This window comes from Haliotis rubra, unplaced genomic scaffold, assembly GCF_003918875.1.
Source record: "Haliotis rubra isolate DU_JTF1 unplaced genomic scaffold, ASM391887v1 Scf971, whole genome shotgun sequence".
Taxonomy (NCBI): Eukaryota; Metazoa; Mollusca; class Gastropoda; order Lepetellida; family Haliotidae; genus Haliotis; species Haliotis rubra.
The window spans coordinates 17,237-161,415 of record NW_025767714.1 but is presented as its reverse complement, the minus strand read 5'-3'; the positions used below and the strand labels follow the sequence as shown (position 1 = coordinate 161,415).

Genomic DNA, 144,179 nt, shown 5'->3' with positions numbered 1-144,179 from the left:
TGGACTGATGTCGGCGGTCAAATGCAGGAGCAACATAGTACAGTGAGGGTGAAAATTCGGTTGTACTGATATTGTACAGTGAGTGTGAACTGTCGGATTGACTGATGATGGTGGTCAATTGCAGGAACAACATTGTACAGTGAGGGTGAACAATCGGATGGACTGAGATTGTACAGTGAGGGTGAACAGTCGGATGGACTGATATTGTACAATGAGGGTGAACAGTCGGATGGACTGATGACGGTGGTCAATTGCAGGAACAAGATTGTACAGTGAGGGTGAACAATCGGATGGACTGAGATTGTACAGTGAGGGTGAACTGTCGGATAGACTGATATTGTACAGTGAGGGTGAACTGTCGGATGGACTGATATTATACAGTGAGGGTGAACAGTCGAATGGACTGATATTGTACAGTGAGGGTGAACCGTCAGATGGACTGATATTTTACAGTGAGGGTGAACTGTCGGATGGACAGATATTGTACAATGAGGGTGAACAGTCGGATGGACTGATGAGGTGGTCAATTGCAGAAACCACATTGTACAGTGAGGGTGAACAGTCAGATCAACTGATATTGTACAGTGAGGGTGAACAGTCAGAAAGACTGAAATTGTACAGTGAGGTTGAACTGTCGGATGGACTGATGACGGCGGTCAATTGCAGGAACAACATTGTACAGTGAGGGTGAACAGTCGGTTGGACTGATATTGTACAGTGAGGGTGAACAGTCGAATGGAATGATATTGTACAGTGGGGGTGAACTGTCGGATGAACTGATGACGGTGGTCAAATGCACGAATCACATTGTACAGTAAGGTTTAACAGTGGGTTTGACTGATATTGTACAATGAAGGTGAACTGTCAGATGGACTGATGACGGTGGTCAATTGCAGGAACCACATTGTATAGTGAGGGTGAACTGTCAGATGGACTGATATTGTACAGTGAGGGTGAACAGTCGGATGGACTGATATTGTACAGTGAGGTGAACTGTCGGATGGACTGATGATAGTGGTCAATTGCAGGATCCACATTGTACAGTGAGGGTCAACAGTCAGATGGACTGATATTGTACTGTGAGGGTGAACTGTCGGGTGAACTGTTATTTTACAGTGAGGGTGAACTGTCGGATGGACTGATATTGTACAGTGGGGGTGAACTGTCGGATGTACTGATGACAGTGGTCAATTGCAGGAACCACATTGTACAGTGAGGGTGAACTGTCGGATGGACTGATATTGTACAGTGAGGGTGAACAGTCAGATGGACTGATATTGTAGAGTGAAGGTGAACTGTCGGATGGACTCATGACGGTGGTCAATTGCAGGGACCACATTTTATAGTGAGGGTGAACAGTCTAATGGACTGATGACTGATGAACAGTGGTCAATTAGAGGAACCACATTGTACAGTGAGGGTGAACTGTCAAGGGGACTGATATTGTGCAATGAGGGTGAACAGTCTAATGGACTGATGACGGTGGTCAATTGCAGGAACAACATTGTACAGTGAGGGTGAACATTCGACTGCACTGATGTTGTACAGTAAGGGTGAGCTGGCGAGTGGACTGATGACTGTGGTCAATTGCAGGAACAACATTGCACAGTGAGGGTGAACTGTCAGATGGACTGATATTGTATAGTGAGGGTGAACTGTCGGGTGGACTGTTATTGTACAATGAGGTTGAACTGTCGGATGGACTGATGACAGTGATCAATTGCAGGAACCACATTTTATAGTGAGTGTGAACAGTCGACTGGACTGATGACGGTGGTCAATCGCAGGAACCACTTTGTACAGTGAGGGTGTACTGTCAGGATGGACTGATATTGTACAGTGAGGTGAACTGTCGGATGGACTGATGATAGTGGTCAATTGCAGGATCCACATTGTACAGTGAGGGTCAACAGTCAGATGGACTGATATTGTACTGTGAGGGTGAACTGTCGGTTGAACTGTTATTTTACAGTGAGGGTGAACTGTCGGATGGACTGATATTGTACAGTGGGGGTGAACTGTCGGATCTACTGATGACAGGGGTCAATTGCAGGAACCACATTGTACAGTGAGGGTGAACTGTCAGATGGACTGATATTGTACAGTGAGGGTGAACAGTCGGATGGACTGATATTGTACAGTGAGGTGAACTGTCGGATGGACTGATGATAGTGGTCAATTGCAGGATCCACATTGTACAGTGAGGGTCAACAGTCAGATGGACTGATGACGGTGGTCAATTGCAGGAACCACCTTGTACCGTGAGGTCGAACTGTCGGATGGACTCATATTGTACAGTGAGTGTGAACTGTTGGATGGACTGTTATTGTACAGTGATGGTGAACATTCGAATGGACTGGTATTGAACAGTGAGGTTGAACTGTCAGATGCACTGATGACAGTGGTCAAATGCAGAAACCACATTGTACAGTGAGGGTGAACAGTCAGATGGACTGATGACGGTGGTCAATTGCAGGAACCACATTGTACAGTGAGGGTGAACTATCAGCTGGACTGATATTGTACAGTGAGGGTGAACTGTCGGATGGACTGATATTGTACAGGTGGGTGAACTGTCGGATGGACTGATGACAGTGATCAATTGCAGGAACCACATTTTATAGTGAGGGTGAACAGTCGGATGGACTGATGACGGTGGTGAATTGCAGGAACCACATTGTACAGTGAGGTCGAACTGTCGGATGGACTGATATTGTACAGTGAGGGTGAACTATCGGCTGGACTGATATTGTACAGTGAGGGTGAACTGTCGGCTGGACTGATATTGTACAGGTGGGTGAACTGTCGGATGGACTGATGACAGTGATCAATTGCAGGAACAACATTTTATAGTGAGGGTGAACAGTCGGATGGACTGATGACAGTGATCAATTGCAGGAACCACATTTTATAGTGAGGGTGAACAGTCAGATGGACTGATGACGTTTTCAAGTGAAGGTGAACAGTCAGATGGACTGATGACGGTGGTCAATTGCAGGAACAACATTGTACAGTGAGGGTGAACATTCGATTGAACTGATATTGTACAGTGAGGGTGAACAGTCAGATAGACTGATATTGGACAGTGAGGGTGAACAGTCAGATAGACTGATATTGTACGTTGAGGGTGAACTGTCAGATGGACTGATGTCGACGGTCAATTACAGGAACAACATTGTACAGTGAGGGTGAACAGTCGGTTGGACTGAAATTGTACAGTGTAGGTGAAGTGTCGGTTGGACTGATATTGTACAATGAATTTGAACTGTCGGATGGACTGATGACGGTGGTCAATTGCAGGGACCACATTTTATGGTGAGGGTGAACAGTCGAATGGACTGATGACGGTGGTCAATTGGGAGCAACCACATTGTTCAGTGAGGGAGAGCTCTCGGATGGACTGATATTGTACAGTGAGGGTGAACAGTCAGATATAGTGATATTGTACAGTAGGGTGAACTGTCGGGTGGACTAATGACTGCGGTCAATTGCAGGAACAACATTGTACAGTGAGGGTGAACATTCGGCTGCGCTGATGTTGTACAGTAAGGGTGAACTGGCGAGTGGACTGATGACTGTGGTCAATTGCAGGAACAACATTGCACAGTGAGGGTGAACTGTCATGTGGACTGATATTGTACAGTGACGGTGAACTGTCGGGTGGACTGTTATTGTACAGTGAGGGTGAACATTCTGATGGACTAATATAGTACATTGAGGGTGATCTGTAGGATGGACTGATGACAGAGGTCAATTGCAGGAACCACATTTTATAGTGAGTGTGAACATTCGGATGGACTGATGACGGTGGTCAATTGCAGGAACCACATTGTACAGTGAGGGTGTACTGTTGGATGGACTGATATTGTAGAGTGAGTGTGAACTGTGGGATGGACTGATAGCGGGGGTCAAATGCAGGAACCACATTGTACAGTGAGGGTGAACTGTCAGATGAACTGATATTGTACAGAGAGGGTGAACTGTTGGGGGGACTGATATTGTGCAATGAGATTGAACAGTCTGATGGACTGATGACGGTGATTAATTGCAGGAACCACATTGTACAGTGAGAGTGAACTGTCGGATGGACTGATATTGTACAGTGAGGATGAACATTCAGATGGACTGATATTGTACAGTGAGGGTTAACTGTCGTATGGAATGATAACGGCGGTCAATTGCAGGAACAACATTGAACAGTGGGGTTGAACAGTCGGACCGACTGATATTGTACAGTGAGGGTGAACTGTCGGTTGGAATGATTTTGAACAATGACGGCGAACAGTCGGATGGACTGACGACGGTAGTCAATTTCAGGAACCATATTGTACAGTGCGGGTGAACATTCGGTTGGACTGATATTGCAGAGTAAGGGTGAACTGTCGAGTCGACTGATGACTGCGGTCAATTGCAGGAACAACATTGCACAGTGAGGGTGAACAGTCAGGTGAACTGATATTGTACAATGAGGGTGAACTGTCGGGTGGACCGATATTGTACAATGAGGGTGAACGGTCAGATGGACTAATGACGGTGGTGAATTGCAGGTACCACATTGTACAGTGAGGGTGAACTGTCGGATGGACTGATATAGTATAGTGAGGGTGAACAGTCAGATGGATTGATATTGTACAGTGAGGGTGAACTGTCGGATGGACTGATGATAGTATTCAACTGCAGGAACCACATATTACAGTGAGGGTGAACTGTCGGATGGACTGATATTGTACTGTGAGGGTGAACTGTCGGATGGACTGATATTGTACAGTGAGGGTGAACTGTCGGATGGACTGATATTGTACAGTGAGGGTGAACTGTCGAATGGACTGATGATAGTATTCAGTTGCAGGAACCACATATAACAGTGAGGGTGAACTGTCGGATGGACTGATATTGTACAGTGAGGGTGAACTGTCGGATGGACTGATGATAGTATTCAATTGCAGGAACCACATATTACAGTGATGGTGAACTGTCGGATGGACTGATATTGTACAGTGAGAGTGAACTGTCGGATGGACTGATATTGTACAGTGAGGGTGAACTGTCGGATGGACTGATGATAGTATTCAATTGCAGGAACCACATATTACAGTCAGGGCGAACTTTCGGATGGACTGATATTGTACAGTGAGGGTGAACTCTAGGATGGACTAATATTGTACAGTGAGACTGAACAGTCAGATCGACTGATATTGTAGAATGAGGGTGAACTGTCGGATGGACTAATGAGATTGGTCAATTGCGGGAACCACATATTGCAGTGAGGACGAACATTCGGATGGACTGCTGACGGTGGTCAATTTGAGGAACCACATTGTACAGTGAGGTTGAACTGTCGGATGGACTCATATTGTACAGAAAGGGTGAACAGTCAGATATTATACAATGAGGGTGAACAGTCGGTTGGACTGTTGACGATGGTCAATTGCAGGAACCACATTGTACAGTGAGGGTGAACAGTCAGATGGACTGATATTTTACAGTGAGGGTGAACTGTTGGATGGACTGATGACAGTGGTCAATTGCAGGAACCACATTGTACAGTGAGGGTTAACAGTCAGATGGACATATATTTTACAATGAGGGTGAACAGTCGGACGGACAGATGTCGCTGGTCAAGTGCAGGAACCACAGTGTACAGTGAGGGTGAACCCTCGAATGGACTGATATTGTACAGGGAGGGTGACCTGTCTGATGGACTGATATTGTACAGTGAGGGGGAACTCTCGGATGGACTGATGACAGTGCTCAATTGCAGGAACCACATTGTACAGTGAGGCTGAACAGTCGGATCGACTGATATTGTACAGTGAAGGTGAACTGTCGGATGGACTGATATTCTACAGTGAGGGAGAAGTGTCTGATGGACTGATATTGTGCAGTAATCGGAACTGTCGGATGGACTGATATTCTACAGTCAGGGTGAACAGTCGGATAGACTGATATTGTACAGTGACGGTGAACTGTCGGATGGACTGATGACAGTGGTCAATTGCAGGAACCACATTTTATAGTGAGGGTGAACTGTCTGATGGACGGATATTGTACAGTGAGGGTGAACTGTCGGATGGACTAATGACAGTGGTCAATTGCAGGAACCACATTGTACAGTGAGGGTGAACAGTCGGATTGACTTATATTGTACAGTGAGGGTGAACCGTCGGATGGACTGATGACAGTGGTCAATTGCAGGAAGCACATTGTACAGTGAGGGTGAACTCTCGGATGGACTGCTGACGGTGGTCAATTGCAGGAACCACATTGTACAGTGAGGGTGAACGGTCGGATGGACTAATATTGTACAGTGAGGGTGAACAGTCAGATGGACTAATATTGTACAATGAGGGTGAACAGTCGGATGGACTGATGACGGTGGTGAATTGCAGGAACCACATTGTACAGTGAGGGTGAACAGTCAGATGAATTGATATTGTACAATGAGTGTGAACTGTCCGATGGACTGATGACAGTGGTCATTTGCAGGAACCACATTTTACAGTGAGGTTGGGAAGTCGGATGGACTGACGACGGTGGTCAATTGCAGGAACCACATTTTACAGTGAGGGTGAACAGTCTGATGGACTGATGACGGTGGTCAATTGCAGGAACCACATTGTACAGTGAGGGTGAACAGTCGGATGGACTAAGATAACCGCGGTGGTCAATTAGATGCGGTGTGATTGAGATTGAGGGTCTATACATAGTGGTATCTATATAAATTGTTGTTGTTTTTGTAATCCTTGTTATGTTGTTGTTCTGGTTTGTGTAAGAATATGATGTAATGTTATGTAATAAGAATGTGATGTAATGTTTTGTAAAAAGAATTTAATGTCACATGTTATGTTGTGTGTGGCAGCTTGACTCCTGAGAGTTTCTATGACTTTTGTCCCGCCCCACAACGAAGCACATGTGATACATGCGGTCTCACCTTAAGCAAATGAGTTTGTTCAAAATTGCCAATGTTCACCCAGCAGAATACCGACTACCCGGTGGGATAAGCCATGTCACTATAACCTTCTGGCCCCTCACAAGGGGAATACTGTGTTAGCGCTTTGAACATGCACAAATGTGTGGAAAAAGACGTTTTATAAATGACCATTATTATCTATATATTCAAATAATAGGAATGTTATATTATGTTCTGTAATGTAATACGAATGTAATGTAGCTATGTAATAATGATAATGTAATGTTAAATAGTGTACTAAGAATGTCATGTAATGCCATGTTAAGAAATATAATGCCCTGTTATGTAATAAGATAGTAACATAATTGTATGTATTATAAGAATGTAATATTATATAATACAATAAGAATGCAATGTTATGTAATATAATTTGAATGTTATAATAATGCCATGCGAATGTAATATTAGCCAATGCGAATGTAATGAAATAGTAGGCAATGCGAATGTAATGTTATGTAATGTAATAAGAATATAATGTTATGTGATAAGAATGTAATGCTGTGTAAAAAGAATGTAATGTTATGTAATGCAATAAGTATGTAATGATATTTATTACCTACGAGGGCGAACATATCGGTGTTCATATTTTTCATACGATGCCCTAGGACAAAATATCACTTTGTCATGGTGACGTGATGTCATGAACAATTCTTTGACGTCACGTTTATTCTATGACATTGCGTTCTACATTGTGGTGACGGCGGGCAGCCTGCCTATGTTTGAAAGTAGATTTTGGTTTATTTTCCTCAGTTTGACGAGTTCAATAATAAACAGAATATTATATTTGTGCCCATATCATACTATGTTTACGCCACTTGTGCCTAAATACCGAACGGATTTAACCAATCATACAACGGTTACTTGTTAGAGTTTGGCGGGCCTTACAACATGTTTCTTTGTATTTTCTCTTTCCCGGTCGCCGACACTGATCTCTGAACAAAAATCCGCACAAAACACAGATATTTGGCCAGCAGTATATACGCTTATGGGTTTCTGACGACATTGTTATTATTAGCTTATATTTCCACAAGATGACATCGTTGAATATTAACAAAACGCTATTTTCAGCGACTGTTTACTTATTGTTGTGAATAAAAGCGTCCTCCATGTATCACTCGGAAGCCATCGTGCGGAACATAGCATTCGGATTCGTTCGAGTTTTTAGGTAAAGGTTCAAAAAGGTATGTGCAAATGTTAACTTTCGCTATATGGCAAGCTGTGTTCTGATTGGTCAATGAAAGTTAGGTGACACGACCTTCGACTAGGGTTTGTTAGACTCAGTATAGCAGTGTAACGAATAATACTGAGCCTTAGTTTAATTAGACTTTAATGTAATGTTATGTAATAAGAATGTAATATATTGTTCTGTTATGTGAAGAATGTATTGTTATGTCAAAAGAATGTAATGTTATGTGATGAGAATATACTGTTACGTAATCAGAATATTCTGTTATTTCTTAAGAATGCAATATTATGTGATAAGAATGTTCTGTCATGTCATAAGAATGTTTTGTTATGTAATACGAATTCTCTGCAATGGCATTGTATGCAGTGTAATGTTATGTAATAAGAATATTATGTTATGCAATGTAATGAGAATGTTATGTAATACGAATATATAGAAATATTACACAATGCGAATATAATGTTATGTAATTTAAAAAGAATGTAACTAAATGCTTACAAAATAATGTAATGTAATAAGGATGCTTTGTTATGCAAGGTTATAAGAATTTGAGGTTGTTGTAAAGAAATATGTTACGGAATGTAATATGAATGCAATGTAAGAAGAATGTAATATCATACAATATAAAGCAAAATGCAGTTGAAATGTTGTAAGAATATTATTTTCTGTAATAAGAACACTGTTATGTAATGTAATAAGAATGTGATGAAATATTTCGAAGAATGTATCGTTATAATGTAATAAGAATGAACTGTTGTGTAATAAGAATGTAAGGTTTGGTGCAGGTCACTTTGAAGGACAATCTCTAATGAAATGAACAGCAAATAGCTTCATCAGAAAGAAATACCTTGCATGACAATGCATCGTGTTCTTGTGTTTGTTAAAACGACGAAGTGTAATACATGTGATCTCCAGGGTGGACACTACATTCTCTCCATCTCCCTCTCTCTCTCTCCCTATGTATTATATAGGTGATATAACAGGATAATCGTGTTTCGCAAAACAACACTAAGTACGAATCTTTAGTGTGTAGCTTTACACATTGTATTTACTGTTTCCAACATAAAAGACCTACAAATTCCATAATCATTCATCTCACTGCAGAAATGTTTAGTTGTACACTACAATCATGATAAACTTAACATGATATTCCAAGACAAACTATACATAATATTCTAAATTACATTTCTTACCTTGGAGATCCGTCTCTGTGGGCGTATGCACAGCTGGTTACACATAAATTGAGATCGGGATCTTGCATTGTAATGTTATAAAGTTGTAAGGTGAGGCGAGGTGTTATGCAACCTCGTGAACAAAGGGCGTCCAAGGATTAGAAGGGACGTGTCGGTGAATACGCTGCAGGACTTAATGGAGACGGATTGGATTTCAGTAACTCAGTTACCTTACCTTGGTGTATTATGTCAGATTGACCTGCTGTAGTTTTAAGAATACTGTCCGTTATATCTGCTGCCAAACTAAATCTTCACATTACAGTTCCCACGAAGCTTCCTGGGACCTTCACGTCAGAGGTCACGTTGACTGGTGCTATTTCTATGTTACGAGTCATTATCTGTATACAACAAGAGCAGTAGCCAATTTCAATCATGCCATACGAGGGTTAACATTTGTGTATGTTGAGAGGCCGTTTATTGTGGTTATTACAACAGCAATAATGCCCTTACGAAAATTTTCATCATTAAAAAATTATTTTGTAATATTAAAGCGGTATGGTATGGCCATGTTACTGATTGTAGTGTGGATCGTTGTTCATGGTATAAACCACCGGATTGTCTGACAAAGGCTTTGTCATTTACAGAAACTAGAATATTGTGCATATGGAAGAAACTCATAAACTTTAGGACACGAACATCAGCTGTGTCCTGTATGCAGGAAAGAGAGATAGAATATACCCGGGTTAGGATTGGTCTCAGGCAACCCATTCTTGTCGTAAAATGCGACTGACGGGGTCGAGTGGTCGGACTTGCTGATTTTGTTGATACATGTCATCGTATCTCTATTGTATAGATCGATACTTGTGCTGTTGATCACTTGATGGTCTGGGGCTCCTTTCAAAAAGAAATCTTTACTAAGGTTAACCTTAACTCTCATTCTTTAACATTGCACTAAGGTTACCTGAGTGACTTACGATCACCTTAATGCTTCGTGAAAGGAAGCCCTGATCCAAACACGATTATTAACAGACCGTAAACAAACAAAAGAGATATATGTGTATAGGCAGGTCAAAAGAGATTCAGAAATGTCAGACTATCGTGGTTACTATGCTAGTAACTGACAACGTTTTGAGGTGCTGTGGAAGATCTTGAAAATGGTGGAAGCGAAAATTCAGAAAAACTACGAAACATATGTTATATTTTGGATAACAGTTTCTTAGTAAAATACAAATTCTAGTACTGTTGCTTGGTTGAGTCCCATCCGGGAGTCGAACCCACACCCTCAGAGTCAGGCACCTACTCGCCATCCCACAAACTGCTCAGCCACCGCGACTTCCAAATTATAACATTTGTTACATTTGACCACTTTCTAAATGTGATTGTGTAATCACAGAAAACTATTGTTATAACGAACATAAGGGGCAGCTTATTTTCATTCATTATAACCGCATTTCGTTATATGAATTTCAAGGAACATATGAAACATGTGGCTGGGACCCAAAATAGCTCGTTATATCCGTCAGTTCTTTATGATTATGTTCGTTAAAAACGTAGTTACATTCCTGTGATGACAGCATTTCATTTTATCATATTAGATGTATTTATTATCAACGTATAACTTTTATAGTCACGATATGGCAGTAATACTGCCAGTGAATCCAGCTTGTAACTCACTCTCTCCAAATAAAATATATGTACATAAATAAACTCATTTATTCCTCATCTCCACCTCGTTGAGCGTTGTACAAAGGCTCATAAAATATATGAAAACTGAAACTGATTGCTAGTCGTTGATGATGTGTGTAGCAGGGACACTTAACAACTTTAACTGTTATACAAACAATTGCCTTTTGAGAATGACAATCATTGTTAAGAAAATATCAAACAATATTGTAAAACAAAGATGACTGTGTCCTTTAATCTGATTGTTTTTATTCGATTCCCTGAAATTGTGATATGGACTTTCCAATTTACAATGTTGAAGACATTATCGGAGAACACGATGATGGTATTTTGGTAGAACTAATGCAGGGTGATTGTTTGTAAGTTATGAGAAACACAATAAAATAAGTGTTGAAAAGTACACTCACCCACCCACCCAGAAAACAAAAAAACAACAACAAAAAACAACAACATAAAAACAAAACAAACAACAATAAGACAACCCCTTAAAAAAAATCCAAACAAAATCCCACAACAACCAAAAACACAAAACGAAAAATAAAACAAACAAAAAAACCCAAGAACCAACAATCAAACCAACAAACAAACAAACCAAACATAAAAGCCCAAAAACATAATATACTAATAACGTATAATTATTTCGAAATTTACTTACCTAGTTGCCAAACAGATAAATACCAACACATAAATGATAATATTGAATGACTGATTTGATCAGTCATTGTCACATTTCTGCCATTCATTTGCTTCTATGTTACATCTGATCAATCTTTTGCCATAAGTTTATACTCCCCGGATTCAAATTGAGTCAATGTCATTTTCAGAAAAGCTGGAACTCCATGGATATGGGAAGGATTTTGAGTTTCTGGCAAGCTGAATGAGATACTGAGGCTGTTCTATGCCGAAGTTCGGAGACGTATTCCAAGTCGACATTTGTCCGCATCGGGGCTGCTATTCACATCGACATAAAGAACGTTTCCTTTTCAACGCAAAAGTAATATCCTCAAGGATAAAGAAAGAAAAAGGTTTACCTTAGTAAAGATTTCTTTTTGAAAGGAGCCCCAGACCATCAAGTGATCAACAGCACAAGGACCGATCTATACAATAGGGATACGATGACATGTATCAACAAAGTCAGCAAGTCCGACCACTCGACCCCGTCAGTCGCATTTTGTCCAGGATCAGAAAGCTAAAAATGACTAGACAACACGAAACACGCTGCAATCCCATCATGTGAACTTGATACAATCCGTGAATGTTCAACACAAATTGCCCTCATGGTTTAAATTCGGAAGGTTTGGTTTTATCTGGTTTCGCTAGTCGGGGTAAGTTGTCGCTTCATCTTCCAGAGTTGCCACGGATTGAAACCAGTACAAGTATTTTGAAATCACACATTCCGAGATCACAATCACCGTGGTGACCTGAAAGATGAAGTTGACCCTAAAAAGCGAAAATATGCCACAGACACACGGTCCTTTCCAGTGTCCTCATGTTTCACATGTGAAATACTTTCTTCCATCAGCCAAAACAATCAGTACCTCTGCCTGACACTACCTGGTATAACACCTGTCCGGTTGGCAAGAATTCTCGTGCACTGCTCATGAACGACATCAGTAAAAATGCCGGACTTGAAAACACACAAAAAGATACACAAACCACTACGTTCATGCAACCGCGTCACCTTTTTGTCACATGCGGGCGTTGAAAACCGTGAAACTGGTAAGATAACAGGTCATCGTATTGACGAATATTTGAAAACTACTCTGACTAATCGACCTCGGTTTATTAAAAACTTCTGCAAGGTAAGCGACGTGATCTGAGGGGTTCAATAGTACAGTAAAGTCAATTGTCACAGATGTATCGGTTTTTCTGAAACTGTTGCACGTGACCTTTTCCTCATGCCAAACTCAAACATCACGATCAACAACTACTTCTGGTTCAGTTTACAAGTTCATGTTGTGATAAGGTAATCAGCTTCCTTAGCATAAAGAAAATGTTCACTGTTAACAATTACTAAGGATGCCTATTGCCGCTTACTATACAGATGGATATTAAAAGAACCTTCTACCTTGAAAAAAGTTGTTTGTTGTCATTTTAATTGGCTTCTTTCAAACAAATGTGGCTAAAAGCCAATCAACTCCAATCTAACAGCTCACAATAGCCCCGCTCCCCACTTTGAGAAGTGGAAATGACTGATATTGATACATACAGAATGTGACAGGGATCAGCAGCTCTCAAGCTTTCTCCTTTAACTACCAAACTTTATTATGTTAGATAATAGTTTGCCATTTTCTGATTAAATTAACAATTCATGGAACTATTTTCTGTGTGTTTTCCATGGAAACCTGACATAACATTGAACTTGACTGCCTCATGATGCACACAATGAAGTGGACATTTATGAAGAATGCCTTATGCCCCTATGCCGATGTGACGTAAACCCCAACTCAATCAATCAATCTTATGTTAAAATGAAGTGGACATATTTTGCATTAAGTCATGTTTCCATGGAAAGAGCAAAAAGTGAAATTCTGGTACTCTTTAAAATAGCAAAAGGCACGCTGTGAGTCATGATTAACTTGTGTTTTAAGTTTGGGAAACCTCACATATGTACTTTCGGAGATACGGATACGCCCTGGACAAAATTTCCACCAAACACTTTTTGCACTATGTCATGGTTCCACAGAAGCAACAAAACAATACAATTCTGATAAATTCTAAAATAGCAAACGGCACATCTGTAGGTCATGATTAACTTATGTGTTAAGTATATGTGTGGAGAGTTTGGTAATCCTAGCTTGTAAACTTAAAGAAATATGGTCCCGACAAGTTGTTGGATGGAAACACGGAAGAACAGACTAAAAGCTATATAACCCCGTTACGCGGGGTTATAAGAAGTGAACAGCAATGCCTTGGAATGTGGAACGTTTCAGCTTAATTGACAGGAAGGGGTTTAGGTTGTTCAAACGGTTATATTGTGCTGCAAAGCCCATGAATTACGACTTGTTAATATTTTGATCTTATAGAGTACTCTTGTCATTTGATAACCTATATTTATTGCTATGATGGCAAAAAATAACCAGAGAAATTGAGAAATTCCCCCATTATACAAAAATGAGCACTTCTAGATGCTACCATGGGAACCAGTCGAAATGGTCAGTTGATGACGCTGCACCCGTATTCGATGTCCATGAGCGCAGACAGAAAACCACCTGTGGACCTTTAGGTTTACTTTTGTGTTTAAAATGTCGATCAACATCTTGTGTTGACCAGTTTCCGGGTGTTAATGAGTATTTGAAGCATGGGAATACTTTATTTGAAACCTCCGGCCAACCTCCTAACGCCGTCGGTTCCAAATGAACAAAACATTTCACACAGAAAGGTCCGAGAAGAAAACTGGGTGTTTCATTTGGAAAGGTTCTACAACTGAAAAATTGAACATGTATGGAAGGATCAGCAAAAAATGACAGGAGGGTAAATATTCAAACAAGTTATTATTCGCCCTTTAGAAAACATGGTTAACCATGATAGCTTATCTCTACCACCAAATCTGAAGTGTTCCCTATGTACTAACGTCATTCAACTTAATTTATAGAGCCACCAGACAAGTGTTTAACGAAATTCATGCCATGTCACTGAGAGGTGAGTGAGTGAGTGAGTGAGTTTAGTTTTACGCCGCACTCAGCAATATTCCAGCTATATGGCGGCGGTCTGTAAATAATCGAGTCTGGACCAGACAATCCAGTGATCAACAGCATGAGCATCGATCTGCGCAATTGGGAACCGATGACATGTGTCAACCAAGTTAGCGAAACTGACCACCCGATCCCGTTAGTCGCCTCTTACGACAAGATAGTCGCTTTTTATGGCAAGCACATGAGTTGCTGAAGACCTATTCTACCCCGGATCTTCACGGGTCCACTGAGAGGTGAGGTGAAATTGGGTTCATCGTCGTGCTTGAGAATATTTCGCTCATATGACGACGTGCATGCGTGTGTATGTGTATGTGCGGCTGCTTGTACTAGCCCAGACTGAAGCTGGTTTTATAGTGCTAGCTCACTGAGATACCATGCCACAGTGAAGCATGAATACCCCACTCAGACACATTATATTGACTCCGAGCCGACCAGTCCTTGTTGTACCCATTAATGCCGAGCGCCAGGCAGGGACCAACAAGTACCATATTTTAACGTCTTTGGTATGACGCGGTCGGGGATCGAACCCGTGACCTTCCGCTTTTCCGGGCGGACGCTCTATCCACTTTACCACGGAGGCAGTTCATGTCAATGTGAACAGAACCCAGTGACCACGGGTCGGATCCTAGCTGCAGATACAAAATGTATATCCAGGGCTGCTGAACTTGAATGCCTTGTAAACAGTATAGTGATTTCAGGGATTATCCTTACACCTGCACTTACTGGTCAGTGTGAATTCACAGATGTATAAACACCAACTGCTGGCTCACTCTTAATGACTCGCCTTCAAATGTAGGGGTCTGTGTTAAATGACAAGGTTGACAATTGACACAAACCTTGAAGCATTTCTGTGTATACATATATACCTATTGTCTGCTCACAGCTAAAAGTATGAAAGTCCATGTCTCTCAAAGTATTTTTTTTATCTACAGTTTGTAATCGTAGTATCTGTAGTGTTTAATTTATCACAAGATTGGTCCGACATTTGCTTAGGGCTGAGGGGAGGACGTAAATCCAGCTGGTGTCCACATGGTCTCTATTATTGTGATTTACTTGTTGTTGCCAATCCTTAAGGCCTGTTTTTATATTGTGTTGTACTCTATGGTTAAAATGTTTCAGATTATCATACTATACTGAGTCAAAAAAGAAACTTCACAAAATGTAATTTGAAAAATAATGAATAATTGTTCTCTGATGACACATCTATGTATTCGAAATGGGATCCCTATCTTTCGACTCTAGAAAAACGTTAGCAAAACCCACTCAAACCCATCCATTCGTCGTGCAAATGACGTTCGTGCTAAATCAGGTTTTGCACGTGCAGTCGATCACGTGATCTTCGCATCGAAGTTTTTTTCATATGCACGTGTTTGCATTGGCCTCAAGAATTGAAAAAACACTTTTAAACCACAGTTCTAACGGTACTTGAAATGCCACGATTGTCAAATGTGTAACGTGAACGTGCCGTTGGCATGTTGCAAGCGGGAAGATCAGTTATTGACGTCGCAAGAGCAATGGGATGCAGCCGTCGTACTGTGTATGACTTGCGAGGTCGTCTACAACAAACTGGCACCACTTCTGATCGCCCAAGGTCGGGTCGTCCACGTGTGACGTCACGAGCAGAAGACCGTCAAATTGTCCTACGTCACCGACGTGACAGATTTCTGCCGGCTACACGAACCAGGGCTGAGATGTTTAGAGGTCGACTGTCCTCATTTCCATTCTGCCAATCTCCATTCTCGACGTCCATATCGTGGGCCAATATTGACGCCGTTTCATCAACGTCAACGTCTGCTGTGGGCCCAACGTCACCTCTGATGGACCCAGAGAGACTGGAATTGAGTCGTCTTTAGCAATGAATCCAGGTTTACCCTCACATTCGCGGACGGCAGGCATAAAGTCTGGAGACGACCTCGTGAACGTTAGTCTGTCTCACAGTCCCTGAACAACATTATTTTCCCTACTGCCTAGCCCTCTCTGCAGTGCTAAAGCCCTAAATAAAGCAAGTCTAGATTTCCTCAGGTTCAGGGTCTGTTAACATCTGCAAGAAAACTAACTCACTTTGGGGGTCGGGTTACAAAGTAAACATATCTAACTATCATGGCTGGCCGGACCAACATCCTCACCAGTGGTCTGGAATCTTGCCTCACATTTTCATCTGTCAACTCTTAATTAACAAGCACATTGGGTGACATGAAGCTATAGTGGAGGCCTTGTGCACAGTTTCTGGTCTTGAAGAGACAAATCAAGCAAAATCTTGGGGAAAGGTTACTCCTGAATGTTATGTTGTAAAAAGTATTGTTTCATTGTCTAACTTGGGTCCACACATAGCAGCCCAATTGTAAATGCGGTTAAGGATTTAATTGTAATTAAAACAAGGGTTATTTTTCTTATTCCTGATATAAGATTATTGTGTGAAACTCTGGTGTGTTTTGAGTATCTCTTTTTATCTAATTGCTCAACAGTAAAACATATGGCAGGGACCTAGCACTCATGAAGAGTGAGTGAGTGAGTGAGTTTGGGTTTACACCGCATTCAGTAATATTCCATATATGGCGGCGGTCTGTAAATAAGTCGAATCTGGACCAGACAATCCAGTGGTCAACAGCATGAGCATCTACGCAATTGGGATACAATGACATGTGTCAACCAAGTCAGCAAGTCTGACCACCCGACCCTGTTAGTCGCCTTCTCGTGAAGAACCAAATTCAAAAGGCACAGCATCTCGGAATTAAATCTGTTTACCTTCGTGATGTGACGCATGCAAGGTGAAATCTAGTGAGGATGATCTAGTATCTAGAAATACCCAGAACATCTTCAAGCGTAAGACAGACGCTGGCCTTTTCACTTCCATTGAACAGTTTGTTTAAAAAAGGTGGTTATCTATATCCTCTTCGCATATTATACAAATGGAAACTTTTGAATTTGGAGATAAGTTCAAATTCATAAATAATTTTGTTGGTGTTCCACACAGATCTTGCACCTTGGTCATCTAGTGTCCAAGTGACATTGTGGGCTGCAAGTTTCCCAACAGTAAAATGTTAGGCAGTAGGGGCACTTGACCGGCCCACATGAGGTGATGACAGCATGGAGATAGGACAGGGCTTAACAGGAGGGCCAATAAATATGCCTTTCACTTATAGCGTTATCTGATGGTTGTATGATGTGACTTTTAATTGGTAATGACCCCAGCACGTGTAGCCCCAATGCAGATGTTCTTAGTCTCTGAATCTCTGGTCTCCCTAGGGCTCCTTTTCAATATAAATGGGCTTGTTTGTTACTATCCAAATTATATATATTCAGAGACTAAGCCTTAGTCTAGGTATCGAGTACATCACACAGATCTCAGCAATGACATAATAACAATTTAACCATCTTACCATCTCTTGTTCTTTTATAGTGCCCTGAAGAAAGAATGTGAAGTTTCTTTTTTGACTCAGTATAGTTTAAACTTTAAATCTGTGATATTCTATTTGTTTTTACTGTCCTTCGTCGACATGTTTTCTTTTTCTTATTTATCTTTTTATCATAATGAAATTATAACTTGTCTTTAGTCACGAAATGGCTGAAATATTGCCGATGTGCCTTAAAATCTAATTCACTTGTTGAAATGTTGCTGAAGACCATTGTATACAAACCAAGAAGAAATGTTGAGGCCATGACTCAGACCCTAATTGTATAATTGTTCATGACTACAGAAGTTAATGTGTTTCATCGACAGATGTTCAGACATCTGAGGACAAGGGCGGGGGCCACAACACAGTAAAGTGAAATTTCTCCAACACAATTTCATTTCACTCCCTCATCCACTGCTTTATCTGTATCGTTGTGTCATTTGATGTGAAACAATATCTGTGATCATTTGAAGAACCGTGTATGGACACAGGTGATTCAAAAACCAATTTACCATTTCTCTCATTTTTTTTCGATTGCTCAGTAAATGCAGCTAGGTATACACATTTTCATGCCCACCTCTCCATCGGACCACCATCATTCCAGTGTCTGTTTCATATTATCATATACTCTGTCCCCAGGCAGCTGTTAGTCTACCTGACCACTCACCTCTCCATCTGACCACCATGATCCCAGTGTCTGTGTCATGTTATCATACATCCTGATATACTCTATCTGTCCACGGACAGCAGTGAGTCTACCTGACCACCATGATCCCAGTGTCTGTGTCATGTTATCATACACTCTGATATACTCTATCTCTCCACAGGCAGCAGTGAGTTCATTTTAACAACATCATCCCAGTGTCTGTGTCATGTTATCATACATTCTGATATACTCTATCTGTCCACAGGGAGCAGTGAGTCTACCTGACCACCATCATCCCAGTGTCTGTGTCATGTTATCATACCCTCTGATATACTCTATCTGTCCACAGACAGCACTGGGTCTACCTCACAACCCACCTCTCCAACTGACCACCATCATCCCAGTGTCTGTGTCATGTTATCATACACTCTGATATATTCTATCTGTCCACAGGCAGCAGTGAGTCCATCTGAACAACATCATCCCAGTGCCTGTGTCATGTTATCATACATCCTGATATACTCTATCTGTCCACAGACAGCAGTGAGTCCACCTGACAACCCACCTCTCCAACTGACCACCATCATCCCAGTGTCTGTGTCATGTTATCATACGCTCTGATATACTCTATCTGTTCACAGGCAGCAGTGAGTCTACCTGACAACCCACCTCTCCATCTGACCACCATCATCCCAGTGTCTGTGTCACGTTATCATACGCTTTGATATACTCTATCTGTTCACAGGCAGCAGTGAGTCTACCTGACAACCCACCTCTCCATCTGACCACCATCATCCCAGTGTCTGTGTCACGTTATCATACGCTCTGATATACTCTATCTGTTCACAGGCAGCAGTGAGTCTACCTGACAACCCACCTCTCCAACTGACCACCATCATCCCACTGTCTGTGTCATGTTATCATACACTCTGTTATACTCTGTCTGTCCACAGACAGCAGTGATTCTACCTGACCACCATCATCCCAGTGTCTGTGTCATGTTATCATACACTCTGATATACTCTATCTGTTCACAGGCAGCAGTGAGTCTACCTGACAATCCACCTCTCCATCTGACCACAATGATTCCAGTGGTGTCTGCAATATTATGGATTCTTGGGATGGTGCTCAAAGTCCGCTACTTGAAGACGTCTCTCATTTTTCTGACTGCAGTCCTCTCTCACCACATTCGTGATGCCACCACTGAAGGGCTCTGGCTGGCTCCCTTCTCAAACACTCATGTGGAGTACTGGACGTATGTAGCAGTTACCATGGTGATCCCGGTGCTTGTCAGGAAAGTTTTCGTCCGTTTCTTGTCAGAGAAGAAAGTATTGTACAGCAGTGTAGAGACAGCTGCCATGATACCGACCATATTCACTGCTAAGTATTGATAGCCATGGTTACATTGATGTTGCCTGGGGGCATTCACAGATGAGACTGTTGCCATGGTTACTGTGATACTGTAATTCGTTATTGACAGATAAGCCTGTTGTCATGGTTACAGTAATACTGCAATTGTGTAATGACATATAAGCCTGTTCTCAGTGTAACAGTGATACTGTAATCCTTTTTTGAGAGATAAACCTGTCGTCATGGTCACAATAATACTGTAATTGTGTAATGACTGATGAGCCTATTGTCAGCATTACAGTGACACTGTACTCCTTTATTGACAGATAAGCCTGTTGTCATGGATACAGTATGACTGACTGTGTATTTATAGATGAGATTGTTGTCACGGTTACAGTGATTCTGTAATTACATGTTGACAAATGAGGCTGTTGTCATAGTTACAGTGATACTCTGTATGTGTAGATGTGCCACATGTCATGGCTGCATTTATTATTGCACCAAGGCTGAGTGGAGGGTAGTGAAAGAAGTGCATTAAATCATGGTTCTGTGTTATGCGGTAGGTGTTTATGTTTTTGTTCCCTTTACAACTGATTTTGTGCGAAGTTGAAGTGCAAACTTGTGGTCCTTTTACACAACACACTTCCAAGGCATATACAAATATACCTGTGAATACACTATGACATGAAACCTGGAGAGAGTTGTCTCCCTTCCAGTAGAAGGTTGTACAGTGTTATGCCTGATGTGATGTGCAGGTATGAGGGAGAGGTCAGTTTCATTGTACTATCTACAATACTTGAAGCCTGGGGTCGATCTGACTTAGTTACATATTTTCAAAGGGCGGTGGGGTAGCCCAGTGGTTAAAGCTTTCGCTCGTCACATTGAAGACCCGGGTTTGATTCCCCACATGGGTACAATGTGTGAGGCTCATCTCTGGTGTCCCCTCCCGTTATATTACTGGAATATTGCTACAAGCAGCGTAAGACCCAACTCACTCACTCACTACATATTTTTTCTTTAGTTATGTTCTTCAGAAAATGACTTTTTGTCAAGCTTTTGCTGGAATTTACACATGAATAAATTATTGATGATATCTGTACAGTTGGTTTTGCAGTTATTAGAGCTCGGACGATACATCATGATACATATAAGTTTGATAAAGCTATCGTATCATCAACTGGTGTATCGAGACAACATGATACACAACTTTTTTTCAAAACAGTATTATATCCTAAGTATGTTAAAGTACTTAGTTAGAGAAAAATACGCAAGTATGATAGAGTTACTTGTTTGTTTATTACAATAGTGTTACTGTTATGCAGAAATACCTTGAAATAAATCATTTTAAATCTTAATACTGTGTCATTCTTTCAAGGTGTATGTAAATTATATTGTAATGAAGAAGTATGCATTTAGTCTTTGTACTTAAAACGTGTGTGTGTGCGCGTGTGCAGGCTTGGTCTCGTCGCTGTATGGCTGAAGTCACGCACTCACTCACTCACTCACTGTTATTCCATGTTGTGATGTCAATCACTGGATTGCCTGATCCAGGACTGATTATTTACAGATCACTGTCAATTATCAGAATATTGTTGATTGGGGTGTTAAACAACAAACAAACAATAAACTATATTCAGTGATTATCTCCTTCTATTGTATAAATAGCATGTAAAATAAACTCTGGAATTTCTCCATTTGTCTAAACAAATTCACTGTGGGAGATGATTTACATTTGCAACAATCACAAATAGAAAGCAAATAATTTTTGTTTTGTGTGTTTGGTGTTTAATGCTGCACCCAGCAATATTCCAGCTATGTGGTGACAGTCTTTAAATAATCGAGCCTGGACCAGACAATCAAGTGATCAACATCATGAGCATCGACCTAGGCATTTAGATACGATGAGATGTGTCTACCAAGTCAGGGAGCCTGACCACCCGATCCCGTTAGTCGCCTCTTATGACAAGCATAGGTTGCTGATGACCAAATTCTGACCCACATCTTCACGGGTCCTATATTGTTTTCATTCATTTCCCAGTAGAGGTGACCGCCTCCGTGGTGTAGTGGTTACAGCGTCCGCCCGGAGAGCGGAAGGTCGTGGGTTCGATCCCCGACCGCGTCATACCAAAAGACGTTAAAATATGGTACTTGTTGGTACCTGCCTGGCGCTCGGCATTAATGGGTACAACAAGGACTGGTCGGCTAGGAGTCATTATAATGTGTCTGAGTGGGGTATTCATGCTTCACTGCGGCATGGTATCTCAGTGGCCTAGCACTATAAAACCAGCTTAAGTCTGGGCTAGTACAAGCAGCTGCACATACACATACACACGCATGCACGTCGTCATATGAGCGAAATATTCTCAAGTACGACGTAAAACCAAATTTCACCTCACCTCACCCAGTAGAGGTCCTTGACCAACTTGATACGCTGGTATTTAGACGTAGGGATGTGCTTTGGTGAATGATAAAGCAAAGCAATGTAAAGTAATATATCTTTATTCATAATACCTGTATATACATTGATATAAATAGAGAGTCTCACCCAAGTGTCTACTGATAACAATTATATCAACACGAGTTGATAAAGTTACAAATGTTCACTTTTATCAATGAGTGTTGATGTATTTGATATCAGAAGACACGGGGTGAGATTCAATCTATCATAAAAAATCACTCGTCGTTAGTATTAAATGAAAAAATGTACATTTCTGAACACGGTGCTGCCATTAGACTTTCAGTGCAGTGATGTCATAGCATTGTGACATCTTCAAGTTTATACTGTCATGGAACTGATACGTCAGTGCATTTTACAAAATCTACTGTCAAAACGATATCTCCCAGGGCGTTAAGAGTACTGGACAATCACGAGTAGGTAGGTGGGTGGGTGGATGGGCTTTGAGAGCACTTGACAGTGAGTTGAGTTGAGTTGAGTTGAGCTTTACGTCACATCGTCATTATTCCAGCCATATAGTGACGAGAACGAGTCTGCATTAATATACATTGTAAGTACAAAGTCAAAATTAGTTTTGTTTGACAGTGACGAGTAGGGTGCGTTAGGAGCACTGGACAGTGACGAATAGGGGGTTAAGAGGACTGGACAGTGACGAGTAGGGGGCGTTAAGAGCACAGGCCAGTGACGAGTAGGGAGGCATTAAGAGCACTTGACAGTAACGAGTAGGGAGGCGTTAAGAGCATGGGACGATGACGAGTAGGGGGTTAAGAGGACAGGACAGTCACTGTCTTGGCTGACAACCCAAGTAGATATGACCGACTCTTGATGTTAAATTGTGAATGTCACAGATGTGTGCCTGAGTGTCCCACCTCTGACACACTAGATTATAACATAACTCGGCTATATTCTAGCTATATGGCGGCGGTCTGTAAATAAGCGAGTCTGGACCAGACAATCCACTGATCAACATCATAAGCATCGACATACACAAATGGAATACAATGACATGTGTCCACCAAGTCAGCGAGCCTGACCACCTGATCTTGTTAGTCAACTCTTACAGCACAGCATGGGTTGCTGAAGGCCAAATCCAACCTAGATTTTCAAGGGTCAATGGTACGCACAACGATTCTCTGGATATATAGAACTTAATACACGAACTAAGAATATTCTCTTTATGTAATAGCAAACATACTCTTGGTGGTCTGGTTACGTCTTTTGAATATTTTTGTGGCGAGTTCCATCTTGCATCAGTAAGTTTTTTCTGTGCACATGTGCCCTCAGGTTACCTTGATGTTGCAGCCTTGGTTTGGCTATGATATCGATAAAGTTGAAATGTGCATGTTAACATGTTGCGGCTTGGTGACACCTGGGTAGGAAAAATAGAAACCAATTGGCTTATTTCTGTCCTCCATCAAGGTTCCGTGTATGAAAATGTCACACAGAAGGGAGATTTGCAACACAATCCACACATACGGACATACTCCTCGACCCTACTCCTCACCTTTGTTATCTTGGTGTTACGGAAGTTGACAGGACAGTCACTGTCTTGGCTGACAACCCAAGTAGATATGACCAACTCTTAAAAACTCGAGGAAATGGACATCCAGTTCGTAAATGTTAAACGATTCACCCTCACATACACCATATCTTGTCCAGAACTCATTTCACTGGTTATCAATTTAATTCTTAATTCTGCCTTTATCATGGCGTGTCTCAGCATTGGTTCTGTAATGAGAAGGTGTTGGATCATTCTGGTTGGCAATTTCTGAAATTTCTATATGCTGTCTGCTTTGCTGAGGGAAGGCTGTCTGCCGTGATGCCAAGGGAAACGTTGTTCTATATTTAGCAGTTGTTCACCTTCGAGTGTCGTATACTGATAGTCCGCAGGGTTTTTGTTTCGCTTTGAGAATGATTGATTTCTTTGTTGTGTGCCTTCTGAATCTGAACGACTGATCCTGTTTGGATAGGTTGGATCTCTCCTGCGTGTTGGTTGACCTTCTGTTATTTTCTTGGAGGTTGTTCTTAATCTTGACATATCCAGCCATTTCTGCAGGTGAGTTTGATCTTTGTCCCTTTTTCTTGCTCTCCAATCGCTTGTGTTTAAATTATGCATTGTTCCCTCTAAGTGACTAAACATTTGTTTATCAAGTCGAGCAGAAGATATGCACATTGCCTTGTCCCTCTGTGTGCTCTGTGAAGGTGCCATGTGATCGAAATGCCCAAGAGGATATTCTTTATTCTTTGCTTCTTCTATTTTCGCCATTTGCCCGTGATTACACGATTCTGATGTCTGAGAATCGGTATTTTGTGAATGAAGATCCTCTTGCACTGTGCCATCTTTGAAGCTGGAAGGCAAATATGATACTCAATATTTATTTGTAAGCCATATGACTGGAATATTGTGGTATACATCACACAAAATAACGTGTGAACAAATTACATTTTGCATATGTTGTTTTTTATAAGTATACGTACTGGAACAAATAAATCATGCATGTCAACTTATTTTACTTTAGTAGCACTTAATGTCCTGTTCATGCCACTCACAATCATGTTCTCCGTTTTGGGTATGATGTTACCGACGTCAGTGTATTCCATTCAAATACAATCTGGTGAAGTAACAAAGGTCATCGTACAATAAAACAACTATAGTCTGGCAGAAAATGTTTCGTTGCGGGTATTGGTCACTTTACTCAAAAACTACAAGTACTAATCAGAACAGCCACCTGGCCATTCACTGGTAGTGACACCATGCACATTTGGATGGCCAGATGGCAGTTCCGATACGTCGCCTAATGCCCTTGACAGGTATGATGTTATTGTGTCTTGACATAATGATACCTTATATAGACCACTTTTTGATTATTAAATCATAATTCATCAAATTCAAAATTCACAGTAGTAGAACAATTATAACGCATCTTACCCAATTAGAAAACAATTGTACTTTGAGTTTTTGAGTAAAATAACCAAACACCGTTACGAAAAGTTTTCTGCCAGATTATAGATGTGTGCATACAGGTTTAGCGTATGAATATCAAGTTGAGCTAGTTCCATGGTAATAGAAGTAGAGTAACTTGAATACCCACCCAAGAATCTCCGGTGTCAGTGACCTAGACACTGCATCAGCTGCAACAATGGGTTCAGTCAAAATGTTAAATGTGTAAAGAATGATGAGCCGCTGACAGTAAGTTCTCACAGAAAGCAAATTTTATTAATAACAAAACTTATGTTCTAACATACATGAATCCTTATTGCGGCAAATTAGAATGTTCACAGTTGCCACAGCAAAACTCGTCAAGTATCTTCACTAATAAAATGCTCATAACAAGCAGTAAGTATCTGGCTAAATATGTCACAATCTTTATTGGATTTAAATGAGGTATAGATTCAATTGAACATCCTCTCAAATCAAAAGTAGTGAACATATACTTACTCCCCACGGTATACATCTGCGTCTCTTCATCTCGTGAATATATACTGAATGATTCCATTTCTGCTATCTGGGATTTAGAGTCAGCACGGCGCAGTGTGTTCTCTAATTGTTCCTCCGCCCTTTTCATGTTCAAGCAAACCAGCTCCATCAATCTGTTGCGTTTTTCTTCATCCTGCACCTTTGCACTGCGGTTAACAACAGCTGACGCCAAGGTTCTTCGAGCAGCTGCAATCTCTGTTATCACCGTCATACCAGTAAGTTAAAGCACATATATGTTCTCAAATGTGAGAATAAGTTAAAATTTGACACCCAATAGTAATGTGACTAGGTTTACTCTTATACATTCCAGCATTTCAGTATTACTTAGTCATAAGATTCATGTTTGGTATTCATTTTGTATGAATATGAGCGCCGATTATTCTACTGTTGTGTTTCTTTCTTTTTTTCAGATTTTACTATTCTTTCTTTGTTAGACATTATCTGATTTTTAGAAAATGAACGAGAAGCTTACCTGCTCGAAATAGAATCCTACCCCCTTTCCACGACGACAAGAGCACATCGCCTTCTTCCAAGTTGTCATCAGCATGACTCCTGTCGTAATTGATCGATATGTACAGGTTTTGTGCTTTCCTGTAAACACAGCGGAAAGTTAGACAAATGCTTCCCAAGAATTGGTTCTTTTATTTAGCTTACATTTGGGTTCTCAGTGAACTACGAGGGGCGTTCAATATAATATGCACCATCAATATAACACCAAGTCGCATAAAGGTTTTTGCACTTTTATTTTTCAATATAGTGTTCATTCACCTCAATACACTTATTCAATTCGTCCTTCAAGCTTTTGATAACACTTTTGTAGAAATCCGCAAATTGGCCCTCTAACCACGCTTCTGTGGTAACCTTTATGTCCTCGTCATCCATGTAGGGCAGTTTCATTTGCCGGAACAGGAAATAGTCCACTGGGGGCTAGATCTGGGCTGTAGAGTGGGTGGTTTAACTGTCCACATTCACGTATGGCGGCCTGTGCAATTCTTGACTTGTAAACCGGAACGTTGTCATACAAAGGTAGAACACCATCTGTTCAATTCTCTCAGTATTTCTGGCAAATGGACATATCAAGATGGTCGTGAATAATGGTTTTGACAGTTCCAACTGATCTTTGTTATTCCTTAGAAAGTTGAGATACTTTCATTTTTTGGTCAGACAAAATTCTTCTTTCTATAGCGGCTATGGTTTCCAGTTGGGTGGCATCTGAAGGCCTATCTGACCTTGGGTCATCGTCTATGGACTCCCTACCCCTTTTAAACTGTAGAGACAAACAGCAAACTATGAAATAATCAGGAGCATCCTTGGCCATCACTTAAGATATACTTTGCATCCCTCCTGGGTAAGGAGCTCTATTACAGCATGTTGTTCATGTTTGAGAGGCTACAGAAGGAAGTTCTTGGTGGGTTCGGCTAGGCAGCGCTTCCTGGGAGATGTCGTAATAACTATCTTGGCTGCGTGTAGAGGGGGCAAGGTCCTGAGCTGATGATAATCAGGATCACCCGGAACCCTTTTTCCTGGATACTTTTTTTTGCTGCATACTATTTTTAATCTGTAGAACATATTAAATAATAGTGCATATTTATAATGCGCATGATCTTGTCGCTACATTAAAGTACATACATAATGTATACAGAGTGAGTGAGTGAGTTAATATTTAACGTCACATCGGCAATATTTCAGCCATATCGTGACGAGAACATGCGATATTAGAATGAAATATATGTATATTATAAAAACCTGCCGACGAAGGACAGTAAAAATACTAGACAATCACAGATATCAATATAAAACTAGCAAACAAAGCTAAAATATTCCAATTAAAGAAGTCAATACAATGTAAAAATCGGCTATAGATCGCCAACAACTGAAGTTAGATCACCATACTAGGAACCATGGGGACTTACATTACTTTTGCTACCTGCATGGACCCTAGTTGGATTTACACCATCCCTTCAGCCATTGGCGACAGAAGAGAAATCTAGCCATAAATTAAAAACACACTTATTCTACGATTAAAAACCTGGTACACTTAAATTGACATTGAAAGTTTTGGGACTTACGTACCCCCTCAGGAGGACAATAATTTTACGCTACGTCAACCCCCTTTGAGGGTACAGCCACTAACAATCTCAGTTACTAATATAAACTACCAATAATAAAATATTTAACTATTTACAAATCAGTCAACAAATCTATTTTTTTTTTAAAAATGCAAGAATTAAATGAGAACTGACATTATTAAAAAGATCCTTCAGTGTTTTGGATGTGAAATAGATATCCCTTGTGATGGAATATTCAATGCAGTCAAGCAAGACATGCTTGACCGTGATCCTTTCATCACAAGGGATACAAAACGGAGGATCTTCGCCTTTCAATAAATATTCATGAGTATATATCTGGTATGGCCAATGCGACATCGTCATATAATGACCTCCTCAAATCTGGACTGACAACCCAAGTAGGTGTAACCAATGTAGGGTTTTATTGCATGTAATTTATTAATACCTACTTGGGTGTCCCACTTCTTTTGCATTAGATCGCGGATGTATGTTCTAATGTTGGCTTTATAATCAGAGTATGGGATAAGAAGTGGTGTCACAGATTTGTTGAGTGCTGCCTTAGCAGCAATATCAGCCATCGTGTTCCCAGAAATGCCAACGTGGCTGGGTAACCAACAAAAGACGATGTCGCATTGGCCAGTAGCAAGTTCATTGTACAACTCAATAATTTCTAACAAAAGTGGATGTTTGCAAGAAAGATTTTTAATAGCCTGAAGACACGAAAGAGAATCGGAAAATATGATATATTGTTTATATTTACGGTGTTTATTAATATATTTAAGAGCTGTTAAGATGGCGTTTGCTTCTGCTGTAAATATAGAGCTGTTATCTGGTATTCTAGAAGATATTGTTCTGGATCCAACGACAGTGGCACATGCCACTGCGCCACCATCCTTGGACCCATCTGTAAATAAGGATTTGTATGTAGTATATTTATTTCTTAATTGACTAAATTCTTGTTTATACTGTAATTCATTTGTTTCTGATTTTTTAAATGTAGTTAATGTTAGGTCAACTTGTGGTCGAACCAATTGCCAAGGCGGAGAAGAAAGAAAACGGGAAGGAGCTATATGTTCTAGCTCAATGCCAGCAGCAGAAAGAAAAGGTTTCACTCTTATACCAAGAGGCGGAACAAGAGAAGGCTTCTTGTTATACAGATCTTCATATAGTGGATTAAAGACACAGTTATATGCAGGGTTTGACTCATTGGAATAAAGTTTTGTAATATACTGTAAAGTTAATTTGATACGGCGTTGTGTAAGAGATGGCTCATCAGCCTCGACGTAAAGGCTGTCAACAGGTGATGTTCTAAAGGAACCAAGACATAGTCTTAGACCTTGGTGGTGGACAGAATCTAAAAGTTTTAGATTACTGGTGCAGGCTCCACCATAAACGATGGAGCCATAATCAAGTTTAGAACGGATCAATGATCGATATAATTGTAGGAGGGTAGCTTGATCCCTCCCACTTAGAATTGGAAACGACTTTCAACAAGTCAAGTGCCTTCAAGCATTTAGTTTTTAGTGACTTGATATGGGGAAGAAAAGTTAGATGCGAGTCAAAATTAAACCCAAGAACTTGGCCTCCTTTACAACTTTGATGGGAGTGCCATTGAGAAACAGTTCCGGGTCTTTATGCGGTTTATATTTTCTACAAAAATGTATACAATTAGTTTTGGATTTAGAAAATTTAAAACCGTTTTCAAGACACCATTTATGTATTTTATTTAAACACAGCTGCATTTGCCGTTCAATAGTATGCATATTCTTACCGCGACAAGAAATATTAAAATCATCCACAAAAGTGATCCATCAATTGAATCGTTTAAAACCTTTGATAAACTGTTAATCTTGATGCTAAACAGTGTTACAGACAAAATACTGCCTTGCGGGACTCCTGATCCTGATTATAATGGTCAGACAGGGTTGAACCCACTCGGACTTGGAATTGCCTGTTATTTAAAAGTTGGATATAAAGTGAGGCAAACGGCCTCGTAATCCAAAGTCATGTAAATCTTTTAAAATCCCATGTTTCCATGTTGTGTCGTATGCTTTTCTAAATCGAAAAGATCGACACTGCATGTTGTTTATTAATTATGGCATTTTTCACAAAAGATTCTAAGCGCACCAAATGATCGATGGTACTACGGTTTTTACGGAAACCACATTGTATATTAGTTATAAGGTTATTGGTTTCCAAGTACCAAACAAGTCGATTATTTATCATGCGTTCCATGGTCTTGCAAACACAGCTAGTTAATGAAATTGGCCTATAATTGGAAGGATCAGTATGATCACGTCCAGGTTTAGGGATGGGCACAATTATAGCATCGCGCCACGACGAAGGAAATTGTCCAGATGTCCAAATGACATCAAAATAGATAAGAGCGTCTCTAAACATGATTCAGGTAAGTGTTTCAGGAGTTGATAATGTATACCATCGGCTCCTGAAGCAGTATCGTGAAACTTGGTCAAGAGCAGTATGAAGCTCATGTATCGAAAAGGTTTCATTGTAGTCTTCCCCATTGTCTGAATTGAAATTAATAGATTTCTTTTCCTGCTGTCTTTGATATTTCTGGAATTCAGGTACATAGTTTGATGAAGAAGAATGTTTGGCCAAAGTTTCTCCAAGTTTATTTGCTATGTCAGATTTATCAGTTAATAATTCATCTCCATTTTTTAGATGCTTAATGCTAGATTTAGAGCCCTTACCTTTTATTTTCTGAATCATGTTCCAAACCTTTGATATTGGCGTGCGCGAATTGATGTTTGAGACATAGTTTCGCCAAGATTGGCGTTTATTTTGTTTATAAGTACGCCGTGCTTTGGCGTTTAAAATTCTAAATTTGTTTAAATTGTGGACCATAGGATGGCGACGGAAATAATGTTCAGCTTTCTTCCGTGCCTTGCGAGCTTGTTTGCATTCAGCGTTAAACCATGGTTTACGTACATGAGGAACTGCAGAGGATTTGGGGATACACTTGTCAGCTATGTGTCTGAGCTCATCTGAAAAACATTTGATGGCATCAGGAAGATCATGAAAAAGTTCAGGTTTGAGTATGTCAGCACAGAAAGTTTCATATAAAGGCCAGTTAGCCTTCTTAAAGTTCCATCTTGATGATGGAGGAACATCAGATGGATTCACTGGTTTGAGAATTGTTGGGAAATGGTCACTTCCACACAGGTCGTCGTGGACTGACCACTCGAATTCACTCAATAAGTCTGAGGTAGTAATCGATAAATCAAGAGCTGAATAAGTTCCTGTGCCAGGATGTAAATATGTGCTAGAACCGTCATTATATATGCATAAATCATTGTCTGAACAAAAGTCTTCTAATAGTTTACCTTTAGCATTAGTTGTTGTACCACCCCAGAGCGGGTTGTGGCCATTTAAATCTCCCATAATGATACAAGGTTTTGGGAGTTGGTCATATAAATTTTGAAGATCAGTCTTCTGAATGACTGAAGATGGTGAGATATACAAAGAACATAATGTGATTGCAACGTGTAAAGTGAGTCGCACTGCAACTGCTTGAAGATTAGAAGTAAGTGTAATAGGGCTATGGATAACATTCTGTTTGACTAGGATTGAAGAACCTCCAGTGGCCCTGTCACCCGGAGGTGAGAAAGAATGATAAGCATTGAAATAACGTAGGTCAAAGGATCTGTCTGCTTTAAATAAGTCTCCTGCAAACAGAATGCTGACGGCATACAATCCTGGACTAATAACAGTAATTCATTATAATTATGCCGTAGTCCTCTGCAATTCCACTGTACGATGTTGTTCGAATCAACTATCTTTTCGGGGGATTTATTGGGGATCTACCCCGCACTGTTTTGGAGGGCGACAAGCTTTGTGCCCTAGAATGGACATTTTCGGACACGTCCATGTCCTCAAGTGATCCATATTTGTTGTAAAGGTTAATTTTATTTTCAGACCCTTTTGGGGTTCTGCCACTTTGTTTTTTCGAATAATCAGGCTTAGGTTTATTCTTCCCTTTATTAATGTGATGTACATGAGCTTGCGATGGAGACCTTGTGGTAGACTGAGATGATGTACCATGATCATGATCTGGCTCTGGTTGACTGTCGGACCTGTCAGGAAGTGATTCTACTGTTTGAATTGATACTGCAGTGGAGAAAATCTGTGGAGAAGTGGTGTTCACCCAAGTCAAATTTGTTTGGCAGCTTGAAGATGATGTAGTTACTTTAAGTGTTGCCTCAGATGGAGTCCTGGTTTTGGAGGCATACGTTTCTTTTAATTCAGATCTTTGGACAAGCTGTTTGGCTTCGGCAAAAATAATATTTTGAGTGAATTTGATCTTATTGATCTCCATCTGTAGCTTCCAACTTGGGCAGTCTTTAGAGAAAGAGGAATGGTCTCCAGAACAATTTGTGCATTTCTTATAATTACTTGCACAATCTTCTGTCGTGTGTGTCTTCTCACCACAGTGAGCACACACAACAGACAATGTGCAAGAATTTACACCATGGCCGTATTTCTGGCACTTGAAACATCTCAGTGGATTCGGAATGTACGTATCCACTTTGATTTGACAGTAACCAGCCTTTATGGAAGTAGGAGCAGTTGGAGTGGAGAATGAAAACAAATAGGTGTTCGTTTGTTGGATCTCATTGTTTTTTTTCGGACAGTGAAACGTTTCACGTAGAGCACACCTTGTTCCTTCATCTCTGATGCAATGTCAATTTCTAGCATATCAGCAAACAGTCGGTCTCGGTCTCTCACAATACCCTTGCTGGTGTTAAGCGTTCGGTGAGCCGAGACTGATACGGGAATGCCGACAAAAGATTTAGTTGACAGAAGGTTGTTTGCCTGATGTCTCTTACTGCATTCAACAAGTAGAGAACCTGTCCGTAAACGTTTGACCTGTTTTACATCACCTGCAATTCCTTGTATGCCTTTTGAAACAGCAAAAGGGTTCAGTTTTAAAGGAGTCTTGTCAACAGTCTCAAGCACTAGAAAACGTGGCCAGTATTCAATAGAAGTGGACGGTCGTTGGTCATTAACCTCAGGATCTGTGTCAAGAGGACGTTTCTTTTTGGTAATAGGGGTTTCGGTAGCCATGGTTAGTGTTTAAGGGTTCATCATCCGAGCTCCCCACCCACCACGGAGTATCACAAAGGACAATGCTAAAAGCAAGTGGGTCTCCAACTTGCAGCACCAAGGATACTCGGATGATATACTCAAGCAGAAAAACTAAAATAATAATTTTTCCACCGGATTGGCCCATGAGCCACCGCCTTCTGCGCATAAGACTCTAGGCAAATTACAAAATTGAAGTGACTCATTTTGAATTTAAATATATAATCATGCAGCCAAGACATCTGATAAATTTTGAACAGTTTCCGAAATTTGTGCATCACAATATACATACACAGGGCTTGGCATGACCAGCCGATTGGTTGAACCGGGCCCATCCAACCACCCGTCTAGGTGAAGTCAGGGCCGAAGTGGTGTGTTGGGCAAAGGAACACTGTTCCTGGAACCAGTGCCCTCAACCACCAGAATCCCTTCCTCCACCGACACAGGGGCGCAACCCACGGCAAACGGGTTGGTGGACCAAAATATGCCCCCCGGGTCCACAACGGGGGGTTGAAAGGCGCTTAGCGTGACCCAGCAACCACCACGAGGAGGTGGCCTTTCATGGGTGCCTAATGTATACAGAATTAATATAAGCTACAACAGAATAGATGCATAATGCATAAGAAATTAAGAAAAGCTTTTGATAGTATTGAGCGAAGAGGTAAGTTTTGAGATTTTATTTAAAGTGTTTCAGGTCAAGGGGGAGAGAATTCCACAATACAGGGCAGTGTAGGAGAATGTTCTGAAGGCAAAGATTTTAAGTTTGTAATAAGACATGGTTTTGTTACTGTGAGCAAAGTTCGTGGGCTGGACTGTAGGGACTGATCAGGGCCTTGTTTCTCAAAGGGATGATAGCGCTACGAGTCGTAAGTGTATGTTAAGGTATGGGAGTTACGATCATCTTGGCGCTACGATCGTTTTGTGAAATGGGGCCCAGATCCTCAATGTAAGGTGGAGTCTGTTCATGAAGGGGCATGTATGTGAGGCACAGTATCTTAAATTGAATCCTGACTCTCACAGGTAACCAGCAGAGCTGCTTTAGAAGTGGGGAAATGTTGCTGCGTTTAGAAGTGTGGCTGTATTTTGAACTTTTTGTAGTCTGTCTAGTAGAGTGTCAGGGAGGCCAATATTATTTAGTCTGATGAGAATGAGTGCAGGAGCAAGTTCTGTAGTGATAAGAGAACGGATTCTGCCAATCACTCTAAGACGAGAGAAACAGGTTCTGCACAAGTTTTTTACCTGGACTTTCATGGACAGACAGGGATCCAAGATCCTTCACTGAGTGTGGTGGTGTGGTGGTGTGGTGGTGTGGTGGTGTAATTTCAGAGTCTGCTGTAACAGCAGTAGATTCAATATCTTCCCTCTAAGCTTATTCCCAACTACGACAGCCTTTGTTTTATCATCATTAAGTTTTTGTTTGTTTGCAGTCATCCATGACTTCAGATCACTACTATAGTCTGGGAGTTTGACAAGCGCTTAACCAGAACTCGCCCTGAGAAGATAGTTGTGTGAAAGATGAACCTTTAGACGGATATTCACAGCTTTTCCACTTTAGATGAAAAAGAATAGTATTGATACAAGTTGAAAGTTCTCAGTGTTATGTAAATCCAGGTTGTCCTTCTTCAAGAGAGGCTTAGCCACTGCAGTTCAGAAGATTGTGGGAATCTTCGAGATTCCAGGGTTTTATTCACTAAGCTTGTGATATTTGGGAGGAGAATACCGACTTGATATATCCGCTGTGTTGGTGCAGAATCTAAAGTAGTCGACTTGGATGAACGAATAATGTCAAGTACCTCACTCTCCTGGAAAGAACCGAGGTCAATCTGGGGTTCGCCACTGAACTGTATGTCACTCCGATTCAGCATGTGCACCTGTGGGGAACTGTGTTAGGTCTTGCCTAATCTTGTTGATCTGTCCCAAGAAAAACTGATTAAACCAATAAGCTAGGTCTGTGGGACAGAAAGGAAGTTTATTCTCTGTGAACCTCAAGGTGATGCTTCCGCCAACTTTTCAGCTTCCCGGTGATTCCACATGGCTTCATGATCTTCATGACTGCTACAAGGAGTACTTGTCCGGACCCTGTGCATGTTTGTCCGAGAGTGTAATAGAGCTAGGGATTCTCATCCTCATTGCATTGCACACAATGAAGTAGAACTTTTAAGGTCTGAGCAGTAACCAACTGTTCTACCTGTTTCAGCTTGAACACGTTTACAGTCACAAACACAAGGTGAGACAATTGTCTGTCCTCAACAGTCACTGTTTTGGCAATTTCACTGACATCAAGGGGCATAACCCAATCCAAAATATTCCCAGATGTATCTTTTGGGTAAATGACATGTTGCTTGAGTCCATATGAATGAAGGTGATGACTTTGAATGATCTCGAATGGCTTTGGAACAACTGTTGTTTTGGATCCAGATGTCAATTCAACATTGAAGTGACTGATATTTTTAGAAGTAATACATGCACAATGGGTTACATGATACCCGCAATCAACCAAAGATGGGGACATGATTTTGGGGCTTTCAAGAAAAGGTGGGCATGCGGCAACTATCTTTTTTGCTCGTAATCCAATTATATTTATAAATATTTGTACAACAGACATGTCGACAATAATGAAATTTAGAGAAAGTATATGTGTTTAAAGGCACAATGTCACACATTTCCGACAATATTTTGAGCTTTATTATATACGTAGCTTCCCATTGACGTAATAAAGACTTAGTATCCCGTACGACTTGCCTGAAATCGATAATAGAAACTTTGAGGTGAAGAGCTTCCAAACAGACAACACTTGCAATATACTAAATGTAAACAATTGCTCCATACATCGAAAACTCTGCTATTGGTGTTTGCCGAACTGTTTTCAATCACAAGTTATGCATAGGATATTCGTAAAGAGCACTCCAAGGGACATAACTCGATAGAGTTCGCTTGAAATAACGTTCGGCCTGTACAGGCCGCGAGAGTCGATTCAATGTAGTGTTGAATTAATTCATTTGAACTTTAAAGTTTAATACTGTAATCTAAATATGTAATCTTTTTTTTAACAAATTAGGTGATAGCTTCCCTGAGGGCTCAAAGTTAGTACTTTTGAGAGAAATGCATTAACTATTTTTAGAGAAGTGTTGTGTGATATAGACGACGATACATCAATAAAAATCTTACCTTAGTTCTTCAAATTCTCTCTTTTCTTCTGATCTTGAATAGATAGATGTGTGGCCAATCAGAGCTAACCTGTAGCCTAGTTCACAGGCCAGGAGCATTGTATAGTCTGAACATTTGGGATACACAGTTTTGGTATTTTTCTCTTCCATCAGTTCAATAAATTCTTCAAATACGTCTTGATCAAAATATACAGTTTCTTCGGAAACTCCAGAAAATCGTTGAACAAACTTGCAGGTTGCCAGCTTCCGAAGAAAGGTTTCCATAGTCAGTATTAATGTTACTAAAGTTGAGGGAAGAACTTTTGTCGGCGATTGTGTCTCAACATTGAAAAGTTTTCGCTTGAAATGTTCTCGGCTTCTAAAGTCGTCAGGTGTCACAACTACAGACAAGGCTTTGAATTCAACCAATGTTTTGCTTATCCATTCTTCCAGGTTTCTTTTCATCTGCAAGTTGTAACTGGTTAAATCATACCCCCGTTTTCTGTTCTTTGCAACAGTGAGTAGGACAGCTGGTTTATGGTTTGCAAAAATGCACATGTCACATATCAACTCGGTCTTGATCTTGTGAAATCGATTAGGATGTCTTGGAAACAGACAATGAAAAGACCCTCCAACGTAGATAAAAGCTCCCCATCTATATGTTTCTTCAAGTACCGACAGAATCTCTGGGTACATACTTGACAACATCTTGTGCATACATTTAGGGTAGGTAACCACTTTACCTGCAACACCAATTTGTGTTAGTATATTGCGGTTATAGCTTACACAATTATTATGACTAAGGTAAGATTTGTAATTACTTGCAGAAGCAGCAGCCTTCCAATAGACCAATCCAGTCTGTCAATCAAAACTGGCGCATGCGTCAATTTTGGCCAATCAGCAGGCTGGGCGTGCTGTGTGGATTTGTCAGACTTATTTCCGGGGTCAAATGATGCCTCCGAAGCGATGTGACGTAAAGCCCAACTCAACTCAACTCAACTATTACATATTGCTGCTGTTTGATGTGTACCTTTAACGAAACCATTACGGTCAAGGCCAAAACATTGAGGAGGATCAAGGAGCGCGAAAGGCCTAACGATCACTTAAATGTCTGCACCATGGTTCACGAAACCTACTTCTGCCTACAGATAAGAATTTGCATGAATTTCTACACTTTTGCACATGTGCAAAATCATAACCAATTGATGACAACAAATAGCAATTTAAGACTTTGCAAGTGTTATAAACACGGACAGTTCTTGTAACTACAAAGTTGTTTTTGCTTAACGTTTTTAGTCCCTACTTGGCATTGAGTTGGTACGCCATAAAGCTGGAATGAGACAGGCAAGAAAGCCGTGACACAATGTAAACAAATCTGACAGCAATCTGATTTCGGTTAGGGTCGACCGAAATAGCAAAACTTGTTACACGAAAAGACAATGTGGCGGATATTGTCCCCTTCGCTCTTAGATATTCTTAAGTTTGTCACACATTTTAAATGATATTTTTAAATATATTTACTGATAAGATAATTCTGCAAGTGATTGCTATTATCATAACTCACTGAAGTTATTTCAACATCCAGAGAATTTGAAAAAGCAAAGGCAACGTTTCGGTCGCACCTTGGTCAGACAAAATCGAGTCCTGGAACAGAATAACTTACAAAAATCTCAGCTGACTTTTCATGTAACGGCATAAATATTGAAACACATATTTAACCCAGATCAGTTTTTTAGGAGGTTACTAATATTTGAAGACTGAGCCAAAGTCAGTGTTTATTAAGATGTTGGTTTTGGAAAAATTGTTCAAGGTTTGTTGGGGGTTATTTGGAAAATGAGCTTGATATTAAATTGACACTGGTTTGTAGGAAGTGAAGGCTTCAGGACATTTTCATTTGTGTTTTTCCTAAACTTTTGTTATGACTTTTACCCAATTCTGAATCAACTTTACTATAATTTTTATGACATTAGTAAGTATCTCAGAAAAGGAAATAGATCAAAATTAGTGTTATGTCCTCTAGGGATATGGTCTCAGATCTAATAAAACAAAGATTATCATTAATGTAATTGTATTGACAAAAAGCTTTGAACATAGGATATATTCTTTGCACCTTATTTACACTAGTAGTTAGCAGTTCAACATTTCTGATGAAAAAAGAAATTGAATGCATTTGTATTATGTGTAACATTCTATTTCAATGCTAGTTAATTGTTCGAATAACTGTGGATCCTCTGTTCAAAGATTTTGCATCACAGGTTTCCTATTTCTGGAAGACGGGTCAGTGTACAGGTGCAGACCGTATCTTGGATCTTCTTTGTGTTCTGGTGTTGTGACATACCTGTACATAAACGCTGGCAGTTCATGAAGTCCAGTACTGTGGAAGTTTGTATGTAAATTAGGATTCCACAATAAAGTACATATAGGAAAATAAAATGGAAAGTTGATTAAAATATGGATTTCCTTATATTCAGTGTCATTTTAGGATGGTGTAAAGATTTTGAAGAGGGAAACTTTACTGAGAAGAGCTGCAGATCAGCTGTTGAATATTTGTTTCAGTGTATGTCCAGATACATCCGTGGAAACATACTGTTTACAAGCCCAATCACATTTTCCTGATTTCCAAATAAGATCAAATAGGTTATGCTGTGATTGATTTGTTTACGTTAATTATGTACAGACAAATAGGTTGCATGAAGTAGTAGACGGGAAATATTTTCTGCTTTGTAGTTACCATTCTTTTAATTCATTAAAAGATAGAAACACATGTTTTCAGATTATTGATTTAGCTACATTTGAACAACTCCAACGGATAACTACAAGTAAAGGTGCCTCGCGCAGTGTTGACCATCTATTTATAGATACCGAAACGATCTGCAACATGAACATGTGGTTGTGTTCTCGGTTTTCATACAATTATGATGGGATTTGTTTTAGAAAAAAACAAAGCAAGAAAATTCAGATACCCTTCCTCTGCTAATATCTTTGAAGAAGGGGAATTGCCAGATAGATTAATTGATTCGAGAGAAAGTATGCTTCCTACTAACACGTATAACTTCCCTTTTTAAATATTCACAAACGATGGATACCAAAGTACCACAAGCCGACTGAACATCAACAACGTTCGCAATCATGCACGTTTCGCCGGCGGTGACGCCATTGTGATTAGTCAGTGGTTGTCCCCCCTAACGTCAAAAACGAAGTGGGCGGGGCTTATCGGCCGGGACTGGATCTGTCTATTGCACTGAAGTCTTGTAAATACTAAATCGCCTACAGCTGACCCGATTATGGTCTAAACTATGTAACAATTCGACTATTATGACATATATAGTTTGGTTTGGGGGGGGGGGAAATTATTATATCTTCCTGTTCTAAGGCAGGAAAATGTTGCAAATATCGCCGTACCAACAGCTGCTTATACGTCTGAAGAACTGACATGTCTGATTAAATATAGTTGGAGGCATCGTCGCCAGCTTGTGTGAACAAGAGGATGTTGTGTGAACTGGAGGCTTGTGTCAGCCTCCGGGAAACATTTCACAAGTTCCTAACGAGTGAGTGAGTGAGTTATTATTTAACGTCACATCGGCAATATTTCAGCCATATCGTGACGAGAACATTCGATAATGAAATGAAATACATGCATGTTATAAAAACCTGCCAACGAAGGACAGTAAAACAACTAGAATATCACAGATATGTATGTAAAACTAGTAAGTAAACTAAAATATGGTACTTTTAAATGACAATACAATATAAAAACGGGCTATTGATCGCCAACACCTGAAGGTAGATCACCATACTAGGAACCATGGGGACTTACATTACTTTTGCTACCTGCATGGACCCTAGCTGGATTTACACCATCCCTTCAGCCATTGGCGACAGAAGAGAAATCTAGCCATACATTAAAAACACAAATATACTACGATTAAAAACCTGGTACACTTAAACTGACTTGAAATGTTTTGGGACTTACGTACCCTCTCAGGAGGACAATAATTTTACACTACTTCAACCCCCTTTGAGGGTACAGCCACTAACAATCTCAGTTACTAATTTAATTACCAATAATAAAATATTTATCTATTTACAAATCTGTTAACAAATCTAATTCTTTTAAAAATTCAACTATTAAATGATAATTAACATTATAAAAAAGATCCTTCAATGTTTTGACATTAAAATACTTATCCCTTGTGATGGAGTACTCAACACAGTCAAGCAAGACATGCTTGACCGTGATTCGTTCATCACAAGGGATACAAAACGGAGGATCCTCACCTTTCAATAGGTACCCATGCGTATATCGTGTGTGGCCAATACGACATCGTCGCATAATGACCTCTTCAAATCTGGACTGACAACCCAAGTGAGTGTAACCGATATAGGGTTTTATTTCATGTAATTTATTGATACCTACTTGGGTGTCCCACTTCTTTTGCATCAGATCACGGATACAAGATCGTATAGCAGCTTTGTAATCAGAGTATGGGATCAGAAGTGGTGTCACAGATTTGTTGAGTGCTGCCTTAGCAGCAATATCAGCCATTGTGTTCCCAGAAATGCCAACGTGGCTGGGTAACCAACAAAAGACGATGTCGCATTGGCCAGTAGCAAGTTCATTGTACAATTCAATAATTTCTAATAAAAGTGGATGTTTGCAAGAAAGATTTTTAATAGCCTGAAGACACGAAAGAGAATCTGAAAAGATGATATATTGTTTATATTTACGGTGTTTATTAATATATTTAAGAGCTGTTAGTATTGCGTTTGCTTCTGCTGTGAAAATTGAACTGTCATTGGGTAGTCGAGAAGATATTGTTTTGGACCCAATGACAGTGGCACAAGCAACCGCGCCACCATCCTTGGATCCATCTGTATATAAGGATTTATAGGTATTATATTTATTTCTTAATTGACTAAATTCTTGTTTATACTGTAAATCATTAGTTTCTGATTTTTTAAATGTTGTTAATGTTAAGTCAACTTGTGGCCTCACCAATTGCCAAGGAGGAGAAGAAAGAGGACGGGAAGGAGCTATATTTTCCAGCTCAATGCCGGCAGCAGAAATGAAAGGCTTAATTCTGTGCCCAAGAGGCGGAACAAGAGAAGGTTTTTTGTTGTATAAATCCTCATAGAGGGGATTAAAGACACAATTGAATGCAGGATTAGAATCGCTAGAATATAGTTTAGTAACGTATTGTAAGGATAATTTTATCCGACGTTGTATAAGAGAAGGCTCATCTGCTTCAACATAGAGACTATCAATAGGAGAGGTTCTAAAGGACCCAAGACAAAGTCTTAGGCCTTGGTGGTGAACAGAATCAAGTAGTTTTAGGTTGCTTTTGCAGGCTCCACCATATACGATGGAGCCATAATCAAGTTTCGAGCGGACCAGTGATCGATATAGGTGGAGGAGGGTAGCTTGATCCCCTCCCCACTTTGAGTTGGAAACAACTTTTAACAAATCGAGTGCCTTCAGGCATTTGGCTTTAAGTGATTTAATATGTGGCAAAAAAGTTAAATGGGAGTCGAAAATGAGACCCAAGAATTTGGCCTCCTTAACAACTTTGATGGGAGTGCCATTTAAAGATAGTTCTGGATCTTTATGCGGTTTATATTTTCTACAAAAGTGTAGACAATTAGTTTTGGATTTAGAAAATTTAAAACCGTTTTCAAGACACCATTTATTTATTTTATTTAAACACATCTGCAATTGCCGTTCAATGGTATGCATATTTTTACCACGACAAGAAATGTTAAAATCATCCACAAAAAGTGATCCATCAATTGAATCCTTTAAAACCTTGGATAAACTGTTAATTTTGATACTAAATAAAGTGACAGACAAAATACTGCCTTGAGGGACACCCTGATCCTGATTGTAATGATCAGACAGGGTTGAACCCACTCGGACTTGAAATTGTCTGTCTTTCAAAAACCGTGATATAAAAAGAGGCAAACGGCCTCTCAAACCAAAGTCATGTAAATCCTTCAAAATGCCATGCTTCCAGGTCGTATCATAAGCTTTCTGAAGATCAAAGAAAATTGATACAGCATGTTGTTTACTTACTATAGCATTCTTAACAAAGGATTCCAAGCGTACCAAATGATCAATGGTACTACGATTTTTCCTGAAACCACATTGAATATTGGTAATAAGGTTATTGGTTTCAAGATACCAAGTTAATCTATTATTCACCATACGTTCCATGGTTTTACAAACACAGCTAGTTAGAGAGATCGGTCTGTAAATAGACGGATCTGTATGATCCTTACCAGGTTTTGGTATTGGGACTACAATGGCATTACGCCATGAAGGAGGAAATTCTCCAGACGTCCATATTTTGTCAAATAGTTCTAAAAGTGTCATCAGACATGGTTCCGGTAAGTGTTTCAATAGATGGTAATGTATATTATCATCACCCGCTGCAGTGTCATGAGCTTGCTCAAGAGCAGTATGTAGCTCATGTAATGGAAACACTTCATTATAATCTTCACCGTTATTTGAGTCGAAATTAAGTTTGTTCTTTTCCTGTTGTTTCTGATATCTCTGAAACTCAGGGACATAATTTGCCGATGATGAATTTTTGGCAAGAGTTTCGCCAATTTTATTTGCAATGTTGCATTTGTCAGTTATGAAATCGTCACCATCTTTAAGATGATGATCAACAGATTTGGAACCTTTGCCTTTTATTCTCTGAACCATGTTCCACACCTTAGACATTGGCGTGCGTGAGTTAATATTGGAGACATATTTCCTCCAAGATTGTCGTTTGTTTTGTTTGAAGGTACGACGTGCCTTTGCATTGAGTATTTTGAATTTATTTAAATTATGGACAGTTGGATGGTGGCGGAAATAATGTTCTGCCTTTCCTCGCCTTTCTGGCTTGTCTACAGTCTGTATTAAACCATGGTTTCCGTACATGTGGAGTTGTAGAGGATTTCGGTATACACTCGTCAGCTATTTCATTTAAAACGTCAGCAAAAATCTGAATGGGATCAGTTATATCACTGAAACATTCAGGTCGCAATTTAGATTTACATAAAGTTTGATATAAAGACCAGTTCGCCTTCGAAAAGTTCCATCTTGTATACGATGGAGAATCAGATGGAGTTATTTCTGAAAGGATAGTTGGGAAGTGGTCACTTCCACAAAGGTCATTATGAACAGACCAATCAAATTCATTCAGGAGGGTAGAATCTGCAAGAGACAAATCTAGAGAAGAATAAGTGCCAGTTGCAGGATGCAGATAGGTGCTTGAATCATCATTAAATATGCACAGGTCATTATTGGAAATGAAATCTTCAATTATTTTGCCTTTACTATTAGTGTTTGTACTGCCCCAGAGTGGGTTGTGACCATTTAGGTCACCCATAATAACACATGGCTTTGGGAGTTGATCATAGAGTGATTGAAGATCAGTCAGCTGAAGGTTCGATGAAGGCGGAATATACAGAGAGCACAATGTAAATGCTACACCCAGAGTAAGTCGCACTGCAACAGCTTGGAGAGTAGTATTAAGAGTAACAGTGCTGTGAATAACATTCTGTCGTATAAGGATAGTAGAACCTCCAGTAGCTCTATCACCTGGAGGGGAAAAATAATGATAGGCTTCAAACTGGCGTAAGTTAAAATGATCTGTTTGTTTCAGATATGTCTCTTGCAGACAGAACGCTGATGGTGTTAAATCTTGGACAATTAGCTGTATTTCATTAAAATTTGTCCGGAGTCCTCTACAGTTCCACTGCACGATATTGGTAGATAAACCTATCTTTTAGGCGGATTAATTGGGGATCTACCCCGCACTGTTCTTGGGCGACAAGCTATGTGCCCTAGAATGGACGTTTTCAGACACGTCCATGTCCTCAAGTGATCCGTATTTGTTATATAACTGAATTCTATTTTCCGACCCTTTTGGGGCTCTGCCACTTTGTTTTTTGAAAGCATCAAGCTTCTGTTTATGTGTGCTTTTAGCAGTTTGCTGAGTATCAGATGACGATTGAGATTGTGATCGTGACTGAGTGAGTGACTTGTGATCTGAAGATGACTCTGCCTGCCTTTCAGATGTACTAGGAAGTGATTCCGTGGTTTGAGATGATATAGCAGGATATAAACACTGTGGACTGTCACTTTTGACCCAAGTCAAGTTTGTTTGACAGCTTGTCGATGATGTAGATACTTTAGGGCTTGATTCAGTTGGTGTTTTGGTTATTGAAGCATAACTTTCTGTAAGTTCAGAGCTCTTTACAAGTTTTTTGGCATCAGAAAAACTGATGTTCTGGGTGAATTTGATCTTGTTGATCTGCATATGCTCTTTCCAAATCGGACACACTTTTGAGAAAGATGAATGTTCTCCTGAACAGTTAGTGCATTTTTTAAAGGTACTTGTACAATCTTCAGTTGTGTGTGTCTTCTCACCACAGTGAGCACACACAACAGACAATGTACAAGTATTTACACCATGTCCATACTTCTGGCATTTAAAGCATCTCAGCGGATTAGGAATGTAGGTGTCAACATTGATATTGCAATAACCTGCTTTCAGTGATTTGGGAGCAGTGGGTGACGAAAAGGAAAACAGATAAGTATTTGTCTGAACAGTTTCATTGTTTTTACGGATTGAAAAGCGTTTTACGTAGAGTACACCTTGATCTTTCATTTCAGAAACGATGTCAAGTTCTGACATGTCCGAAAACAACCGATCACGATCTCTGATGATACCTTTGCTTGTGTTTAATGTCCTGTGAGCAGATACAACGACTGGAATGCCGACAAACGATTCAGTGGTCAACAGATTGGCTGATTGATGCCGTTTCCCGCACTCAACCAGTAACGCACCTGAACGTAACCGTTTAATGGTCTTAACTTCGCCGGCAATACCTTGAATACCCTTGGAAACCGCGAAAGGGTTCAACTTTAATGGTGTTTTGTCGAGAGTTTCGATCACAAGAAAGCGTGGCCAAAAGTCAATTGATTTGGACGGTCTAAGGTCATCATCATCAGAATTATTTTCAAGAGGACGTTTTGTCTTTTTGGTAGGGGTTTCATAAGCCATGGTTAGTGTTTCTAAGATTCATCATCCGAGCTCCCCACCCACCACGGAGTATCACAAGGACAATGCTATATACAAGTGGATCTCCGACTTGCAGCACCAAGGATACCGGATGATATACTCAAGCAGAAAGATTAAACAAGTAATCAATCTACCAGATTGGCCCATGAGCCATCGCCTTCTGGGCATAAGACTCTAGGCAATATAAATTGTACATATTTCAAAATCAACTGATATTTTATAAACGAAATGAGTCAAGACCTAAAGTCAAAAACGTAGTACATAATATAATATTTGTGGAGATACAATTTAATGCACAGGGCTCGACATGACCGGCCGATTGGTAGAACCGGGCCCATTCTACCACCCGTCTAGGTGAAGTTAGGGCCGAAGTGGTGTGTTGGGCAAAGGAACACTGTTCCTGGAACCAGTGCCCTCAACCACCAGAATCCCTTCCTCCACCGACACAGGGGCGCAACCCACGGCAAACGGGTTGGTGGACCAAAATATCCCCCCCGGGTCCACAACGGGGGGTTGAAGGGCGCTTAGCGTGACCCAGCACCCACCACGAGGAGGTGGCCTTTCATGGGTGCCTGTTCCTAACGAAAGCTTTGGGAGTGGATTGAAGCATTAAAGAGCATTCTACGGGCATATTTGTCCCTCTGTAAAATGTATAAAACAAAACATGCTACGTGCTACTCACAAAAACCTATTTTTTCATGACACAGAGGTTAAGATCAAGCACAGTTATTTAAAACATGCAACAAAATTAAAACATGTAACATATGTTATATTTGAGATTACACTTTCTTAGCAAAGCACAGATTCTAGTACTTTTTGGGTTGAGTCCCATCCTGGATTCGAACCCACACCCTCAGAGTCAGGCACCTAATCGCCAGCACACAAAGTCAGAGACTTAGACCGCTCAGCCACCGTAGTCTAGGCATTCATGACAGGCAGACACACAACCTGGCACACAAGCCACAGAAAGTGTTTAAAGAGTTCATGTTCGGGAGGGCTTCAATATTGAAACCTATTAGGTGAAATCAGAACCTTTCAACTATGAATATGAATACCTGCATAAATGTCCTTCTGGAACAAGCTGCAACTGAATATTGTAGATAGATACCCTTCCTTTGGCTTTCCAGTATCTGAAATAGAAACACAAAAACGTGGTGGAACGCAGTTTCTTGTCTTCATTAAAATGGCAAACATACATGTCCAATCAAACCAAATGCATGTTAAGAGCAATATTTTTTTAGTCAATTCCTGTTTTACACCAGTGTTGACTACAACCTCCTCATTCTTAATTTATGCGGCTACCTGCCCTACTGATTTCACTTACACCTGGAAAAAAAACGTGAACTAATCAAGGTCTCCCTCATATTATCATGACCATGATTCCAAGACTTTCAATAACATCATGAAAATATAACTGAGCAAACAACAACATAATAGTTATGTGTAGCACAAAACACGAAATACATGAATTTCCCTTACAATTACCCATAAATCCCTATTCGCCCATTGACTAGCCGCAGTTGAATAATATGAAACATTTTTAGGCAACATAAATCCTATGTTGTCCTGTAGGCCCAAGTCCTATGCATGGACCTGACTCGAAACCTGGATTGCCAACCTGAAAATATTATTGGTAACGGATTCTTCCAAAATATATTCATGAATTCTACTGGGTGTACCTCCAAGGGAGTCACATGCAATTGTCTTACAGGCTTTGCCATTGTTTTCAGAATCTGAAAGAAAGCAAACCTATCATGTAGACACCTACATAAAATGTCATAAATAACAAAGTAAAAGAGTAATTGGATTGTTTTACGTTATATTTACGTTATGCCATATAGTAGTATATGTGATGGAGGTACGGCATCCACTTAATGTTGTTTTCCATATCTTTCAACCATCAGTGGGGCATTATTTTACGTAAGTGGATACCGTACCTGCATCACGTATACTACTATACTACTATAATATACGTGATGGAGGGACGGCATCCACTTACATAAAATAATGCCCGACTGACGGTTGAAAGATATGGAAAACAACATTGACCATCATAATGTACTGGGTTATAGGAGCCTTAAAAACTCTAGGGCACCAGTGTTTTGGCAACCAAAATAGAGACAAGTACAAAACAAATATAAAACAATACAAATGCAAACACAATGGAACCAAAAAGTAGCATACCTCTCCCGATATGTTTCTGCTACTATTTCTCCTACTATTTTGCCCGTATATTCTCTACAAATGTACAGCAACATATAGGGATGTCCCAGCTGTCTATTTAGACAGTTGGTACCCAAGTAGGTACACAGCAGCCTATCTGTATTTTCAGAAAATAACAACCTTGAATGGCAGTAGAAGCAACATACGAAAATATGGACTTGCGAGCCAAAAAGCAGTGAAATACCACCTCCTACTGAAAGATACCGTGGGAAGCATACTCTACCAGACATTGCCCCGTGTAGATGATGACAATCTCGATAGCAGTCTTGGCAAAACAAATCTCCAACCACTGGTAGGTCTAACTACATTTGTGGATGATATATATATGTATTTGGCAATCTTCGACGACAAGACTGTGTCTATAGAAAAGGAGCCGTGTATTGTACCATTGGAGAAAATGGAACAGCATCTGATATAGTTTCCAATATAGCAAGTGCAGTATGTGAATCTATTTGGCAAGAAGAGGGCTATATGCAAACCAAAATCCTACATCCACTACAATATGCCATAGATGCCCCCTCTGCAATACGAAGCACTGTATGAAGAATCGAGAAAGAAACCAACTCTACAGCAAAGACACAATGGGAATCTCTACATGTAGACAGCCCAATATTTGGAAAATTCATAGCAAAAGTGGATCTCTCGGAAATACCTACGACTTTCGGAAACAAAGAGATCTTGCAACCGCCATGGACTGCCAGGGACCTTCCATCGCAAACAAAACGGGCAGTGTAAGCAACCACATCTGTACTTGGGTTGGAACCTGGAATGGATTTACAATGCGAACAAAAATCTACAACAAAGTAGTTTCCAATTTCAAAGCCGGAGAAGTACAAGAACACATTGGTGGACATTTGGACGACTATGCAGATTATTCCAATGAACACCCGCGGAAAACCTTCCTCCATCCAGATGTCCAGGCTAGAGGTTGTACTCATATAGAGGTCTCTTGGTATGCGCACAGGACCAATGCCGCAATTGCCAATGATTTGGTAGACCAAGCACTAGAGCTATTCTCGAGAGAAAACCTATTTGTCATACAACTACCAGCAAAGCAGTAGAAGAATCTATCGAAATGTCCAAACCTCTATTCCGAGTAGACCTTTTGCCTGCCTCACCTACAGGAGTAGAAATAGGACCACTACGATGCTATACAAAAGCTATATTTTCTCGAAGTCATATACCAACGCAGTTACATCCCCAAGGTCCAAATCCAGATATGTTGTTACCACCGAACAAACTAGTCGGTTTTTAATGGTGCGAAAAAAATACAAAAAAGCCATCAACATTAAAAATCAACGTATGAGATAGAGGAAGTACGGAAATCATAGTAGGTCATATTATACTATGCGGGTCCACGAGAGATCGCAAAAGACGATGGGAGAGATTTTGCATGTTGCCAATGCAAAAGAATGGCTGAAAGCAATCTATATGAATCCAATGGAGACTCCAGCGAGACTTCCTATACAGTAGTTGTGAAAAGAGGAAGGAAAATGAAGAAAGAAACGAAAGTGACTCCTAGAGCAATGAATGAAGAATCTGTTCACCGAGCAATTGCTATGGAATCTGCAGTGCAAGATCTCGAAAGACTACAAGAAGGACTACCACAAGAGGCAATAGAAGAAACAAAGCAATCAAACGCCAACAAAACAGCACATATGATATGCTTCCTGGTAAAAACATTTGTCAGAAATTTGCTTCTTCAACCTATCAAGGAAACCAGAGAACTATACTGTGGCTGGATCCAATTGCAGATGGGATGGCGACAATAGACGAAGACGTACACGTATGTGGATTCTATCTAAAAAAAGAAATGGAACGGGTTGGAGGACACAATGCTCTTCGAAAAAGCAAATCTCTGATTCTCTGCTCCATTGGCAAACCCAAAAAGAACATCACAGACAAATAACAATAGATTTTGTATGCTAGAAACTGCAAGGTTTACAAGACAACTTGGCCAGTAGAAATACAGAACAATATCTTCGCATGATGGGCTACAGGATACAATCTACCAAGAGATCTTTTCTTCCACTTCTTGGCTGTTTCTGGAGAAATATGTCCAAGTATGGTAGGAGTTTATGTTTTCTTGACAATACATTCTAGATCTTCCAAGGAATTGTATTCTATGGTAGCTTTGTTTGCTATGGCATTACGAAATTCCTCGAATGGGAAACGAGGTTGATTCCCTCTATTGTATGCAATATGCATGCTTGATATTTACAGTATATAGTTCTGTATCTATGTTTCCATTTGCGTATTTGAAAATATGCAAGACTTTTTCGACAAATAGATCTAGGCTGGAGTCTATTCTCCAGGGAAAACAAAAAGCAAAACATCCATGCATACAAAAGCACACATATTTTTTTCTACTCCATGTAGAAGAGCTCCCGGGTTTTGACCATACTAACTGTGTTGGGCGTTTCTGTCTTCTTTGTCATCCTGTTGTCCATTGTGTTCGTCGATGTGTGGCTGGTGGGAAGTGTTTACAGGTCGTGTGGACGACCTTCTAGACAAACACGGCCAGACACTTTCTGGATATCCAGACAAGTCTCTTCTTGTTCCCCTCTTTGCTTTCTATTTCCTCACGGAGTTCATCGATAGGGGAATCGTTATTGTTGTCCAGCCTAGACAAGATGTCGACCAACATATTGGTGGTTTGCTCCACATGAGCCTCGATGGTCCCAAGGCGATTGTAGAAGTCTTGGATTGTCGGTGACCTCGGATTTGGAGCTATCTTTCTGGTGGACAAGAGAGTAAACAGTTCTGTTGAGGACTCTGGCCATTGCCTGTAGAGCTTTGTGGACCCAATACTGAAGTGCTCTTTGACCTCGGCTGTTGGGAGCACACTGCGATGGGTGCGGATTTCTTGGATCTGGTCATGAGACAAATTTCTTTTTGGTGGCAAGGTGTTTTTTCTTGGTTATATATAACCCATACTTCCCATTTGTCTATATTGAAATCCCATCCTCTCTATTTTCCTCCCCATACTCCCATGCTCTATAGGAAGTCTCACTGGAGTCTCACCATTTGGATTCCTGTATATGGCATCCGAGAACGGGTTGTTCTAGAAATGGAGAGACCGTTTTCGGCCATTTCCTCTGCTTTTTTCGAAATCTCTGCATAGTGGTTTTTGGTAGCAACGAACTCTTCAAGGCGATGGACTTCCTGTCTTTGTTTTTCTTCGTTCTGCATCTAGTCCTCTTCCATCGTCTCCAGATGACTCCATGCATCTCTACGCCATTCTTCTGCATTGGCAGCATGCAAAATCTCTTCCAATCGTCTTTTGCGATCTCTCCGGTCGACCCGTATAGTATGATTTTTGATACTTCCTCTATCTTGTATTTGGTGTTTTTGGTCTTTTTTTGCGCAATTTGAAACCGATTAGTTTGTTCGGGGGTAACAACGTATCTGGATTTGGACCTTGGGGATGCAACTGCGTTGGCATACGACTTTGAGATAGTATAGCTTTTGTATAGCATCGTAGTGGTCCTATTTCTAGTCTTGTAAGAGTAGCAGCCAAAAGGTCTACTCGGAATAGAGGACATGCCCGGAATCTGAAATCGGCTGTAGCCCATCCTACGACGCAGTCCCATTGGCTTCAGTGGGTTGTACTTGTTTTCCGGATACTCTTCCTGTGCCTGTGTGCACATACCAACCCACGCAGATAGTCCCCTGGGGTCTGTCCGCAAGCACCATTCAATGGTCTAGACATTTTGATAGATTCTCCCACTGCTTTGCTGCTGGTTGTACGACAAATAGGTTTTCTCGAGAATAGCTCTTGTGCTTCATCTACCAAATCATTGGCAATTGCAGCATTGTTCCTGTGCGAGCACAAGAGACCTCTATATGAGTACAACCTCTAGCCTGGACATCTGGATGGGGAAAGGTTTTCCGCAGGTGTTCATTGGAATAATCTGCATAGTCGTCCAAATGTCCACCAATGTGTTCTTGTACTTCTCCGGCTTTGAAATTGGAAACTACTTTGTTGTAGATTTTTGTTCGCATTGTAAATCCATTCCAGGTTCCAACCCAAGTACAGATGTGGTTGCTTACACTACCCGTTTTGTCTATGATGGAAGGTCCCTGGCAGTCCATGGCGGTTGCAAGATCTCTTTGTTTTCGAAAGTCGTCTCTATTTTGGAGGTATTCCATGAGACGCTTTCTATCTAGTGTGCCAGAGTCAATAGAATACAGTCCATAGCCATGTGCCAATAGACATCATTCCAATTTGGAAATATTACTTTGTATTTGCTCCATAGGTATTTCCGAGAGATCCACTTTTGCTATGAATTTTCCAAATATTTGGCTGTCTACATGTAGAGATTCCCATTGTGTCTTTGCTGTAGAGTTGGTTTCTTTCTCGATTCTTCATACAGTGCTTCGTATTGCAGAGGGGGCATATATGGCATATTGTAGTGTATGTAGGATTTTGGTTTGCATATAGCCCTCTTCTTGCCAAATAGATTCACATACTGCACTTGCTATATTGGAAACTACAACAGATGCTGTTCCATTTTCTCCAATGGTACAATACACGGCTCCTTTTCTATAGACACAGTCTTGTCGTCGAAGATTGCCAAATACATAAAGATTGTCCACAAACGTAGTTAGACCTACCAGTGGTTGGAGATTTGTTTTGCCAAGATTGCCATCGAGATTGTCATCGTCTACACGGGCACTGTGTGGTAAAAGATTGCTTCCCATGTTATTTTTCAGCAGGAGGTGGTATTTCACTGCTTTTTCGTCTCGCAAGTCCATATTTTCGTATGTTGCTTCTACTGCCATTCAAGGTTGTTATTTTCTGAAAATACAGATAGGCTGCTTAGTACCTACTTGGATACCAAATGTCTAAATGGACAGCTGGGACATCCCTATATGTTGCTGTACATTTGTAGAGAAAATACGGGCACAATAGTAGGAGAAATAGTAGCAGAAACATATCGGGAGAGGTACGCTACTTTTTGGTTCCATTGTGTTTGCATTTGTATTGTTTTTTATTTGTTTTGTATTTGTCTCTATTTTGGTTGCCAAAACTCACTGATGCCCTAGAGATTGTAAGGCTCTTATAACCCAGTAAATTATGGGGGATATCTAACGATGGTCGACGCCGTTTTCCATATCTTATGACTATTAGTGGGGCATTATTTTACGTAAATAATGCCATAGGAGAAAGTGATGCCCTACCACCATAACATATACTACTTAACTTAAGGTGGCTCTTTCCTATAAATACCAGATAATTAGTGCTAATGTTTTTGGCTTTTTTCACATCTTCTTATTTCCTTATTCTACTTTGATTTTTAATTTGTTGTCTGTGAACATTTAATCAAACTCATATAGGACAGATTTTGTACTTTTAATATAGATATGTAATATATTTTAACTAAAAAATGGCAATTCTTACCCCCAGAATCACGAGAAGGATGTAACGTGGTTCCCACTAAGGCTTTAAAACTTTGGTCAGAAAAAGATGAAGGATGTGAACATGAAGATTCATCACTGTCGTAGACAGACATGGTGTTCAAATCTCTACTGCTTGTTATCAACTATATTAAAGGACTGTATTCTCTCCAACCATTCACTATGCTCCATTCTCAATATATGTCCCTCCTTGTCAATGGTGTAGGTTTCTGGGCCTTTTCTGTTATAGAATACAATGCCTGCAGCATACCCGACTGCAATTTCTAAAATCTTGAATTGTTTATAACTAGCCTGTTGTTCCAAAGGAATGTTGTACAGTGCAACCTCAATGAGACTGGTGGGGACAGACGTGAGAGCTCCGTCTGGTCGTTGATAGGATGCGTCACACTTTAGTTTATCCCCCAAAGACGTCTTGAACTCGTCAACGTTCCAGTTACAGGGAAAACCGTTGGGATTTATTTCCCTTGAGTCGTCGTTCCACCTCCATTTCTTTCGTTAATTCCTACAAAGAAAGAACCCCCACCTTCAAGTTTTGACATGGAACATAAATTTTCCCTGAATCTCAGATCAGTCCAAACGTAATCAACAAACGAGGAAATGTTATGAAATGTTCGATCTTTCTTCGTGAAAACACTTTTAAGTTCAATGTGTCTGTTTTCATGAAGTCGTTTCTCAAAGTTGTGGATTCCTCTTAGTGTTGGTTCTGTCGCTGTTGTGATCACCTTTCTGGACAAGAGAGAGATGAAACCAATGGTCGACGCATTTTCAATCATACAATCCGATGCGACCTTAGTGTAGAAATGTACTGTACATACAGACCGTGCTTTGTTTACAGTGAGGAGAAGAACAGGGGTACTCTCGAAACGAGGAAAAACATCCCACAACCACTGACGTCTGTAAACATCCGTGAACAGTTGTCCGTCAGGGATTAGATTCTTCAGGCTGTAGTCTGTAAAGCTGTCAAAATGACCCAGGTACCTGTCTTCTGGGTCTTGACCGTGCAGGTGAATTAGGATCTCACCGCCTGAGGTATTTCTTAATGCTGATACCTTCTTCTCAATTTCTTTCAACTTTCTCTTTTTAGTCTCGTTATGTTTAAGTTTAGAAGAAAGCAGGTTGACATCAAGGTGTATCAAGAAGAAATATCTTCCCTTGTAATCAGAGGAGAAGGCTGTTGCTACTTCTTCACAGTCACAGCAACCTGTAAGGAACAAAGATGAAACAACAAACGGTTTACATGTCCACAGAATGTGGGAGAAAATGTGTAATTATCCGTGAAAACATTATCTAAGCATGTATGCGATATATGCATCATTTACAGTAATAGGAACAATCACTTTACAACAGAAGGGATCCAAGTAGATGCCATATTTCCACTTATGTTTCGTTCATTTGTTTGCATCATGACAACATACACATTTATTTTCTTGAGTTACACTCAATCATGAGATAAGACCTGTTAACATGATTGTGTATGATTAGATGATACTTACTATCAATCCATCCTGCCATACTCTGCCATCTTTTCGAAGTATTTAGCCATCACTGTAAGACATCCTGAAACAATCATATTCTTAATGAGTCAGCTTTAGCTCAATCCCACAGTCACTTCCATTGTTGTTGAGTTGAGTTTTATGTCGTATCGGCATTATTTCAGCCATATAGCACGAGACCAAGTCTACATACAGATTACAAGTCTGATTTTTAAAAAATACATATTTATTCATTTCATAATTATTTACAAACAGAAAAAGTACCAAATTTTAAAAGCAAGCAATCAGTCATTCACATGACATAGCTGCAATTTATGTACAGGTCAACTACCCTCAAGTACTTAATAATGAGGCACCCTTGAAGAGCAACATCCTCGTGACAGGTGCTGGGTAACGCTAATAGTTCTTCGTCCACCAAGTGAACCCGGGGTCAAATAGGTCCACAGCACCCCATTGCTGGTCTCAAGAGGCCACCAAATGTGCAACCCGTTTGCCGTGGGTTGCGCCTCCGTGTCGGCAGAGAAAGGGAGTCTGGTAGTTACAGTTCAATAATCCAACACACCACTTCGACCCTAACTTTGCCTACACGGGTTGTAGAATAGGCCCGATTCTACTAATCGGATGGTCATGCCTTGTCCTGTGCACTGAATGTTTCCACAAACTTTGGTACTACAAAACACTTTTGGACATGCTCAAAATGTTAACTTGAATGGCCATAGCCCAATATGTGGGAGTACTGATAAAATCAACAAGGGAAAGGTTCTTGAAGATTTTCTCTTAAATATTGATCTATGCATCTATGTGGCCCATGATGACTTTGCTCACGCGACCACTTCCCTGCAATTCTTACTCCTATCAATCCCGTGGATGAACCGTATTCAAAAGGGTGGAATGTCACTCAGGCCAATTAGCCATTGTCCCAAACCCTCTACTCTGGAAAAATCAAACCTGAAAATTTAAGGAATGTTCCTGATCCCATGGAACTATTTTCAGACGTCTTAAATGCTATTGGAGACGAAACCATTCCTAAGTCACCTCCAAACCCGTACATACGGAAACCATGGTTTGAAACAAACTGCAAACAAGCTAGACAAAATAGGAAGAAGGCGCAAAAATATTTCCGACAACGGCCTACTGTGCATAACCTGAATGCTGTAAAAATGACAAAAGCCAGTGCAAGATGTAACTTGAAACAAACTAAACGCCAGTCGTGAGGAAACGTGTCGAAAACCACCTTCGCACATGTGTCGAAGGTGTGGAACATGATTCAAAAGACTAAAGGCAACGGATCAAAATCTTGTGTTCCAATCTCAAAGATGGTTACTCTCTTTTAACATGTAAAGTTGAAATTGCAAAGAAACGTGATGAACCTCTCTTCATCATCAAATTTTAACCCTCTGCTCCAGAAATACCAAACCCAACACGAAAGGAAATCAATCAATTTTAACTCTGATAATTGTGAGAATTACAATGAAACACTTTCTCTCCATGAATTACGTACTGCCCTGGGGCAGGCTCACGACACTGCAGCAGGAGCGTATGATATTCATTATCAGCTTATAAAACAACTCCCTGATAACATTTTTGAAAACACTACTTAATATATTTGATGATATTTGGACAACCGGAAACTTTCCTCCTTCTTGGCACAATACCATTATCTTCCCTATACCAAAGCCTGGTCGGGATCATACTGATCTCTCAAACTACCGTCCTATATCGCGAACTAGCTGTGTTTGTAAAACCATGGAGCGCATGGTCAACAATCGATTAGTCTGGTACTTGGAGACCAACAACTTCCTTAGTGACCTCCAATGTGGTTTCCGAAAAAAGCGAAGTGCCATTGACCATCCGGTGCGTCTGGAATCATTTATAAAAAAATCCATTGTCAACCAACAACATGATTTAACGTTGAAGCATGGTATCTTCAAGGGGCAAGGCTACCTCAGTTCATATCTCAGTTTTTAAGCATCAGACAAGTACGGGAGGGTTCCACATAGTCTGATTATTTCCACCAAGACCAGGGTGGTCCTCAAGGCAGTATTCTGTGCGTCACACCTTTTAGCATCAAAATTAACAGCCTCACTTACGTCTTGAACGGTTGTGTTGATGAGTCCCTTTTAATGGATTTCAGTATTTCATGTCGTGGTACATACATGCACGCAATATAATGGCAGCTACAATTCTGCCTTAACAAAATCCAAAAATGGGCCAATGGAAATGGGTTGAAGTTTTGAAAATCCAAAACAAATTGTATTCACTTTCGTCGTAAATAAAAACAACACAAGGATCCAGACCTATCTTTTCATTGGGAGTGGATACTAAAAAGCTTTTTATGCACATTGATTGGCTTAGATGTAATGTTGTAGAGGTTACTGAAGATCATATTTTTTTCAACTACCTAATAAATACAAAACGATATACGAAATTTCAAGGACACACAAACAATTCAAACAGTAGAATAGTTTGAATTTACCTTTTAGGTATTATTATGTTGCCAGGTTTCATATAATGAAAGCCAAAACCTCTGTTGGTTACCCAGCCACGTTGGCATTTCTTGAAATACAATGGCCGATCTTGCTGCCAAGCACAAATCTGTGACACCACTTATTATTCAATACTCTGATTATAAAGCTGTCATTAGATCTTATATCCGTGATCGAATGCAGAAGAAGTGGTAGTACCAGGCAGGTATCAATAAATTACATGAAATAAATACCTATACTGGTGAAACCTACTTGGGTTGTCAGTCCACATTTGAGGAGGTCATCATACGACGATGTCGTATTGGCCACACAATATATACACATGAGTACCTATTGAAAGGTGAGGATCCTCCGTTTTGCATCCCTTGTGATGAAAGAATCACGGTCAAGCATGTCTTGCTTGACTGTGTTGGATATTCCATCACCAGGGATAACTATACTGAGTCAAATAAGAAACTTTACATTCTTTCTTCAGGGCACTATAAAGAACGAGAGATGGTAAGATGGTTAAATTGTTATTATTTCATTGCTGAGATCTGTGTGATGTACTCGATACACTGACAGTGCCATAATCAGTTCCATTAGGCTACACCGCCGTTCTAAAACATGGGTATACAGAATGTCAAGTCACAAGAATAAAAATGCGAAATTACTCAGTTCAATATCGTGTATGGCCGCCCCGCGCATTCACCACTGCCAAACACCGTCTCCTCATCGACTGCCTGATCCTTGTGAACACGTGGTTGGGGATTCTGCGTCTTTGCTCTTGCAAGGCAGCGCCAAGTTCCTGCAAATTCTGAGGTTGGTTCCTAAGACCACGAAGCCTTCTCCCAAGTGCATCCCAAACGTGCTCTATTGGATTAAGGTCAGGGGACCTCGATGGCCAGTCCATGACGTTGATTCCAGCGTTTTGAAGGAAACCTCGTGTCAACATCGCGGTATGCGGCCGAGCATTATCATGCTGGAACTGGAGACCTGGGCCATGAGCCGTCATGAAAGGAACGAGTTCAGGGGTGAGCACCTGGTCGCGGTAAGCAGCAGCTGTGAGGTTTCCACGGATGACCAGAAGTCGGGAACTGTTGTTCCAACAGAAAGCACCCCACACCATACAACTTCCGCCCCCAAATCTGTCGACTTCCTGTACAAATCATTTGGCATACCGTTCACGACGTGGTCTCCAGACTCTATGCCTGCCGTCCGCAAATTTGAGGGTAAACCTGGATTCATCGCTAAAGACAACTCGATTCCATCGGAGGTGACGTTGGGCCCACAGCAGACGTTGACGTTGATGAAACGGCGTCAATATTGGCCCACGATATGGACGTCGAGAATGGGGATTGACAGCCCGCAACCGATTTCAAATTGTGTGTGAGGACAGTCGACCTCTAAACATCTCAGCCCTGGTTCGTGTGACCGGCAGGAATCTGTCACGTAGGTAACGTAGGACGATTTGACGGTCTTCTGCTCGTGACGTCAGCCGTGGACGACCCGACCTTGGGCGATCAGAAGTGGTGCCAGTTTGTTGTAGACGACCTCGTAAGTCATACAAAGTACGACGGCTACATCCCATTGTTCTTGCGACTGATCTTCCCGCTTGCAACATGCCAACGGCACGTTCACGTTGCACATTTGACAATCGTGGCATTTCAAGTACAGTTAGAACTGTGGTTTAAAAGTGTTTTTTCAATTCTTGAGGCCAATGCAAACACGTGCATATGAAGAAAACTTCGATGCGAAGATCACGTGATCGACTGCACGTGCAAAACCTGATTTGGCACTAACGTCATTTGCATGACGAATGGATGGGTTTGAGTGGGTTTGGCTAACGTTTTTCTAGAGCCGAAAGATAGGGATCCCATTTCGGATACATAGATGTATCATCAGAGAATAATTATTCATTATTTTTCAAATTACATTTTGTGAAGTTTCTTTTTTGACTCAGTATATTTCAAATCACGAACTATCGTTTTAATAATGTTAGTTCTCATTTAATAATTGCATTTTTAAAAGAATTAGATTTGTTAAATAATTAGTAAATAGATAAGTGTTATTTTAAACATGGTATTATAAATTAGCAACTGCAATTGTTAGTGGCTGTACCCTGGAAGGGGGTTAAAGTATTGTAAAAGTATTGTCCTCCTGAGAAAGTCCCAAAACTTTCAAAGTTAAATTTAAGCTTTTTACATTTTTAAAACGTAGTATATTTGTTCTTGTAAAATTCGGCTAAACGTTTCCTACAATCGCCAGCGGCTGAAAGGATGGTGTATATCCAACTAAGGTCCATGCAGGTAGCAAACGTACTGTAAGTCCCCATGGACCCCGGTATGGTGATCTACCTTAAGTCGTTGGCAATGAATAGCCTGTTTTTATATTGTATCGTCCTCTATAGTTAAAGGACTTTATATTAATTACCAGTTTTACGGATATATCTGTGATAGTCTAGTTGGTTTTATTGTCCGTTGTCGACAGCTATTTGAATTCATTACCTTGTTTTCATCGCTATATGGCTGTAATATTGATGATGTGATTTAAAATTTTAACTCACTCACTCACTCATATAATGAATCGTAAACACAAATAATTATACATCCAAGTTCGAATAGATTAGACATAAATAAAGCTAGCAATTTAAAGCTTACTGAATTGTAAATGTATATTTTTCATAATCTAAAGTAGATAATGTTACCTAATCGAATATATAGTGACAACACGTGCCTTTGCATCGACACATAATATATATATGTCAGTGTTATTACAACACTGAAATCTGTCACTACATTTGTTTCAAAACTCAGTTGGTAATTCAAACAATCCTTAGACATGGACAGAAGTAATTTCATGTAAACATGTAAGTTATTACATGTAAACCATACAAAGGTATTTCAAGCGTTTTTGTTCAAGCTGTTGGAAGTTTCACGTTGATTTGAATAGTTTTCTATGCAATTTACATGAGCATTGTGTATGTCAAAACGTTTGTATTTTAATCCCTGTAATTATCTGATCCGGTGTAATTATCACGTGTAACAGATCTTTCAGATTTCTCGCGTCATAAAATCATCCCTTGCAGTCGAAAAGTCCACACAGTCAAGCAGTATATGCTTAATGGTGAACACTTCATCGCAGGAGACACACATGGGGGGTCCATCCCAATCCGTTTTCACCAGATAGTCGTGAGTAAACCGACTGTGGCCAATACGACATCGTCGTAAAACTACCTCATCCCGTCTTGACTGACAACCCAAGTAGGTATAACCGATTGTTGGCTTCAGTTCATAAAGTTTGTGTCTTCCTACTTGGGTGTCCCACCTTTTTTGCATGAGGTCCCGAGTATAGCTTTTGATAGTGGGTTTGAAATCAGTGTATGGGATCAGCAGTGGAGATAAGGCCTTGTCAAGAGCTGCTTTAGCTGCAGTATCGGCCTTTGTATTGCCTGCTATGCCGACGTGACCCGGCAACCAGCAGTGGAAGATGTCACATTGGCCAGTAGAAAGATCGTTGTAAAGTTCTAAAATGTCCAGGATGATTGGGTGACTTGAAGTAACATCTTGATGTGTTTGAAGGCAAGATAATGAGTCTGTAAAAACGATGACGGTTTTGGAATGTTTCTGTTTTTTAATATAGGTAAAAACTGTGAAGATAGCTTTGGCCTCAGCAGTGAAAAATGTTGTCGGGAATTCTGGAAGAGACAGTCTTGGATCCAATGACTGAGGCCCTAGCAACTTGGCCATCAACCTTGGATCCGTCTGTGAAAATGCATCTATGGCTGTTATACTGGTTGTATTCCTGTTGGAACACCAAGGGATTTATTTCTGACTTTTTGAGTATAGCGAGGGTAAGATCAACCTGTGGTTTCACCATCTCCCACGGTAGCGAAGACGGAAGTCGGTAAGGTGATATGATATTGAGGTCGATGTTAGCTGCGGATATGTGTGGTTTAATTCTGATTCCATGTGGTGGTTTGGCAGTATCATAAATTGTAACTATGTAATGTGAAAAACGATCTGCTTGCTTTTGAAATTAGTGCTATGACATTTTCTGTTATTACATAATATTGTTATGAATATATATTTTCTTAAAATATTGCTCATTTTGACTAAGTACTTAAAATGTTTATGAATGCAGACTTGTTCTCGTCACTATATGGCTTGAATAATGTCGATGTGAGTCCAAGTCAACTCAACCCATTTGCTAACATTCCGTTATATTTCCTCAACAAATCACTGGGATATTAAATATATTTCACCGCTTGTACCAGTAGGTAGATATTAAGCATACACTTGTCGTACGTATGATCAGGGTTTTGTTATAAGTTGTACGTAGATATGTTTGTGTGCTACTTGCTGAAATCCGTGGTCCATCGACAGGCAGTCACGTCTGCAAGTCACCCCTCTCGCACTTGCCTCTCTCGTGCGTCTCTCGCGGCTGCGAAGAGGATTTGTTTGTGTCAAGCAGTGGGAGGAAAGTAGCTCTGTTTCAACACAATGACATACCTGTGCGCCTACACCAGCCAACGTTCTGTTGAATAAGCTTTCAGAAAATATTAAAGTCGTGTTTCTGTGAAATTTGCACACAGGAGAAAATTGTCGTCCAAAACCGACTAATTTGGGAGCAAACTGAAAACTATGAACTCGCAGGCCCTTTGTTTTTACATCGGTGGAAGTGACCCCCTTTCATTCGTGTTTTCCAATGATTTTACTCCCACCAAATAGTATAGTCCCTATAAGAAATTCTTATTCATTAATCTATTATATCTTGTTTGCTGTAAAGAAAAAGTATTCTAAAACGGGAGATAAACATCCCTGTATATATTACGTAGGCTTCAGGCAGTTCAGGTTACAAGACGGATGTTTAACTGAACAATTTAGTCAAGCATCAGTTACCTCCCAGTAATAGCTCGCTTACTCAGTCATTTCTACGCGAGATGGTTCAGGCGATAACAAACAGGTCTGCGTTCGTGTGCCTCGAAAACTGCATATACATAATTAGAATCTACAATAAATGAGCTTTCAGAAAATACAAAATATAAGTTTCTGACTGGGAGATATTCGCTGTTAAAATTCGTATTTTTTGTGTGTTGAATTATGACTATTTTCATTCTTAGCACTCAATAACTTGAACAACTATCAATGAGTTATTATATCATTGTTACAAATAACACTTTTAGACGCGTTTTTTTTGTGACATGCAGAATTTCCATTTTCTTTAGAAGTAATGCTCGGGGTGCTTCTATTCTGTTTTCTTACCCCATTGATGTAGATATACTAAATTCTAGATCTGATGATTGTGGAAATTCTTTGGGTTAGATATACTCATTAATGAAAACAAATTACTCTATTGACACTGTATGGAACCAAATGGGGACAATCCATATTTCTTTACGAAAATCGATAATATTATTTTGGATTTTGATAACATTACACAATCCAAAATGGTGATTGGAATTTAGTACAAGATCAACGAATGCTATAATTATAATCCAGGGGGCATAAGAAACAGAATTATACGTTTTGGAAACTGCTGACATAAAAGATCCTTGGCGTGAAGCTAATAAAACAAGATATACATGGAGACAAAAAACTCCAATTAAACAATCCCGCCTTGACCTTTTCTAATTTCTCATAATCTAATCGCATCAGTAAAATCATGTAACATCACCTCAGCCTTTACTTCAGACCATGAAATTTAAAGTGAACAGAAATAACAAGGAGAAAAGGATTTTGGGAGTTCAATAAGTCGTTTAAGTGACAAAGAATATGGAAATAGAATTAAAGATCAATCAAACATTAGGGCAATATAGATTACCAATTCTAATAACCAGAATGAATATACAGGTACAATTAATAGAAACTCTTCTTTTGGAAATAGAGGGTGAAACCATACAGTTCTTATCAAGGAAAAAGAGAAAGAGTGAAACACTAGAAAAGGACTTGCGATCAGAAATTCAATCTCTTCAAGAAAAAATGGATGAGACCTCAGACATAGAATTAAGAGAAAAACTGTCTGAAGATGTTTTAACAATTAACCAAAGCCTTGTTGATATAAGTAAAGAAGTGAGTGAGTTTAGTTTTAAGCCACACTCAGCAATATTCCAGCTATATATAATGCCTGCACTAGACAATCCAGTGATCAACAGCATGAGCATCAATGTACGTAAATGGGATACAATGACATGCGTCAACCAAGACAGCGGGGATGACCACCCGACCCAATTCAATTTGATGTCAATACTATTATTAGTGTCTCAAAATGGATTGCTTTCACAAACTGTTTATATGATAAATTTACAAAAAAATGGTCCTCATCACGTACTTTACATTTGCTTTGGATATAGTCCAATTTTAACATTATTGAATATAAGCAAATACTGCAGATCATAGCTGTATAGATTCTGTTGTTAGCTTCTTTATATGAATGTACACGAAGGCGTTAAAAGCATGCAATTGCCAACCTGTTTGTTGAACATATGTGACATGTGATCTGTACATTGAGAAAATGTGCAAAGCAAATAGTCAAAACGGCAGTCACGCGAATGAGTGAGCCCCTCTCAGGTAGTCTCAGAGGACCGTCTTGCATACACGTTACGTTCTCTACTGATTAAGATGAAATGATCTTATAAGACCCAGGATAGTTTTCCTGTAATGATGTTCTTAATCATCAGTACCAAAACTCAAGCATTTTACATCATCATGATCATATTAAGCTAGCAGGTACGACCTATTTGTGTCGAGTGGATCGAAGTTATCACGTGAGGTTGCACCGGGTCCCTAAATTGAGCCCTGAGTGGGACCACCACCTAATCATGTTGAACACCTGTTACATCAATCATGAGGTTATTATTTGAGGTTGCACTGGGTGCAATAAATATTGTATCCTTAAATCAAGTCCTGAATGGGATGAAACGGCTTGCATCAAAGACATCAGAGTGAGTGAGTGAGTGAGTATAGTTTTACGCCGCTTTTAGCAATATTCCAGCAACATCACGGCGAGGGATACCAGAAATGGGCACACAATTAGAGAGACACACCACCGAATCGTCATGGACACCTCTTACAACGCCCTTGAAGTGATAATTGAGGTTGTACTGGGTGCAAGTAGTGATATAATTTCTTTTGTTTGAGGTACGAATTAGAATGAAATTTCTTTCTCCTAGCGTCGGAAGATACAACAAAGGGAAGTAATGCTATGAGTATGAGGGCGCTCTGATAAGTATAAAAGGGAGGGAAATTTGAATTAGGTCATTCTCAGCTGCGGTGGACGAGCGGTCATTTTTTATTTGCCGTGTGATTTCTATGTGAGTTGACATATACACTTTCTGTATATATTTGCCGTGTGATTTCTATGTGAGTTGACATATACACTTTCTGTATATATGATTGTCTTCTATACTAAATGTTTAATTCTCGTGTAAAGTTACAGACCGATGACTGGTACTGTTCATAGACATATCATAGCACCTTAAAGACTTCTGTCTTCGCCACCGTGGCAGATGGTCGACCTTACCCTCACCAAACTCAAAAAGTCTGAAACAAATCCTGTGGTGTTCCAGCAGGAATACAACCAGTTACGTTCCAAATATAACACCAATGGATCCATTTTCACAGACGGATCCAAGGATGCCAGTGCTACAGTCATTGGATCCAAGACTGTCTCCTCCAGACACTGGAAAAAAAATCCATCTTTCCAAGCTTGGAAATGTCTTGGAAAGATGATGTTTCCAAGACATTTCCAATTTTGGAAAGATGATGTTTCCAAGACTTTCCAATTTTGGAAAGATGATGTTTCCAACAATTTCCAATCTTGGAAATATCCGCAAGGGGAGATAACTGGTGGGTGATGGTAAATTATTGTTCTGCATGGGCTAATTGCAATAGTGGCATGGGGCGGCATGAGTGTTTCGTGGGGTCGTTAAGGCGACTGGCGGTAGTCTTTGATGTTTGGTGTTGTTTTAGTAATGATTGTTTAAGGGGTTAACGAAAGGATTATCGACTTGACTAGTCGAAATTGCAGTGAACACATTTTAAGTGTTCAATGTTGTGGGTGAAAAGTGAATTTGTCACGTTGAGTTTAAATATGTATCATCATAAGCTTATATCTAGTCAGTGAGAGTTAATTTCGTACAAGGGCCACCGACCCGTTTTACAATTATAAAGATGAAAATACAATCCAGCGCCATATATAATATTAAGCTGTATGCTAACGTGTACAATGTCTAATTTAATCTTATACTCTATATTCAAAAACTTCGCTCTTTTTGTCAATGTTTCACATGGATTATTTATGTAGTATTGTGGGAGAAAGCTGTTTCTCAGATCACAGTAAAATGAACATTCAATAAAGAATTGGTACTCTGATTCAATGGTAAGTACAATACACAGAGGGTAGAATCACTCATGTTGTTTTATATTTTACTTTTCGCCCTTATTCCAACATTAAAGGATGGTCTGAACGACGAAACTTACTCAAAGCAAAACGAATCGTTGCGTTGCTGTCAATCGTTGCGTTGCCGTCCTGGGTCGAGTGATGGTGTCACCATGCACTAATTTCCACCTGACCCCGCAGTTCGTGCTAAATCATTTAGTAAATGAGTTATGTTTGTGAGTGCGAAACAAGCGTTGTGGAAGCTTTGAACGATATCTTAAATTTGTCCAGATCGCTTCGCAGAAGTTAAAGAATCAAACTACTTACTACTTGTAGTACAATATATATATGATTGATGACCAAACATATTTTCCATGACACAACTCGGAAGCGAGGTCGTGGTGGAAGTGACAATAATATTGTAAGTAGTGTTATATTGACACCCACCTCACTTCCTCGAGAGAAATTGTTATGATATAAGATATGTCACGCAAATCCTATTGGACATCAATCAAAAACATATTGTACTACCAGTAGAAAGTAGTTTTGATTTTGTAACTCGGTGAAAACAAACCTAAATAGCATTTATTCTCAGACTCGCGGATGTTCGCGACAGTGCGCTGCCATTTTCAATAATCGTAACATGACGGGCTAAAGTCTGTTAAAGAATTAATGAAATTATGGTTAGTTTTCATCAAGGTAGAAAAGCAAAACTACTTTCTACTCGTAGTTAAATATGTATTGGAATCATGGCCAACAGGATTTGGCATGACACAACTTATAACATAACGATTTCTTCCTCGGAAGCGAGGTGGGGGTCGAAGTGACATACTGCGCAATAAATATCTTGCTACATTCCCATGGTTAATGTCCACTCACCAGTATGTAGATACTAGTCAACGTGCGTCTTTCCATTTGGTCTTATAATCCTAATTAGTTTATTATCAGGCGATCTGCCTTTACTTATAACTTGAATATCTAGACATTGTAAATCATAATTCGCACACACGCCCTAGTGTATGTTGTCTGTCTCATTACTTCACGACGAAATCATGGATTCTGTGGAATGCTGCGACAAATGAATAAAAACAGAATGCAATTATTAAAACTAAAACAGGTAGTTATAATGATGTCAGGCTATTACTTTGTTCGAGGAATGTATCCATCAATATCCACAAAAACGAGCCGTATGCCATTCACCTGCAGCTGTTCCAAATGATGTGTCTTTTAACAGTCTAATACACGTTCACGAAAAGTGATATATCGTTTCAGGTATTTCACATTGGTATATAGTCGCATTGGTCACCCAAGATAGCATACCTGGGAACTAATTGCATAATCTCCGCCATTCTGTACAAAAAAGTAATTTAGTTAGCCAATAATGAGAATCAATGTCTTGGCGGTTAATCCTTTGAAAGAAGGAAGTTGTTTTGCGCAGACACAGACACGACAGAGTGTATTTAGTATTGATTAGTAAATGTACATACATAAACACTACCTTTTCACAAATCCGCTGTGTAAGATAAAAGTATGGGTTAATCCTTTGATCGATGTTTATGCTGTTGAGTATTTACTCCACACACAAGAAATGCAAAATGGGAACCTTTGTCGGGTTATCTAAGTGGTGTTACCACCAATTATACCTGTTATAAATTCATTAACTGACCATCAAGTGAATGATGACAAATGGCGTGTAGGTTTATACCACCTAACACGGATTACAACAAGGGAGTATTAATTGCTGTACTGCATGCAATTTTAATTGCATGTGAAAACCTATGGGCCGACACTATTTTGAGAATACGGACAGAACTTCATTGTTGCAAAAGAAATACATATAAGCATTTGCTGTGTGCTAAAACTGTATTTACCTATTTACCTAAGTAAATTTTCAGAGCCTCTAGCAATAGCAAAGTGCAAGGATGTGTTAAAAAGGAATAACGCAGTCAAACAGTTGCTGTTCGAATTGCATGAAATATGCAAAAAGCATGACATATTCAAGAACAATGTTTCCAATTTTGGAAATATGAGATTTCCAAAAATGTACAATTTTGGAAATGTCCAAAAGGGGAGATAACTGGTGGGTGATGGTAAATTATTGTTCTTTGCACGCCCCAGGACCTAGTCCCTCGTTGATTGATGACCGAGTCAAGGCAGTTAAGAGTCACCAATTAACAAGGCCTACTGCCTTGGCCTTATGCCTCTTAAAGAAGTCTCTGGAAGTAAGTTAAATCTTTGATGGGCATTAAGAAGCGGAATGCATTACTGTGACCTGATTTTCACCTGATGAAGGAGCAAGCATATGCTCCGAAACTTCGTGTTATTCACAATAAAGAAGTAGACATCCATAAATCTTGTTTTTCTTATTAAAAAGGTAAGTTATTAAAATCTGCTGAGCTGTAGGTTTGTTAATCATGTCGCGATGTGATTATCGCTCTAACACACCTGAGAGATTCGTCAGCAGTGTGGTATGCACAGGCGGTGAAAATTGTATTGTATTACATTGGGTTGGTTGCATATAGTTAACATTATTCCATGGTCAATATCGCAATGTTTCTGAAATGGTAGTATACGGAAGTTTGTTCCACATTTTTGATAATTTATAGAGTGATTCTTATCAAATTAGATATTTCTTTATCGTCCGAACAGAATTCACAAATTACGGATGTTTTGTGTGTGTGTGTGTGTATAACATCTATAACTTGATAGGTATTAATTAAAATCAGGCCGATTGTAACCATAATGACTATATTGGATGGAACACTCCAAGAACAAAAATAATTTCACTCTTCAAAAGGAACTGGAACAGAAATATTTTTCATGTTTTCATGAGCTTCAAAACATTGAATGACATAAATGCTGTATGATGAAATGGATCAGAGAACATTAGAATGGCATACGTGACGTGTGAATGACACGTGTAATGGTCAAAAATATATAATCACTATGTTAGTTAACTTATGACCAGACACGTCAAACTGGTACCGATAGATTTATATCTAATATGTAAAAATTCAGTATTTCTTAGTACCTGAAATAGAAAACACGACTTTTCGAATGAGATGTTTTAATCTGAGATTAATCTGTTAGGTAGCAGTTTACTTAAGTAGAACTTAAATCAACTTCAAAAGATTGGTCATTCGCAAAGTGAAGCAGATTTCACTTATACTGCAGTAAACAGTATGGGGATACACAACGAAACATACCACTTATGTGATAACAACTCCCTGTTTATTGCATAGAGCGGCATGTCGATGTACAACGTTCAGGATACACAAGCTGATTGAATGTTTATTGATTCCATCACTTGGACAAAGGAGTGGATTTAGACTTGTTGATCTTACTCTCCTCATGCCCCCAACGATGTGCTACTTGCTGAATCACCTGGTGTTAATTTGCTGCTAGTCACTATGCAAATATACTTCTGTTCACCTGGTAACTGTTATCTTGATAACGGCGTGAGAATATACATGGAAACTCCCCTCTATCGACCTTTGGTCCAAACAGATGAGTTAAGAGAAATGTTGATGTCCCGTCCGTTAGCAAATTAACATTGGATTATAGAGACAATGATAGGCCTACGTGTTGATAGAAGAGGATATTCCGGATTATGCGAATGAGAGCACACCTAATGAGAAAACGAGCCAAATATATGTATAAAGATAGTGTTTCATTTCAGTCTCAGCATATAAACATTGAAAACACATTGAAAACACATAAAAAACATAGAAGGCGTAAGCCACGAGTGGTAACGGGAGACTATATGGACAGATTTTATTTAATCATGTTACAACATGCTACATATTACAGGATTTTTTTATAAATAGTTATATTACATCATATTATGAAATGTTTCAAAATATTACATAATTATAAATATACATACACATTTATAAGTACATTATAAATATATTAAAGATGTGAAAGAAGAGACGCTGAATCAGCAAACTGTCTAACAGTTAACATTCCATTTTATTTTGAAACTGGTGTCTCAGTTCTTGAAGATGTCGTTCAAGGTATGGTATTTCTTCGTCGTGGGTTATCTTTGGCCTTCGGCATATTGCACCGACGAGGTGTAGGAATAAACTTATGTTCAAGTTGAGCATTAGCCATTTCGAAATCGAATGTACACTTTCATGCTTCTTCTCATTACATGTATATATCCCAATGTAATTAGAGGGGAACTGATCCAGAGCGATTAATGTTTCTCGCCAACAGTCTAATTACCAAACCAAACTGCAAGCTTGTCGGTATCTGCTCCCTCGACCGTGACGGACACAGGGACTGGGCTTCTGGCCACCTTGACAAAATTTCTTCAACCCAAACAGCGGGACATTAGGAAGGGTGGATGCTCATCAGATGCTGTTACATGTATTTGAGAATACCCCAGTAGTTCCTGTCTGATTGCAATAAAGTATACCAGCAGTGTATATGCTTTTCGGATTTTTAATGCATAGATGGCATAGTGACTGATCCAATTTTTCAATTTGATCTTATTTCTGTGTTTTTACCTCGATATTTAATCATGCCATGTAAACATATGATGTCTATTACATATTATATTTATGACAAATGAAAATGTACTTAGGTATATACAATTTTAACTTCAGTACACATCCAATGCTTATATGTATTTCTTATGCAACAATGAAATTCCGTTCGTATCCTCAAAACAGTGTCGGCCCATAACTTTTTTCAGGCAATTAACATTGCATGCAATTCAGCGATTACTATCCCCTTTGCTGTAACCAGCTGAGTGTTTGGTGGTATAAACCTACACATGTTATTTGTCATCATTCACTTGATGGTCAATTAATGCATTTATAACAGGTATGATGGTAATACCACTCAGGTTACCTGCCAAAGGTTCCCATTTCGCATTTCTTGTGTCTGGAGTAAATACATGTACTCAGCATTATGAATTGATGGTCTGATGTGACAAATGTATTACATGTTATGGAATATGCTCATGGAACTGCAGCAAGACGAATTATCAGCTGAGATACAAAACAAACATTGATCAAAGGATTAACTGATAACACGCTGATTGATTAATTACTTTTTTCTTGCACAATGGATTTGTCAAAAGGTAATGTTTATGTATGTAGATTTACTAATCTATACTGATTACACCCTGTACCTGTGTAAAAACAACATCTTTCCTTCAATGTATTAACCGCCAGTAAGTTGATGGGGCTGTTCCTCTTTTGCCAGTCGGGCAAGTTGTTTATTTAAGGCGTAAGAGGATCACTCGACCATGTTAATTAGCAAGACAATGGTACGGGTGGGTGGGGAGTGTGGGGGAGGAGATGACCAAGCCAAGAAAAACACAAGTGGATTTAATGCTCATTATTGGCTAATTAGATTACCTTTTTAAAGAATGGCGGACATCATGCAATTAGTTGACCAATGAGATTATACACCAATGTGAAAACTGAATCGATGTATCCCTTTTTCGGGTATTAGACTGTTAAAAGACACTTGGCATGGAACGGGATTCTTTGTCAGCTGCAGATCAATGGCATATTGTTCCTTTATGTGGAGGTAGTGTCCCATTTTGACAGCGTCTTGGTCACTGATTCGCGAAGTTTCGCTCTCAAACCTGGGATAACTAGCTGCACCAATTAAGGGTAGTTATGTTAATGCAATCACCTGAGAGAAGTACAGAACAAGTAAAATTCTTCAACACTAATACAAACTAATACGAGAGGAACTGCCAGCAGGAATGGTACCATTATATGGAGATATCAGTGCCTGAAAACAGCCTCAGTCACTACAATAGCAGATGGGACTGTTGTCAGAAGAGGGGACAAACAGCATACACATCCAGACCAAAGCTCTATTGGTTCCTATATCCAAATTTGAGGATGTCAAAATCGGGACTTAACCTATGTGGATATTGATGGATACATTCCTCGAACAAGGTAATAACCTGACATTGTTGCAGACTTTAGTCGGTTTTATTTCTAATATTTGCATTTTGTTTTTATTCATTTGTGGTAGCATTCAACAGAATCATTTGTTTTCGCCGTCATGAGACAGACAACATACACTAGGTCATACCTAGGGTGTGTGTGAAATATGATTCTTGTTGGCATTCTATAAATTGTCTAGATATTACAGTCATGTTATAAATACGCTATAAGTATAATCGTATGCTTTTTATTAAGTTTCAAAATGCATGCCAAATATGGCAATATAATAATTAGGATTATAAGACGAAATATATAGACATACATTGACTTCGTTTTTCAGTCCTGACATTTTTACCACTGGCAGATGATTAAACTTCAAAGTGTTTTCATTTCATTTTCAAAATGATGGAAATATTATCGAGTAAAAAAAAGATTTTATTTTTGTTGATCAATCTACACCTATACGATCAATTGCGCATGCGGGTTGCGCAGCAAAGGTCACGAACCAATCGAAAGTACTGGGATATCATCCGGGTACTCAGGGAGAAAAGCAATAACAAAAGCAACAACCAGTGCGCGGAAATTGCTCTGGATCAGTGCCTTGTTAAATGTGTTTACCATATGATTGTTTTGATCATGTTTTTACACGGTCGGCTTCAGTGTGCGATGTGTTCACTTCCATCAACCACCAGCTTGTAATAACACGTCACATGAGATTAGCCATGTGCTAAAATAACACCCAAACTTTAAAGCGTACCCCTTGTCAATGTCCTGAGCCTTATAAGAATCGAAAGGTCGGCTTCCTGAGTCGACATCTCAAACTATGGTATGTAAGTGGTAATAATTCCCGAACATTAGAGAACAGATTGGCTTGTTTCGAATTTAATGCTTTTCATAAACTAGAATCTCATAAACTATTTGTCTCTGGAATCATCTGTGATATGAACTTGTGTAGTTTCTCTAGAAATTATTGAACGTTATATAAAATTAAACATTTAGTCACCTTTTATTGTATATGACCAAATTAATAAGTTACACTATGAAGTTTTTAAGAAGGGATTCATTTGGGTTCTTTTTGCCCCAATCCGCCTGTGCGTGGACAATATAACCAATTATCTATTCATGATATTTCGTGAATACACCAACTGCATAACACCGTCTCTGACCACAAACCCAAACGGGTTGCTCTCTATTCGCTCACAGTCTTAAAACAACATTTCATGGTCTGTTGACTGTTGATTTCGCAATGATAAACCACCTAAACGGTCCATCCCTTGTGTCAGGTGTTAATTAGAGGGTACCATTAAAGAAGGTATTCTACTACAATAAGCCTATTATTCCCTGGCAAGGGTTCACTTTTATGACATGTAATAAACCATGGCCAGTCAGTCAGTGGGTCCGGTAAACTTTTATTTAATCAATGATGTAACGTAGGTCTATGTAATTTGTGTTTATGCAAACCGTGACAGGTCAAAACTATTTGCGCTTTTGTGGATAATAAGTAAACCATACACTTAAAACTGTATTTTGGAAAATGCTAGCCATATCAGGGCAAATATGACAGTTAATGCCAATTTTTGACACCTAGAACAACAAGGATGCAGACGAGAGAAGTTATACTAGGAATAATCTACAACGTCTTATAGTCTCCCTGGTTATAGTTGATCGCATAGGAGGACGAATACACTCCTAGGAGGACGAATACACAGTCTATACACTCACGGGGATCCTTGGGAAAAGGAGAAACTGAAAGAAGTAGTGGTAAAATCCTTCCTAAATTTCCAAAGATTTCCAAGCCTTGGAAATATCATCTTTCCAATTTTGGAAATTTTTGGAAATAGCATCTTTCCAAATTGGAAATTTTTGGAAATCACCTTTTTTTTTCTTGTGAGAATTCCCGACAATAGTTCCATTTTCACTGCTGAGGCCAAAGCTATCTACACAGCTTTGACCTTATATTAAACAACAGAACCATTCCAAATGTTTCATCATTTATCTTGCCTTCAAGCACTTCAAAATGTTACTTCAAGCCACCGTATCATCCTGGACAATTTATAACTTTACAGCGATCTTTCTACTGGCCAATGTGACATCATCCTCTACTGGTTGCCGGGTCACGTCGGCATAGTAAGAAACACAAAAGCCGATGCTGCAGCTAAAGCAGTTCTTGACAAGCCCTTATCCTCACTGCTAATCCCGTAAAGTGATTTCAAACGCACTATCAATAGTTATACTCGGGACCTTATGCAAAAATAGATGGGACACCCAAGTAGGAAGAAATAAACTTCATGAATTGAAGCCAACAATTGGTTATACCTACTTGTAAGTTGTCAGTCAAGACGTGATGAGGTAATTTTACGACGATGTCGTATTGGCCACTGTCGGTTTATTCATGACTATCTGCTCAAAACAGATGGGGATGGACCTCGCGGACAAATTGGGATGTGTGTCTCTTGCGACGAACTGTTCACCATCAAGCATGTTCTGCTTGACTGTGTGAACTTTTCGACTGCAAGGGATTCACACTATGAAGCGAGAAATCTGTTAGATATATTTTCCCGCGTGAACGGACATCTCAGTGTTAACTACTTGAGGGAAGTTGACTTGTACCATAAATTGTAACTCTGTCAAGCAAATGACTTATTTCATGTTGTTGTGGGTTGTGTTTTTTTAAAAGTTGGTGCTATGACATTTTTTGTTTGAAAATAATAATGTTATTACTAAATATGCTTTTAAAAACTGAAATCATTTAAGCTTTGTACCTAGAATGTACATGTGTGCAGACTTGATCTTGTCACTATATGGCTTAAATAATGCTGATGCGAAGTAAAACTCAAAAACAACTCAACTCAACTCAACTTTGCAAAACGTATTATGCAAATATACCCGTGAATATACTATGTCATGCAATCTGGATAGAGTTGTCTCCCTTCCAGTAGAAGTTGCACAGTGTTATGCCTGATTTAATGTGCATGTTTGAGGGAGAGGTCAGGTCTGTGCACTATTTACATTAGTTGAAACCTAGGGTCGATCTGACTGTGTGGCATATTTTGACAGCGCGGTGGGGTAGCCTTTTGCTTAAAGCATTCACTCGTCACCCCACATGAGCACATTGTGGGAAGCCCATTCCTGGTGTCCCCTGCCATGATATTGCTTGAATATTGCAAATAGTGTGGTAGAACTTAGCTCACCCACTCACTACATATTTGACTTTAGTTATGTACTAAGTACCTACAGAAAATAACCTTTGTCAATCTCTTGCTGTAATTTGCATATAAATAAATCATTGATGATATCTGTACCGTTGGTGTTGCAGTTATCAATGACATATCTACGTGGAAGTTTGATCGGGAAAATGTTATGCCATGACTTTTTCTGTTTGTAGAAAATAATATGAGGAAAAAGTATGAATATTACTAATTTAGTGTTTGTACCTAAAGTGTGTGTGTGTGTGCGTGCGTGGGTGCGTGCGTGTGTGTGTGTGTACGTGTGCATGTGTGTGTGTGTGTGTTTGCAGGCTCGGTCCTGCTCAGTATGGCTTAAATAGTGTCGATACGTGAAATTTTAACTCGCACTCACACACTCCTTGTACACTGTTATTCCATGTTGTGATGTTAATCAGTGGATTACCTGATCAAGAACAGATAATTTACAAATCACTGTCAGTAATTGGAATATTGTTGAGGACAGCGTTTAACAACAAACAATAAACTATATTCAGTGATTCTCTCCCTCAGATGTATAAACAACATACTCCGGAATCCATTTGTCTACACATTGTGTGCTACATGATCGAATTAGAAAGTCCAAACTATTAACTCCAAAGCAAATACATTCAGTTAGATTCACTGTGAGAGATTATTTACATTTACAACCATCACAAAAAGAAAACAAATATTTTTTCTGTTTTTTGTTTGGCTCAAACATGATTTTCAACGGCTTGTTTAGCGTGTTTGTTGCTTAATGCTGCACTGAGCAATATTCCAGCTATACAGTGACAGTCTGTAAATAATCGAGTCTGGACCAGACAATCACGTGATCAACATCATGTGATCAACATCATGAGCATCGATCTATGCATTTCGGATACGACGACTTGTCAACCAAATAAACGAGCCTGACTACCCGATCCCGTTAGTCGCTTCTTATGACCAGCGTGGGGGGACCAATTCTAAACCAGATCTTCACGGGTCCTATATTGTTTTCATCCATTCCCCAGAAGAGGCCCTCGACCAACTTGATACACTGGTATTTTGCAATCGGGTATGCTTTGGTGAATGATAAAGCAAAGCCATATTAATGGATATACTTTATTCAAAATCCCTGTATATACATTGAAATGAATGGAGAGTCTCACCAAAGTGTCTACTGATATCAATTATATATGAACACGATATATGAGTTGATAAAGTTACACATTTTTATCAATGAGTGTTGGTATATTTGATATCAGAAGACACGAAGGTGATATTTTATTTATCATCAAAAAATACTTTTCATTAGTTTTAAATGATAAAATGAATATCTCTGAACACAGTGCTGCCACTAGACGTGCAGTGTAGCGATGTCATAGCATTGTGAATTCAACAAGTTTAAGACGTCATAGCATTTTGAATCATGTAATTGGTGACGTCAAGGCATTGTGCAAAATCTACGGCAATACAAGCAATATCTCCAGTGAAACACAGTTTTGGATCGTAATATACAAATTCTACACGAACAGCCACAATCACATACTATTTAGAGCACCAAGGCTCTGGAGATTACGAGACTCAAGAAGAATTCACTTTAAGACAAATCACCCATATTTTGGAAGAAGCACCTACATTGAAAATCTCTCAAATAAAAAGTTCACAGCAAAAGAAAAGCACGAAGCATTTTTGGAATAAGTAATGTAAGTGCAAACAGAATAAACTTGGAACTTCATCTAATCCAGTACTCACTACACCTAATGCGTTATATAGAGAAAACGCATATGCCGTAACGAACATTTCTCATTGGACAACAGTTCTCGCAATCGGTTGAACGGGCACAGCATTATAAATACTACATACAGTTTCGGTTTGGGGTTGCGTAACATGGACAATTAGGGTACCGGGTACGTTTCTGTATTTTGACTTTCTTCGAGGTACATTTCTGTATACAGAAACGTACCTGCTGCACATATAATAATAATAGTACGCCTCTCCGTGGTGGGCCTAGATAAGGGAATTATATTCCCTGAACTAAACGTACATCACCCAGTTAGGGCTGACCCCCGAAGCTGGTTTTTGACTGGGTTACCGAAAAACAAGGAGCAAACCATCTTTTAACTCCGCAGCCCAGTCAGCCTTCCTCCGGTAGTGAAACCAACCACACTGGAGATGGGACTTGCCCCACGGGAAGGCACAGAACCCGGCCAAGAATATCTTGGTCAAACCACCTGAAAACCACACTACTTGAGTGTGCGAGAGCGACAGGATGGCCTGAAAATCCACGTATCAATGGCAAGTCGCTGAAGCTGCACTGGGACAATGCCATGCCCGTTTATGCTTACCTGACGGAGCAACATCTTCGAGATCAATTTCGGCGGCTTAAAATCCTCATGCCCCGTGAGCCAGTTCAACCTACAACTGGTGCCCGTCAGGAACCTTTGCATGAACAGAATGCTCAAGAGGCAGCAGACCCAAAACTTCTAATGGACGTCCGTGTCAACCTCTTTCCTCTTTCTGATGGAAACTCTTCCGGCATAGAGCCAATTGGCCCCGAAATTTCGGATCCTCACTCTTCCTCTTCTTCAGTTGCAGATCTTTCCGAAAACCCTGTGTATATTTTGTTTCATTCTATTTATGATGAAATATTTGACATACCTTTAGAAAAACGGAGGCCAATTCAACAAACAAATGTATCTTTTCCCAAACATGAAATGAATTTATTAAATGACATTATATCTATGAAACTTTCATCGGACTGTTCATTACATGAAGTTAATTGTTGTGTCTATGCTGCCGCTCGAACCTTGGAGGAAATTCACACAGTTTCCAAAGAAAAAACAACTAATGCTAAGAACAATACACCAAAGAAAAACCGATTTCAAGTTAAACTAAGAGAAACTAGAAAATACATCTCCTGGATAGAGCTGTGCCTGAAACTAAGATCATCAGGGAGTCCAATGTCAAAACGGCAAAAGACAATTTGGAGAAAATAAAAATTGCAGTACAAGACAACAAAAGAAAAGGTACTTCTTCAAATTGTTGATTCCCTTAAGGCAAAAATAAAGGTTTGGACTGAAAGAAAGAAAAAATGGGAAAATAAAAATAAATTCATCAAACAAAATAAAGTTTTTAGAAACAATGAAAAACACTTCTACAGGCAACTGAAAACAAAGGGTGATGGTGAGCATGATAAACGGCCTTCCATGGATGCCAATGAAAGGTTCTGGAAACAGTTGTGGTCTATACCCGGCGACTGTAACCTTGAGGCACCATGGATTATGACCATGCAATGCATGAGAAAGTAAATAGGTCGTTTGTCTGTTACATCTCACCAGATTGCCTGAAAAGTGTCATCAAAAAGCCCAAATCTAATACAGCTCCAGGGCCTGATGGCATTCGAAACCGGTATTGGAAACTGTTCCCCTGTGTCCAAACACCATTACTTCACTGTTTCAATTCTCTTGTGGGCACAGATGATGTTCTTCCATGGTTCTGCAAAGGTCGCACAATACTTCTCCCCAAGAAAAGAGACTTGACTGATCCCAAAAACTTCCGCCCTATCACATGTTTGAATACACAATACAAAATATTCACAGGATGTTTGACAAACCTCGTGTCATCTTACTGCTCTTCCAATGATATCATTTACAGAGAGCAGAAGGGACCGAGAAAGGGATGTTGGGGGTGCAAGGATCAACTTCTTGTACAAAAAATGATTTTGAAGAGGCTAAAGCATATCACCGCAACCTCTCCATGTGCTGGATTGACTACAAAAAAGCATACGACTCTGTCCCTCACGAATGGATTCTGAAGTCTCTTCATTGCATTGACCTCCCTGAGCGACTACTTGATTTACTCAAGTCTTTAATGAGTTGCTGGTCGACTCAACTTGAGATGTACTCGCAAGGGCAGGTGCATACTTCGGAATCTATTCCAATCAGAAGGGGAATTTTCCAGGGGGATTCCTTTAGTCCTTTGCTTTTTTGTTTGTCTCTAAATCCTTTGAGCTTTCTGCTCAACAGAGAGGAGGGTTACCATCCAGGACCTCCTCAGCACAGATCCCCAACACCTCTTACTCATCTCCTTTACATGGATGACATCGAGCTCCTTGCCAAAGGAGATTCCAATTTGAAAGAACAGGTTCTCCTTGTCAAGTCCTTTTCTAATGATATTGGCATGACTTTTGGACTCGACAAATGTAATACTCTTCATTTGAAACGTGGCAAGGTAGTTAATGATGGATCGGTCAAGTTACAACGGGGAGGAGTTATTGAGCATCTTGTGGAAGAACAGGCTTACACCTATCTTGGAATGCAAGTTCGAGAAAAGCTCCAGAATGCCCAAATTCAAGAAAAACTTCGGGCCGAGTACAAATCTCGCTTAAAGAAAATCTGGAACTCGGAGCTAAATGCTCGAAACAAGGTCAAAGCCACCAATACTTTTGCTGTGCCAGTCCTCTCCTATTGCTTTGGAGCAGTTGACTGGACGAAACAAGAGTGAGTGAGTGAGTTAAAATTTAACGACACATCGGCCATATTTCAGCCATATCGTGACGAGAACATTTGACATTGAAATAGAATATATATAGATATTATAAAAACCTGCCGACGAAGGACAGTAAAAATACTAGATCATCACAGATATGAATATAAAACTAGCGAACAAAGCTAAAATATTCCAATTAAAGAAGACAATACAATGCAAAAATGGGCTATAGATCGCCAACAACTGAAGGTAGATCACCATACTATTACCTTTGCTACCTGCATCGACCTTAGTTGGATTTACACCATCCCTTCAGCCATTGGCGTTTATACCGATAATTAGCCATACATTAAAATGACAAAAATACTACGATTAAAACACCTGGTATACCTAAATGTACTTGAAATGTTTTGGAACTTACGTACCCTCTCAGGAGGACAATAATTTTACAATACTTCAACCCCCTTTGAGAGTACAGCCACTAACAATCTAAGTTACTAATCAAATCTACCGATAATTAAAATACATATATGTACAGAACATGTTTATCAAAATTCATTAATTACATCAATTTCTTTTAAAAAAGCAAGAATTAAATGAACATGAACAGTACTAAAAAGATCCTTAACAGTTTTAACATTAAAATATTTATCCCTTATGATGGAGAATTCAACACAGTCAAGCAGGACATGCTTGACCGTGGTTCTCTCATCACAGGGGATACAAAACGTACCTTTCAATAGGTACGCATGAGTGTATCGAGTGTGGCCAATGCGACATCGTCGCATAATGACCTCTTCAAATCTGGACTGACAACCCAAGTAGGTGTAACCAGTGTAGTGTTTTATTACATGTAGTTTATTGATACCTACTTGGGTGTCCCACTTCTTCTGCATCAGATCACGGATGTATGTTCTAATGCTGGCTTTATAATCAGAATATGGGATAAGAAGTGGTGTCACAGATTTGTTGAGGGCTGCCTTAGCAGCAAGATCAGCCATCGTGTTCCCAGAAATGCCAACGTGGCTGGGTAACCAACAAAAGACAATGTCGCATTGGCCAGTAGCAAGTTCATTGTACAATTCAAGAATTTCTAATAAAAGTGGATGTTTGCAAGAAAGATTTTTAATAGCCTGAAGACACGAAAGAGAATCTGAAAAGATGATATATTGTTTATATTTACGGTGTTTATTAATATATTTAAGAGCTCTTAAGATGGCGTTTGCTTCAGCTGTAAATATAGGGCTGTTATCCGGTATTCTAGAAGATATTGTTCGGGATCCAATGACAGTGGCACATGTCACTGCGCCACCGTCCTTGGACTCATCTGTAAGTAAGGATTTGTATGTATTATATTTGATTTTTAATTGATTATATTCTTGTTTATACTGCAATTCATTTGCTTCAGATTTCTTAAACTTTGTCAGAGTTAGGTCAACTTCAGGCCTCGCCAGTTGCCAAGGAGGAGAAGAAAGAAGACGGGAAGGAGCTATATTTTCCAGCTCAATGCCAGCAGCAGAAATGAAGGGCTTAATTCTGTGTCCAAGAGGCGGAACAAGAGAAGGTTTTTTTGTTGTACAAATCCTCATAGAGGGGATTAAACACACAGTTAAATGCAGGGTTAGACTCGCTAGAATATAGTTTAGTAATGTATTGTAAAGATAATTTTAGACGACGTTGTGTAAGAGAAGGCTCATCTGCTTCCACATATAGACTATTGATAGGAGAGGTTCTAAAGGACCCAAGACAAAGTCTTAGACCTTGGTGATGAACAGAATCAAGTAGTTTGAAGTTGCTTTGGCAGGCTCCACCATATACGATGGAGCCATAGTCAAGTTTCGAGCTGACAAGTGATCTGTAAAGGTGTAGGAGCTTAGCTTGATCCCCCTCCCCACCTTGAATTAGACACGACTTTCAATAAATCGAGTGCCTTCAGGCATTTAGTTTTGAGAAATTTGATATGCGGAAGTAAAGTTACATGGGAGTCGAAAATGAGACCTAAGAACTTGGCCTCCTTTACAACCTTGATGGGAGTGCCATTTAAATTTAGTTCTGGGTCCTTTTGTGGCTTATATTTTCTACAGAAGTGTATACAATTAGTTTTTGATTTAGAAAATTTAAAGCCGTTTTCAAGACACCATTTATTTATTTTCTTTAAACACAATTGCAGTTGCCGTTCAATAGTATGCATATTTTTACCATGACAAGAAATATTAAAATCATCCACAAACAGCGACCTGTTGAATTATTGAATTATTTAAAACCTTGGAAAAACTATTTATCTTTATGCTAAGAAAGTGTTACAGACAAAATACTGCCTTGTGGGACACCCTGATCCTGATTGTAATGATCAGACAGGGTAGAACCCACCCGGACTTGAAATTGCCTGTCAGTTAAAAACTTGGATATGAATTGAGGCAAACGGCCTCACAAACCCAAATCGTGTAAGATCGAAAAAGATCGACACTGCATGTTGTTTTTGAATAATGGCATTTTTAACAAAGGATTCTAAACGCACTAAATGATCGATCGTACTTCTATTTTTACGGAAACCACACTGGATATCTGTTATAAGGTTATTGGTTTCCAAGTACCAAACAAGTTGATTATTTATCATGCGTTCCATGGTCTTGCAAACACAGCTTGTTAGTGAAATTGGTCGATAATTCGAAGGATCAGTATGGTCACGTCCAGGTTTAGGGATGGGAACAATAATAGCATGCCGCCAAGAAGCAGGAAATTGTCCAGATGTCCAAATAATATCAAAAATGTTTAAGAGGGTCTCTAAACATGATTCTGGTAGGTGTTTTAGAAGCTGATAATGTATGTTATCAGCCCCTGCAGCAGTATCATGAGCCTGGTCAAGAGCAGTACGAAGCTCATGAATAGAAAATAGTTCATTGTAATCTTCCTCATTATCTGAATTGAAATTAACAGGTTTCTTTTCCTGTTGTTTTTTATGTTTTTGGAATTGAGGTAGATAATTCGATGAGGAAGAGTGTTTGGCCAAAGTTTATTTGCTATATCAGATTTACTAGTTGATAATTCGTCTCCATCTTTAAGATGCTTAATGTTAGATTGAGACCCCTTACCTTTTATTTTCTGGATCATATTCCATACCTTTGATATCAGCGTTCGTGAATTGATTTTTGATACATACTTTCGCCAGGATAGACGTTTATTTTGCTTGAAGGTACGCCGTGGCTTAGCATTTAACCTTTTAAATTTATTAATATTATACACATAGGATGGCAACAGAAATAATTCTCACCTTTCTTCCGTGCCGTCCTAGCCTGTTTGCATTCATCGTTAAACCATGGTTTTCGGATGTGTGGAATTGCAGAGGATTTGGGTATACACTCATCAGCTACTTTATTGAGTTCATCAGAGAAATTTTTTATTGCATCAGGAACATCTATAAACAGTGCAGGTTAAAGTCTGTTACAACAGAGAGTTTGATATAAATTCCAGTTAGCTTTTTTAAAGTTCCATCTAGAGGATGGGGTATTATCAGATTGGTTCACAGGCTTTAATATTGTTGGGAAATGGTCACTTCGACAGAGATCATTGTGGACTGACCATTCAAATTCATTCAATAGGTCTGGGTCTGTAATTGATAGATCTAGAGCTGAATAAGTTCCCGTGCCAGGATGTAAATAGGTGTTGGAACCGTCATTATATATGCATAAATCATTATCTGAACAGAACTCTTCCAATAGTTTACCTTTAGCATTAGTATTTGTACCACCCCAGAGTGGGTTGTGGCTTTTTAAATCTCCCATAATAATACAGGGTTTTGGAAGTTGGTCATATAGATTTTAAAGTTCACTCTTCTGAAGAGCTGAAGACGGTGAGATATACAAAGAGCATAATGTGAGCGTAACATGAAAAGTGAGTCGAACGGCAACAGCCTGTAGACCAGTAGTAAGTGAAACAGGGCTATGGATAATATTCTGCCTGATGAGGATGGAAGATCCGCCAGTGGCCCTGTCACCCGGAGGTGAAAAATAATGATACGCATTGAAATGGCGTAAGTCAAAAGTGTCCGTCTGTTTTAAATATGTCTCCTGCAGACAGATTGCTGATGGTGTATAATCTTGGACTAATAGTTGCAATTTACTGAAGTTAGTCTTTAGTCCTCTGCAATTCCACTGTATGATATTATTCTGATAACCTATCACTCGGGGGGATTTATGTAGGATCTACCCCGCACTTGTTTGGTAGGCGACAAGCTGTGTGCCCTAGTATGGACGGCTTCAGTCACGTCCATATCATCAAGAGATCCATATTTGTTGTACAAATGTATTCTGTTTTCTGACCCTTTGGGGGGTCTTCCACTTTGTGCTTTTGAGGAATCAGGTTTAGGTTTATTTTTGGCTTTACCAATTTGTTGACCAGTAGATGACGATTGAGACTTTGAACTTGACTGAGACTGTTTACAAGAAGATGACGCTGACTGCTTTTCAGACATAACAGGACGTGAGTCTGTAGTTTGAGAAGACATTGCAGGGTACAAGAGCTCTGGAGAATCGCTTTTGACCTAAGTCAAATTTGTTTGACAGCTTGTGGACAATTTGGGCACTTTAGAGCTTGACTCAGATGGTGTTGCGGTTACTGAAGCATATGTTTACTTAAGTTCAGAACTCTTTACAAGTTTTTTGGCTTCGGAAAAGCTAATGTTTTGGGTAAATTTGATCTCGTTAATTTGCATTTGTTCTTTCCAAATCGGACAATCTTTGGAGAAGGAGGAATGTTCGCCTGAGCAGTTGGTGCATTTTTTTAAATCACTGGTACAATCTTCTGTTGTGTGTGCCTTCTCACCACAGTGAGCACACACAACAGACAATGTGCAAGTATTTACACCATGTCCATATTTCTGGCATTTAAAACACCTGAGCGGGTTGGGGATGTAGGTGTCAACTTGGACGTTACAATAACCTGCCTTCAGTGATTTTGGAGCATTTGGGAATGAAAAGGAAAACAGATATGTATTAGTTTTGAAAATTTCATTGTTTTTCCGAGTTGTAAAACTTTTGACATAAGCACGCCTTGGTCCTTCATTTCAGACCCTATGTCAAGTTCCGACATGTCAGCAAACAATCTGTCACGATCTCTGACAATGCCTTTGCTCGTGTTGAGTGTTTTGTGAGCAGTGACCGTGACCGGAATACCGACAAAGGTTTTCGTGCTCAGAAGGTTTGTGGCTTGATGTCTTTTCGCACACTCAACAAGTAGAGCACCGGCAATACCTTGTATACCCTTCGAGACGGCAAAAGGATTCAATTTCGATGGTGTCAAGTCAACAGTTTCAAGTAGAAGAAAACGTGGCCAATAATCAAGTGAGTTGCGCAGTCTATGATCAGTCTCAACAGGATCAGTGTCAAGTGTACGCTTGGTTTTTTTTATGGGGGTTTCATAAGCCATGTTTAGTTTTTTAGAATTCATCATCCGAGCTCCCCATCCACCACGGAGTATCACAAGGACAATGCTAAAAACAAGTGGATTTCCAACTTGCAGCACCATGGATACCCGGATGATATACTCCAGCAGAAGAATTAAAAGAATTCCACCAGATTGGCCCATGAGCCACCGCCTTCTGGGCATAAGACTCTAGGCAAAGTTCATAACATCATATTTCAAAATCACAAACGTTTTCGATAAACAAGTAAGCCCGAAATTCAAACAATTCCAAATCAAATTTGTGCAATGACATATATATATATATAGTCTATACACAGGGCTTGGCGTGACCAGCCGATTGATAGAACCAGGCCAGTTCTACCACCCGTCTAGGTGAAGTCAGGGCCGAAGTGGTGTGTTGGGCAAAGGAACACTGTTCCTGGAACCAGTGCCCTCAACCACCAGACTACCTTCCTCCACCGACACGGGGGCACAACCCATGGCAAACGGGTTGGTGGACCAAATATTCCCCTGGGTCCACAACGGGGGTTTGAAGGGTGACCCAGCACCCACCACGAGGAGGTGGCCCTTCATGGGTGCCAGACGAAACAAGACATCCAGAGTCTTGACCGCCTGACCAGAAGGATCATGTCTGATAACAGAGCCCACCACCATCGTTCCTCTCTTAACCGTGAATATATGCCAATCAATTCTGGAGGTCGGGGTTTGATTAATGTGGAAGCTCTTCATGATAGAATTTTATTGTGTACTTTTGCACATATTTATTTATCGGATGATCCTCTGGTGATGCATGTGAACACTCATGATGAAAGCAAGGAATTCCACAGCTATTTTAAGCGTGCCAAGGGTGTTGGACTGAATCTGAGATTTGAGGTTGATGGCGATGTACTGCTGGACGGTACAATGATGGGAGTAAACCAGGTGAAGTCCTTAACCAAGTCTGCCCAGAGTCGGTCTTTTGTGGAGAAGCTGTCTGAGAAGCCATTGCATCGTGTGTACTTGCAGTGTGTTGAAAAGAATAGCAATCCCACCGACTCCTTCGCTTGGATGAAGTCGGCTGGTCTTAAATGTGACTGGTCCTTTTTGCTGCTCAGGACCAGTCACTACCCACTCGCAATCGCCTAAATGTGATTCTTAAAGAAAATATCAACATGAAATGTCGACTTTACAATGAATTCACAGAGACTGTCCAACACCTTGTCAGTGGATGCCCTTCCTTGGCACAAACAGCATATCTTAAACGACATGATGGCATGGCTCGTTGCTTTTACTACCGTCTCCGACATGCCTGTGGCTTTGACTCCGAGGTCCATCCATGGTACGACCCTGAACATGTCCAGGGCGTCATGGAAAATGATGCTTTCAAACTTCTCTGGAATAGGCCCATATACAGCCTGAGGAGAATTTCAGCTAACAAACCTGATCTTGTCCTTCTTGATAAAGCCAATGAATTTATTTATATCATTGAATTTTCTGTCCCTTTTGACACCAATGTGATTGGCAAGATTCAGGAAAAGCATATTAAGTATGCAGACCTCGCCTTTGAAATGTCTAGCTTGCATCCCAAGTACACTGTCGTCAGGCTCCCCATTGTTCTCGGTGCTCTAGGTTTACTACCTCCTGATCTCTTGGCGCAGATCAAGAGAGTGCCCGGGTTCTCATCCGGGAGCACAGCCCTTCTGACACTCCGGGTAATGCAGAAGGCTGCAGTGTTGGGGAGCCTTCATATTCTCCGGAAAGTTCTTGGTGGGTTCAACTAGGCAGTGTTTCCTGGGAGAAGTCCCATTCGCTGTCTGGGCTGCGTGTAGAGGGGGCAAGGGCCCTGAGCTGATGATGAGCCTTACGAGCCTGACTGTGCCAGGATCACCCGAACCCTCTCTGCTGCATATTATCTTTAATCTGGAAAACAGAATAATAGTGAATTTATATAGCGCAGTAATCCATGCTCAATGCATGCTCTAAGCGCACCTATATGTGGGTATTAAGAGTCATTTTAGAAAGGCAGTATTAAATAAGTAGGTTTTTAGCTGAGATTGGAAAAAGGCAAGAGTTGAAGACTGTCTGAGATTGAGCGGGAGATTGTTCCAATCCTTTGCTGCATTGAAAGCAAAGGAACGTTGTCCATAGTTCACACATTTCACAGATGGAACTTGCAACAAGAGCTTGTTTTCTGACCGCAGTGATCGAGCTGGTTTGTACCCCATGATCAAATCACACAGATATTGTGGAGCTTCTTCAGACAGGCATCGATACACATGACACAAGATCTTATAGCTGATTCTCTGTCGGATGGGCAGCTAGTGTAGGTCATGTAAGATTGGGGTGATGTGGTCGTACTTCCTGCAGCTGGAGACTGTCTGAGCAGCTGTATTCTGGATGTGCTGTAGCTTGTTGGTGACAGACTTGGGTGCATATCTGTACCGACGTAATTAGATCATTCATGGAAGGTTTCAGCTTCATAAGTCATATAGTTTCAGAGGACGCAACAAACAGTAAAAATACGAAAACTACAGCAAGGAGTCAGATAATGCATTTGCATGGAAATGTGTGTGACAACAACATTTTCAACATGTAACATCATTATTATCGCATGATAAAAGCATGAGAATTCATTGCTGGAGAAAACGTCAAGCACAATGTGCTCAACGAGCACTGGACAGTGACGAGTATGGGAGGGTTGAGAGGGTTAAGAGCAAAGAGCACAGGACAGTGATGAGTAAGATTGAGAGTACTGAACAGTCACGAGTAGAAGAGAGGGTGGGTGGCTTTGAGAGCACTTGACAGTGATGAGTGTGGGTTACGAGCACTGGACAGTGACAAGTATGAAAGGGGTGAGATCAAAGAGCATAGGACAGTGAAGAGTAAGGGGGGGGGGGGGGCTTTAAGAGCACTAGACAGTGACATCAAGGGTGCGTTAGGAGCACTGGACAGTGACGAGTAAGGGAGGGGGGCTCTAAGAGCACTGGACAGTGACGAGTAGGGGAGTTTTTTTTTAAGGGCACTGGACAGTGACAAGTAGGGGGCTTTAAGAACAGTGGACAGTGACGAGTAGGGGGATGTTAAGAGCAAAGGCCAGTGACGAGTACGGAGGCATTAAGGGCACTTGACAGTAACGAGTAAGGAGGCGTTAAGATCATTGGACGATGACGAGTAGGGGGGTTAAGAGGACTGGACAGTGACAAGATTGATTCTTCGACCTGGTGTCAGATCACTGTCTTGACAGACAAACCAAGTAGATATGACCAACTCATGATGTTAAATGAAGGTCACAGATGTTTTCTTGGGTGTGCCGCCTCTGGCACACTAGATTAGAACATAACTCGGCTACATTGCAGTTATATGGTGGCGGTCTGTAAATAATCAAATCTGGACCAGGCAGTGCACTGATGAACATCATGAGCATCGATTCCATATACAGGAATGGAGTACGATGACATGTGCCAATCAAGTCAGCGAGCTTGACCAGCCAATCCCGTTAGTCGCCTCTTACGACAAGCATGGGTAGCTGAAGACCAATTCTAACCTGGATCTTCACGGGTCATGATAATGATACGCACAACGATTCTCTGGGTATATAGAACTAACTGCACGAACTTAAAATGTTCTGTTTATCTAATAGCAAAAGTACTCTTGGTGGTCTGGTACCGCCTTTTGAATATTTTTGTCGCGAGCTGCCTCCTGCATCAACATGTCCCCTCAGATTCCCTTGGTGTTGTTGCAGCTTTGATTTGGCTTCTGTTTCTATGATAAAGTTCACGGTGTATTTCTGGTTCACATGAAGGTTCCACGCATAAACATGTCACACAGAAGGGACACACATAAGGACATAATCCACACCTTTGTTATGTTTGTGATAAGGAAGTTGACATCCATAAATTATCTCCCGTATGAATCCTTTGTTTACTGTTCTGTTTCTTGTTTCCGAAACAGACGGTGCTTTTATAGTACGATCATAAACTCATGCTTCCTACATAGTCAGAACTGCACAATGCACACTGTTTTTTTCGTTCTATTCATTCTCAGATCAACGTGCTGCAACTATGTCGCTGCTGTGTGCAGATCATCGGGTCAAACTAACTGTGGTTAGTGTTGGTTTTGTATTGTTGCTGATACAGTCGTGGATATATACTTTCTCGATTAACATTAATAGAGCATAGTCTTGCTTTGTCGATTTTGTTCCTTGTATATTCGTCCTTATCAACTGAAAACCTCGAGGAAATGGACATCCAGTTCGAAAATGTTAAACGATTCACCATCACATACACCATATCTTGTCCAGAAATCATTTCACTGGTTATCAGTCGAATTCATATTTCTGCCTATTTGATCATGGTATGTCTCAGCATTGGTGCTGTAATGAGAAGGTCTTGGATCATTCTGGTTGTCAATTTCTGAAATTTCTATAGGCTGTCTGCTTTGCTGAGGGAAGGCTGTCTGTCGTGATGTCAAGGCAAACGTTGTTCTTTATTTAGCAGTTGTTCACCTTCGAGTGATTGATCCCGCACATACACCATATCTTCTCCAGGACTCATATCACTGTTATCAGTTTAATTCTATTCCTCGTTGTATTACAAACAACTGAGTGAGTAAACTATGGCATTCAATGGATCAACAGTTTACGGTTATGATCCGTTGGTATATGTCTGGAATGTCATGCAACTATGAAATGAATTACGTTTCCCCAACATCAATCTCATGAGATGCATAATCGTCTGTTCGCGTGTCCGAGGTCGGCTTGGCTATGATATGACTGCTGGTAAAAGTACATCCGTTGCCAGTCAAACCAGTAATTGAAAAAAGTAACAACCCATCCAGACTAAGGCGTTACTCAATCAGACATTGGTGTACGCTCTTACACAACAATACAACCATCATAGACAATAGGTGGTGAGGTCATTCAAAAGCTATACGAAAGTATGTTTGTCTATGTCACTGAGGTCTTCTAAACTCGGATTAGGCATGATGAAGACCATGTAACTGTTCTGTTGATTTCTGGCTCTTGTAAGTTCGTTACTTGACAGATGATCATAACTTGGATCTAGGGACCTTCTGGCTCCTGGTGTTTTTGGTTTTCCTTGGTTTGTGAGGTATGATTCACACACAAGCTCATTGCCAGCATTTTGGTTGTGTTTCGGAAAGCTTTTGTGTCTAGTTGATGAATCGTGGTTAGTGATGTATGGAGTATTGGCAGGGTCCCAGTATTGGTAAAAAGGACTGGGCCTTTGTTCACTTGCGTTTGTGCTTTTGTGTCTAGTGGATGTATCTTGGTTAGTGATGTATGGAGAATTGGCAGGGTCCAAGTGTTGGTAAGAGGGACTGGGCCTTTGTTCACTTGCGTTTGTGCTTTTGTGTCTAGTTGATGTATCTTGGTTAGTGATGTATGGAGTATTGTCAGAGTCCCTGTGTTGGTAAGAGGGACTGGGCCTTTGTTCACTTGCGTTTGTGCTTTTGTGTCTAGTTGATGTATCTTGGTTAGTGATGTATGGAGTACTGGCAGGGTCCCAGTACTGGTAAAAGGGACTGGGCCTTTGTTCACTTGCGTTTGTTCTTTTGTGTCTAGTTGATGTTTCTTGGTAAGTGATGTATGGAGTACTGTCAGAGTCCCTGTGTCGGTAAGAGCGACTGGGCCTTTGATCACTTGCGTTTGTGCTTTTGTCTCTTGTTAAAGTATCTTGGTAAGGGATGTATGGAGTACTGGCAGAGTCCCTGTGTTGGTAAGAGGGACTGGGCCTTTGTTCACTTGCGTTTGTGCTTTTGTGTCTACTTGATGTATCTTGGTTAGTGATGTATGGAGTACTGGCAGGGTTCCAGTATTGGTAAGAGGGACTGGGCCTTTGTTCACTTGCGTTTGTGCTTTTGTGTCTAGTTGATGTATCTTGGTTAGTGATGTATGGAGTACTGTCAGAGTCCCTGTGTCGGTAAGAGCGACTGGGTCTTTGATCACTTGCGTTTGTGCTTTTGTCTCTTGTTAATGTATCTTGGTAAGGGATGTATGGAGTACTGGCAGGGTCCCAGTATTGGTAAGAGGGACTGGGCCTTTGTTCACTTGCGTTTGTGCTTTTGTGTCTAGTTGATGTATCTTGGCAAGTGATGTATGGAGTACTGGCAGGGTCCCAGTATTGGTAAGAGGGACTGGGCCTTTGTTCACTTGCGTTTGTGCTCCTGTCTCTTATTGGTGTATCTTGGTTAGTGATGTATGGAGTATTGTCAGAGTCCCTGTGCTGGTAAGAGGGACTGGGCCTTTGTTCACTTGCGTTTGTGCTTTTGTGTCTAGTTGATATATCTTGGTTAGTGATGTATGGAGTACTGGCAGAATCCCAGTATTGGTAAGAGGGACTGGGCCTTTGTTCAATTGCGTTTGTGCTTTTGTGTCTAGTTGATGTATCTTGGTTAGTGATGTATGGAGTACTGGCAGGGTCCCAGGGTTGGTAAGAGGGACTGGGCCTTTGTTCACGTGGGTTTGTGCTTGTGTGTCTTGTTGATGCATCTTGGTTCGTGATGCATGGAGTACTGGCATGGTCTCTGTGTTGGTAAAAGGGAGTGGGTCTTTGTTCACTTGTGATTATGCTGTGTGAATCAGTCAAAACACTACTTCCGCGAGTACTGTTCTGGTCTCTGAGAGGCCTCTTGACCTTATTTGTGCCATTTTTATCATAGCGTGTCTCAGCATTGGTACTATAATGAGGAGGACTTGGTTCATTCTGGATGGCAATTTCTGAAACTTCTGTTGGCTGTCTGCTTTGCTGGGGGTAGGCTGTCTGTCGTGTATATCTGTCCGCTGCCTCGTCCCTGTTTGTGCCGAGTGAAAGTGTCATGTGATCCAAATCTCCAGTATGACATTCTTCATACATTGCTTCTGCTATTTTCGCCATTTGCCTGTGATTACTGGATTTGGATGTCTGAGAATCGGTATATTGTGAATAAAGATCCCGTTGCACTGTGCTATCTTTGAAGCTGGAAGACAAACATGAAACTCAATATTTATTTGTAAGCCATATGACTGGATTATTGAGGATCACATTACAAACAAACACGTGTGAACAGATTAGATTTTGTATATTTGTATTTTATAAGAATTCGTACAGGAACAATTAAATCATGCTTGTGAACGTATTATTCATTAGTAGCACTTAACGTCCTTTTCATACCAGTCACAATCATGTTCACTGTCTTGCGTATGGAATGCTACCCACGATAGTGTATTCCTTTCAAATGCAATCTGGTGAAGTGGGGAAGTTTATCGTACAATAAAACAACTATAGTCTGGTTGAGAACGTTTCGTGACGGTGTTTGTTTGGTCACTTTACTTAAAGACTACAAGTACTGATCAGAACAGCCACCTGGCCATTCATTGATAGTGACACAATGCACATTTGCATGGCCAGATGGCTGTTCCGATTAGTTACCTAACGCCCTTGACAAGTAAGATGTTATTGTGTCTTGACAACTTTTTTATTATTAAATCATAATTCATGAAATTCAAAATTCACAATGGTAGAACAATTATACAAAATCATGTCAAATTACAAAACGATTGTACGCGGAGTTTTTGAGTGAAGTGACCCAACACCGTCACGAAACGTTTTCTGCCAGACTATAGATGTGTACATACATGTTTATCATGTGAATGTCAAGTTGGGCTAGTTCCATGGTAATAGGAGAACAGCAAAATAAATACCCACCCTGGAATCTCCGGTGTCGATGACCTAGACACTACATCAGCTGTAACAATGGGTTCAATCATAATGTTAAATGTGAAAAGAATGATGAGCCGTTGACAGTCAGTTCTCACAGAAATGAAATGCTATTCATAATATTTTTTTGTTCTAACATGAGCTGCTTAATGCGGAAAATAAGAATGTTCGCAGTTGCCGCAGCGAAAATCGTGATGTATCTTCAGTAATAAAATACTAATACCAATAAAATGCTTATAAAAAGCAGTAAGTATCTGCCTGAATACGTCACAATCTTTACTGGATATAAATGAGGCATAGATTGAACTGAACATCCTCTCCAATCAAAAGTAGTAAACATATACTTACTCCCCACAGAATACGGCTGCATGTCTTCATCTCGTGAATATATACTGAACGATTCCAGTGTTGATATCTGGTACTTAGAGTCAGCACGGCGCAGTGTGTTCTTTAGTTGTTCCTCTGTCCTTCTAATGTTCAAACAAACGAGGTCCATCAATTCGTTGCGTCTTTCTTCATCCTGCGCCTTTGCACTGCAGTTAACAACACTTGACGCCAAGGTTCTTCGTGCAGCTGCAGCCTCTGTCGTCTCTGAACAGAATCATACCACTTATGCATATTAGTACAGCATTAATCAGCTCGTCATCTCTGAGGACAATGATGCCTATCACTTTAAGCACATACATATGGGTAAGTTTTCAATCAGCTCGTCATTTGTGAGGGTAAGTTAAAATTTGATGACGTCATGTCAGCATTATTTCAGCCAAACAGTAATGCGAACATGTTCTCACATGTACACAAGTCCATTATACACATTTCACATTCATTCGAAAGCAATATATAATTTTTTCAACATCAAAGTATTACTTATGGTGGCTGATTCGGGCCATTGCTTTATCGCCCAGAAAAATCTAGGCGATATCGCGAAAAAGCGATATGACGACACGATATAGAGATACAGTGAAAAACAAAATAGCGATAACACTACACGATATGGCGAAAACCCGACTCGACATGGTGACAACGATATGGCAAGACACGGTATGGCAATAACACAACACGAAATTGCGATAACACAACATGAAATTGAGAAAGGACGACATGAAATGTCGAAATGGCGATATTGCGATATAGCAATACTGCGATAAAGCGAAATTGGGATAATGCGAAATGGTTACGTGACATGGCGAAACAGCGATACTGCAATATTGTGATAAAGTGATATATTTGCTTGGCACATTGGTATTATTTACTTATTTATAGACATAAGTAGAAAACTCTTTTACAACTTTTCGTCTATAATGATATTTTCCTTTCTTTAAACGCAACCATCATTCTTAAAAATAAAACCTTCAGTGGTCGATTTCCCATAACATCAGGCACATCGATCAGGCACCTTAAGAGCTCAAATCTATTCTGACGAACTCTGATAGACTACAGAGTTCTCATGAGCATGACATGGACAAGTATCACAGTTTGGAATATGTCATCATTCATCGTGCTTTTGGATGAGTTATTTCAGCAGAATGGATGGTTTACGAATGCGTTTATCTAACATACTTCCCGTATCTTATTATTAAATCATAAGAATGATACAACTTACCCTCTTTTCTACATATCGCCATAATGTTGTTGTATCGCCATATCGCCATTTCGTGTCATGTTATCGCAATGTCATGTGGAGTTGTTGCGATTTCGTGTTGCGTTATTGCCATATCATGTCTTTCGTTTTTGCCTGTATTGCAATATTGCTATATCGTGTCGCCATATCGCAATATCGTGTTGTACTATTGCTCTGTTGCGATATTGCCTAGATTTTTTCAGTTCGATAAAGCAATGGCCCGAACCAGCCACCATAACCTACAGACATGAGAAATTCAAATTTGGTATTCATTTTGTATGAATATCAGCTACGTTTGTTCTACTTTTGCCTTTCTTTCTTTTCTTTTATTAGAGTATATTTTACTATTCTTTGTTAAGCAGTATATAACTTTTAGAAAAGGAACGAAACTTACCCTTTCGAAATAGAATTATACCCCCTTTCCACGACGACAAGAGCACATCGCCTTCTTCCAAGTTCTCATCAGCATCATTCCTGCCGTAAGTGATCGAGATGGACAGGTTTTGTGCTTTCCTGAAAACATAGCAGAAATTTATGCAATTGGTTTCATTAATTAGTGATTATATTATTTAGCTACCTTTGGTGACAGCTGCATTTCAACTCATCTCATTCACTGATGACACGAGAGAGAGGTAATGTTGGTATGCTTACTTGCAACACAAGCATCTGCAGAAATGGTCTTACATACTACCAGCAATTATACAGTTATGAGGGCTAAGGGCGGTGCTTGGATAACTCGTGTTGCAGACATGTCATTTACAATCCTTACGTAATGTACATTGTGTGCTAACATCATTTATACGTTGAATACGTTATACACTTTGTAATGATGCTGTCTATATAATAGATGCGTTCTATTTCAATATAGTAACGCACTGGGCATGTCCTTTCCTGAAAAAGAGGAAATATTATCACCTAGTAAAGACGCAAGTTTTGCGTGTACTAGATTTGAGAACACTAAAAATCCGAGTGCAAGAAAATTGTCAAAAGTCATACAGGATCCTGTGCCCCACTCAGCATAACTAATAGGACTGTGTTTTCAAATATTCAATTCAGAACAGGACATTGAAGTGCCATATATTGTGGACAGAGTTGAGTTGAGTTGGGCTTTACGTCACATCGGCATTATTCCAGCCATATAGTGACGAGAACAAGTCTGCATTAATATACATTGTAAGTACAAAGTGGTTTCGTTTCAAAGACATACATTCATTACGTTGTCATTTTAGAACAGAGAATGTCATAGCACTAGATTGAAAAGCAGGTACATTCGTTATTAACATTACACAGTTACATTTTATGATATAGATCGACTTCCCTCAGGTAGTTTAGTATCAGATGAGCGCTCACGCTTGAGAACAGATCTTTCAGATTGGTTGCGTGATAATGCGAGTCCCTTGCAGATGTAAAATCCACACAGTCAAGCAGAATATGCTTGACAGTGAGAGCCTCATCACAGGAGAGACATATGTGGGGGTCCATCCCCATCTGTTTTTAGCAGATAGTCATGTGAAAACCGACTGTGGCCAATACGACATCGTTGTAAAATTACTTCATAATTTGACTGGTTTCTTTTCTTGTTGGGTTTGATAGTTCTGGAACTGAGGGTTATAATTTGATGAGGAGGAGTGGTTTGCCAAAGTTTTGCCAAGTTTGTTTGCAATTTCAGATTTATTTGTTAGAAGGGAGTCGCCATCTTTCAGGTGGTGAACTCCTGATTTTGACCCTTTGCCCTTTATCTTTTGAATCATGTTCCACACCTTGGACATGGGTGTGCGGGAGTTGATTTTGGACACATATTTCCTCCATGAGCGGCGTTTAGTTTGTTTGAAGGTACGTTTTGCCCTGGCATTTGTCATTTTAACAGCATTCAGGTTATGCACTGTAGGATGTTGTCGGAAATATTTTCCGAATGGTAGGAACTGTACCGACGGATGTCAAATTTATCGGTCCTTTTTAGGTAGGTTTCTTGGAGACAAAACGCAGATGGTTTGAAGTCTTGAATCAATAACTGTAATTCATTATAATTATTCTTAAGTCCTCTGCAATTCCATTGGATAATGTTTTGTGGATTCATGGTGCTTCCACTGGTGACATGTCATGTGAACGTGAGAAAGCATTTGATGAACTCCTATTGGTGTCTGGTGGAGATGGAGTTACCTCCATATACAGAGGGCCAAAGGAGTTATGGACCTCGATGGGGACCTCTGAAGGAGAGGTGGCCTTTGGTTTTGTGTTTGGCGGTTGTTCGAGTTGCCTTAGTCTCTCTAGCCTCTTTTTTTCCCTTTTTCTGCGCGCAGTTTCTGTCTCTGGTTTTGACATTTGCTCTGGTGTTTGTGATCCAGAGGTTTTGACTTTTGGCGTTGGAGATGGAGTTGCTGAGATTGGCTCAGTTGTGTTGAGTTCAGTTGGCTGAGAAGACATGATCCATGTCAGGTCGGTCTGGCATGAGATGGTTGCAGTAGTGATAGTAGGACGGGAGACAGCAGAAGAGTAGGTGATGGCTGAAGGGGCTGCAGTTTAACTTGCAACCCTCTTCTTTGCTTCGTGAAAGGAGATATTTTCTTTGTGCTTGATCTTTAGTATCTCGGATTCGCGTTTCCATACTGGACAGAGCTTGGAAGAGGCCATATGGTTACCACCGCAGTTTGTGCACTTCACTTCCTTAGTACAGTCGTTGCCCTAATGCTTGTCACCACACTGGTAACAGACAGCCCGGGGAACGACAGGACTTGGATCCATGTCCAAACTTTTGGCAGTTGTAGCACCGGAGTGGATTGGGCACATACACCTCCACACCAATGCTACAATAACCAGCTTTAATCGAGTCAGGGATGTTTGCTCGCGCGAACGTGAAGAGATAGGTGTTCGTTGGTTGAACAACACCATCCTTTTTGAAGGTGAATCGTTTTACGTCTGTGACGGATTGCTGAGAGAGTTCCTTGACAATTTGTTCTTCAGTCATGTCAGACAGGCATCGAGCTCTGTCCCGTACAATGCCTCTACACGAATTAAGGGTTTTGTGTGCTGAGACAGCGACCTTGATGTTAACAAATTCTTTTATTTTGAGGAGATTCAAGGATTGTTGTTTCCAGGTGCATTCTATCAGGAGAGAGCCAGATAGGAGCTTTGTAACATTGGCAACCTCTCCGCAGATACCAGCGATACCTTTGGAGATTGCAAAAGGGTTCAATTGCAAAGGTTGCTTGTCACAAGCCTCAATGATCAGGAAACGTGGCCAGTAGTCAGGTCGGAGGGGCGTACTCTCGTCAGACGAGGAGTTGTCAGTCTCCATGTGTCTTCGTTTTGAACCGGGGAGTAGTATATACAATGGGGGTTTTGGACCAGGTCCAACAAAAGCCTTTGCAAAGCCTTATTTCCCAGATAAGGCTTTGGTCGGACCCTTAGCTCTTGCTACCATTACCCCTACTATAAAAAAGTTTGGGACGCTAGCGGGATACGAACGCCCAATGTTACACCTCCTAGCCGCACCACTTAACTGACAGAGCTACCGGGGACATGGTTGAAAGAAGTTGGTTTAACGGGTCTATCCTGGGATTGCATCATCCAATACTGGGCTGCGTCTAACGTGCCTCTATGACACTATTGTGCCGCTATGCCATGTTTACCTTGATGAAACAGTTTAATGTGAATCGCCTATAATCTCTTTGGTGTTTGTAATAAAGGCTTGCTGGGCTTTTTTCACCCCTTGTTCTATGTACTTTTTTTTCTCGTCCTCACTGATAGCAGACTTACGAGACTTGGATCGAATCTCTTGTTTCATTTTATTATATTTTGTGAGTTCAGAGAGTATTGAACAAAACTCCTCCTCTTAGATCTTGTTGTCAGTGAGTGACGTGGAAATACGCTCACTTACTGTGTTCAGCTTTGCTTCGGCCAGAACCCTGATCTCGTGTTTCAATGCCTTACGATGCAGTCTGCGTGAAACTTAAGCACCAACCCTAAGACCCCTGCCACCCCAGTTGTTATTTCAATGCCTAGCACTACGGGGGTAGCCATGATGGTAGCTAACAACCCAACACCTGCCGCTCCTAGCCCCATGCTGGTTGCCATAAGGGCAGTGTCAGCCCCGTCCATGATATTGAAAGCTCTGTGGTACTTTTTACACAGTGCTTTCCGCGTGTCGCGGTCTTGTTCTAGCTGACGTTTCACATCACATAACTGTCTCAAGCTGAACCTGTCTACGGTTTCCAGGGCCTTCGCTACTTCCTCTACGACTGGGTACAGCCCCATCTTGTGTGCCTATAATATATCTGATTAAATATTTTTTAATTGATCTTCAGTTAATGACCGTCGAATGTACTTGAAGCTTATAAGCCTTAAATCTGTGTGCAGGGAAATAGGTGAGAGGCTAATAGGTAACACTGAGGTCACCCTAATCCCCTTGTAGTGTAAAGTGTCTCTAAAATCCTTTTTCGGGTCCATTTGTATAATGAAACGGTGGTGGACTATCCCATCTAAGTCTCCATAACGGCCCAGGGGGTTTACGGAGATGGAATTCCAGGCTATTGTCACCCCAGGTAAAAATTGTAGTTTTATAGCTTCAGGTGAGGATACACGGCGTCTGTGGAGACTGAATTCTATGATGAGTGTGAAGTTTCGGCTAGCAATCATAAGATCTTGACGGGGAGCGGGACCGTGAAACCTTAACTCCCCCCAGTTTGTCTCTAACATGTTGCTCGTTTCATCACGTGTTAGCCCAGGACGTATTATATTAGACCCCGGAATGAACTCCCCAGGCAAGACACCGTTGTTCGAAATTTTACAGATATTCCCATCTTGGTCTAACGAGATATAAGGTGAGGTGAGGGTAATGTTGAGAAACCATTTGGGTTCTAAAAAAGTGGTTGTGCAGGCGCCAATCGGCTATTTTTCATCCGCCTATACACGTTGTTTTTCAAGCGTAGGACGTATCAGGTGTTTTCCTCGCCAGGCTGATCGAATCCCTCTGTGTCTCCTAGGCCCCCGAGTGTGGGTTTGGGTAGATGATCGGCTATTGCCGCCCGCCTATACACATTGTCTTTTAAGTGTAGGACGTATGAGCCTTCCTCACCAGGCTGATCGAACCCCTCCGTGTCCCCTAGGTCATTAAGCGTAGTGTTGGGACGATGACTGGTCATTGCTATAATACTACTACGATATAGTTTCCAACTGGTTTTCTGATAATAGTTCAGGGGGTGAACTTCACCCCCATGAAGTGTATGTTGTCAGGTAGGAATATCTTGGTTATTGATATCATGTTTTCCACGATCATGGTGACACCCTGCAGACTGGTGTTGGAGCCCACACCCACCCGCACGTAAACTGTGCAAACGTGATACTGGTGTCGTTTCGCCCGACCGAGTTTGATCCCCTTCACGATTTCAACATCACCCTGTGATGGCTCCCCTAGGTAGACTTTGATGATCAGTGTTGAGTTCGCCGGTAGACTCTCCAGGATGTTGACCATGCCTTCGAATTCAGACACCAACTGCAATACCACGTTTTGCATCCCGGGGTTTACCCGATAGCATGTGGGCTGCCATACTGGCGACTGGGCTGATGACTATGCTACGTCTCTGAGTCGGGACATAAGCCATGAGCAGGGTTCCATTGTTCACGACTTTGTTTAAGTGGTTGTCTTTGTTATCCGTGAACACGTAGGGGGAGCCGAGCCTAATATTGAGAAACCAGTCGTCTTGATCGGGTAACAACACCCACTTGTCATCTTCAGTGAAGACGAGCGTATATGGCTTGTTTCGGTCGACGGTAGTGCTCTCAACATCGTCTAAGTCGAACAGTTTGCCCCCCGAACGATGGGTATATTATCCATTTATCATCCCCGGTGGTGACTAGTGTGTACCGAGTGTTGACTGTCGCTCTTGTGGTATCTACTATATCACCTAGGGCTCCACCGGAGGGGACTTCAACGCGCTTGTAAATGTTGTTTTTCAGTTGCAAGGCATACAATTTACCATCTACTCTGGGAGCGTCGAATCCACGTGTGTCCCCAAGGTCGGAGATCCCAACATCGACGCATTTTTTCACCCCGGGCCCTTGTGCGCTGGTCATTTTATGTGCAGCGTTAAGCTGAGGTATCCTATATTCATGGGATTATGATTTATATCTAACACCGATATTATCAGCTCAGGTATGTTGCCCTGAGCCAACCTCTTATACTGCCGTGGTGAAAACGACTCGGTTCTACCGTCGTTGTTTTTCTCCGTTTTCATCGGTACGGCTCTCAGTATAGTGGAAGGGTGACCCCCTTGAATGTTGTACGTTGTGCTCACCTGACCGAGATGAATGTACAGCTCTCGGTACGGTACTAGGTCGGGTAACTTCATGCCTGTGATGGTAGTTGTTGGTTTTATCTCGTCAGGCATCATACCGAGTGTCCTCGCCAATGGTCGACCGAGTCTCAAGGAGTTTCTTCCGTTTTTGATTAACACCACTGTACCGTTTGAGTCGTTCATCTTGAGTTCGGCTCCCAGGGGTTTGAAGACCTAGTCGCTTAGCGAGCACACGCTGTAGTAGCCGTCAGTTATCTGACTGCAAGCTCCACTGACGAACAGCTTATTGTTGCTGGTGTTGATGTTAGTCCATTGCGGTAGGTAGGTAGGTGATATCGCAGAGTGCGACTTCGAGTTGACCCGGCATATTATCGATCACGTGCGTCAGCTGAACGGCCTCACCGCTCGTTATTCGTGGAAGTGTTATGTACATGTTAGAGTATATATGCTCATTATATAATAGTTTTAAAATGTATTCCCCTGGAGTGTTTTACCCTAAACTGGACGTAGATTTCTCACCCATGAAGATCGCGGTTGCTGATGGGATGTATTTCGACTCCCAGCTTTTAGATGTGTTCGGCTTGTATAAGCTTTCGGTGACTGACGTCAAGGCAGTCCACGCTTGGTTCAACAACCCGATGCAGTTCTGGCAGAATCAACTCAACTTCGCTGTGTGGTGCGCTACAACGGGGTGTGGTGTGGCATTGACCGACACTCGGCGTAGGTCGCTGAGTCAGTCTGTGTTCACGTTCCACATGTACTACCTGGTCAGGCGTAACCTTAAAGAGATCAGCGCTCCACTCCCACAGGACAAGGCGTGGGACGCAGTAAACAACCAGTACGATAGACGGGCCTACGAACGTATTTGCAACGAATTCGAACCAAACCCGAAGACGGATTGGCGTTTGCCGGTGCCGAACCATGGGTTGGGTATTCCATATGATGGGGGGCGACCCGTGAAAGAAGTCAGTGATGAAACGAGATATACTACGTCGAGTTATGAATGGAGGGATGCCCATATGAACTTTAAAAGTGGTGTTGCTTTCACCGTCCAGAAAGTGGAGCAGTCAACCGCAGACGGTTGGAAAATGTTCATGCTGGACACGTAGAAAGGGTTTACTCGTGCTGGTGTCACCAGATTGAACGACTCTATTCGAATGTGTGGACGCTGTTGGGGGCTCAGATGCAAACGCGTTCCAACATCCACGGTAGGGGGACTGCTTACCACGCTCAGAAACAGTTCGTTGTTAACGTTGAGGATGCTATCAATTCTCCAGTTGATCTCCCGAGTGCCATCAAACGCTACCAAGAAGTGTTGGAATATGCCAGGTCGAAAGTCGACTACGTGTTCGACGTGGGGTTGTACATGGCTCCGAGCGATATGCAACTGAGAGTAAAAAAAGTGGTGGGCTACAACAATGAAATAGTCATAGCCACGGCAGACCAAAAGTTAGGCGTCAACCTCGATGTCAACGTCCCCCACGTCCCACCACCCACGACCGGTGAAACGGGTATAGTGGCGCCACCCCCGGAGCCTAGGGTGCAACCAACACCCCCTGTTGGGTCACCCACTGTGGGTTCACCCCCACAGCAGCAGCACATCGATCGTAAAACAGCCCCGGTGGTTGGTGGGGTAGCTTTGGGACTCATTTGGTTAAAAATTCCTTAGCCGCTACGTACACCAGAGACGCCACGGCGACGATGGCTGCCCACAGTTTTTGACTAAGCCACGTGGCAGTTTTATCCAAAGCACCCAACAACCACGAGACGATGCTACCCAGGATGCCGGGTAGGGCTTCGGCAGCCTTACCAGCCAGTTTAGCCAGGGCCTCCCCTAGTTTTTTTATCCAGATACCCCCACCACCGCCGGCAGTCGTTAATGACACCACCAGGGTTGATATGATGAAGCCCAATGCAGTCAGAATGCTGGCGTTAGTGATCCCTTGCTCCCGGAACAGTACCCAAATCCTGTCAGCTAGCGTGGTGTCCTGGTAGAGGACTCGATCAACGGTTTCCCGGGCACGGCTGACCTGGGATCGAAGCTGGTCTCGGAAGGAGGATGCCGTTTCCAGCCGGGTCTTCCTTTCCTCTTCCAAATTACGTATTCGTTCCTCGATGGTGGCTTTCAGAGACTCGTCCTCCGTTTCACCGAGTTTGACCTTTTCATGGGCGATATGGCCATCTATCGCGTCCAGTTTGGACGTGTTGTTCACTAGATGTCCGCGAATGGTTTGCATGGCCATGTCCAGCCCCCGTAGTTCCCGAATGGTAAATTCGAACCCGGGTAAGGGTTTGTTATGGTATGTGGTCAACAGCTTTTCAATGTTATCAGTCATGTCTTGATCCGATGTGGCGCCCCTGACGACTTGCAGATGTTGAATGGCCTCCTTGGGAAGGGCTTTAGGCTGTGCGCCACCGTAATCTATGAAGCCTAGTTCATCACGGATAAAGTCACTCCCATGGTGACTGCCGAGTGTTGATAAGGCAAGCGGTTCTCTAGTGTGCTTATTCATGAGATCGATCTCCGGGCGACCCCTCAGTCGCAGCGTGCCATTGTCATCAACAAAAAACTTGGAATAGTCTCGCCCCCACGGCTCTACGTAATTTTTATCCCCTTTTAAACCATCGTAAAACCCGTTGACAGCCTGCTTCACGAGTTCGTTGCCTTGCGTGAATGTGGTGTCTTCCTCGAATGCCTGGGCACTATAATCCCACATATCATCCATAGGTATGTACTCAGCCATTATTTAGTATTAAAACTTATATATTTCATTTATATAACAATGTACGGTAGAAAACTAGATCCTTTCAGAAGATCGAGAGAGCCACTAGGTGCCAGAGCCGTGCGCCAGTCGGTGACCATCACCAACAATCCCAGCAAGATAGACCAGAATCAAACGCTGCTGGTTAGATTCCCAAACCTTGGCGAGAATGACATCATTGTACCAGGCACGGTTCGACTGGCGTTCAACCTCACGTTGACCTCCACCAACGACAAACGCGAGCTAGTGCGGAACGTAGGTCGAGCCATCATCAAGAAAACCACCATCAAGATCAGCGGTAATGAGGTGCTGAGTATCGACGACAGCGACGTCTTTCACTGTTACGGGGACCTCTGGAAAAGCGAGGGAGAACGCGTCAATGACGTGTACCAGGGTATCAGCAAATCAACTCGGTTGCGTATGGGTTATGGCTTCACGCAAGACCAGCTAGACAAGATCACGGACGGTGGAAAGGCCATCGCTCAAGCGTACGGGAACAGGTTCTGCGTGCCACTCAATTTCGAGTTGCTCAAGGGACATGCGCCGTTTTACCAGGCTGCGCTTGGTGATAGGCTTGAATACGAGCTCACGTTTAATGACTACAGCAAAGTAGTGCGTACGCCGAACGGTGATGAGGCCAGTTACACTATAAACAACATCTCTCTGGAGTTTGACATGGTCACTAGCCCGGAGCTGGCCAGGTAGGTTCGAAGCCAGTACTCGGGGAAGATGGCCATCCTGTACGACCGTATACTGAGGCATAGATCAGTCGTGCGAGATAAGAGCGACACTGTGTGGAATATCAACCTGAACGTGCTGGCGCGATCGATGAAAGGTATCCTGGTGGTCCCCGTGGAGGATTATGAGCCGTTCCGGTGGGACAGCGAGAAGTTTTTCAACCCCAAGATTGAAAAGGTGGAAGTGACCATAGAGGGCGTGCCCAACCAGCTGTTCAGTCATGGTATGAGGGCATACCAGCAGTGGGATGAGATAAAAAAAGCTACCAGCGATCAAACAACACCCATACATAACCAAGGACCTGGACCTATCCTCAGTGCATATCGGCGAATACTTGACCAACAAGTACGCGCTGTGGTTGGACATGCGATCCACGGATATTGATAAACTGCACGGTAGCAGTCGCCGCATAGACAACGGCAGCGAGGGGATAACAATCCAGATCACCAAGAAGGCTCAACCAGCTGGTAAGTTGAAATTATATCTGTACGTTATTATGGACGCGCAACTTAATATAGACAATGGGAGATTCGTGCAAGCCATCTACTGATGGCAGTAGGCCACTGCCTGCCGGTAAACCATCTAGTAAGCCACTGCCTACTGATTTACCCCGCGACCCACACTGCGCCATAGTGTGCGGGCAGACTGGTTGTGGGAAGACCGTTTTCGTGTTGGATATGTTGTAGGGGTACTACAAGGATGTGTTTGACAACATCGTTATCATGTGCCCTACTCTGAGCATGAATAAAACGTACACGGAAAGACCTTGGGTGATGATGGACCCGGACGTACACAGAGTCGACCCAGGAACACGCCTGCAGGACTGGTTGAAAGCTCTTCACGAGAAATTTAAAGGGGAGTCTACGCTGTTTATACTGGATGACTGCAGCGCTAATCGCGAGATAACAAAAAAGAGAGACATGCTATCGTACCTGGCCTTCTCTGGCCGGCATGCAAATCACAGCGTCTTGGTACTGACGCAGGTGTTGAAAGACCTCAGGGAGCAGACGCGATGGGTGGCCTTATTTCACTGCAAGGGCCGGGATTCGTTCGAAGAGTGTTTGAGAGAGAACGATGTGAAGAGCAAATTAGAACGGGAACAGGTTAAGAAACAGCTCGCTGAAACTAAACACGCTAAGCTAGTGCTCAAGACCGACCAACCAGTAGCCTATAGGGTGTTTTAGCTTAGCAAAGCTTAGCAAATGCTTAGCAAAGCTTAGCAAATGCTTAGCAAATGCTTAGCAAAGCTTAGCAAAGCTTAGCAATGCTTAGTATAAATGCTTAGTGTTTAGTTATAGCTATGGTATTTGAAGTGTTTGTCGTGTGCAACTTAACCTTCATTTCTCTCTGTTTCATCTATATCGTATATTATATAGTTAAAACTAAATCTTACTTGTTACATTATAAGATGGAGTGTGAGGAATTGCTAGAGCAACTGTTGGTGCCAGTGGACGATGATAAGCGAGAGAAACTGGTGGCGTTGGCTGTTGGTGGCAAAGCCAAACATTACTTTGGAGACTACACTCCCGATAAAATTCACAAAATGTCAGCCGAAGAAATCGATAAACTGTACCCTAGATACGAGTCCCGTCTCGGAGCAGAGATGACAAAGACAATAGGATCGGCTATGACTCAGATATACACTGGTATTGTGTCATACTTCCTTCCCATCCCCCCGGAGCGCCGACTTTACCTGTGGGAAGACCTCGAGAAAGACCCTTTTATCGAACACGCCTTGAGCTCTATTAGCTTCGAGTTGTACCACAAATACGGTATGTTGTTAGCCCCGGTGACAGTGGCGATTATCACGGCAAAGCATTGCCAATTTAAGAGGAAAAATAATAATAATAGTATAGATGGATGCTGCACAGGACGAGACACCAAAGTTGGGGGAACCCCAACAACTGGAGGAAACCCCCAGGGGGCAGGGGGAAACCCCACCCCAGACCCCTTCAGAGGTGACCCCTACAGTAACCAGGCTGAAGAATCCTAAGAGAGTAGCTGCCGGTAAAAAACGGTGGTGTAACCAACATAAAATGATTAGGGTGACTCACCCGTCTCGACTATTGTTGGTTGTATGCGCAACTGCTGCCGTGGCTATCTCATGGTTATATACACGACACAGTGAGGGAAACCCTCCACCGGAGAAACCCCCACAATTAGAGGTCGACCCACATATCATGTTATAATTTAATATTTTTATATCATATACATAATGTCTGAGGGGAAAACGTTTGTCAACGACGCATACCACGCCACAGTGGTCGCCAGTCTAGCCGTAGGATACGCTCGGTTGACCAAAATGGTGCTTAAACAACCGACTATCAAGCTAGATTTCAACCTGCAGGATATGGGTATGCTCATAATGAACCTTGGTATGGCGATGGCTACAAAAGACATCCTAGTAAAACAAGGGATACTACCTGAAAATATTATGAAGTAAATATAGGATGGCTATGATTGCCATGATGGTCGGTGGTGCGTTAGTAAATGCCCTAGCATTTTCCGGGAGTAATTTCCTCTTCTCAGAACTACGAGAGTCACATGCGGCTGAAATACAGGAAGAAAGGAAGCGGCACGATCTCGCTATTGAGAAATTACAAACAGCACAGGCCGTGTACGCTAAAAAACGCCTCCAGAGGATCGATTACATTAACGAACAACTCAGGCGTGAAAACCATGCCGTTCAAACATTCCACGATGTTGATGACGCAGCGAAAGAATACTACCTATTAACTGGTAAACAGTTGCAACCACTCAGTAAACCCACACTCAGTACTACACACCATCCAAGGGGCAAATGGACCGTGAACTGGTCTTCATAGCGCTGGGTATAGCAGCGACTGCGTTTGTTGCGAAACAATTAGACTAAGTACTCATATAAGTATGCTAAACATGAGACCTGCTCCATACCGATGCGAATACATACTTATGGGGAAGAAAGAACCCTGTGGTAGGAGATGTAGGACTGAGGGGTACTGTTGGTTCCACCTGGGAAGCCCTAACTACTCGTGTTCTGTGTGTGGTATAGGGGTTAAAGGGCACTACTGCCTATGTAAAGCTCACGGGGCGAGCATAGACAGACATCACCTCATCTACGAGAATAAAAAGGCCTACATAAAAGAACGTAGGCGACTTCTCAAGATAGCAGTGTAAGGCTGGAGGAGTAACCTCCCTTTGACTGAGGCCCAATTAGAGATTATACACACCTACGTAAAGCTATGTTTGTGGAAATTGACCCCAGGGAAATCGAATCTCTGGTTAAAAACATATTCAAAGAGGAATTGAACGACTGGGGACGCTTCAGATTTCAGGTCATATTGGAAGTGGCATGGATTAAGGAGGGTGTTAAGTATACTCACCCCTTCACATGTGAGGGGGATATCATGACTCAATACCAAATCAATTGTTTTACAAGTATACAGGAATACATGTACAACTTCAAGGAATACTATATCCAACAGTGTAAGTACTGGATTGAAACAGCCTATCTAGTGATTTTATGATTTTTTATCCGTTACCTCACTTTACTGTGGCCCAATTAGACATTGATCTTCTTAGGTGTGTACGCAACTATGACTACTGTTGGTGAACTTAAGCGGGTCGCCAGGCAGAGAGGTGTTATTGGGTTTTCTCGCATGAGGAAGTCAGCATTGTTGAGATTACTAGGTTTAGAAGCCCCTCCTACGGTAAAACAATTAAAAGCTCCAGCAAAACAGCTTGGGCTCACGGGTTATTCAAACCTGGGGAGAGCCAGGTTAAACGCATTGTTATCACATGCCCCCGTAGCAAAATCTCCCACTGTAAAACAACTGAAAGCCGAGGCACGTAATTTGGGTTTAGGTGGGTATTCCCGTATTAGGAAACCACAGCTTGTAGAACTATTACGGCAGAATAGAGCTATTGACCTACAGTTCGTGCGCACTGAGCGCGCTGTAGGCAACTATTTGAGAGGCTGGCGCATGCATATTGATAGGAATATAAATATCACAGATATCAAACCTCTGATAGCTGATAAAATAACCCAGGAACTAAACAGTCTAGGAAGTATCAAATTTCAGATCACAGTTAAAATGTCACTCGATAAGCAGGCAGGGAATGGGGTCACTGAGTACGTTCAGCCTTACTTCCGAGGTAAACAGCAGGTCATGACCCATATAGAGACCGTAGACGCATCAATCGATACCAGTTTTCAGCAGATACGAGAATACCTAGAATGCTACACACACTTGGGGTCCGGGTGGACTGTAGATAAAATCGATAATGCCTATCTAGACATAGCTAACTACGTGCCGTTCAGAGGTGGGTCATACCTAGACTTGCCCCCCTACTATAGGAAATGCCATGGTCAATGCCATGGTCAATGTCAAGAATAGAGGAGACGATTGCCTGAGGGTAGCTATCAGGTCAGCCTTGTTTCCAGCTGACACTCATTCAGACAGGCTTTCTAGCTTTCCCAAGGATGATGGGCTCAACTGGGATGGTATAGATGAACCCACCCCCATATCCCAGATAACTAAAATAGAAAAACAGAATAATCTAGCTATAAATGTGTTTGGGCATGAAGGTAACACAACAATAGTGCACAGAGTCAGTCCATTGGGGAACCCCCTTCGCGTTATCAATATATTCATGATCCAGCGAGGTGACAAGTACCACTACACATGGATAAAACACTTTAGTAGGCTGTTGTATGACCAATCGGCACACAGAGAAAAGACCCACTTCTGCGAACGGTGCCTACATGGCTTTACACGAGCTGATTTATTAGAATCCCACCGGGAGGATTGCCAAGGTGTGGGGCAGACGGCTATACGAGTCGACATGCCTAAGGAAGGTGATAATATCCTAAAATTCGGTAACCACAAGAACCAAATGTCTGTGCCTTATATCATCTACGCCGACTTTGAAGCCTTGGTCAAACCTGTTGAGGCTGCCGCCGGCGGGGCTGTTGGGGATACTCCCACAGGTGAGAGCTTCACACTCAAAACACAAGAGCATGAAGCCTGTGGGTTTGGATACATTGTCGTCCGTTGTGATGGGGAAACAAAAGCTCCCGTAGTGTATAGGGGTCCCGACTCGGCTGAAAGGTTTCTTAAGTGTTTGTAGGAGGAAGAAAAAATTATTAAGAATGCACTGTACACAATCGCTCCCATGCGTATGACCCAAGCCAACAGGCTAGCTCACGCCTGTAGCACTAATTGTCACGTGTGTGACTCACCACTTAACGGTGATTCGGTGAGAGATCACTGTCACATAACTGGTAAGTATAGAGGCACCGCTCACAGCGCGTGTAACCTCAAGCTTAGAATCAACCCTAAGACAATAAACATTCCCGTTGTCTTTCACAACTTGAGAGGGTATGACTCACACTTGATCATGCAGGCCATCGCGAAAATCGATAGCAATATAACGTGCATCCCCAACAACATGGAGAGATACATCTCCTTCAGCTTAAACGGCCTTAGGTTCATAGATTCAATTCAATTCCTACTGTCCTCACTCGACAGTCTGGTCAAGGCCAAAGATACCTTCCCTATCACCGATCGATACACAGACGCCGAGACTAGACCCCTGCTGATGAGGATGGGTGTATACCTCTATGAGTACATGGATGGTTGGGCCAAGTTCGCCGAGACCAGACTACCCCCCATCAGAGAATTTTACAGCAATCTGACCGACTCGGAAATATCCCAAGACGATTACTCACACGCTATTAATGTATGGAATAAACTGAGTTGTCAGAATCTGGGTGACTACCACGACCTGTACTTGAGGACAGATGTACTGCTGTTAGCCGACGTGTTTGAGACGTTTAGGCGGACATGTTTCAAGCAGTATAAACTCGACCCCGCATGGTATTACACCAGCCCAGGTCTGTCGTGGGATGCCTTGCTTAAAAAGACCGGAGTTAAGTTGGAATTGCTTACAGATTATGACATGCACCTATTCATTGAGAAAGGCTTGCGAGGCGGGATCTCCATGGCAACCAAACGATACGCGAAGGCAAATAATCAATACATGAAGGGCTACGACCCGAGCAAGCCAACCAATCATATTCTCTACCTCGACGCCAACAACCTGTATGGCTGGGCTATGAGCCAGTATCTACCCACAGGGGGATTTGAATGGGCGTCACCCATTGATGTTATGAGCATCGCACCAGATTCGAACAAAGGTTATATCCTCGAGGTTGAGTACCCCAAGGCATTACACACATCACACAACAGTTACCCCCTGGCCCCCGAACATATGAGGGTTAACCCAGACTGGATGTCTGAGTACCAACATAACTTGTTAGGTGGGCGGGTGGCAGACATTGAAAAACTCGTGCCCAACTTAATGAATAAGACCAAGTACATCGTTCACTATCGCAACCTACAGCTGTACCTGTCGTTGGGTATGAGGCTGACCAAAATACACAGGGTGCTCTTGTTCAACCAGAGCCCATGGATGGAGCCCTACATCAGAATGAACACAGACCTCCGAAAGCTTGCCACCAGTGACTTTGAAAAAAATCTCTATAAGCTCATGAACAACTCGGTGTTCGGTAAGACTATGGAAAACCTTAGGAAACGCGTGACCGTAAAGCTGGTTCGGTCGAATGAGGAAGACAAGCTCAGGAGACTGATAGCCAGTCCGGCATTCAACCGTAGCAAGATATTCACCGATGACCTAGTTGCCCTACACATGAAGAAAAGCCACATAAAATTCAACCGGCCTGTTTACGTGGGGATGAGCATCCTCGATTTATCCAAACACCTGATGTACGACTTTTACTACAACGAGCTGAAGAAACAGCACGACGACAGGTGTGAAGTGCTGTACACTGACACGGATTCCCTGCTGATGGAGATTCGAACCGAGGACGTGTACGAGGACATGAAGAAACACCTCGATTTGTACGACACCAGCGACTACCCCAAGGACCATGCCATACACAGTACGGTTAATAAAAAGGTCCTAGGTAAGATGAAGGACGAGTGTGCTGGCACGCCCATAGCCGAGTACATAGGGTTGAGGCCTAAGATGTACTCCATACTGAAAGCCGACAATAGTGAGATCCGGAAGGCTAAGGGTGTTAAGAAGTACGTGGTGAAACAACACATCAAACACGCCAGATTCAAGGAAGCCCTGTTCAAGACCCGTACCTTTAGACATAAAATGAACACACTTAGAAGTGATGGGCATAGGATATACGGACTTACTATAAACAAGACGTCCCTGTCGCCAATGGACACTAAACGTTGGATAGCTATTGATGGGATAAACACGTACGCATACGGGCATGAGAAAATTGAACCAAGACATGTCACGGAACCAGAGAAAGTTTGAGGCTATTTACTATAGCCCACGTGGGTACTGGAAAGGAGCTAGCGCTGTAGATAAGCTGGCTAAAATGGCGCGAGTACCGCCGGAGGAGGCCAAAGCGTGGCTTGAAAAACAAGCCCTATGGCAGATCTATTTACCGGCACCAGCGCTACGTGCCTAGAAGGAGGTTCGGTATTAACATACCTAATAGCGTTCACCAGGCCGACCTCCTATTCCTACCCCACGACAAGAGGTACAAGTATGCCTTAACCGTAGTGGACGTAGCCAGTCGCTATAAGGAAGCCGAACCCTTGACCGCGAAAGATTCGGTCCAGGTAGCCAGAGGATTCGAACGCATATACAAACGCAGCCCGCTGACGTGGCCAACAGAGCTGCAAGTTAACCCCGGGCAGGAGTTCATGGGTGTCGTGTCACAACTGCTAGCCAAACACGATACAAAGGTCAGGCGTGGCATGGCCGGAGCCCATCGCAGCCAAGCCATAGTTGAGAGATTTAATAGGGCATTGGCTGAGCGCTTATTTGGCCATCAGTATGCGAGGGAGATGGCCACCCCGGGAAAAGGATCAACTGAATGGGTCGTGAGGTTACCCAAGGTGGTGGCAGCAATCAACCATGAAGCCACCCGTCTCACCGGCAAGAAACCGGCAGACGCTATCAAACTAAAATCAATAGTGGCAGAGCCGGCTGCTCCATTGCGTGGGAAAGAGAAACAGATACCAGATAGGGCCCTAGTTAGGTATCTATACCAGCCGGGGGAACACGAGGGTGATAGCTGTAAGCGAGCCACCGATCCTATATGGTCAGTCAAAACTTACAACATAAATAAATCGGACATCAAAGCAGACGAGCCTAACTTGTACTACTTGAGAGATGGGCCAGGGAGAGGGTTTGTAAGAGCTGAATTATTGATCGTACCGTATGGCACAGTGTTACCTCCAGTCAACACAGCATAGCGGCACGTGGAGCGATCCCAGGATAGATCCGTTAAACCAACTTCTTTCAACCATGTCCCCGGTAGCTCAGTTGGTTAGGTGGTGTGGCTAGGAGGTGTAACATTGGGCGTTCGTATCCTGCTAGCGTCCCAAACTTTTTTATAGTAGGGGTAATGGTAGCAAGAGCTAAGGGTCCAACCAAAGCCTTATCTGGGAAATAAGGCTTTGCAGAGGCTTTTGTTGGACCTGGTCCAAAACCCCCATTGTATATACTACTCGGGGTATTGAGAAGCCATGTCGTTGGCGTGACCAGCCGATTGGTAGAATCGGGCCTATTCTACCACCCGTCTAGGCAAAGGTAGGGTCGAAGTGGTGTGTTGGATTATTGAACACTATTGCCGGTTCCGTCATCCTCAACCACCAGACTCCCTTCCTCTGCCGACACAGGGGTGCAACCTACGGCAAACGGGTTGCCCAATTTGGTCGCCTCTTACAACCAGCAATGGGGTGCTGTGGACCTATTCGACCCCGGGTCCACACGGGAGCGAAGAGCCATTGGCGTTACCCAGCACCCACCACGAGGAGGTTGCTCTTCAAGGGGTGCCTTGTGGACACTGATACAATCAGTAGGGGGTTCATGGTAAACACAACCAACCACCTCTTGCACAAATCCATCTAACCCCAAAACATGGGGAAATGATTCTGGGGCTTTAAAGAAAAGGTGGACATGCGGCTCCTTCTTGCCAAACATATTTCTAAATACTAAGGACATGTTGAGACAGTATAGTTGAGTTGAGTTGAGTTTCGCTTTACGTCACATCGGCATTATTCCAGCCATATAGTGTTACTATATATATACTATAAGTCACATATTTAGCAAATCCAACTGAGCCAGTGGGGAAGTTGGCTTTTATCCTTAATCAAACTAGTTGATTCAACAAACAGAGTGTACAATATACAGTTCTGTTTGCTTTATATGTGTTGTCAAGCATATTGTTTCTTGAAGCAACCTGGCATCCATAACCTGGCCACCGCATTCCCCGTATGCCGTAACAGCACATGCAGTTCATGCGCGCTCGCGTCTGTATCCCTGTAGTGGTCGGCTGGTAATAAATGGCGAAGACTGCTGTTGTGTCCTGTGTTGGCCAAATGACATGAAGGAAAACACTACACAAAGCAACATATTTAATGTATATTGTGCCTATGTATATACCGTATACGTGTTTAAGGCGACGATATATGTTTTAAAACCTTACCTTAGTTCTTCAAATTCGCTCTTTTCTTCTGATCTTGAATAGATAGATGTGTGCCCAATCAGAGCTAACCTGTAGCTTAGTTCACAAGCCAGGAGCATTGTATAGTCTGAACATTTCGAATACACAGTTTTGGTATTTTCCTCTTCCATCAGTTCAATGAATTCTTCAAATAAGTCTTGATCAAAATATACAGTTTCTTCGGAAAATCCATAAAATCGTTGAACGAACTTGCAGGTTGTCAGCTTCCGAAAAAAGGTTTCCATTGTCAGTATCACTGTTGCCAAAGTTGAGGGAAGAACTTTTGTCAGCGATTGTATCTCAACATAGGAAATTATTCCTTTGAAATGTTCTCGGCTTCTAAAGTCGTGAGGTGTCAAAACTACAGACAAGACTTTGAAGTCAACCAATGTTTCGCTTATCCATTCTTCCAGGTTTCTTTCCATCTGCAAGTTGTAACTGGTTAAATGATCCCCCTGTTTTCTGTTCTTTGCAACAGTGAGTAGGATAGGTGGTTTATTGTTTGCAAAAATGCACATGTCACATATCAACCCCGACTTAATTTTGTGAAATCGCTGAGGATGTCTTGGAAACAGACACTGAAAAGACCCTCCAACGTAGATAAATGCTCCCCGTCCATATGTTTCTTCAAGTACCGACAGAATCTTTGGGTACTTACTTGACAACATCCTGTGCATACATTTAGGGTAGATGACGACTTTACCTGCAACACCAATTTGTGTAAGTTTACTGTGGTACTAGCTTACTCAACCAATCTGCATGCTCAAATGCAATATAATGTAGCAAATGTCAGAGCCACTGACATGTCTGATTAAGTATAGTTGGACGCATCGTCACCAGCTTGTGTGGACGAGAGGATATACATATACGTGTGTCACCCTTCAGAAAGCATTTCACAAGTTCATTACTAACGATTTAGGAGTGAATCCTCACTACGGTTATCTTAAGAGCATTCCACAGGCATACATGCCCCTCTGTCAAAACGTATAAATAAACAAGTGATATGTTCTACTCATAAGAATCAACTTTCGTAACACAGAGGTCAAGGTCAAGTAGAGGTAACTAAATGTTGCAACATAACTCAAATTGCATGTTCTGCTCTTGAAACCAAAACAAATCGCTTACAAATGTTGATTTTCGAAACAGTGGGATTTTTAAAGATTTTTAGAGATCCCGCAAAAATATCTTAGTGGCTTCATATCTTTATGACAGGCAGACACACAACCTGGCACACAAGCCACGGGAAGAATTGAAACAGTTCATGTTCGGGTGAACTTCAATTTCGAAAACTATGAGGTAAAAATAGAACCTTTCAAATATGAATATGTATACCTGCATAAATGTCCTTCTGGAACAAGCTGCAACTGAATATTGTAGATAGATACCCCTCCTTTGGCTTTCCAGTATCTTAAATAGAAACACGAAAACGTGGTGGATCGCAGTAAAATGGCAAACATACATGTCCAATCAAAATGTTTCATCACCATGTTAACAGCAATACTTGTTCAGTCAATTTCCTGTTTTACAACAACAGTTTTGACTACAGTGCGACTACATCCTCCACATCCTCCCCTACTGAATTCACTTACACCATTGAAAATAACATCGACTATTCAGGGTCTCCTTCATATGATTGGGACTATGATTCCAAGACTTTCAATAACAGTATGGAAATATAACTGAACAAATAATAATATGTGTAGAACAAAACACGAAATACATTAATTTCCCATGCAATTATCCATAAAGCCCTATTCGCCCACTGACTGGCCGTGTTAGAATAATGTAAAACATTTTTATAAAGTTGACTGACTGACTGACTGAGTTTGGTTTTATGCCGCTTTTAGCAATATTCCAGCAACATCACGCGGGGGACACCAGAAATGGGCTTCACACATTGTGTCCATGTGGGGATTCGAACCCGGGTCTTTGTCGTGACGAGTCAACGCTTTAACCATTAGGCTACCCCACCGCCCCTTATAAAGTTGAAGACCCTGTACATTTCTGTAGGCCCCTGTCGAAACCAAGATTGCAAACCTGACGATGATATAGTTAACTGATCCTGCAAAAAAATGTATGAATTCTACTTGGCGTACCTCCAAGGGAATCACGTGCGATTGTCTTACACTCTTTGACATTGTTTTCAGAATCTGAAACCGATGAAGTAGACACCTACACAACATGTCATCAACTACAAAGTAAAAGAATAATTGGATTGTTTTACTTTATATTTACTTTATGCCAACTTAAGGTGGCAATTTCCTATGAATACCGATAACTAGTACTAATGTTGTAGTTTTCTCTTGTTCTATTTTGAATTTTAATTTGTTGTCTGTGAATATATGACCAAACACATATAGGACAGGTTTTATACTTTAAACATACATGTAAAATATATTTTAAGAAAAGGCAATGCTTACCCCCTGAAACACGAGAAGAATGCAATGCAGTGCCCACTATGACCTTAAACCTTTGGTCAGAGAAAGATGAAGGATGCGAAAATGAAGATCCATCACTGTCGTAGACAGACATGGTGTTCAAAATGTTACTGCTTTTTATCAATTATATTCAACGACTGCAATCTCCCCAACCATTCACAATGTTCCATTCTAAGTATGTTTCCCTTCTCGTCAATGGTGTAGGTTTCAGGGCCTTTTTTATTATAGAATACAATGCCCGGAGAATACCCGACTGCAATTTCTAAAACCTTTAAATTGTGAGGACTAGTCTGGATTTGCAAAGGAGAGTTATACAGTGCAATCTTAATGAGACTGGTGGGGACAGAAGTGAGAGCACCGTCTGGTCCTTGATAGGATGTGTCACACACTAGTTTAACCTCCAAAGACGTCTCAAACTCGTCAACGCTCCAGTTGCAGGGAAAACCGTTGGGATTTATTTCCCTTGAGTCGTACGTTCCACCTCCATTTCTTTCGTTAATTCCCACGAAGAATGAACCCCCACCTTCAAGTTTTGACATGGAACATAAATATTCCCTGAATCTCAGATCAGTCCAGATGTAATCGACAAACAAGGAAATGTTATGAAATGTTCGATCTTTTTTCGTGAAAACACTCTTAAGTTCAATGTGTCTGCTTTCATGAAGTCGTTTCTCAAAGTTGTGGATTCCTCTTAGTGTTGGTTCTGTTGCTGTTGCGATCACCTTTCTGGACAAGAGGGAGATGAAACCAATGGTCGACGCATTTTCAATCATACAATCCGACGGAACCTTTGTGTAAAAATGTACTGTACATACAGACCGTGCTTTGTTTACAGTGAGGAGAAGAACGGGGGTACTCTCGAAACCAGGAAAAACATCCCACAACCACTGACGTCTGTAAACATCCGTGAACAGTTGTCCATCGGGGATTAGATTCTTCAGGCTGTAATCTGTAAAGTTGTCAAAGTGACCAAGGTACCTGTCTCCTGGATTCTGACCATGCAAATGAATAAGGATCTCTCCGCCTGTGGTATTTCTTAATGCTGATACTTTCTTCTCGATTTCTTTCAACTTTCTCTTTTTAGTCTCGTTATGTTTAAGTTTAGAAGAAAATAGGTTGACATCCAAGTGTATCAAGAAGACATAAGTTCCTTTGCACCCAGAGGAGAAGGCTGTTGCTACCTCTTCACAGTCATAACAACCTGTTCGGAAAGAAGATGGAACAACAGAAACAGTTAACATGTCCACAGAAAGTGGGAGAAAAAATGTGTATTTTGACTTGTTATTTTTATTGAAAGCATTGAGTTAGCTTTTTCAGATATATGCACCATGTGCAGTAATAGGGACAATCACATTGTGACAGAATGGTTCCAAGTAGATGCCACAGACCAACATTTCTACTTTAACCTGTTATGCCAATATATTCAGGTAATTAGGCTACAGTAACGTTATTTCAACGATTTTAACGCATGGAAGTGAAATTTGGGACTATACTTATAGAACGTGTATTGAAAAGGTTCATAGTGAGTATTTGAAAATCAGTTAATCAGTTAACAAAAATGCCTCATGTGCTGTACCTGGATAAATTGGCAGATATATTTTGCATGTACATAACTATTCAAGGTGTATCAAATATTGGTGCTTAGTTATTCGTATGGACCAAATGCCTGCTATAATATGATGAAAGGCTATGATGACAACGGAGGCACAAATTGGGTTTCACATGTTTGAATGCTATTATTTACAACGGGATTTTCCTATGTCAGGTTAGCCCAAGATTGTGGCGATGTAAATCACTTCATGTAAGATTTTAAACAACGTTGTATAAATATGAATATACAACACTGGAATAATAAAATAAGTTACTACTAGAACCTGAACTGCACATTTGCTGTGACGCATTAAACAAAGATTTAATGCGAATGGTAATCATTTTTCGATGTCAATCACATAACTTGAATATACAAAAACAACGTTTTTTCGAAGTTAATGGTTCCATATAATGATGTAATTTGTAATTAATGTAATTTAAACTTTCTGGAAGATGAATATCACATGTTGCTAATATGTCCATTTTATAACCGATGCAGATCAAAATGTACTCCAGCCTATATTTACAGCCCACCTTCAATTGCCACATTTGGAGCCCTTATGAAGATACAGAATATTGATGTTCTTGAAGGGATATGTACATTCCTGAAGCAAAACCTATGTTAACATGATTGTATTATCATTTGTTATATCTCTACTCGACACACCGTGACAATGTTGTATTACCTGTTGTCTGCTTGGCCACATGACCTTCAGTTCTGAATAAAGTAATCTAAAATTGCAGCTGGAAACCTTTAAACACAGTTACATCCAATCCTGAGGTAAAACTCCTGTTGCGATGACGGTGTATGATTACATAATACAGATTATACTTACTTTCAATCCTATCTGCCATATTCTGCCATCCTTTCGATGTATTTAACCATTACTGCATGGCTTCCTGAAAAAATCAAGTTCTGACTGGTTCCGCTTTCTACAGAGTCATATCCCTTTTTAGTGAAGAGAAAATATTACCGCGAGAGAAAGACCATGAAACACTGTGTACTGTGTTCAAAAAGTCTCAAAAGCAAATATTCATTGAGAAAATATCAATTTAATAATAAACATAAAGAATTTTCTAGATTTCATCTTCTTTTTATTCTTTTTGTTCCTGCCCCATCATCAGGTAAAACTAATAAACAGTTAACTGTGTCCATGGCGTCACAATGCTTATGACGTCACAATGCTAAGACGATGTAATGCATGTGTGAGAAAATCAAGAAGCACCAGATATCCAAATTCACCAATTTGAAACAGCAGAAATCAGATTTACATCAACCGCTTGTGCCAAATCCAAACTTGATAACTACAAGGAGAAAACTGTTGTTAACCTAAGTATAAAAACTCTAAGTTCAGCTCAGAAATCCTTGTTGTTTGAAGGACTTGAAGCTTCAGACAACTCATTTGACTACATTGCAAGCATAGAAAGTGGGTTATAACAACTTGCACCAAACGAAGGTAGATCACTATACTAGGGACCGTGAGGATGACCAAAGATGAAACAAGACGACAAAGTCATCAATGTCCCCTGCAATGGCAAAATACTCTTGTGAATATGTCTACTAGTTATGATTATGTCAAATGTTTTGGTGTGTATATGGCAAAGTGGAAGGAGAGTATTGAATGGTTTTTTAAGTTCTGCTCCAGAAAGGACCACTAACACCAAATTCAGTCGAAGCCAACTTGTTGCCATGGAAACACAAACAATATTGTATTCAGAATTCTTAACTACAAAACAGCACCAGTACACCACCAAACCTATCTATGTTTGGTGAAGAAATATTCAATGGCTTTATAGTTTTGCTCCAGAAAAGAGCACTACCACCAATTTCAGTCGAAGTGAAACTTGTTGCCATGAAAATGCAAAAAAAAATATTATTTAGAATCCGAAAACTACCAAAACGCACTACTACGCCACCAAACCAATCTACGTGCCAAGTGTGGTCAAGAAATATTGAATGGTTTTACAGTTTTATCCTCGACAACCATCATAACCCCAATGCACTTCTGTACCACCCAGACAATCAACACCCTAGAATTAAGTTTACGATGGAAACAGCAGCAGAACAAGCTCCCTTTCTTGGACATCACCATTGCCAACTCCAACTACCGGCTCATCACGTCGGTGTGTCGCAAACCTACCCACGCAGACAAATATATTCATCACCATTCAAACCACCAACCCAAAAATAAACATAAATAGTTACCATACTTGCCAGACGCGCGAAAACAATCCGTACCCCTGACTTACTGTAACAAGAAGTTGACTACATGAAGACAAAATTCATCACATACAATGGTTATCCTAAGAACCTTGTATAAACCACTATAAAGGAAACACAGCAAGATCAAGTTTAGCGTCCTTTAAAACCTGAACCATCTCCTATCCGCATCAACATCCCTTATGTTGGGCCCATCAGCCTCCAAGTCAGCAGACTTCTAACGAAAACGGGCAGCATTGACACAACTTTCTCGCTTGGCAAAACCCTTAAAACTCATTCAAGCTATCTCCAACCCAAAAGGGTGTGTGTCTAAACTGAAATGTGACAGTGGTGACATCTACATTGGTGAGACAAAAACACCAGTAGCTCCACGTGTGAAAGAACACAAACCTTCAGTCGACAAATCAGATCTGAAATCTGCAGTTTCTCAACACATTATGAATAATCCTAATCATGAAATTGACTGGGAAACCGAAGTCGTCGCCAAAAAGAAATAGTGACTGGCGGAAACGCAAATTGATTGAAGCTATCCTCATCAAACGGACAAAACCAGCAATAAACAGGGATCAGGGCGTGTACCTCCCGAATGCATGGCTCATAAAACAATAGACAATACCCTACCTTCGTCATTGTTTCATAAAATCACTGTACCCATGTATACATTTCATGTATACACTGTAATTACTTTACATTCTGTACATGTATAAATAAGTATCTGTACATTTCTAAATTAATCCAATAATTTTGCAGTAAACAATATATTACATATTCATAATAACATGAACTCCTATTATCCCTGTTAGCTGTAGCTATTATGACGTCATGTATTGCGTCGTTATAGCATCGTGGCGTCATAAGCATTGTGACGTCATGGACCCCGACACGTTATATGAAAGAATAGAAAGAAGATGAAATCCAGAACGTTCTTTATGTTCATCAAATAGCATCTTTTAAATTGCGAAATCAAGCATCAATTAAATAATTCAAGCGAATAAACATCTGTTACTGCAGGACACATACCCGACGAAATATGTAATTGAAAAATATATATCATGTGCTAGAGAAAGTTTAATGTCATGTCCATGAGTGAGTGAGTGAAAGTTTAGTTTATATCATGCCTAGCACTCAGCAATATTCCAGCCATATGGCGGCGGACTGTAAATAATCGAGTCTGGACCAGACAATCCAGTGATCAACAGCATGAGCATCGATCCGCGCAATTGGGAACCGATGACATGTGTCAACCAAGTCAGCGAGCCTGACCACCCAATCCCGTTAGTCGCCTCTTACGACAAGCAGAGTCGCCTTTTGTGACAAGCATGGGTTGCTGAAGACCTATTCTACCCCGGTTCTTCACGGGTCTCATGTCCATGAAACATTGTGTGAAAAAAGTCACAAAAACAATATGTTTCAGGCGAATAGACATCTGTATTCAATACCCAAGAAACCAATGATCAACATAATGAGTATGGGTTGTTGGAGAATCGTGTGGAGTCTTTGTCTTAGGTTTATAAGTGGAACAATTTTTTAAAGTCGACAGGTGTTGCTTTTGCCATCATGCATACCTGATGATGAAATAGTTGACACTAGTTATGTAATGTAAGGTAATAATGTAATATAATGTGATGTAATAATGCAACTAAGTAATCTGGGGCAATGTAATGTATTAAGACTAATGCAATAACAACGTCAAGTCTTTTCTCCTCCCGGTGTAAAAGCTATAGGAGGCAATTCTATCAAGGTGAGGCAGGACATCCTCCACAGGCCTGTTCCACTTAACACCACCCTACAAACTGTTGCTGTCCGCATGACTCTGAACATAGGGTTTACACTATGCTCACTCTATCTTCCGCCCTCTTCAACTGTCCGCCTATCAGATCATCAGAACCTGTGTGATCAACTCCCAAAGCCCTGTATAATCATGGGCGACCTGAACGGCCATAACCCTCTATGGTGGAGTACTGATACAAATAATAAGGGAAAGGTCCTTGAAGATTTTCTCTCCAATAATGATCTATGCATCTTCAACGATGGATCAAACACTTATCTCCATCCTGCCACTGGAACATACTCTGCACTGTAATGTTATGTAGGAAGTGTCAAGATCAGTATTTTGCTTCACACTGGAAAAGCTGACTCTGAACATGTAACGGATCGACCAAACGCAACCGGCTGGTTTGGGTATATATGTTACAGGGAATATGTATAATCAGGGAATATGCATAATCCCTGAAAAGTTCAGGTAATATGTGTAATGTCTGATTCACTCAGGGAATATACATAATACCTAAAATTTTCAGGAATTATACATATTCCCTGGTTTTAGGAGAAGTCCTTTAGACATATTCCCTGAAACTGTATCAAAGTTTAAATGATTTTGTTTTTGTTTTTGTGTGTGACACCTTTGATGTAAAAATATAACTTTTAGCTTGTTAAGATAAAACAACTTAATGATTGTAGTAACAACATCTCTGATGAATTCCAACAAGGGTAGCGCTTGTAGATTTAAAGATTTAAGTGCTAATCTCATTTCATTAATCGAGTGAAGTAGTACAAGCTTGTAACAACATTTGATCACAATAATATCAACCAGGATATAAAAAAGAGGACTGGACCAAATTCTCCACTTTATGTAAACAAATCGACACTACTTCCATCCCCAAATCAGATATAAACACTTGAACCTCAATTACAGTAACACTTCAATGGACATCACACATAAATGCATCCCCACTTTTAGATTAAACCCTGCACAAAAAACAGTCCCTTGGTGGAGCCCCGAAATTATTAAAGCTAGAAAAGACAGGGAAAAGGCCCTCAATAAATCAAAGAGGGACCGTTCCAAAATTCATTTGGCTAAAAAACTTCGAAATCAAACTAAAAATCCTACCACGGCAGCAAAAACAACAACATTGGAAATCCTTTTGTAATACCCTCAAGCTAGGCCATAGAAATACCAGAAAACTGTGGAATAAATTTAAAGCCATAAATGGTAATTCTCAATCAATCACCTGGCCAAACCTTCTGGACCTAGCCACAGACAAAGACAGAGCAAATACCATGGCTGCCCACTTTTCGAACACATGTAGCTCCATGAATTACACAACAACAAAACAAAAACCTCCCCCCCCCCACCCCATCTCCCCATCAACAAACCAATCAACATACACGAACATAAATCAGCACTCAAAAACAAAAACTCAGCCTCAGCCACAGGTCCAGATAAGATCAGCTACACCATCCTAAACAAACTCCTACCAAACATGCAAAACCTTACACTACTCCTCTTTAATACATTCTGGACTTCAGGACACATACCCTCTTCCTGGAAAACAGCAAAGGTAGTATCAATTCTCAAACCAGGGAAACCCTAAAACGACCCCGACTCATATTTCCCTTACTTCCCACCTTTGCAAAACTTTAGAAACCATCATAAACAACAGGCTAAAACACGAAATTCATACCAAAAATCTTATTAAGGAGGACCAGAGCGGCTTTCCTCCAAACAGACAAACTTTAGAACATATTTTACATTTGGAACAAGATGTCAAGGTAGCACAGGCACAGAAACAATACACAATGGCCATTTTCATAGACTTCAGTAAAGCATTTGGCACAACGGCCTTATACAGAAACTTCAAAACAATGCCATTCACGGGAGAATTCCAAATTTCATTCACTCTTTCCTAAGCGACCGACATATAACAGTCAAATCTCACAACAAAATTTCGGACCAGTATCCTTTAGAAAATGGAACGCCCCAGGGGAGCATCTTATCCCCAACTTTATTCAATTTCATGACTAACGACATTTTCCCTACAAACACTCCAAAATTTCCACTGCTAAATTTGCCGACGATATTTCCTTCTGGACCTCCTCCACTTCCATTAAACAAGCAACTTCCAAAATGCAAAGAATTCTAATTCATATTCAAAAATGGGCCGAAAAATGGGGCTTCCACATTAATGTTAAAAAACCGTGGGCATCTGATACAAACCCAAGTATATGCAACATTACACACCCAAACTCCACCTTAACAACCAAGAAATTACAATTCAAAAAGAAGCAAAATTCCTAGGAGTAACTGTTGACCAACACCTCAAATGGACACCCCACATTCATTATCTGGTCAACTCATGTCAAAAAGATCTAAACCTCATGCGAGCTATCACTGGCACAAACTGGGGAACTGACAAACAAACCCGTCTACATATATGTGAAACAGGCAAAATTCAAAATCTAAATCCATACAGTATAAAACCCTCAAACTAGCCCTGTGGGTTAGAACTGGTACTTCCCTTAACACACTCCTTCTTCTTACAGGCATCTCTTCAATCACACACAGAATCAACCAAGCTACACTCAATTACTGGGCTGAGGCCCAACACAACCCTATATTCAAACTCATAACAACACAATACAACACACAAAAATCCACAATTAATAAATTCAAAATACATCCAAACAAAGCACCCTGCCTCACTCACCTGACCAGTCTGCTTCATGCACAACAATTAAACAACATCACCAACCCACCTCCCATCACAAGCTACATCCACGACAAACCACCACCTAATACCGACACCATCCTAGCCTCGAGCTCCCTCTTCCTTCAACTACCAAAAATACAGACATTGCCACCAAAACTGATATTATTAACACCCACATCAACCAAACCTACCCTTTCCACACCCACATCTACACTGACGCATCCATTAACACCAACAACCTAACAGACCTAGGCATATATGTACAACAATCCCCCCTCCAACAACAAACCTGCACCACTCAAACCACACCTCCATTAACGGGGTGTTCTCTTTTTGCCTGCACGTATTGTTTAGGGATTACAAATACTAGACCGTACTAATCCTTCCAACAATGGGTATTAAAGCAATAGTCTGTAGTAGAAATGTAAGTATGCCAGCACTTACTGGTAAACAGTAATGTTTATCAGATTTTGTTTATTGCATATAGCACCCGCAAATATACGAATATGAGTCATTTGAAAATATGGTGACATTTTTAATGCAAGCACAATAATGCATATATACAAATATACGAAAATGAATTATCTGACAAATATAATGAAATTATAAATCAGTAAATACACAAGATAAGCGTAAAATGTCACACCAGGAAATAAATATTTATGTGCACTGTGCATTATACATAATTACATACAATTGTATAATTTGTTTCACATCACATAATATTATTGTCCTTCGTCGACAGGTTTTTGCAATTAAATTCCATTTATTATCAGTTTTAAACTTTGTAAGTCACGATATGGCTGAAATATTGCCGTTGTGACTATAAATCTTAACTCACTCACTCACTCACATGACATAATAATCACATTCACAATCCCACAAGATGAGAAACGCCATCACCATAAACAAATGGTGAGACCAGTTAAGAGTCTATGTTTTTCAAGTTCAATTCTTTCTTCAAGGTGCCGGTAATGAACTCCACTTACTTGAACAGATTATAAGTGTGCAGGAACTGGACTGTTAATCCTAATCCGCTTATAGCCAATTAAAGTGCAGGCAAAAAGAGAATACACCTCATTAACACAGCTGAACTAACCGCCATCCTCTCTGCACTGCACTTAATCCCCAATCTCAAACAAGCAAACTTCTTAATAATAACCGACTCACTCAGTGCCATCAAGCAGATAAACAACATGCATTCCAAATCTCGTAACGACATTATTCATAATATCATCCAACAGTTACATAGACTCAAGGCCACAAATAAAACCGTCACATTTCTCTGGATACCCGGCGACACTCACAACACTGGAAACAATATAGAAGACTCAGCAGCAAAGCGCGCCACCACACACCCTCACCACCCATTAACTTGCACACATCCAAGTCCGAAATAAAACAAATCATCCAAACTCACACTACTTATGGACCGTTCATAATTTATGGCAAGGGGTTTGGTGATGATTTTTATGGAGAAGCATGTACAATGTGAATGCCCCCCCCCCCTTAAATGTATGTACAAAGTAAGTGACTCCCCTGCATGTCATGTACAAAATCAATGTCCCCCATAATTATGCCCATAATTTTTAAATATTTATAATTTTTAATAATATTTATGTATTCATGTGCAAATGTATGACCCCTCGACCCCCACACACAGTAGATGTGTTGGATTTATGAACAGGTATAGCATAGTGGGACATATAACATGATTGCAGTTAGGCTGCATAGTTGAAATATGGAGACTTATAAAAGAAAGAAAAAGGGTTTAAGTTGGGGCGTGGGGGTTGGGGGTGGAATTGGTGTGTTTGGGGAGCGAAGAAAGCAGTGAGGCAGGGGCCGTAGCTAGTTGTTGATTGCTGCGAGCGAGCTAGCTGAGGTGGGTGGCCTTGACCTTGTAAGGGAGAGGTTGATCATGAGCTGGTTTGTTTACAGACGGCCTGGCTGTGGGGAGTGTGCAGACGTCGTAGAAGACAACTAGTGCTATGGATAAGTGAAATTGATTCCCAGGTCTAAATGTATAGGCTTGTGGTGTTGTAAGCTTAAGACTGATAGTATGGATAAGTGAAATTTTGAAGCCTGGTCTAAATGTATATGCTTGTAATCAGTAGGGTTCAGAAATTTGTTTGGGATGTTCTAATTTTTTTCTAGTAGGTTGGAGTTTTGTAGGAAAGTGGCAAGGGCTTGGAAGATAGCGGGCGGATTGTGAGGGTTGAGGAGTAAGTGAATATTATTGCGGTATTTTATGGGTATGTTGCTGTGTAGTTGCTTAATGTCTGTTTGTTGTAGGTAGCAATGTGTGAGTATGTGGTTTATGTCTTCTTGTGTATTGCACCGTGTGTATAAGCCATCTGGGTGTCTGTTTTGTTTGTAAAGTGTGTAGTATAAGTTTGTAGTGCCTGTAATTAGTCTGTTTATAGCCGTGTCAATGTTTTTGATGTTTGAGTATGTGGGGATTTTTCTTCTTGGAGATTTTATAATAGAGGTGACCCAAGTTGATTTGTTTGTGCTGATGTTGTGTTGGAAGCTTGTATTTAGTATGTTTGTTTTAATGAGTTGTGTGATTTCTGGTTTTGGATGTGTGAAAGTTGATGTTTGGTGACATGTGGGATGTGGCGAGTTTGGCTGCGGTGTCAGCAGTGTCATTTCCTAGGATGTTTGAGTGACTGGGTTCCATATGAATGTGAAATTTTTGTTTAAGCGATTGAGAGAGTCGGTTTCAATTATTTTATTGTGAATGAGGACTGGGCGAGATTTGGAGTGCATGTTGTGTAGTTGTTTGATGGAGTTGAGTGAGTCGGTAAGGATAAGGAAGTTTGTTTTGGGGAGGGGAGAGTGTTAGGTGCAGCACAGTGAGGATGGCTGTTAGTTCTTCAGTGTTTATTGTTGTGTGTATGGTATAGTGGAAGTTGGTTGTAATGGTGACAGGCCGGGAAAGCCACATTTAAAAAATGACTATTGCCGGGAAGGCCACATTTCAATTACATGGCTGTAGCCGGTAAAGCCACATTTCCAATAGATTAATTAAGTAATGGATTACCGTAACCGAAGAAAGAGTGTCCCCATGCATAATGTTGTTTTCACAAGAAAAAAACTAATAATCTGTCCTACTCACAAGCGTGGTGTTTAGCAATACCGGTCAAGGACTGTGCCTATTTATGATTCTGAACCACATTGTACAGTACAACCAGAAATTATTGAGAATTTAAGATTGTAATTATTATTTTTTTTCACTCATTATTCACGTATTAAATGTGAATATAAGCAGAACATAACTCCTGGTTAACACTACCTTAAGTGACACCTCCACCTACAAACTACTGTCTAAGGACCCAAATACAAAGGTAGAATCTAAACATAAGACAAAACTGAAAACTTCTCATGACAACAGTGAGATTAATGATATCATACACAACAAACTGAACCCCAACAACTCCCAGCCACCTTACGCTCATGCCACTGTCAAAATTCAAAAATCGCCAGTGAAGACCAGAATTTTAGTGTGCTCCCGATGATCGGTATTTTACAATACTGCCTAGCTCCTGTCGAAACTTTTAGCACTATTAGGCAAAGAAGGTAAATTCTTCATCAGTGATTCACCATCGTTTGTTAACAAACTTAAGGATTACCAAACTAGTGGCACCATGGCGTGGTAGACGTATTCACTAACATTCCGCTAGAAAGACGACACATGTCATAGGTTCCCAATTGCGCAGATCGATGCTCATGCTGTTGATGACTGGATTGTCTGGTCCAGACCCGATTATTTACAGACCGCCGCCATATGGCTGGAATATTGGTGAGTGCGGCGAAAAACTCAACTCACTCACTCTCATGACTGAGATATTATGACCAACTTTGAGGAAATTGCTCTGGCTACTTCACCATTTTAACCACTATTATTGCACAGGAAGGTTGATGATACTTCCTCCATCCTCGACAACCATCATGACCCCAGTGCACTTCTATACCACCTCAACAATCAACGCGCTAGAATTAAGTTTACGATGGAAACAGAGCAGTAGAACAAACTCCCTTTCTTGGACATCGCCATTGACAACTTCAACAACCAGCTCACCACGCCAGTCTATCGCAAACCTACCCACACAGGCCAAAATATTAATAACCTGTGAAACCACCAACCCTAAAATCAAAAGAGCAATTGTTACCACACTTGCCAGACGCGCGAAAACAATCCGTACCCCTAACTTACTGCAACAAGAAGCTGACTACCTGAAGACAAAAGTGATCACATGCAATGGTTATCCTAAGAACCTTGTAGAAACAACTATAAAGAAAACACAGCAAGATCAAGTTCAGCGTCCTTTAAAACCTGAACCATTTCCCATCCGCATCAACATCCCGTATGTTGGGCCCATCAGCCACCAAGTCAGCAGACGTCTAAAGAAAACGCCCTGCATTGACACAACTTTCTCGCTTGGTAAAACTCTTAAAACTCATTCAGGCTATCTCCAACCCAAAAGGGTGTGTGTCTAAACTGAAATGTGACAGTGGTGACATCTACATTGGTGAGACAAAAACACCAGTAGCTACACGTGTGAAAGAACACAAACCTTCAGTCGACAAATCAGATCTGAAATCTGCAGTTTCTCAACACATTATGAATAATCCTAATCATGAAATTGACTGGGAAACCGAAGTCGTCGCTAAAAAGAAATAGTGATTGGCGGAAACGCAAATTGATTGAAGCTATCCTCATCAAACGGACAAAACCAGCAATAAACAGGGATCAGGGCGTGTACCTCCCGAATGCATGGCTCATAAAACAATAGACAGCACTCTACCTTCGTCATGATTTCATAAACTCACTGTACCCATGTATAAATTTCATGTATACACTGTAATTACTTTACATTCTATACATGTATAAATAAGTATCTGTACATTTCTAAATTAATCCAATAATTTTGCAGTAAACAATATATTACATATTCATAATAACATGTACTCCTATTAGCCCTGTTAGCTGTAGCTATTATGACGTCATGTATTGCGTCGTTATAGCATCGTGGCGTCACAAGCATTGTGACGTCATGGACCCCGACACGTTATATGAAAGAATAGAAAGAAGATGAAATCCAGAACGTTCTTTATGTTCATCAAATAACATCTTTTAAATTGCGAAATCAAGCATCAGTTAAATAATTCAAGCGAATAAACATCTGTTAGTGCAGGACACATACCCGACGAAATATGTAATTGAAAATATATATCATGGCTAGAGAAAGAAATGTCATGTGAGTGAGTGAGTGAGTGAGTTTAGTTTTACGCCGCACTCAGCAATATTCCAGCCATATGGCGGCGGTCTGTAAATAATTGAGTCTGGACCAGACAATCCAGTGATCAACATCATGAGCATCGATCTGCGCAATTGGGAACCGATGACATGTGTCAACCAAGTCAGCGAGCCAGACCACCCGATCCCATTCGTCGCCTTTTACGACAAGCAGCGTCGCCCTTTGTGACAAGCATGGGTTGCTGAAGACCTATTCTACCCCCGATCTTCACGGGTCTCATGCCAATGAAACATTGTGTGAAAAAAGTCACAAAAACAATATGTTTCAGGCGAATAAACACCTGTATTCAATACCCAAGAAACCAATGATCAACATAATGAGTATGGGTTGTTGGAGAATCGTGTGGAGTCTTTTTCTTACGTTTATAAGTGGAACAATTTTTTAAAAGTCGACAGGTGTTGCTTTTGCCATCATGCATATCTGATGATAGAATAGTTGACACTAGTTATGTAATGTAACGTAATAATGTAATATAATGTGATGTAATAATGCAACTTAGTAAACTGAGGCAATGTAATGTTTTAAGACTAATGCAATAACAACGTCAAGTCTATTCTTCTCCCGGTGTAAAAGCTACAGGAGGCACTTCTTTCGTGGTGAGGCGGGACATCCTCCATAGCCCTGTCCCAATTAACACCACCTTACAAACTGTTGCTGTCCGCATGACTCTGAACATAGGGTTTACACTATGTTCACTCTATCTTCCGCCCTCCTCAACTGTCCGCCTATCAGATCATCAGAACTTGTGTGATCAACTCCCAAAGCCCTGCATAACCATGGGCGACTTGAACGGCCATAACCCTATATGGTGGAGTACTGATACAAATAATAAGGGAAAGGTCCTTGAAGATTTTCTCTCCAATAATGATCTATGCATCTTCAACGATGGATCAAACATTTATCTCCATCCTGCCACTGGAACATACTCTGCACTGTAATGTTATGTAGGAAGTGTCAAGATCAGTAATTTGCTTCACACTGGAAAAGCTGACTCTGAACATGTAACGGGTCGGCCAAACGTAACCGGCTGGTTTGGGTATATATGTTACAGGGAATATGTATAATCAGGGAATATGTATAATCCCTGAAAAGTTCAGGTGATGTGTGTAATGTCTGATTCACTCAGGGAATATACATAATACCTAAAACTTTCAGGAATTATACATATTCCCTGGTTAGTTAACATCTCTGATGAATTCCATCAAGGGTCTTTTTAGACATATTCCCATGAAACTATTAAAGTTTAAATGTTTTTGTTTTTGTTTTTGTGTGTGACACCTTTGATGTAAAAATATAACTTTTAGCTTGTTAAGATAAAACAACTTAATGATTGTAGTAACAACATCTCTGATGAATTCCAACAAGGGTAGCGCTTGTAGATTTAAAGATTTAAGTGCTAATCTCATTTCATTAATCGACAAACCAATCGACATACACAAACTTAAATCAGCACTCAAAAACAAAAAGTCAGCCTCAGCCACAGGTCCAGATAAGATCAGCTACACCATCCTTAACAAACCTCTACCAAACATGCAAAACCTTACACTACTCCTCTTTAATAAATTCTGGACTTCAGGACACATACCCTCTTCCTGGAAAACAGCAAAGGTAGTATCAATTCTCAAACCAGGGAAACCCTAAAACGACCCCGACTCATATTTCCCTTACTTCCCACCTTTGCAAAACTTTAGAAACCATTATAAACAACAGGCTAAAACACGAAATTCATACCAAAAATCTTATTAAGGAGGACCAGAGCGGCTTTCCTCCAAACAGACAAACTTAAGAACATATTTTACATTTGGAACAAGATGTCAAGGTAGCAAAGGCACAGAAACAATACACAACGGCCATTTTCATAGACTTCAGTAAAGCATTTGGCACAACGGCCTTATACAGAAACTTCAAAGCAATGCCATTCACGGGAGAATTCCAAATTTCATTCACTCTTTCCTAAGCGACCGACATATAACAGTCAAATCTCACAACAAAATGTCGGACCAGTATATTTTAGAAAATGGAACGCCCCAGCGGAGCATCTTATCCCCAACTTTATTCAATTTCATGACTAACGACATTTTCCCTACAAACACTCCAGAAATTTCCACTGCTAAATTTGCCGACGATATTTCCTTCTGGACCTCTTCCACTTCCATTAAGCGAGCAACTTCCAAAATACAAAGAATTCTAATTCATATTCAAAAATGGGCCGAAAAATGGGGCTTCCACATTAATGTTAAGAAACCCGTGGGCATCTGATACAAACCCAAGTATGTGCAAAATTACACACCCAAACTCCACCTTAACAACCAAGAAATTACATTTCAAAAAGAAGCAAAATTCCTAGGAGTAACTGTTGACCAACACCTCAAATGGACACCCCACATTCATAACCTGGTCAACTCATGTCAAAAAGATCTAAACCTCATGCGAGCTATCTCTGGCACAGACTGGGGACAGGGACAAACAAACCCGTCTACATATATATGAAACATTAATAATGTCTAAAATCGACTACGCAGCTCCGGTCCTCCACTACCTCTCTTCAGGCAAAATTCGAAAGCTCAATTCCATACAGTATAAAACCCTCAAACTAGCCCTGGGGGTTGGAACTGGTACTTCCCTTAACACACTCCTTCTTTTATAGGCATCTCTTTAATCACACACAGAATCAACCAAGCTACACTCAATTACTGGGCTGGGGCCCAACACAACCCCATATTCAAAATCATAACAACAAAATACAACAACACAAAAAAATCCACAATTACAAATTCGAACTACATCCAAACAAAGCACCCTGCCTCACTCACCTGACCAGTCTGCTTCATACACAACAATTAAACAACATCCCCAACCCACCTCCCATCACAAGCTATATCCACGACAAACCACCACCTAATACGGACACCATCCTAGCCTCGAGCTCCCTCTTCCATCAACTACCCAAAAATACAGACATTGCCACCAGAACTGATATTATTAACACCCACATGAACCAAACCTATCACTTCGACACCCACATCTACACTGACGCATCCATTAACACCAACAACCTAACTGACCTAGGCATATATGTACAACAACACCCCTCCATCTCTAACAACAAACCTGCACCACTCAAACGACACCTCCATTAACGGGGTGTTCTCTTTTTTGCCTGCACGTACTGTTTTGAGATTGAAATTACTAGACCGTACTAATCCTTCCAACAATGGGTATTAAAGCTATAGTCTGTAGTAGAAAAGCAAGTGTGCCAGCACTTACTGGTAAACGGTAATGTTTATCGGATTTTGTTTATTGCATATAGCACCCGCAAATATACGAATATGAGTCCTTTGAAAATATGGTGACATTTTTAATTTTACTAACATTGTAACATAATATGCATGCACAATAATGCATATATACAAATATACGAAAATGAATTATCTGACAAATTTAATGAAATTATAAATCAGCAAATACACAAGATAAGCGTAAAATGTTACACCAGGAAATAAATATTTATGTGCACTGTGCATTATACCTAATAACATACAATTGTATAATTTGTTTCACATCACATAATATTAGTGTCCTTCGTCGACAGGTTTTTGCAATTTAATTCCATTTATTATCAGTTTATAACTTTGTAAGTCACGATATGGCTGAAATATTGCCGATGTGACTATAAATCTCACCAACTCACTCACATGACATAATAATCACATTCACAATCCCACAAGATGAGAAACGGCATTACCATAAACAAATGGTGAGACCAGTTAAGAGTCTATGTTTTTCAAGTTCAATTCTTTCTTCAAGGAGCTGGTAATGAACTCCACTTACTTGAACAGACTATAACTGTGCAGGAACTGGACTCTTAATCCTAATCCGCTTATAGCCAATTAAAGTGCAGGCAAAAAGAGAATACACCTCATTAACACAGCTGAACTAACCGCCATCCTCTCTGCACTGCACTTAATCCCCAATCTCAAACAAGCAAACTTCTTAATAATAACCGACTCACTCAGTGCCATCAAGCAGATAAACAACATGCATTCCAAATCTCGTAGCGACATCATTCATAATATCATCCAACAATTACATAGACTCAAGGCCACAAATAAAACCATCACATTTCTCTGGATACCCGGCGACACTCCACAAACACTGGAAACAATATGGAAGACTCAGCAGCAAAGTGCGCCACCACACACCCCCTCACCACCCATTAACTTGCACACATCCAAGTCCGAAATAAAACCAATCATCCAAACTCACACTACTTATGGACCATTCATAATTTATGGCAAGGGGGTTTGGTGATGATTGTTATGGAGAAGCATGTACAATGTGAATGACCCCCCCCCCCTTAAATGTATGTACAAAGTAAGTGACTCCCCCTGCATGTCATGTACAAAATCAATGTCCCCCTCCTGCCCATAATTTTTTAATTATATTTATGTACAAAATGTATGACCCCCCAACCCCCACCACATCCACACAGTAGATGTGTTAGATTATGAACAGGTATAGCATAGTGGGACATATAACATGGTTGCAGTTAGGCTGCATAGTTGAAATATGGAGACTTATAAAAGAAAGAAAAAGGGTTTAAGTTGGGGCGTGGGGGGTGGGGGTGGAATTGGTGTGTTTGGGGAGCGAAGAAAGCAGTGAGGCAGGGGCCGTAGCTGGTTGTTGATTGCTGCGAGCGAGCTGGCTGAGGTGGGTGGCCTTGACCTTGTAAGGGGAGAGGTTGATCATGAGCTGGTTTGTTTTCAGACGGCCAGGCTGTGGGGAGTGTGCACACGTCGTAGAAGACAACTAGTGCTATGGATAAGTGAAATTGATTCCCAGGTGTAAATGTATAGGCTTGTGGTGTTGTAAGCTTAAGACTGATAGTATGGATAAGTGAAATTTTGAAGCCTGGTTTAAATGTATATGCTTGTAATCAGTAGGGTTCAGAAATTTGTTTGGGATGTTCTAATTTTTTATCTAGTAGGTTGGAGTTTTGTAGGAAAGTGGCAAGGGCTTGGAAGATAGCGGGCGGATTGTGAGGGTTGAGGAGGGTTGTTAGTTCTGCAGTGTTTATTGTTGTGTGTATGGTATAGTGGAAGTTGGTTGTAATGGTGACATGCCGGGAAGGCTACATTTCAATTACATGGCTGTAGCTGGTAAAGCCACTTTTCCAATTGATTAATTAAGTAATGGATTACCGTAACCGGTGAAAGAGTGTCCCCATGCATAATGTTGTTTTCACAAGAAACTAATAATCTTTCCTACTCACAAGCGTGGTGTTTAGCAATACCGGTCAAGGACTGTCCCTATTTATGATTCTAAACCACATTGTACAGTGCAACCAGAAAGTATTGATACTTTGAGATTGTAATATTTTTTTTTCACTCATTATTCACGAATTAAATGTTAGCAGAACATAACTCCAGATTCAAAGACAAGTGAACTGTTAGTATTTTGTCAAGTCACCTAGGCAGCGATGCTTCAAAGAAGTTAGAAAGTCGTGGTCCATGCGGTCCCAATAACGGGCCACCTCTTTTTTCATTTCAGCAGTATTTGTCAGATTTTTCTTATAGACACTTTCCTTCATAAGTCCCCAAAATATTTTCTATTGGATTTAGATCAGGGCTATAGCTTAGTCAATCTAATAATGTCATATTTTGGGTCCGAAACTAGGCCTGGGAATGCTTTGAACGATGTTTTGGGTCGTTGTCCTGCTGGAAAATCCAAAAATTTCCATAGAACACGTGAGCAGATGGAAGTAAATGTCCCTCGGGAATATATGTGTACCACTCACTGTTCATATTCCCTTCAAATACACAGAGGGGGCATTGACCCTAACACAGATATGCCACCCCACACGTTAAATTTCGGATTGTACTTTGGGCGCTGATACAAAGGTTTTCCAGTTTGTTTGGTCCAGAATTTCAGTGTATTAGGAAACAGCCACACAGAACTTTCATCTTAAATAATCACATTGTCCCAGATAAAATTTCTATGCCGTAAACACCAGTTCAACCTTCGCTCCTTTTGTTCAGGTTTCAGGATCGGTGATTAAATTCCTCGACTTTTCTGCCAACCCATTGCATGTAGCTCAGTTCTAACTGTCTCCTTACAGACAGCCACAGTTCCTCTATCAATCATATCCAGCCTTACGTTTTATAAACTCCTTTGTTTGTGTTTGGAAACAAGAATACCAAGCCGCCTCCTGTCACCGACAGCCCATTTTCTGGGCCTACCTGCGCCTCCCTGGTGCTCAATGCCATATCCATTTGCAATATTTTTTTCAAAACACGATAAACAGTGGACAAATGGATGCCTGTTCTACTTGAAATTACTTTAGCTGATCTGATGTCCTTGTTATAATACTGTACAATCAGCTTCCTCTTTTCTAAATCATCCATACTGGGGATCACTGAAAATGTCGTCTGCTAGCAGGTAAACAAAGGGGGATAACTCTTCACAAACTAATGAAAAAGGATTAACGGAGTTGTCTCTCTTGAATGAAATCAAGCACTTGATAGCTGGTCAAGGTTGTTTATACTAGAAATCCAATTCAACATATTCCTAAAATTCTCAACAATTTCTGGTCATACTATATAACATTGTTTTCACAAGAAACTAATAATCTTTCCAACTCACAAGCGCGGTGTTTAGCTTCTTCACTCAGAGTTTATTACTCAAAATGGAACCACTTCCGGTGGTACATGAGTACATAATGCAGAATATACAAAGTATGCAGGAGGGTGACAGGGAATATGCCCAATGATTATTATTATATGTAATATAACTATTAGTATATCATATTGTGCTAATTATAAAAACAAAACCTGTTGTGATCTCAATAAAACTATGAGGAAACATGTCTTGTTTTGTTAAATACGGTAACATGTTTGAATCACTAAGCATGTTTTGACAGCATAGCCAGGAGAGCCACATTCCATGTTCACGTAACCTTAACTATAGCCGGGAGAGACACATCAGTTTAGGCTATGTGTTTCGGAAATGTGTCTCTCCCGGCCTGTAACCGTTGTAATGTTGTGTGTGTGTGTGTGTGTGTGTGTGTGTGTGTGTGTGTGTGTGTGTGTGTGTGTGTGTGTGTGTGTGTGTTTTGAATGCCTTGACCTGTGATTTTTGTTCTGGTAGTTTTGTGGGTGTCTTTATGTAGCTGCTTGAGGGTTGTGTCTAGGGTGGTGTCTGTGATGGGTGGAGGTTTGTCGTGAATGGAGCTGGTAATGGAAGGTGTGTGTTGTATGGTGTTTAGCTGTTATGTATGTAGCAGACTGTATAGGTGGGTGAGGCATGAAGCTTTAGATGGGTTAGATTTGAACTCTTTAAGTGTTGATTTTTTAATGTTGTATTTTTTGCGATTAGCTTGAAGATAGGGTTGTGTTGGACCCCAGCCCAGTAAGTGAGTGTGGTTTGGTTTATTCTTTGTGTGATTGAAGAGGTGCCTGTGAGTAGAAGTAATGTATTAAGAGAGGTACCACTCTTCGTGCCGAGGGCTAGTTTGAGGGCTTTAAATTGCACTCAATTGAGTTTTTGTAGATTACAGGGGAGGGGTTGTAGAGGACCAGGGCGGCGTAGTCCAGTCTCGACAGTATAATTAAGAGTTTTATCTATGTTGATAAGTGTATGTTCGTCGGCACCCCAGTTTGTGCCATTGATGGCTCGCATTAAGTGTAAATCTTTTTGACATGAGTTGACCAAGTTATGAATGTGGGGTGTCCATGTCATATGGTGGTCGAAGGTTACTCCTAGGATGTTTGGCTTCTTTTTTTAAACTCAATTTATTGGTTATTTAGATGTAGTTTGGGGGGTATAATTTTGCATATGCTGTGTTTTGAATAATATGCCCACAGTTCTTTGGACATTAATGTGGAACCCCCAATTTTGGCCCAGTTTTCGATGAAATTTAGCATTTTTTATATTTTAGTGGATGCCTGTTTAACTGAAGTGGAGGAAGTCCAAAATGAAATATCATCTGCAAATTTGTCAGTTGTAATCTGGAAATATGTCATTAATCATGAAGTTGAATAAAGTTGGGGATAATATGCTCCCCTGGGGGGTTCCATTTTCTAGAGGATAAGGATCCGAAATGGTGCTGTGAGATTTGATTGTTATTTGTCTGTCGTTTAAGAAGGAGTGAATGAAATTTAGAATTCGGCCGTGAATGGCATGTTTTTGAATTTTTTGTAGTAGGCCGTTGTGCCAAACCATGTCGAAAGTTTTACTGAAATCGATAAAAATGGCCATAGTGTATTGTTTCTGTGCCTGTGTTACTTTAATATCTTGTTCCAAATGTAAAATGTGGTCTAAAGTTTGACGGTTTGGAGTAAAGCCGCTCTGGTCCTCCTTAATTAGGTTGTTTGTTTGAATGAGGTGTTTGAGCCTGTTATTGTCCCCCGTAAAGCGTTTTGCGGGGGGTATTAAAATGGACTCCGTCCGTGCGTGCGTCCGTCCGTCCGTGCACATTTGTCTTTTCCTGAGCAGAACTCTAAAACCGTTCAATATTTCGTCACCGAACTTGACACATACAGGGATCTGGTGGTGTACTGGTGCCTTTTGGTAGTTTTGGAATTCTGAATAAAATATTTTTGGCGTTTCCATGGCAACAAGTTTGACTTAGACCGAAATTGGTGGTTGTGCTCTTTTCCGGAGCAGAAATCTAAAACCGTTCACTACTTCTTCACCAAACTTGTCACATAGATTGGTCTGACGGTGTACTTGTGCCTTTTGCTAGTTTTGGATTTCTGAATAACATATTTTTGGCATTTCCATGGCAACAAGTTTGACTTAGACTGAAATTGGTGATAGTGCTCCTTTGCTCTTTGAAAAACTTTCAATACTCTCCTTCCACTTTTCTATATACACACCTAAATATTTGACATATTCATAACTCGTAGACATAATCATGAAGAGTATTTTGCCATTGCGGGGGCTATTGATGACTTTGTCTTCTTGTTTATAATACAGAGGTGGGAGGTGAGAAATATGGGACGGTATGAGTCATGCTCGTTGTTGGGTTTCCCTGGTTTGAAAATTGGTACCACCCTGGCTGTTTTCCATGTGATGGGTATAGTTCCTGAGGTCCAGATATGGTTGAAGAGAGGGATTGTGAGGTTTTGCATGTTGGGAGTGTGTTTGTTGAGTATGGTGTATGCAATGGTATCTGGACCAGGGGTTGAGGCTGTTTGTTTGTTTTAAAGAACTGATTTGAGTTCATGGATGTTGATGATTTTGTTTATTGGTAGATCCGGGGTAGGGGTGGGGATGGGCGGGAGAGTAGGTGTGTGTGTGTGTGTTTTTTATGGTGTTTTGGAAGGAGGGGGGCTGGGGTAGTTGGTGGAGCTGCTTGTGGCCGAGAAGTGAGCAGCAAATGCATTAGCTTTGTCTTTGTTTGTGGCTAGGTCCGGAAAGTTTGTTAGTCCTAGTTTGCCTTAGGGTAAAACAAAATTTTCTCCAATGGTTGATTTTTGCTGCCTTGATAATTTTTTTAGTTTTATTTCGTAGTTGTTTAGCCAAATATAATTTTGAACAGTCCCTTTTTGATTGGTTAAGGGCCTTTTTTCTAGCCTTTCTGGCATTGATGATTCCTGAGCTCCACCATGGGACTGTTGTTTGTGCAGGGTTGTACCGAATAGTGGGGATGCATTTATCTGTGATGTCTAGGATGGTGTTTGTAAGGTTGCTGTTGAATGTGTCAATTTCTGGGTTGTAGATGGTTGAGGTGTCTATTTGTTTGCATAATGTAGTGAATTTGTGCTAGTCTGCTTTTTGTATATTGTACCTGGTTTCTGTGGGTGTGGAGGGGGTGGTGGTGGTGGGTGAGGTGGTGGTGGGGACATGTGATGTTATGGGGATTTTGATGGGGTAGTGGTCGCTGCCCCAGGTGTCATTGTGTACCTCCGAGATACAGGCTTGTGTGAGTTTGGATGTAGTGAGTGTGATGTCTATGGCTGTGGGTGAGTGAAGGTGGGAGAGGGGGTAACGGGTGGGTTGGTTGTCGTTTAAGGAATTTAGGTTATGTTTGTCTAGCCAGTCAGTAAGGCGGGTTCCATTTATGTCGGTGAAAGGTCTTGTGTCCCACAGTGGGTGATGAGCACTGAAATCTCCGAGTATAATGGTATCGGGGCCTATGAACATAGAAAGTGTGTCCAAATCTTGGTTATTGAGTTTGTAACAGGGTCTTCTATAAACGTTAATAATGGTGATTTCTTTGTTGTTGAGTTTAGTTTTGATACCCAGGACTTCTAAATCTTGGACGGGAATTTGCAAAATGTCATAGTTTAGTTTCTCTGTAATGAAGATGCCCATACCCCCACTAGGGGGCGGCTGGGTGATTATATGGCCGAGGTCTGTCTTTCCGGATGTAATTATAGCCTGGTAATTTGAAGGCGTTTTGGGGGGATAATTTGGTTTCTTGCAGAGCTATAAAATAGGGGGAAATTTTGTTTTGGGCGATGAGTGCCTTAAGCTATACTCGGAGACAGTTACAGTTCCACTGTATTAACGCCATGGTTACAGTAATTTGCAAGAGGAAATTTATAAATACCATGGGGTGGGGCTTGAATTTGTAATAAAGGGGGTTAAGTGCTAGAGTAGCTTAGTGTTGTTTGGTTTAGAAAGGGCTTTAAAGGGCGATGAGAAGGCTGGCTAGACTTTTGTGGTAGAGTTTGGACTTGTGTGAGAGCGTGTGAAGTTTTTTGGCTGTATGATTTTCCATGAATGTTGCTGCTATTATGAATTCTACTATTTTGTTGAGGTTTTGGTTAAGTTTTTGTGGTGTGAGGGTGACAGTGTTTTTTTTATGTTGTTGTTTGTTTGTTTTGTTTTTTTAAATTTATTTAATTATTTTTATTTCATATATTTTTTTATTTTGTTTTAAAAGCCGCAATGTTTTTGAGGGTGGATTATGGGTTTGTTGGAGAGGTTGGGGTTGGGTGGTTTAGGGTGGGAGGTAGTGGTGTGTGGAGGGTTGGGGTGTGTGTGTGGGTTTGGGGCGGGTTTGTAGGGGTGGGGTTGTTTGGGTGGGTGAGTTTTGGGTGGGTAACTTTGGAAGGTGGGGTGTGATGGTTTTGGGGGTGGTTGGGTGGAGCGGGTTTTGCGGGGTTTGGGTGGAGGTGGGGCGGAGGAGGGGAGTGGGGAGGAAGATGAGTTTGCAGAGGAGATAGTGTATGGAGAAGATGATTGCGCTGAGAGGAGTGAGTGGTAGGCTAGCATTGTGCATGCTAGTTTGGGCACGTCGGTTTGTTTTATGTGTTTACTTAGTTGAAGTATGTGCTTTTGTTTGTTTGGGCAAGTGGTTTGTGTTGAGATATGGCCGTGTGTGTCACAGTGTGTGCAGTATTTCTGGTATGTACATTCTTCTATTGTGTGATTGTCCGACCCGTATTTTGGACATAAAATGGGTGATCTGCATGTGTTGGCTGTGTGTGTGTATGAGAAACAGTATTTGCATTGTTGTTGGTGTTCCGGATTGGGTGAACTTTGTATGATAGTGCTCCAAAGGTGATATGGGTGGGGAATGTGGTGGTGTCAAATGTGAGGAAGGTTGTTTGGGTGTTGGTGTTGTACATGGTGGGTTCTTTGTTGTTGATTGTCCTGAAATGTGTGATTTTGGGTTGATTTTGGATAGTGTTGGCGATGTCGATGTAGTGTTGAATGTCTGTTTCTGTTTCCCTTGCAATACGTACTACCCCCTGTATGGATGATTGCCACCGTGGTATCTGCCAACTGATCTGTTTGCCATCTACGAGTGTGTGTTTGAGAATGTCGGTGAGCGTTTGTGTATCTGTGAATGTAATTTTGAAGCCCTGGCCTCAATTATTTATATATTTGTATTGGATGTGTTGTTGTTGGAGGCATAATGCAAATTTGTTGACTGAGTATGTGTGGTTTAGTGGAGTGTTGGTATTGGTGGCGAAGGCTAGAAGAACATGTTTGTTGTTTTGAGGTTGGGGGTAGGGGGGTGTATCTTGGGCGCATTGTTTCTTATTGTAGTGGGTGTTTTCATTGGGTGAAATGTGTGGTCGTTTTGCATTTTGGTGGTTTTGGTAGTGGTACTGGGGAGGTTGGGGGTTGGAGGGGGTAGTTGTAATTGGCTGAGAGGGTAGTAGTGACTCAAGGTCAAGGCCAAAGTTTATAGGAATAGGATCAATTTGATGTGGTGATGTGAGGTGTGGGAAGTCTTTGGTTGGGGTTGAGAATAGTGATGTTGAGAGGAGGGAGGGGCCATGATGCATAGGGTGGGGGAGGGGGGTGAAGAGGGGTAGTGTGTTGTGGGTTTGGAGGGTATGTACACTATTACAAACAAGATACAAACAGTTTAGGAAACATAGATACAGTGTAGGATAGCAAGTTTCAGATTGATGAAAGTTTGATTTGTTTTTAGTTCGTAGAGTTTGTTATATACACAATGAGAGAGTCACAGGTGAACACTTGCGGTTTCCTGGCAACTTTTAACTGATTAATAATGTCATCCTCACCATCAAACATAAATATTATCTATATTGCATTGTATGTATGGCCAGAGGCCCACGTGGCTTGCGTCAATAAAATCTGTCTGTCTGTCTGTCTGTTAACTTTCGCGAGTTGGTAAGCTGTGTTCTGATTGGTCAATCCAAAAGGTTAGGTGACGCGACCTTCTACTAGGCTTTGTTACACTCAGTATAGCAGTGCAACGAATAATACTGAGCCTTAGTTTAATTAGACTGGAATGCAATATTATGTAATAAGATTGTAATGTTATGTGATAAGAATGTTCTGTTGTGTGAAAGAATGTAATGTTATGTGATAAGAATATTTTGTTATGTGATAAGAGTGTAATGTTATGTGATAAGAGTGTAATGTTATGTAATAAGAAAGTTCTGTTATGTGTTAAGAATGTTATGTGATAAGAATGTTCAGTTATGTAAAAAGAATGTAATGTTATGTAATAAGAATGTTCTGTTATGTAAAAAAAATGTAATGTTATGTAATACGAATGTTCTGTTATGTGTTAAGAATGTTATGCGATAAGAGTGTTCAGTTATGTAGAATGTTATGTGATAAGAGTGTTCTGTTATGCAATAATAATGGTCTGTTATGTAATAATAATGTTCTGTTATGTGATAAGAATGTTCTGTTATGTAGTAAGAATGTAATGTTATGTAGTAAGAATGTTACGTAATGTAATAGGAATGTAATGTTATGTAATAAGAATGTTCTGTTATACAATGTAATAAGAATGTTATGTAATAAGAATTGAAAGTAATGTTATAAGAATGTAATGTTATTTAATACGAATGTTCTGTTATGCAATGTACTAAGAATTTATGTAATAAGAATGTACTGAAATATTACACAATGCGATTGTAATATTATGTAATGTAATAAGAATGTAATTTAATGGTATGCAAAATAATGTTTTGGTGCAGGTCACTTTGAGGGACATTCTCTAATGAAATGAACTGCGAATAGTTTCATCAGAAAGAAATGCCTTGCATGATACTGCATCGTGTTTTGTGTTTGTTAAAACGACAAAATTTAATACATGTGATCTCTAGGGTGGGCTATACATTCTCTCTCTCTCTCTCTCTCTCTCTCTCTCTCTCTCTCTCTCTCTCTCTCTCTCTCTCTCTCTCTCTCTCTCTCTCTCTCTCTCTCTCTCTCTCTCTCGCTTTCTATAAATTCATTTCTTACCTTGAAGATCCGACTCCGTGGTCGAGTGCACAGCTAGTTGCACATATATTGAGATCGGGGTCTTGTATTGTAATGCAATGAATTATTTTAGATGAGGCGAGGTGTTATACAACCTCGTGAACAAAGGACGTCCACTGATGGGGACTGCAAGACGAAATAGAGACATATTGGATTTCAGTAACTAAACTCAGTTACCTTACCTTGATGTATTATGGCAGACTGACCCGGTACTTATGTCAGACTGACCCGGTATGAGTAGGCCTGACGAAACAAGTCACGCATGCTTTAGTTTTAAGAATACCGTCTGTTATATGTCCTGCTAAACTAAATCTTCAAATTACAGCCCCACGAAGCTTCCTGGGACTTAACGTCAGTGGTCACGTTGACTGGTGCTATTTCTATGTTACGAGTCATTATCTGTATACACAAAAGCAGTAGCCAAGTTTCAGTCATGCCATATGAGGGTAAACATTCGTATATTGTGTTCGGTGAAAGGCAATTCATTGTGATTATTACAACAGACTAAATGCATGCGAAAATTTTCATCATTAAAATTGTTATTTTGTAATATTAAAGCGGTGTGGTCATATTACGGGACTGATCGTGGTGTGGATCGTTGTTCATGGTTCACCGGATGGTCTGACTCAGTCTTAGTCATTTACAGAAGCTGGGATATTGTGGATATGGAAGAAACTCACACACTTTAGGATCACATCAGCAGTGTCCTGTATGCAGGAAATAGAGATAGGGTATACCTGGGTTAGGATTTTCTCTAGCAACCCATGCTTGTCGTAAAATGCGACTGACGGGATCGAGTGGTCGGACTTACTGACTTTGTTGATGCATGTAATCGTTTCCTTACTGCTTGTGCTGTTGATCACTTGATTGTCTGGGGTTCTTTTCACGAAGCAACCTTGACTAAGGTTAACCTTAACTCACATTTTTTAACACTGCACTAAGGTTTCACCATCAAGCATATACTGCTTGACTGCGTGGACTTCTCGACTGCAAGGGACTCGCATTATGAAGTGACAAATCTGAAAGACCTTTTTGTCCCGTGTCAGCGGGCATCTCGTAGTTAGCTACCTGAGGGAAGTCGACCTGTACCATAAATTGTAGCTACATAATGTGAATAACGGATTGCCCGCTTTTGAATTTGGTGCTTTGAATATCTGTTTTAAATAATAATGTAATGAATATGTATGTTTTAAAAACAACAACCTCATTTGTAGTTTGTACTTAAAATGTGTATGAAAGCAGATTCGATATCGTCACTATATGGCTTGAATAATGGCGATAAGACGTAAAACCCAACTCAGCAACAACACAACAACAACATCAGGTTACCTTAATGACTTACGATCACCTTATT

General features: G+C 40.8%; 1 protein-coding gene and 1 long non-coding RNA gene across 4 annotated transcripts; one reads left to right on the top strand and one right to left on the bottom strand.

Moving 5' to 3' along the window:
* Positions 1–24,139: 24,139 nt before the first annotated feature.
* On the bottom strand, positions 24,140–143,002 carry LOC124265331. Of its 3 annotated transcripts, XM_046700117.1 has the most exons (11): positions 142,808–142,977; positions 117,929–117,992; positions 54,560–54,623; positions 53,050–54,267; positions 47,102–47,155; positions 46,478–46,552; positions 36,371–37,091; positions 26,503–26,621; positions 25,992–26,225; positions 25,645–25,684; positions 24,140–24,900 (listed from the first exon to the last, which is right to left on the bottom strand). In XM_046700117.1, the coding sequence occupies exons 4-11, from the start codon at positions 53,159–53,161 to the stop codon at positions 24,330–24,332; spliced, it is 1,926 nt and encodes a 641-aa protein (XP_046556073.1). In that variant the 5' UTR covers positions 53,162–54,267; positions 54,560–54,623; positions 117,929–117,992; positions 142,808–142,977; the 3' UTR covers positions 24,140–24,329. The 3 variants fall into 3 exon arrangements, with proteins under 3 accessions (XP_046556073.1, XP_046556071.1, XP_046556072.1); XM_046700115.1 differs by lacking the exons at positions 24,140–24,900; positions 25,645–25,684; positions 25,992–26,225; ... (4 more) ...; positions 53,050–54,267; positions 54,560–54,623 and adding exons at positions 88,301–91,372; positions 92,101–92,140; positions 92,461–92,703; ... (3 more) ...; positions 115,152–115,214; positions 115,485–116,703 and having other exon boundaries at positions 142,808–143,002; XM_046700116.1 differs by lacking the exons at positions 24,140–24,900; positions 25,645–25,684; positions 25,992–26,225; ... (4 more) ...; positions 53,050–54,267; positions 54,560–54,623 and adding exons at positions 88,301–91,372; positions 92,101–92,140; positions 92,461–92,703; ... (3 more) ...; positions 115,161–115,214; positions 115,485–116,703 and having other exon boundaries at positions 142,808–143,002.
* Positions 98,183–120,030, top strand: LOC124265332. Its single transcript, XR_006895425.1, has 3 exons — positions 98,183–98,194; positions 116,611–116,617; positions 119,867–120,030. It is a non-coding gene; the product is annotated as an uncharacterized LOC124265332 (long non-coding RNA).
* Positions 143,003–144,179: the final 1,177 nt, after the last annotated feature.

Coding starts and splice junctions, on each gene's coding strand:
- LOC124265331 (XM_046700115.1), bottom strand. CDS start 115,596: ATGTCTGTCTACGACAGTGATGGATCTTCATTTTCGCATCCTTCATCT. Junction 94,247..113,046: donor AGCGAATTTGAAGAACTAAG/GTAAGGTTTTAA, acceptor CTATGTTTTCAG/GAAAGCACAAAACCTGTCCA. Junction 92,704..94,127: donor TATAATTCTATTTCGAAAGG/GTAAGTTTCGTT, acceptor GATTCTGTTCAG/AGACGACAGAGGCTGCAGCT.